Genomic DNA, 144,179 nt, shown 5'->3' with positions numbered 1-144,179 from the left:
TACCCCACCCCGTACTTCAAGAACCTCAGAGATGTTTACTGGCAGCAGTACTAGTCCTACATTACTTTACCACTGAGATACATAATAGCACACCGTGCATTCAGTTTGGTTTAAGACCTTACTACTGGACTGGTATTGCTGGATGCACCTCTCTTCAATTAGGGGATCCCAGTCTTTACCCCTCAAAAGAATAATGAAATAATAACTGATTGTGTATTTCTCCTCCATCTCCACATCAGTATCACTACCCAAACCCATCTCTCAATCATCTGATCACAGTTATAAAAATAGAATGTCCTGGAAAAAATAAAGATAAGAAAAACACTGGAAAAGGAAGAATAGAAAAACTGCTACTCAATGATGGGATAATAGTCTTTGCAAAGTCCTTGACTCAGATGTTATTAACTGCGATCTTAGGTCTCCCGGTGTTAGGAACCCCTCCAGCCGGCACAACACAACCCGGAGTCTACTCTGCCAGTCAGGTGTTCACTGGAGCCCCTGATGGTGGGGACAGACTGGGCTGCAGACTGGCGGAGGGTCGTGAAGTGTGTACCGGCTGGGGAGAACCCAGGCAAGCGGAGTAAAAGTCCAAGCAGAGGTCAAGGGCCGGCAGCAGGTAGAAATTCCAATAAACAAGCCGAGGTCAAGGGTCACGAGCAGACAGGGAGGTCGGTAAACAAGCCAGAGGTCAGGGTCACGAGAAACACAGGCAGGGTCCAAATCCAGGCAAGGGGTCATACACAGGGAAGCAGTCCAACAGGTTTTCACCAATACAAGGCAGGAGCAGGAGCAGATTAAGCTCACAGGTAACTGGACGCTATAACCGGCAGGGAGGCTAATATACAGACTTTGGCCAATCAGGGCTTAGCCCTGAAATGCATCCCAGGTGTGCTACCAATAATGATTAGCCCGCAGACTATCCTAGCGCATGCGCCCGGCTGCCTCACTTGCCGGAGCGCACCGCTTGCTACACTCGGCGTCCAGCCGTTGCCTTGGCAACGGTCGGGCCCGAGAACCCGGAAGTGATGCCCCGGTCGTCATGGAGAAGGCCGGGACGTTCACTGGCACAGGAAGTGAGTCGCGGCGGTGCCCGAGGCCGTCGCGGCTCCTGACACCCGGAAAAGATTCATGAGTGACAGGGTTGTAGTGTCGGTCTCGGCTATATCTTGAACCTTCTCCCGATTGTAGACTTTTCTGCAGTGGGTGGAATGGATCCAAGAGTCTCTTTCTGCTACTTTCAGATATATGGTGCTGGTCATCAACACTTGGTACGGGCCTTCCCACCTGTCTGTTAAACAACCTGAGTGTAAGAAATTGCGGATCATGACATATTTCCCAGGTTCAACTTTATGACAGTGTCTGGCATATCAGGAACAGTATTTTGAGAATCTTTTGCTGCTGTCTCAGCTGCTTGCTCATCTTTATAAGGTCTTTAACAGTCATTTTGTTGTTGCATTTTAAATCATTTTGTGGATCTATCATCAAATGAGGTTGTTGGCCAAAAAGGTGACAGATTAAGAGGTGGTCTAGGAGGGTTTCTGATGTTATGGAAGACTAGTGGAAAAAGCTTCCAGCCACGCCAATCCAGTTTCAGTCATCACCTTACTCAATTTGTCCTTAGTAATACCATTTACCCTTTCTACTTTCCCACTGGCTTGTGGGGGCTATGGAGTATGAAGTTTGCTATCAATTCCAATAATTTTACACATAAGCTGAAAAGCATTCCCAGTAAAATGTGTACCCCAATCACTTTCGATGATTTTGGGTATCCCAAACCTGCAAAAAACTCCTGCACGATTTTATTAGCAGTAAACACAGCAGTATTAGTAGCAGCTGGATAAGCCTCTACCCAATTATAGAAAACATTGATACATACTAATACATACTTGAGATTCTTTCAGGATGGTAATTGAATGAAGTCGATTTGTATGACCTGGAGAGGTCCATCTGTAGGAGGAATGTGGGGTGGCTCTGGGGGTATCGCTTGTCCCATATACTTTCTCAGACAAGAGACATTGCCTTCTTACTAGCCTGTAAAGAAAAACCTGGTGCACACTAGTATGCTGTTACCAATTTGCACATACCTTGCTTACCCAGATGAGTCAAACCATGGACTGCCTCTGCTAAGCTAGAAAGATATGCCCTGGGTGCCACTGGCCTACCTTGTCCATCTTGCCCACATCCCTTCAACTTCCAGACAGCCTTCTCCTGTAGGGGACACAAATCTTGCATCTCTATCAATTTATGTACACTTTGAGTTAATGACTTTTGAAGCTCTGTCACATTTGTTTTTACGAGTGAGCCTGCTGCACTCTTAGCAGCCTTATCCGCTCTTCCATTACCAAGCGATATGAGGTCCCTGTCATATGTGTGTGCATTACACTTGATGACGGCTACTTCCTCAGATAATTGTATCACTGTCAGAAGTCCTTTTGTGTGGTGTGAGTTCGCTACTGGTGTGCCTGCCACTGTCATAAAGTTTCTAGGTCGCCAGAGGGCCCCAAAGTCATGTAGTACCCCGAAAGCATACCTAAAATCAGTGTATATCCCCGGCCTTCCATAGACCTGCGAGACCACCGCGGGTATTCGGTTTGTTGGAGATCTAGTATAGATAAAGGTACCTTTATCTCTTGGGATGACCTGCGCTCTAAGTATCCAAACCTCCATCGTAAATTTTATGAGTATTTTCAGTTACGTCACTTTGTGGGCTCTCTCCTCTGGGGAGCTCCTTCCCCCACTCCTGTTTCCCCATTTGAAACCCTATGTCTTTCTTTGCCTTCGCGCAGAGCTACGATTCCCTATATTTACACCCTAATTCTCTATGTACTTTTCCCTCCCGGCAGTAGGAATGAGTGGGAGTGGGAGATGGATCTGGGCCCCCCCGGAGGAGGATTATTGGGAGATCATAAGGGATCAGGTTGCCACAAGCTCTATTTCCACCTTGGTTAAGGGGAACGCATATAAAATACTCTACCGGTGGTATTACACCCCCGACAAAATTACTAAAATGTTTCCCTCTAGTTCTCCACTATGTTAGCGGGGTTGTGGCCAGATGGGATCTTTTTTACATATTTGGTGGACCTGTCCTAAAATATCCTCCTTTTGGGACCGTGTTAGGGCCCTCCTCTCCTCCCTCTTTCCGTGTCCCATCCGGAAAGGTCCTTTCTTCTTTGCTATCCTTTGATTGATAATGATAGGCAGTCCTCGAAATTAGCTTCCCATATCCTTGCTGCAGTGCGATGTCTAGTAGCTAAATCATGGAAGCAAGCTGAACCCCCTACTATGGTGGATTTACGCTTCTACATTTGGTCTATTGTCCAGATGGAACAGATTACATATCATTTACATGACAAGGATGATAAATTCCACCAGATTTGGGCCCCCTGGCTCTACTTGAAATCCTTTTACTCCTATACTAGCTCCTTTCTACTAAGTGAACCTTCTGGGGTCCTTAATGTTGCAGGATTCATAGGTGAGTTGATGTTGGATGTTGTTCCTTCTTCCTGAGTCTTTGGGTAGTTTTTAATTCTGTATTTTAATTTTGAGGACCAATGTTCCCCCCCCTCTTTCTCCACCCCATATTCTTAGAAAATGTTGCAGTAACCTGAACAATTGGTACAACCAATGTTTGCTTACTTGTTTGTTCTGTGACAATATGCTGTTATTCTTTGGCAATGTACTAATTGCTGATTCTTGTTTGTTTGTTAATGCTTTTTTCTAAAATAAATAGTTTAAAAAAAATCAGTGTATATATTAACTGTATTACCATCTGCCAACTCACATGCCCTTCTTAATGTCACGAGTTAGGCTACACATTCTGAGTGAGGTGGACCAAGAGGTTCAGCTTCTATAGCTGAACTAAGCTCGTCTACAACAGCATAACTAGTACATAATCTCCTGTGTCCATCTGTCTATGGCAACTCTCATCTGTTGAAAACATAAAATCTACATTTTCTAAGGTGTTGTCTCGTATGTCAGGTCTTGCAGTAAAAGTCTCATTCAAATATTCCATACAATCATGCGTATCTGTGTACCTGCCAAATTCACCCTCGGTTACAGTCTCCTTTCCTTCTGCCCTTTGTGCACCTCTTAATTGTGATATTTGTAGGTGCCATTAGTGCTAATTCCCATTTTGTGAATCTTGCTGAGGAGACATGCCTACTTTGAGCAGAATTTAGTAGGGTAGATAGCGCATGAAATGTATAGACAGCTGAATCATGTCCTAGTACTGCGTCCTCACTCTTACCAGAAGAGCACCTGTGATGGACTTGTCTCAATGACCGAGGAGTTCAACATTAGTGGGGTGTCCATCATATTCTGCACTTCCTGTGCGTGCTTTCCTGGAATATCTAAAAACACACCATCAGGAGTACAGTATATTACACATCCCATTTTAAACAATAAATTTTGTCCACGTTAGTAGGAGCCGCTGCAGCTAGAAGAAAAGAATGTTTAGTATGCAGAAGGTCAATATTAACCTCTGCCTGTGCAATCAAAGGATAATAATGCACATATCCCGTCACTCCCACAGCTGAAACAGTTTCCTTAGTGATAGTTAAATTTAGAGGAGAAGTTAATACCTATCTGGCCGCCACTGTGTCTACGAGAAATGTTTGATTAGTACCGGATATTTTTTTTATATTTACCTTTGGTTCTCTGTTCTGATTATTGGTTAATTTAACTGTCTGTATATTACAGATGTGGCCCATATTTCAGAGATTGGCATATGTACTCCTGACAAATGCTGTCCTTGGGTGGATACGCCATTGACGCTGGCTCCACTCTATCCTATTGTCCGTCCATTCTCTGTCAATTACTCTGTCTCCTACCATCTGTATGGGGAAAGAAATGTTTCCTATTCTGACTGCATCTTCTAGCAACATGTCGTTCTCTCCCACAATTGTAACATTTTATTGCGTTCATCTGTTTTAGCTGTGATGATCACTGCTCTTGCTGAGCTAATATACTTACCGCCATTAATTTATAATTCAGCATCTCTTTGTTCCTGGCAATATTTTTTATAATGACTAACTAACTTTCCAATTTGGATGGGCTTTCTGTTCTCTAATTCTTAAACTATTTTTAAGCCCATCCATTAAAACTGATACCACTACTATGGTGAACATTATGTTTGATGTCCTGAATTCTGGTATATATACTCATATCTGACATTGCCCTCGCAAAGTAATCTGCAGCACTCTCACTATCCTTCTGTTTGATGGTAAATATTTTCTGCCAATAATTACAACAAGGAAATATGCACTTTATTTGGCATTAATATTTTTTATATTGGCTTGGTTATCGTTATCCGTTAAAGTTCTATGTTCCTTAAGTTGACTATCAAAACTTTGGATATCTGTATTTGGAGGGAGACAAGCCCTCAGCACTACTAGGCAATCATTGTTGGTTGGTTCATGCGCATTCCTCAGATCCCTAATAAATGTTAGTCATTATATTTTGTTAACTGTTTCCTAGGATCAGGGAAGTCAGTGATAATAGAGTGCAGTTCAGACCTACTCCAGGGACAATGCATAGCTAAACCTGGCTGGAATTACTCTATCCTTATCTGCTTTACCATTAGGTACTACTATTGTTCTTACTGGATTTAGTTATACAATTTCACTACACCCTGGGTCAATAGCTGGAACTATTATTTCTACCCAATGGATATTTCTGTTCTTGCTGGTATGTGGAAGAGTTTTATGGGTGTCTGCAGCTGTGACTGATGGTGGGACAGTATCCCTCCTGCCTTTTCTCTGTGTACTTTCCTGTAGCTGTAATGTATGAGCCATGGCAGAAATTAATGTAGGCTCATCATCTCCTTCACAATATTTAACACATTTATCTGTCTCTAAAACAGGGTGTAATCTACAGGGTTTACTGTTCTCTCTGGCTGCACCTTTGTCACCATCCACATAAGGTGTGGGTGACGCTGTTGCACCATCAAAGTTAGAACAATTTTCTTAATAATTTTTCGCCTGCGCTAATTTTTGTCACCAAATGGTGCCTTTACACTGCCACAAATTTGAACATATTATATGTTTAAGCCAAATGATATCAGGTGCTTTAATATGTGAAAAAAATTATATATATGAGTAGTTTAGAAATAATATCTGGAGAAAAATGTAGCTGGAAATGGGCAGGGTCAAGCCCACAATAAATATGTATATAGAAAAACAAGGACAACCAGCGCAGATAATCACCAGAAAATAAATAGTCAGACACAATCAATATAAATATAATAAATGTGCTGATAGCATAGAGTAAAGTGTCTATAGAGGTATTTAAGAATCCCAGCGGGCTTAAGTGTACAAATAGATTTATTTAAAAACCACAATCAATGTAAAAAGCTTATTATGAGCACAAAAATGTGAATAGTCACAACTGTAAAAGACTTAGATGCTGAGAACATATAGTGATCCCATATTGACATAAATGGGACAATTAGGTATAAACCAATACCAACAACAAGTAGATATAAATGGTGAAAAAGATCCAGACTTCGATATAAAGTATATAAAGTACTTAGGGAGATGATTCCCAACAATGGTATGTCCAGACACTGAGAGCCAGGCACGAAAAATAATAATAAGGGAGCAATAAAGGGCAATGTTGGAGTGTATACAACTCACGATTTCTCTGTGGCCGTGCTCAACCAGCGGTGTTCCGCGTAGATGGCAGACAAACTTTCAATTGGTTGCGCACCCTAAGGTTTCCGTTCAGAAACAAAGTAGCGTGTAGAAAAGTTCCTGTTAAGGCCTGATGCCTGATTAGAACTGCACCTGTCCCACAGCTTGAAATACCTGCCTCATGCTGTGCTCTGTGCAGTTCATCTTTAGTCCCTGGCTGCTGCTGGTTCCTCCCTGTTCCAGTGTTTCTGTTTGTGCTTCTGCTGTTGATCTCCCGTTGTCACCCTCTGCCTGATTCCTGGACCCTGCTTGCTTGCCTGTTGCTACGACCACGGCTTGATTACTGGACTATGCTATTTCGCTTGTGACCCCGATCTCTGCCTGGCTATTGGATTCTGCTTTACCTGATCTCTGCTTGATCACTGGATTCAGTTTGTCTGCTTCCCTGGACAGCCTCATGCCTCCTGGACTGGGGTAACTCATAATACTTGTCCCTGCTATTTATCTGTATCAGTCATTATCTGGAACCTGTTGCTCTGTGGACTTTTTCTGCCATTGATCTCGCCTGTTCATATCTGTGGATTTGAGTTATACCTGTTTATGCCACAACCTGTAAATCTGCATATCCCACATACTGAATCCTTGTTTTTGTATTTTGCCTGAATAAAGACATTTGCTTTATTATACTTCTGTTGCTGCTTCCTGAATGCACTAGGAATCCTAACAGGATGGCACTATGTGGAAAAATTGGACCATGTCTTATAGGACTGTTCATTACACTTTATTTGCTGGAGAAAGCCCCATCTATATTGCGGAGAAACGCGTTGGTTTAATGAAGTAGGTCACTAACGATTGGAAGCAGGGTATGAACCTGAGCATTGTAGATAAAAATCCAGGAGCTTTACTGCAAGCAATTCTATTTTTTGACCATGCCCTCGTCCAGATAAAAACACATGATGGAATTTCCCGCCAAGTAACTCACAATTACGGGTCAAATTGTTATTCTAACACCAGTCTTATCAATAACTTAATCACAATATGTTATAAGTGTAGACAAACTATTCAATTATTTTTTCTCTCAGTTATCATGATATAACTTTGAGATCATATATATATACGGTACAAATCCTTACATACAACCAATAATACACTTGATTGAACAGGCAAGATTATATCACCCCCCAAAAAATTCAGATATTAAACATCAATTTGCCTCACAATTATAAGTATAAATATTCATAAATTAAAAATTAATAAATCCATTTTTTAATGAGGATCATAATTAAAGCACACTGTGTACGGGCACAATGTAAAAGAGTATCTATTTCGACCCTAAAGCAGGTGCTATTTCCCTTGAGAGGGTAGGTTCCCAGTTCTTAGAATTAACTGTCTATTTCAATGTCTGATCTATTTACTCCAATTACCACAGTATAATACAGAGAATAATGCATATCATATCAAGAAATGATTTCCACAATCTCATTTAAGATAAAAATATATTTTCAGTAACAGTCTTTACACATATAGTAACAGTGTAGAAATCATTATATATATTTTACATCAAATACAATGCACTGCCTGCTTGATCTGTTTTATCTATGTGTAAATAAATGTGCCTTTCTTATCTATGTTACTAAGTGGTACTATATGTGTATATGTATGTATATCAGATTTCAGTATGTGTGTTTGTATATTATATATGTTAATTGCAAGACAGTGTGTGCACAAAAGAAGAGCATGCACGAGAGAGCACACGAGAGAAGAGTGTGTATGATGGTGTATAGATCACATGAATGACAGACAAAGAAATTACAAAATGGAGACCAGGCCACTTGGCTCTTATTCTGTTGGCCATCTCAGTATAACTAGCGCATTACCAAATACAATCCGTACTAAACTCTACAACCAGCATTTAGCCATATTAATACTAACCTCCACCATAACAACGCAATCTTTGTAAATATCACCTTGCTACCATATTAACTAACAAATCTGAACTTATGCCATGTAAAAATGTAATCCTCAGCCATATTCTAACATCTGCCACTGACTACTATGTACAAACCACATGCTATTTCACTTTCCACATTGAGTCTATAAACTCTATTCTCAGTTCAATAGAAGTAGATTTCTTTACATCAACAGATCTGCAGGATGCTTAGCTGCTCATCCCAATTGCTAGGAGCAAACGCAGGATTTGAGGAGGGGGGTTTCAATGTCATGCCACCAGTGGGCGTGACCAGCATGCGTGGGGGCATGGCTATAATTTTACACAATTCTAGGCTGCTATCCAACTCTTCCAATCCCTTTCAAATACACAGGCAATGCTGCGTGCATTACTGCATGCAGCTCCACCTTCTTGAGCAGAGCAGTGTGAAGCGGTGCATACACAGTGGCACTTCACAAATCAACAACAGCAATAATAAGAAAAATCACAGATATATATTTTTTTTATGTTTCTATATATGTACATAAAATATAATATTGCAATGTGGGATAATGAGGATGAAGGATAATGGGGGATCATGGGAGATGGGTGATGATGGGTAATGATGGATGATGATAGATCATGGGTGATGATGACTAACACGAAATTATGGGGGATGGTGGGTCATGGGTTAATATGGATAATTTGGGATCATGAGTGATGGGTGATGATGGAATAGGGGGGGATGATGATGATTATGATAAAACTGAGAGCCCAAACTGTGCTTCACTGAGTATGTACCAGCCCATACACATACTCAGAAGAAAAGACCGAGGTCCCCCAGAGCGTATATTCATGTATTGCCATATCCAAATTTTGCTATGGGTTTTGCTGATGGCCTTTTGCATCCCTGGACAATAGAACCTCAGTAATTGCAAGAGCAGTAAAGTGTTATTTATGAACTTAAATAAAATGTTTAGTCCCACCCATTAAAACAATCTGTCATATTCGGGGCATTCTCATTGGTGGCACCTGTCCCAGCTACAATATAAATACGTGATAAGTTTTTTATATTGTAAATAATATAAAGTGATAAGTGATCCTTATAATTTCAATAATTATAATAAGTGATCATTATAAGAGATCAATAAGTGATAATTATAATTTCATGCTTTTGCATTGTAAAATACTGTGGGTTACATTCAGTGTCTAGTTAATCAGTTGGTATACTCCAGTATGAACTAATCCATTCAGATAATTGTCACGGCATCCATTAACATAAACGTCAGTAAGGCACAACATTCCATTGGTCCATAAAAATGCGTATGTATTGCTATGTCTAGGGTGCAGCTAAATACATGACACTAAGAACTGAATAAAAAAACAGTTATAATTACAATAAACGATAAGCAAAGTGACACTATGCAGTCATAGTGAATGAGGCCAAACATCATACGTGATGCTTTGTCCTGACAGATTATTGTAGATTATACTGGTTATACATACAACTAAATGCTTCTATGCTTAACAGCCTAGATGCAGTATGCACAGAATCATTCTTGAAACTCAACACATCCTAGCTTGCTCCTGTATGCTTTACAACATTGCTCTTTAACATAAATGTCATGTGCTGTATCTGTTCCCATAGTAACAAACCCCGTACTGAGTATTCTGAAGTAACATCCTATATAAAATGCTTGTCTGTTTATTATTGCTTTATCACACAAGCTGCATTCTTCAGACATGGTTAAATGTTCTACTGTACAGACATTAAAATCACTGTATTGCTACCTAGCTGGTAATTATCTAACTATAATAGTCAGACTATATCACAAGCGCATATCTCCTATTTGTCCCAAATTAGACATGATAGGGTCACACTCGCACACACACAGGGTCACACACACAGACACACACACACACACACTGTGACAGACCCGGGCCTTATATTGGAAATATCGTGCCAACCCGGTCTGTCCTCAATGGGCCAATTGAACAACCGTGCCCCACTCTGTTATTAAATGCCGCCCGGTGGCCAGATTTGTTATTGCTGTGGTGTCCAGAGAGAGAGGGGGGAGGCAGCTAACAGGAAGTGTGAATCAGCTGGGAACCCTGTGACATCAAAAAGAAGTGTAAGGGGTTAAAATGAGGAGGGTCAGGACTTTATCTAAAATCAGGAGGGGGTCTCTCCCTGTTTGCTAACTATTGTTCTAGCAACTCTGCAACACAGTCCGAATGGCACCATCACTGCAGGTGGGAGACCACTGATGTCATGTTCTATTTCCACCCCTGTTACCACCCAAACTGTTCACACCACCAATCACAAGAGGACAATGAGCGGGGGGGGGGGGGGTTGACCCAGGGAGGTGGCCAGGATCAGATGTCTTATGAGAAGGGACAAAAAAGAGCTGTCTGGGGGAGGGAGTTGTTGTGGGAGAATCTTGAGACAGCGAAGACTTAGACTGTTTGAGAGTAACCGTATTTTTGCAGGGCCTTAAAGGAATGCTTGAAGCAGGAGCTTCTTGACAGAGATCGGACAGTGTACCTCTAGGACTGATTCTGTTACCACTCCATCGGGAGACACTCGCAGATTCTGGGGAATTGGTGAGCCTACATCGGTAGGGAGACTAATACCCTGGGTCCCACCAAGCTGGTGGAGAGTTGGCCGAGTGGCTGGGATCAGCAAGATACACAGACCCACCTTGAGGATCAGAAACCCTGGCCCGCTTGGATTGTCAACTGTGGATTTTATTACCAGGAGTTTGGGCCTGCTAGGACTCTGTGCTTAGAGGTAACCTGCTGGGGAACTTTGTTGGGGAGTTTTTACTTGCACTGGTGCTTTTTTGACACTTGATATATTTGGTAGGGGAACAAGTTTCTCCTTGGGGAGCACTATTGTATTTTACTAAGTGTGTGTTACGAGCCGCGGCGGTGCCCAGCCGCCGCGACTCACTCACCTGCGTCCCGGCCGTCGCTATGGCGACCGGGACATCACTTCCTCTCATGTCCCGGCTGTTGCCGGGGCAACGACTAGACGCTCCAGCGCTGCGTCCCGGCATTGAGAAGCCGGGCGCATGCGCTCTACAGAATTACTAGCCTGCGGGTTAATGAAGTTAGGGGGCTGGTTTCTATCTGAGCCAGGCCCTGATTGGCTGTCTCAAGTATTAAAGGCAATGAGGTCTGCCACCTCATTGCCGGTTATAGCTTCTGTGTTCCAGTCTGCTGACCTGCTAGTTCCTGTCCTGTATCCTGATATCTCTATTTGACTCCCCGTGTATGACCCTTGGCTTTGATTTGGACCTTGCTCGTGTTTCCTGTGACCCTGATCTTTGGCCTGTTTACCCGTTCTGATATTTGCCTGTGACCCCTGACCTCAGCTTGTTCATCGATACCGTTGTCTGCTGCCGGCCCTTGACCTCTGCGTGGACCTGACTCCTCTGGCTTGGGTTCTCCCCAGCTGGTACGCACTTCACGACCCTCTGTCAGTCTGCGGCCCAGTCTGTCCCCACCATCAGGGGCTCCAGTGAACACCTGACTGGCGGAGTAGATTCCGGGTTGTGTTGTGCCGGCTGGAGGGGATCCTAACAAGTACTTAAACCTCTCTTCTGTCTAGCACTTCCAAGCCTCCTTATGCCCACAGAAATCTTAACTCTTTTAATTTTCAAAAGTTTTCGACCTTTCCACTACCTTCTCTCCCCAATTTCTACATTCTCCTCCCCTGATATGGCAAAACTTCATTTTCGCCAAACCCTAGGAACAGCCCTTGATCAAGTGGCTCCAGCTACTCTTCATACTCTGTGTTGACTTCGGTGTCAGCCGTGGCACACTAAAGCATCACAAAATCTTCAAAAACAGTCTTGGAAAGCAAAAGGTGTAAATCTCGTACCTCTAAAGCTTTCCTCACATATACTGATTTCTACCATATCTATCAATTCGAAATGCTCTGGACAATACAAAACAATCATAGTTCCAATCTCTCATTTCTGCTCAGGCTTCTAACCCCAAACAGATTTTTAACACATTTAAATCTCAAAATCTTGAATTTTCAATCCTCCCACCTATAACCTTCTGACTATTATCATTGTCCAGGATCTGGCTTCCTACTGCAAAGAGGAAAAGGAGTTGTTATCGCATAAGGAATAGAACTAACCTCATTAAAAAATATGTCAAGATATTGGTTCGACTGTATCATTGAGGTGGTGCTCTTCCAATATAAATTTTACAATATGGACAAAAGACCAAAGTAGAGTTTAAGTATATAAAAAGAAGGCACTCCAGTCCACTAACTAGTAATATTCAAATAAAATCTCTTATAGATAATCAACATTTATAATCTCATTACATTGGAAATACGTCTTTATTCCAGCTGTAATGCTCTCACAATATTGGTGGAGTTATCAGAAATTACATATCCTGAGGAGAGTCCATGCAGGATAAGCCATGTTGCAATGACATCCCTTAGTTTTTGTAACAGATTGTCAGCTATATGCCTCTTAGTGAAGCCAATGATACAGAGTAGCCTGTCTCTGAAAAATGTGACGTACTTCAGTACATGCTGCTGCTGGTAAAGACGAATCACCAGCCCAGTGGGCTGTAACAGTCATATAATCTTTAGTTTGCCCAGTTCCGCTTGTCCACATATATACATATTTTATTGACCTTTTGGTAGAGGTGAGGAGTAGCTTTTTTAGTAAAATGGTGTCGTGATGGAATTTGATAATGGGAACACAAGACCTCAATTAACTGTCTAAAACCAGCTGCATTAATAGTGGATATTAAACGCAGATCTAATACTAGCATGTTAGGCTTCTTACCCGCTGAAGCTCCGGATGCGCCGCACTTCCGGGTTGTCCCGGCGGTGGTCACATGATCCAGGGGCGGGGAATTCAAATTTCTATTTCAGCCTGCTCTGACACACTATCTGTGTCAGAGCAACGTGTTCTCAGCATCTGGCTTCCTCTCCTTGTGCTTTCTTCCCCTGTGTTCTCCTTTGTGCTTTGCCTGCTTGATTCCTGTGTACCGACCCGGCTATTGTTCCCTGGCTATTCTCAAGTCTCATCCCTGGCACTGCTGACCAGATTGATTCCTGTGTAGCGACCCGGCTATTGTTGCCTGGCTATTCTCAAGTCTCATCCCTGGCACTGCTGACCGGATTAATTCCTGTGTACCGACCTGGCTATTGTTCCCTGACTATTCTCAAGTCTCATCCCTGGCACTGCTGACCAAATTGTTTCCTGTGTACCGACCCGGCTATATACTCCAGGATATCACGGTTAGTGAGTTTCTTGCTGCTAGCACCTTGTTGCGCTATTTTACCTTGCCTGTCCATCTCATAGAGCTCTATCCTTACGTCAGTAGGCTAACCTGGGGCCGCGACCTGCGGTTCTACGGCAGCTAAAATCATCCTGCCTTACGGCGGTTCTTGGAGAAGACCGAGAGGGCCGTTAGACTCCGCGCCGTTAGACTGACTAAGGTAACTCCTGGAATTGTAACATAGCATAGTCGCCATGGCGTCTGTGATCCGCTTTTCCACTGGGTGACAGCTTTCATACTTGCTTCCTCTTGCAAAGTCAATTGTTGTAAACTACTAGTAGTCTTCTTCTTGGTCTGCTTCTGGGATGAAGATCCACCCCCAGCAGCAGCAGCAGCAGTAGCAGTGACTAACGCTCAAGAATTCTTCTGAGGAATCCAGGATAGTGGAGGAGTCATCTAGCCTTAGCAACTTGAATGCAGGACCAACTCTGATTGCTACTGAGGATATTGATGAGGAAGGTGTTGTGGGTGTAGATTGCAGGTGCCGGGATCTAGCTGAGGGAAGGGACCTAGCTGATGCCGGACTACTTGTTGTTACTTTTTTAGCATAAGTTTCAGATTTTCCCAACAGCTTGCATTGAACTCACTTCAAATGGTGTAACCTCTACTGACTGTGACTTTACAAATGCTAGAAATGGCTAGACAACGGTTATCAGGATTTGGGTAAAAATAATTCCACACATAAGAGGTGGATTTGTTGATCTAATGCCCAGGCATGACATTGGCCTTCTTCTTATCACATGGAAGCACTGCTTCCATTAGCGCCGTTGTCAGCTACACAAATATCCCCCTCATCCTTTTGCAATTCCAAAGTGGCATCCTCAATTTGTGTATCACTGGCTACACTTGGGCTGCCCATTCACACAGCTGCAGAAATGCAGATAGCAGGCTTCTTTATGGGTACAGTATCAGAAAGGTCAGGCTTACACATAGTACTCGTGGATTTGTGTCTTTTCTGGATCTGAACATACAATTTTCTTCTAATGCCTTACTGTTTTCTTCCAGCTCGGCTTTTACACGTAAAAGTTTTTGCACACCACTTTTGGAGTCCGAATGACAAGGTCTCGCTTGGTCATGACTGACCTTACAAGAAGATACCTCAGTGACAGTTGCAGAACTAGCACTCATAGAGAATGGCGAAGACCTGATTCTTTCCTTGCCACTGCGTGTGTAGAATGGCCTGTTGGCAATTTAATTTTTTTCTGCAGTTAACTTTGCCTGGATTACAGGTCTTTTTTTCTTTACCAAGGCAAAAGGTGTTGTTTTACATTTTTGTTTCCCTGACTTAAAAACACTATGCACTTTAGCAGATAACGTAGAGGGATTACTATCATCATGACTGGTGCCAGCAGCTGCTCCTGGTCTTCTGTGTTCTGCTGTGAATCCATTTTAATAACACAGTACAATGTGAACGCAGATTTTGAAGAACACTGCCAGCCCTATTATTTCTATTTCAGCAATGACAATTAGCAATGGAGCAATGAACCTCATCTGTTTCTGTGTGAGCTATAACTCAGTAGAATGTCACTGGAGACTTTTAAGGAAACTGCCACCAACTCCTCTTTCTGTTTTAGATCTGACCCTGCCCAACTGCACTAGAGATACTGCTTCTGTGTCTCTCTGTGAAATGGCGCCGGATCGCCGTGTAGGGTGGTACTTGTAGAATCCAAAACTAGCAAGATCCGCCGACGCAACTATGATGTTTTGCCCTGTTTTCACTTCTGAGGGTGCGCGAAAGTACTGAGCTGACTTGGCTCGGTTTTCGGATCACCGAAGTTTGGGTGGGCTCGGTTCTTGGAGAACCGAGACCGAGCATCTCTACCCAAATTGAGTTGAATCTGCAACATATCTACAAATTTTAAATCTATAATGAAAATAGGGTTGCTCTTATGTTGGCTTATATAGAGAGATCACTCTCTATATAAAACAACTTGATACCTCCGTTTTGCACAAGATCTGCCACTCTGATCTACACCCATTATCTGCTCCCATTCCTAGTTACAGGACTTTTTTTTTTTTTTTCTTAAATTCTTTATTTGAAGAGGAAACAACAGGAACAGTACATACAACATTTTTGACAAGAAAAATCTTAATAATCAAGGTGTTTCCTCTGAGTTTTATACTTTTATATCGGTGGGGAGGGTGAGAAGGGAAGGGAAGGGGGGAGGGGGGTAGAAAGGCACAAATATTGTCAACAAAATAGCTAATAAATAGATAGGCACGCAAACTTGGAACATTGCTAAGAAAAGCTGGGACACACAGTTACAATGGCTACCCGACAGAGAAGTAGCATATAGACATTACTCACCAACCGCGCACCATATCCAGCCTGGGGGGGTCCAGAGGCGGCCCAAAAGCTATGTTCCAACTGCCGGGGGAGGAGCCGTATTGGATAGGCAGCTACGGTTTTCTAGTAAGTACCACGGGGCCCACACCTTATCAAAGTTATATGATTTATCATGAAGGTAGCACGTTATACTCTCCATGCTTGCGACATGACCTATGTACGACCGTAACTCCTGCATAGAGGGAGCCCTCGGGTCTTTCCAGTGTTTCGCTATTAGGGATTTAGTGGCTGCCAGAATATGGGAGATAAGCTTGTTAGAAGGCGCACTCTCATCAGGTATAGGGCGAGAGAGAAGGAATGACCAGGGGTCCTTACTTATCTGTTGTTCTGACACAGAGTTTATGAGTGTAAGAACCATGTTCCAGAAAGGAACTATACGAGGGCAGGTCCACCATATGTGTAACATCGTACCTCTCTGGCCACATTCCCGCCAGCAGCTCGGAGTGGCCGTAGGAAACATTCGAGACAGCTTATTGGGAGTATAGTACCACCTATAGTACACTTTGTAGGCAGTTTCCTTAATCAAAGTAGAGATCAAGCTCTTGGCAATCCCCTCCCTGACCTCCTCCCAGCATAAGTCGTCTGTGGGAGGACCCAAGTCATTTTCCCATTCCCGCTCATGTCGGCCTGGAGTATCGAAAGTATAATCTATGAGCCAATTATAGATCTGGGAGATCATCCCTTTGGTGAGAGGTGAATGTAAACACATGTACTCAAAGGAGGTCGGGGCCCGGAGAGCCTCCTGGGGGGGCAAAGACATGGCGAAGTGTCGAACCTGGAAGTACTCAAAAAAGAGCGGACGAAACTGTTCAAAATTATGATGAAGTTCTGACATTGCATATAACTTAATGTCAACATTGAGAAGGGAGATGGGATGGTAGCTTGTACAGTCGCTATGGTCTTTTCCCTCCTTATGTATAACTACAATTCGCGCCTCTAGCATTGATTTCGGGAAGGGTTCACCATGTAAGACAGCATTGAACAGGGAGCGGAGGTGAGGAACCAAGGTCTGGGAAAATCTTTTATAGTAGGCTGCGGAGAAGCCATCAGGCCCTGGGGCCTTGGAGGTCTTTTGAGCTTTGATAACTGCCAGTATTTCCTCCGAAGTAATCTCCTCATTTAGTTGTTGGATTAGGCTGCTGGAAAGGGTAGGGAGGTTCGCTTGCCTCAAGAAAGCTGCTATTAAGTCCGCAGGGGGAGCACTCCCGGGATTCAGAGCATCCAAGTTATACAGTGAAAAATAAAATTTCTGAAACTCTCACCCTATCTGATCGGGACGGTAAATAGGTAGGCCGGAAGGAGACTTCAGGGCCATGACGTTGTTTTGAGATCTCTGGGCCCTTAGGCGGGAAGCTAGTATTCTGTCAGCTTTATCTCCCTTTTCGTAGAATGTCTGCTTCAGCCGTTTCAAGGCCGAGGCAGTGGATTCGGAGAGAAGGAGGTTCAAATCAGATCTCACCTTTAGAAGTTTGGTCAGTACCTCGTCATTTGGGGAGAGTTTATGCTGTCTCTCCAAACTCTGGAGTTGAATAGTTAGTGACGCACGTTTAGAGGTGGCCAGCTTCTTACGGCGCGAGGCCATGCTGAAAAGATGGCCTCGCACCACTGCCTTATGGGCTTCCCAGAGGGTCATGGGGGAAGTATCAGGGAGATCATTTAAGAGAAAATACTCGTCAAGAAGGGTCCGGAGCTCTAAGATAAGTGACTGATCATGGATAATGGAGTCATTAATACGCCACGAGGAGGAGCGAGGACGGGGTACGATACCTGATAGGTCAGCTGATATAGGAGAGTGGTCAGACCAAACCATCGGGTGTATGTGAGCCACCCTGAGTCTTAAAGACAAATCGTGGCTGAGGAAGACCATGTCTATTCGTGAGTAGGTACCATGAACCGGGGAGTAGAATGTGTAATCTCGGGATGAGGGTTCCCTGAGCCTCCAGGATTTAAAGAGAAGATGATGGGAAAGAAGGGAAACCAAGGCCTTAGATTTACGGGACTCCGAGCCACTAACGGGGGGGGGGGCAAAGTGGACGATCTGTCTATGGTATCATCTACTACAACATTAAAGTCCCCTGCCATAATCACTTCTCCCTGGCGTACCTGAGAGAGCAAAGAATCTAGGGTAGCCAGGAATGAACGCTGGTTTTGGTTTGGGCCATATACATTAACTAGGGTGCATATAGTATTATTAAGTTTGCCCACCAGGATTAGAAATCGACCTTCAGGGTCAGAGTGAGATGTCAAGAGCTCAAATGTTATGTGAGATGCAAAAAGTGTAGCTACTCCTCGCTTTTTCTGTCTGGGGTCACAAGCATGGAAAGCAGAAGGGTATCGTTTAGATTTCAGTTCTGCGTGTGAATGGCGGGTAAAATGTGTTTCCTGAAGAAAAACTATATCTGCTCTATGTTGTTTAAGTGTGAGATAAAGTGTTGTACGCTTTTGTGGGCTGTTCAAACCTTTGACGTTCAATGAGAAGATCCTAAGAGCCATCTGAAGGTGAAGACAGGGCCGCCTCAGGTCCCCCAGCGAGGACCGGTCGCACTACAAAAAAAATATAAGAACAGTCCCAAGTTAACACAAATGTAATAAGGACAAAAAAGATAAAAAAGTGCCTGAGGTAAACAAGGAGAGGAAGGAAAGGAAAAGGAAAAGAGGGGAGTAGGGTAGTGGACAGGGCCAGCGTGTGAAGGCACACCTGGTCCATGGAGCCGGCCAGGGAAGGTACTGGGCAGTGCCAGTGGCAAGGGAGGGCCGGGCAAGGGCAATATGCCCATCATGGGAACGTGGCCAGGAAATCGGACACCAAGAAGGTCTGGGAGAACCAACTGAAAAATGTGGACAACCACACTACCTCCCCGCCAGGGTCAGAGAAGCAATAAAACAAGCTAGATGGGAAAGGACTGTCGTGGGGGAAGAAGAGCAAACCACTACCCAAAGTCAATAAAATAGCCACACGTATAGAAAATGAACTAAGGGCAGTAGATGAGTAGCATAATGAAACAATTAGAAAATAATACAGTATAGTAATTACACAGAAAGTTAACAAACAGATTAACCCAATAACTGGGGCCAATGGCCCCTGCTACCTCCCAATCTACATGAGGAAGACCGAAAACCAGCGATCAGTCATGTAGAGAGGAGGAACGAGAAACCGTGTGGTTTCAGAAATAAAAAGAAAACAAGGAAACACTGAGAACATATATCAAGGCAGTGGAACAGTAACAGATGGTTTAACGGCTCTTGTCACAGTTTACCACTCTTTAGTTGGAAGCTTCCGAGCGGCAGGGGCGGATCCCGTAGAGCCGGACTGCGATCCTGATGCCTCCGGGGGAGAATGAGAAGACGGGGCCGGGAGACCCAGAGTCCCAAGGAGCTGGACTGCTTCCATCATAGAACGAGCAGAATGAAGCTTGTTATTATGCCAGACCAAAAGGCGGAACGGAAAGCCCCATCGATAGCGAATGATATTGTCCCTGAGAATAGATGTCGCCGGTTTCAATTCACGCCTCTTGAGAAGCGTAAGTGGAGGTTACAGGACTTTTTTGAGCTGCAACCACTTTTGGAATTCTCGCCCTCGTACAATAAGAGGAAAAGCCAATTGCCGACAATGTGGCTGCGCACATTGCCAACAATTATGGTAGGAATCCATAGAGGTGAGCAGAAAAATTAGCAGAAATTCCTGCCATAATCTTGGTGCGTGGTGCATCTGTGGATGTTCTACAGACACTGCATGTTGAATTAAATCTCCTGCAAGACTTTCCTTTAGTCTTCAAAGCTTCAAACTTTCTTTGATAACCCATCTCTTCAGTCAAGCTTATAATATACAGTTCACAGAAGACAACAAGCCTTTGACCAACATTGCTGTGTGACTGGATCATATAGCCCACTAAGCACGTTTTACCTTAGCAATCTGGCTGGACCTATATGAAATATGTAGTACTTTACCTCATGTATCAAACTTCCATTATCCCATAGATTGTATACTTGCGGAGACCTTTCTGTCTGTCTGTATTAGCCATTATTGTTTTATTACTGCGTTTGTTTCCAATTCTAAAGCACTACAGAATTTGCTGGTGCTATATAACTAAATGATGATGATGATGATGTGCAGGCACTGAAGTGTATCAGGTTGCCTGGTTTAGAGCCTTGGAAAACTGAGAACTGCAATTTTCCCAGACATAGCAATGTTATTCAAATATCAGTTGCATTAAAAACAACAGGACAACTCTTATTGAGAATTTTTTTCCTACAGATAAAATAGCAAGTGGGAACTTGTTGAATGCTATAGAGATATCCATGGGTGACTCCTGGTAGCACCCTTGGTATTAATACCAAGTTCTTACTGAGATGACATGAATATGGACAATTGTTTCTAATAGGTGTGATATTTGAATAAATTCATTTTAGTTACATTTGAATGTATTTTATTAAATTGTTTTTTGACATCTAAAAGTCAAATTTGTTCTTTGTGTTATCTTGCTTACCCATATTGCCAAGTTTTGCAATGCAATCCAAACCAATCCAATCCATGATAATCAATTAAATTTAAGTTGTGAGAATAAACTACTTGGTGCAGCCCATTGTAAGTTACACTGAGGTTTTATGTGTTTATATACCTTTTGTTGGTGGTGAAATGGGGATATATTGATTCTTATTAAACCACTACAAAAGGATGTGTTCTTAAAGCGTTAAAGTTGTTTTACGTACTAGCAACTAACATTCTAATGTTCTATTCATTGTGACAAGAACTGTATAAATAGAAAATAATCTTATAGGCAATTATCTCCAGGGTTGCCAAATGTTACTAACTTTACCGAAAGTAAAACAAGTCAAATTTACATTCTAAGAGAAAAATAGAAAAATTAAATTCTGACCCCACTTGTCATTGCAGTAACACAAAAAGAGATGAGAAAATTATGATTTTTGAGATTCTGTATGATTGAAAGCCCTATGTGTAAAATCCTTAAGGCCCCAATTTGTTGTATATGCTGCTTATACTTTCAGATCGGGACATGTTTTTAAAAAGCATGTTAATTTGTCCGTAAAAATAGAAAGTACATGTTTGGGAAATTGTCAGTAAAAAATATTTTCAAGGGTTGCCAAACTTGATTATCACCATTTCTCACTACCATTCTTTATTTATGTATATTTATATATTATTAAAACACTGAAATCAGATTATTGTTATAATATTCTAATGCCATGCTATCACTTATGAAACTGTCAGTATCCATAAGCTAAATAGCCATTTACATATTCCAATAAAACTGTATCATGCAATCCCAAAGTATCAAAGGACACAATGTACAGTTGGAGCCCATTACGAATATTCATGTTAAATTCTGCTAACCTTTCAAATGCATATTGTCACAAAAGCACTACAGCGCCCATGACTTCGATGTTACTGCAAAGGGTTAAACAGGATTTCAGCACTCAATCTTACCCTCAAAGATCTAGGCGAATCACACCTCAAAGCAGTTCTCTCTCATCCAGCAATATACTGACAGAAGAGTCACACTATTGGCAGGAGGCATTCACTGGTAATGCAGAAGGATCTTTGACACAGATTCACAATAGTAAACAGTCTATGAATGATGTTCATTTGAGGCATGTATGCAGACAGTCCAAAAAGCACAACTGTTAAGGACTCAGAAAGAACAGCAGCACTACTGAGACAATTCCGGAGCCCCTCCATATGGATGGAAGAAATGCTAAACTAAGAGTAAGTACTCTAGTATGTAACTTTAGTAGGGCTACAATACAGAAATAGAAGTAGCTCATTCAATTTATAGGTTCACAGCAGGTGCTTGAAAGATTGGGGTTATCCAGAAAGGAACAAATAAAGAGAAAAATTCCCTATCACACTGCTGTGAACCAGTAAAAGAGCTGCTATTCCACTCGTGCATAAAATGCAGAATTGGCAGTTACACACTTTTGCAGATATATGCAAAGCCACCCACCCTGTCATGGTAGTAGAGCTGCCTGTTAGTAGTGTGCTACAGATTGAGGAGGAGTTCGTAACCAGGTCAAGTAGTCTGTGCCAAAAATCACTGTAATTCACCTGCAATATGAAGCTACACAGGTGAGGACCTACCTCAAAGAGACCCGAGTAAGATTAGGGAGAGGACACACATTCAACTGATTCGCTGATCACACCCAGACGTAAAGAAAGTGACCAAGATAGACCAGAACACTGTGGCAACATATATATGAACGTAGCAAGCTGGGAAAGGAACAAAAGTGATCACATGCAAATCCCAACATATGAACAAATTAATCGTTGCCACCACCCACTGTATAAGGGCAATAGGACCCTATAACTTTGTTACAAAAATTTACATGCTGGCACATATTATGCTCCTTATTAGAAAAAAAGTGTTAACACATCACACCCTACCATTCAAAGGCAGTGATTCAGTTCAGTGATGTGTGATCACCTTCAGCGATGTGTGGCTGCATTTATTGTCGGGTACACAAAACATCACTGTTTTTTAACAAGTTTCCCCCTAAGACTTAACACAGGCTACCCTAGCATTCAAAGGGTTAAGACATGATCCCTGATAACGTCCTGAACAATAGAGGATCAGGGCCGGTGCTAGGGTCTTTGGCGCCCTAGGCACATTTTCAAAATCGGCGCTCCCCGCCCCATTTTTAGAATCGGCGCCCCCCCTTCTTTTCTTACCTTAACTTGCCTCCTCTCTGCTCCGTCTGCTCCCCTCCACTCACTGACACTGTCGGGCCGTGATGATGATGTCACGGGGAGGAGAAGGAGCAGAGAGGCGGCGGTGGTGATGATCAATAGTCCCTCCCCCCCCTCCCTGTGGATGTATCTGAAGCTGTGTGGCGGCCGTGAAAGGTATGGTCAGCGGTCGCCACACAGTTTTAAAGAAATTTTTAATCTGTGGCGCCCTCCAGAGCCCGGCGCCCTAGGCAAGTGCCTAACCTTGCCTAATTGGAGCGCCAGGCCTGTAGAGGATAAAACACATTGGATTTAGACCCCTAGACAACAAGAACAAAGCAGCACTCTACAACCCCAGACTACTTCAAAGACCAGCACCCAGCCTTCGTATCAACTGCATTCCACTAGCATAACAATGATTCTTGGTCTACTCTCTCAGCTGCACAACTCGAATTTCACAGAAACATGAAAGAACAGGTGCTTGCCACTTTCTGATAACCATAGTACCAGCTTTCATTAAGACAAAAAGGCTCTTACAAGAGTTAGCTGACCTAAACATTGACCTCTACTGAGTTCTCCACAGCTTTGTACCGTACCTACTCACTGCCTCCTTCTGGGCAGACAGACAGCACTTTCCCTGTGGTGCTGTAAGTAAGAGCTATTTTACACTACACTTAATGGGTTAAAATAAAATAACATATCCTAGCATTCAAAGAGTTAACATGGCCAAATAATGCTAATTGTCTTAAAGATTTATGGATTTGTGAGAGTAATTTATAAAATTTTAAATCTAATATAAAAAGGTACACGGCTTTGGATATAATATAAAATTTATAATTAATGACTTAAAAAATAACTGCAAAAACAGAAAATAAAAGGGTTAAAAATTACAGAATATAGAACACTTGGGTAGTACAATCTCTATTAAGGGGAATGGCATAAAGAGGTGAACGACTCTAAAGTAGATTAATTCCCCAAAAACTGAAATTTTTCAATACCACATAGTGGGTTTTTAAGTTCCCACTCTTCCCCCTTCTGTGAAGTCACTGATTTATCACACCACCATGCTATTTGACAAGACTAATGCCTTTAAGTACCAGTATACAATGGCTTCCAATAAGCCTCAATGTATATAGTTATGACAAGATGGAAAATTCAGTTAGTTTTAGGTGTGAAAAATAATACAAACATAAAAAGATGAAAAAAAGATTCAAACAGTGTGTAAAACGCGTTTCGCCACCACCTGGTGGAATCCTCAGTGGGTTCTCTGCAAGAGTAAAATGTTTGTTTGATTTTAGAAGTGGCTCTAGATTCCAAATATGAAGGTAATTACACATGCACACACATTAAAACAAGATATGCAAAAATGCCCTAGTGTTCATAAAGGAGCACACATTGCAAGAGCTGGAATCTGCAGATTCAATGGGGCAGATTAAATTCAGCTACGTTAGTCTAGGATTAAAGCGGCGTTAGTGCTATTACCTTTAATACAGTAATTTTAACCTGGATTTTTACTCGCGGCCCCTAGAGGTGCGAGCGAAAATCAAAGTTAAAATTACCATACTAACGATAATACTGCGCACTTTTACTGTACTAACAGTAATACTGTGTACTTTTATCATACTAACGGTAATAGTGCGCAGGCCGTGTTATTCCTAGAATAATTGAATTGGCCCCCATAACTTTTAGCCTGTTATATCTATATTAATATACTTTTTGTGGTACACAATGTATGATTACTAGATATGGACATGTTAATGTAGGAGTTAGCTTAGGTCTATAATATTTTACTAAGTGAGATGCTCTTTTTTAATTGGTACTTTTTCCTTTTTTCCTACCAACCTTTAATTTAAGATAATTGTGGGATGCATTGTGTTTTACATGACTTCATTTGATTTATATGCCTTCACTGTTTATTACATGATGAAAATGGCAATAAAAAATATTAAATTGCTTACTGGTATCAAAAGCTGGAATATTTCAAAATACTTTATGTGAGATATAAAAAATATTCCTGCATACTATAAAAATACTTCTTTGTACAACCATTTCAAACTTTATTTACAACTTTGAGACAAAAGAAAAATTAAAGTAGGAAACTGCAGTAAAAAAACAAATCACACAAAAGAAGAAATATAGGCTAAAACATAATAGTTGGGTCTGTGCAGTAAACAGATTGTAAACAGAATTGATTGTTTGTATTATTTTCGGCAATTCAAAACCGTGTTTCAAAACTTAAATTAATTGTCTTTGTGTGGATGTGCTAAGATACACAAAGATTTACAAAAATAAAAAATACCCACTCATCTGAGAGAAAAAGAGACACACATTAAGCATATGTGTTCACGTGCTATAAGCAAAATTAAATACAGCATGGGTTTGGTTTTCAGTTACTTCTGTTCCAGTACTCTTACAACTTTTTAAACAAATACATACGTGGGTTGTGTAGCAATGAACATTCCTTACTCTAGGAGTGACCAGCCTCAAGCTGATGTGAAAATGTCAAGTACAGAAAGGTATATCCAAGTGAAACACTACTAAAATGTGTCAAGAGATATAAAGAAGTAGAAAGATGAGGTGATTGTCATTCATTAAAACATAATGAGGAGATAAAGTGATAATTGGAGAAATATTTTATGAGGAACAAAACAGGAGATATAGATTTAGGAACAGAAGGTACATTGGATTTTTTTTTTAAGGTCGTCATCATCACCATTTATATAGCGCCACAGCGCTGTATAGAGAACTCACTCACATCAGTCCCTGCCCCATTGGGGCTTACAGTCTAAGTTCCCTAACACACACACACACACACACACACACACACACACACACACACACACACAGACACAGACTAGGGTCAATTTGTTAGCAGCCAATTAACCTACCAGTATGTTTTTGGAGTGTGGAAGGAAACCGGCACCCGGAGGAAACCTACGTAAGCACACAAACTCCTTACAAAAGGCCATGAAAACTCCTTACAAAAGGCCATGAAAGGAATCCATTCCTCCGATCCCGTGTCGCTGCTCCCTTCTTGGCCGGGGCAGTGAGCCAACCAGGATTCATCTACCGGCCGTTTAAACATTTGGCGCTACAGTTAGCCAATCAGGGCTCATCACGTTGACGCCACATGACGTTGGCGCGCCGTCGGCTATTTAAGCCGGAGTGTGCGCCTCCATTTGCAGTTTGACGGTGGAGAGAGACAGAAGAAGAGGTTGGCGCAACGAACAGAAGAGGAAGACGCCGGACAGAAGAGGACGCCCATGCCTGCACTCCTCACATCAAAGGGCACAAGGCCCTGCTGCAATTCAGCCAGTAGGCCCATGGGCCAGATAGGGGGGCCCCGGCGCAGTTAGGACATCTGGGCATTGGGGCTTAGGTAGTTAGGGGCATCCGGCCCCTTGTAGATAGATACAGAGAAGGGTACAAGGCCCTTTAGTTAGGAAGTTGAGGTACAAGGTCTCAGGTAGTGAGCGGGATATAAAACCCCAGATAGGTGTGCACATGGCCCATGGTGTAGAGAGGTGCTAGGCACACTTCAGAGTTTAGGGGGCATTACGCCTCAGTTGTTTAGGATGGGTATTAGGTTCTGTTGGTTAATAGTGCAGTAGGCCCATATAGCAGGGCGCTAGGCTTTGAATAGAATAGCAGGGCGTTAGGTCCTGTGTAGTAAAGGATTAAGAAAGGAATAGTGGCATATAAAGCCTCTCATTTTTCCGGAAGGGCAACTAAAGTCCTGAGCCCCAAGACAAGGTGGGCTTAATAGCTGAGAGCCGCCGGCGGAGGTCTGCGGATCGGCTGAGTTCCAGGGAACCGGGTGACCTAGGACGTGTAAGCAGTCGTGAGGGGTGGTTCCTGTTCGTGGAATAGAAGGGACAGTGTGTCGCATTGTGGTCCATCGGATTCGGGTGAGTACCTGGGGTGTTGGGAAGGAGATTGCAGTTTGTGTGACTTTGTCTCCCTTAGCACCCATTTCACTTACATCACATGGTTACGTAAACCATTTTAGATACTTCTTGGAAGAAACAGACATTTTTAATTTGTCACAACTTGACTTTTTTAATAACGTGACTTTGAACTTATGCCCATTTTTGCTAACATTTTTATGTACAAATGGGAGAAAGACACAGTTTGGTGAAATAATCCCTTGAAGGGAGACCTTGTGAATTGGTACAGGTATATTGACAATATTTTAATTAAATGGTGAGCAGTGAGAGGGCTCTTGAATAGATGGGATATATCTCAACTCAAACTTATTAAATTTGGAGTTTACAGCCAAATAAATAATGAAAAGATGATTTTTCAGACCTTGAGATTGTTATTATATAGTAAGAGGCAGATTGAGGCCGTGGTGATCCTCAGAATATCGCGGCTGCAGTTTATTACCGTTACTATAGTAAAAGTAACACAGAATTTTGCTCGCACCTTTATGCAGTGCATTCAGAAATCAGCATTACTTCTGTGAGAAAATATCCGTGCGAGAGGTCTCACGACCATTCCGGAGGTCCTTTGTGCGGATATTTTCTGAATTGAATCTGCCCCTTTATGAATACAGACCAGTTGGTCACAATAATTATATTCCGGCTACAAGCAATCACTATAAGATATAGCTAAGAAACCTCCCAGGGGGAACAATTTAAGAGAGTAAGAAGAAACTATTTATGCCTACAAAGAGCAAGGAAAAGCCCAAATGAATAAATTCAAGAGGCGGTAGGAAATGCAGGTTGTAGAATAGTCCTTTGAAGACATTAGGGAATAGGATGGGAAAGTCCTCTTTATTTATAAAGTATGAGGATGAATGAAATAGTGAGCTTTATCACACAATATAGTAGTTCAGATATCAATTACTACAGCGCTCTAATGCCAAAGTATGACATAAACACACATCACAATTAAAATGACTATCTGTATAGAAAAAAGGACCAGCGGTTTGTTGTTATATTATGTCAGCTTGTTAAATAACATGGCCACAAACTACTTATTATCCACAGCTGAAACCCACATATACCACACATCACAATGGGATGACTATCTGCATAGAAATTGTGAATCTAGCGGTATAATATTAACTATGTCAGCGTTGTAAATAATGAACATGGCCACAGATAGTTTGTTTCAAACTTCTCACCGCCACTGGTGATTTCAATAAATTGATTGACTTTGCAATGTTACATGGATAACAGTACCATTATCAGTTCAGCCTTGTGGTTGACGCTGTTGTCATGGTCAATGTATTCCTCCGGTGATTGCAGGTATAATGCCAAATGATCAGACCTTCCCTCCCGGGATTCAGATGTAACACCCGATATGACGTCGATGCATAACCTCCAGCGGGGCTTAAGACCAACACGGTATAGTATTCCGGTGCTTGTATACTATGTCTCCCACGAAGTTGTGTCTGTCCAATTCTCAGCTTGATGTTAATAGCTCCCCCCACCGGCGGTGCGCTCCAGCCCACGTGTCCACACCAAAACAAGACCAGAGTAATGGATAAATATCAACAACTTTATTGTACCTTACAAATTGTACATCAGTACTACTTACACTTCAGTTCATAAAAAGATGTTCCCAATTGCCTCCTCAACGCGTTTCGTTCCTCTATGGAACTTTATCAAGAGTGAAGAAGTTAAGAAATGTAAAAATGTTTTTAATAGACATTGGCATATCATATTAAGGGATGAAAACAGTACTGATGTTTTTCACACACATCCTCTGGTTATTTACAGAAAAACCCAAATTTAAAGCAAAACTGTATGTCAAATTATGTTCCATATAGATGGAACAGAGACTTGGCTACATAACAAACAGGTTTTTAGAACTGTTGTAACTTTTAGACTTAAAATTTACAACCACCAAGGTCATGTACAATCTAACATAATAAAGGTGTTTTAATCATCTAAAAGATTTTTAATTAAGTAGCTATAAAACAGATTTAAGATTAGCTAATATTTAAATACATATCTCCTCACTTCATTCGTTTACGATTTACAATCTATATACTCATTTTGTTATGAATGGGCATCCCCACGTCTTCCTGTTTCTCTTCACCACCTCTCTCTACACCCTTCCTCATCACTCCCCCACAACCCCTTCTCTCAACCCCATGAAATGAACTATGATTAGCTTAAATTTACAAAAAATGTCCACTCATCATTAGCACTGTTTAGGCATTAAAGGATTAAAAGATTTGGGGATTAAAAGATTTGGTTACCTTGATTACAACATAATGTCCAGTCACTGACTAATTTTTGGGATACATTTTGGGATACATTTGTTCTTTAACAGAGTGGATTTGCATTTAGCACCCTTATGTGATTATGCAGTGTTATACTATATTAATCAGTATTTGTGATCAGATTAGCTACTCTTGGTTCATTTTGATCATTTGAATGCTATTCATTTATCCAGCATGTGGAAAGTTTCTCTTTCACAAAATCATGCAGAATGATTTTGCTTTTAGAAAGATATTATTGATACTGTTATCAATTTTACTATGTATGGTTATAATAAATATTTATTATATTAAAAAGAGTTTATTAATTTATACCATCAGAATCAGCAAACATTAATGTCCAATCCATTGGTTTGGTTTTTGCAGATAATATTTAATATTATTGTAATTTGTAGTATACATATTAAATATTTATTATCTCAGAGGTTCCACCAGTACCCTTCATTTTCCTTCATAGATGTTATTTGCATTTATTTTGTGACAAGGAACTGTATTAACCATAAACACTGCATATCAGTCTGTTTTGTGCTTATCAGAATTGAAGATATTTAATCCAAATGAAGAACACTAAGGTGGGGTACACACTACTGGGTTTTCAAGTGATTATCAGGCCAATCACCCAATGAACGACTGTACAGCCCAATATTGCATTAGTATGTACACTGCAACAATGATCAATCATCGTTCCAAAGCACATATTGTTTCATTTGCTTTTTAAAACCGAACTAAAAATTGCATTCAACGATGGAACAATGTCATTCCAATTCTGCAGTGTGTATGCACTCACGACCAGGATCTCCATAGAGTCAAACATCTGAAGTTGGTTGCCAAGATATGCAAATTTATACATATAAAGCAATATGTATTTTAGGTTTAGTGGTCTAATTGCCAATTAAATACAACTGTGTAGAGTTAAAGCTCCACCACCACCTTGTCACGAGCCGCGGCGGTTTTCACAGCCGCCGCGGCTCGCATCCTGTCGGTCCCAGCGTCCCGGCCGTCGCTATGACGACCGGGACGTCAATTCCTTCCAGCTCCCGATCGTTGCCAAGGCAACGGCCGGGCAGCGTCGCTGCAGCCAGGCGCGCCTGCGCATTCGGGGCTAATAGTTAGATTCAGCCTATGGCTGAATTAGCAGTCTTTAGCCTGCAGGTGTGAGATTCAGGGCTAAGCCCTGATTGGCCTTTTAGTGTCTGGCAATTAGTCTGCAACTGTGGCTCTGTTTGTGATTGGCTCTGGGCTGCATTTAAGGCAATGAGGGCTGATGCCTCATTGCCGGTTATAGCGTTCTGTCCTCAGTCCTGCTGCCTGCTTGTACTATCCGTTTAGGTTCCTGCTACCTTAGATTTGACCACCCGTGTTTGACCCCTGCTTGTTATTGGACCTGTGACCCTTCTCTTCTGACCTTGACCTTTTGCCTGGAATTCGGATTTTGCTTCTTTGCCTGTGAGTTTGACCCTTGGATATTGCCCTTTGATATTGTATCTGTGCCTGTGACCTTTGGACCTTGGATTTCTCTTATATACAGTCCACCAATCACTCCTGGGAAACTCCTTTAAGTCAGTATACACTACTCGACCCTCGGTCGGCCCGCAGCCCAGTCTGTCCCCACCACTAGGGGCTCCAGCGAACACCTGGCCTTCTGAGTAGTTCCCGAGTTTCACTGTACTGACTTGGGAGTTCCTAACACACCTGAAACATTAACCAGGACCCAGCGGTTAGTCTCAGAGCCCCGGCTGAAAACCTGAGCTGTGTGAAGCTTTGGAAGTGGGTGTGAGTGGTGGGAGAAACAATAAAGAAAAGTGCACCACTTTAGGTTTTGGTGCATATATATATATATTGTGGCAAGAGCCCGCTACTGCTGAAGCACACGCGTACAACTTCTTCCTTTTTATGCAGTTTTATTGTCAGGATGGTGAATGACACCATAAGAATTTCACACGGATTCTGGAGACCTTAAATGCTAGCTAGACAAAGACCATCTCTCTAAAGACCAGCCAGCTTGCCCAGCATTGGTCTTCCTGGCCAATGAAACAAGCAAGGTTTTATACATGACACTCCTCCCACAGCCCTAGCTTGATGACACACCCACCTTCCCTTTAAGAGGAAATTCCCATCAATGGTTCTGTTTGCACTAATATAGACACACCCTGTCTGTTTGCTGTGAGGAGGAACATTTCAAACCATGTAAGTTAACCAAACTTGAAACTATTGTTTGTCACACATAAGTCTTTACCTGATTTATCATCACTTTAGGTGCATTACTGCACAAATGTTTTACTCTGCTTGCATGCTTTCTCTGCACATTGTCAGCTAAATGTCTCCCTTTGTTAATATAAATATATATATATATATATATATATATATATATATATATATATATATATACACATATAGTGTGTCACTATGTCCAAAACACAAACTTTTATATTTATATTTTTATATTACCTACCCTTTTGATTGTTTGTTAGATACACACCCTAGTAGAGTGCACCTAACAGTATCTGAAGAGTGACAATTATTTCTTTTCAAGGGGTAGGCATGTATGTGGTCTGAATAGATGCTCACTACCTTCACAACAGCAGCCCAGCAACTGTGGGTTGAATCTCACAGCATATAAAGCTTTTACTCTTGAAGATTACATGGTTTATGGTAACAGGTATGCATTTAGAGCCCATATGTGCTCACCCCCACAAAGCGACTTTTTGGACAGTCTAGCTGGATAGAAAAGGAGCACACAGTGCCCATACAAACATCATTACACCCTTGACAGTCTAACACTGCCTCAATTTAACCCTAGGTAGTATTTCTTAGTGTTTTTTTTATTTGAGCTTGACCGACACTTCCAGCACAGCATAGCCTACTAATAGTGATGGAAGTCCCACAAAGTCTTCTGTTATTGATTGGCGCAACTCCTTGGGTGCCTCCAGTTGGCTGAGTGCTCTGATAACCACAAAGCACAGTAGCTCCTTTAGAGGACATGTTAACATGCATAGAGAACTCACCTGGCAACATTTAAGAAGTGTGCAAAGATTATATATAGAAGTACCTGACATACCATATACAATAAAAATAATGTAACAGTATAGGAAATAGGGGATGCCAAGCAGGCTTAAACGGATGAATATTTACCGGATAATAGGGTTTCCTTGACTCCTCCATGGCAACACATAATAATGGGTTATCCCTCCTTCTCTAGAAATACACACCTGGTAAGTATTTAAAGGCCTTTCTCTCTAGTTCCAGTGTTTTCTTGCTTTCTCCAAGCTGAAAAGATCTCTCAACAGAAAGGTTAATAAAAACAATTTGGTTGGGCAAGTGTCTTGCCATGGAATAGTTAAGGAAACCCTATTATCAGATAAATAATCCTCAGTTTCCTCTTCCCCCTCCTCAATGGCAGCACACACCAGTGGACAGTTACCTCACTTAGGGTAGCCCATAGCATATTAACTAAAATGAAGCAGTCTGCTTTTTTGCTTAGTTTTTTAAAATCTTTTGTAAAGTAACTCAGTCCAGTTTGCTGTCTTCTCACTCTTTGCATCTCTTGTTTTCTCTTCTTTTTCTCACTGCATTGAGGATTTTCTTTCTTCAAACTTTGTACCCTTTGAAACCTCAATGTTAATTCTGTAATGTATGATAAAGGTATGAGTTGATGACCATTCTGATGCCTTGCAAAACTGACACAGATTTTCTCTGTCCCACACCATTGTGCCATTGCTCTTGTAGAATATGCTTTTTTTTTGCCCTGTGGCCCTCAGTTCCTTTAATATTATATGCCTCCTGTATGCAGGATCTTATCCACCTTGCAGCTTGCCCCTTCTCCCCCTCTTTTGTTTACCAGAATAAACAATTGTTTTGTTTTTCTCATTTCCTTAGTTCTATCCAAGTAGATATTTTATATGGTTATAAAGGCTGGGTACACACTATAGGGAAAATCTAACAATACGATAGTTTTAGCATTTTTACCAACGACAAGGAAAAAACTATTCAACAAATATGACAGTGATTAAATTTGCATGACAGCCTACGTTCTGATTACATCCTACATGCACGATCCTCTCACTGTGTTTGTTTGAAAAGGGTGAATTATCACTTTGTACATAATAGGAAGAATGGCAATAATGCAAATATATTTATGATTAAGGCTACATTGGTAATATAGCCAACATATAGAAGTGAATTGATGAATCGAGGGATTAAGCGGAAAAAACTTTCAACTGAGGCATCGGATGTATAAGCAACACAATACACACACAGGTGAATTAATACTGATCCAATACAATCTCTAAAGGTGAATAAATCTTAATGACTACCAGAGAAACACGTGAATAGTGGCACACATAACAACATCATAATTCTTATTGGGGACATGAACCCAAGGTTTGCTATTGCTACTTCCTTAGGATGTTCTGATAATAAATTTATATAAATTATCCTATATAATAAGTCTCATTATGTTAATTTGCACTAGATATTGCTTTTTAAGTGGATTTATACTATACAGTCATGGCCAAAAGTTTTGAGAATAATACAAATATTGGTTTTCACAAAGTCTGCTGCCTCAGTTTTTATGATGGCAATTTGCATATACCACAAAATGTCATGAAGAATGATCAGATGAATTGCAATTAATTTCAAAGTCCCTCTTTGCCATGACAATGAACTTTATCCCAAAAGCAACATTTCCACTGCATTTCAGCCCTGACACAAAAGGACCAGCTGACATCAGGTCAGTGATTCTCTCGTTAACACAGGTGAGAGTGATGACGAGGACAAAGCTGGAGGTCACTCTGTCATGCTGATTGAGTTAGAATAACAGACTGGAAGCTTTAAAAAGAGGGTGGTGTTTGAAATCATTGTTCTTCCTCTGTTAACCATGGTTATCTGCAAGGAAACACATGCATTCATCATTGCTTTGATGAGATCAGGCAGCACCTGTGCAGAGCTTGCTCAGGAATGGCAGCAGACAGGTGTGAGTGCATCTGCACGCACAGTGAGGCGAAGACTTTTGAAGAATGGCCTGGTGTCAAGAAGACCAGCAAAGAAGCCACTTCTCTCCAGGAAAAACATCAGGGACAGACTGATATTCTGCAAAAGGTACAGGGATTGGACTGCTGAGGACTGAGGTAAAGTCATTTTATCTGATGAATCCCCTTTCAGATTGTTTGGGGCATCTGGAAAAACGCTTGTCCAGAGAAGGAAAGGTGAGTGCTACCATCAGTCCTGTGTCCTGCCAACACTAAAGCATCCTGAGACCATTAATGTGTGGGGTTGCTTTTCAGCCAATGGAATGGGCTCACTCTTGTCACGATCTGCATCCTGCGACTCCTGTCTGCCAGGAACTATGTTGGACCATATATATATATATATATATATTGTGGCAAGAGCCCGCTACTGCTGAAGCACACGTGAACAACTTCTTCCTTTTTATGTAGTTTTATTGTCAGGATGGTAAATGTTTTGACACCGTACAGATTTCACAGCAATTCTTGGAGACCCTAAACGCTAGCTAGACATAGCTCAGCTCTCTCAAGACCAGCCATTTTCCCCAGCGTTGGTCTCAGTGCACAAATGACACAAACACGCTTTTATGCATAATACTCCTCCCCCAGCCCTAGCTTGATGGGCAGGTGACACACCCACCTTCTCTTTAAGAGAAAACGCCCATCACTGGCTCTGTTTGCACTAACAGACACACCCTGTCTGTTTGCTGAGAGGAAATCATGTAAGTTAACAAAACTTATAAACTACACATAAGTTTTTACCTGGTTTAATCTCAACCTAGGTGCATAACTGGGCCAATGTTTTATTCTGCTTGTATGTTTTCTCTGCATCTTGTCAGATAAATGCCTCCCTTTGTTACAATATATATATATATATATATATATATATATATATATATATATATATATATATAAAAAAAACAGGGATACTCTGCACTCTCCAAACACATAATTAATGCTGTACTAAATACTGTTCTATATTAGAAACAGGGAATGTTAGTTCCACATATTGCAATATATGTTAAGCTGACCAACTCACGCCAAAGTCTTCCCAATCTGGTCAGTCCTAACATGATCAAATGCTATGCTATTTATCTGGGCTTAAGGCTTACCTGCACACAGCTTTTAAAGGCAAGTCTTTCAAAAGCACTCGCAGCCATGGGAGACCTGGGACTCACCTGACACAAGGTGGAATTAATTAATGTAAAGAATGGGGTGCAAGAGTGATGGGACTTACATTGTATAAACAGAAACAGACATAGAACCTCTGCACTCAAGAGGGGGTTGCCACATTGGATAAAGGAAGAATGATAGTTGTCATGCAGACACTCTAAAACATCAAACCCCTCCAATGGTGATATGCGTACCAGATGAAAAGACTTTGTTGCTTATCTTATTCAAGTCAATGATAATGCCGTGGTCTCACAGTTGTTCTCAAATGTACAAAGAAAAAAAACATCATGGTATAGTACTATTTGATACATAGATTTATTGCACTCATAACTTGAGTATCTCACTCACATAGATTAAAAATATAGATAACTTATTTGGATACTTGTATTCTGTCCATAAATGGGTAGAGTTAAATCCGGATGGGATAGTCCAGTCAGCTCTTCAGCACAGAATATAATGAATCACAAGTCCTCAACGCGTTTTGCCTTGTTTATAAAGACTTCATCAGGAGGAAATTGAATATGCGACTACTCAGGTCACGATCTTAAATAGTGTGCGTGACGCCATATTGCGCCTGCGCACTACGATCGTCATTTCACGCTATGCGTGAATATGCTGTAGTATGTAAACAAAGCGGTCCCATGACCGCACTTACAATAAACTTTATTCCTGTGCATTGAACAAGGACAACTACGATAATATTGGAAAAAATCCTATAATCAAATTACTATAATCAATATTAAAATATGTGAATAAAGTTTAAAGCGGCAATGTCGGGACCACGCAGGCTAACTGCTTAAACAGTTAACCTGCCTGGTCCCGACATTGCTGCTTTAATTCATTCAGGTCGCACTGACTTCAGACAGTGCTGCCGGAGAGCTAGCGGGTCGGAAGGAGTTCCTGTCATCCTTCCGCCTTCATCGGATATCTGCAGAGTTGTTTTGAAGGTAAGTCTGCCAATATTCATGTAGTTTTTTCATTAAATCGTTGTTTTCTTGCAGGTCTTCTCGCTGTTGGATTTTTCACAGTCGCAGAAGCGATTACCACCGCAAAAACTGTGCCCATCGCAGTTCCGCATAGCTGAAGATAAAACTTATCAAGGAATTTAAAATAATTATGAGTTAAGATGAACTTAATCAAATTTCAAATAAAATCTTTATGTATATTTGACAGAGAATCATCCATATCAAGAAATTTTCTAACTGCCTCAATCCCTTTTTTATGTTCAATAGATGTATATAATGATTGAACGTCAATAATTACCCAAAGAAATTCATTACTCCATTTGAAATTCTCGAAAATCTGTAACACATTCATAGTATCCTTTACATATGACTCCAGATTGGTAACATATTTTCTTAGAAATACATCCACATATTTAGAAATATGTGAAGTCAATAAATCTATACCCGCTATAATAGGTCTCCCAGGCGGATTATCCAAACTCTTATGAATTTTGGGCATATGATAGAATATAGGTATTATTGGACTATTTACCATTAAGAACTGAAATTCATCTTTGACAATTATATCATCATAGAGTGCTCTGGTTAATATTTCTCTTAACACATTAACATAATCACTAGTTGGATCTCCCTTTAAAAGAGGTAAGATGTTGCATCACTCAGTAATCTATAATATATAATATATATATATATATATATATATACACACACACACACACACACACACATCATGCCTGTAGTACCACTGTTCCACTGTGGTACTCAGGCTGCTCTCTTACCTTCCAGAACTGCCTTGTTACTCCAGGATGATTAACACCTGCCTCTGGCCTACAAAAGCCTGCTTTTCCCAGCAGTCTTGGCCAGTTCATCTGTTGCCATTACCTGTGTTGCTGTTTCTGTGTTTTCTCCTTTTTGATCTCCTGGAAATGACCTCTGCTCATCCCTCCGTTTTTGCACCTCTGCTTGTGACTCTGTACCTGCTTTCAGCTTCCAGTGTTTCTGCATTATCCTGCTGCAGAGTATTACCAACAATACCTGCTTTCAGGTTTCCAGTGTTTCTGCATTATCCTGCTGCAGAGTATTATCAACAATACCTGCTTTCACCTCTCCTCTCCGGTGTTATAGAGGACTAACCTGTTGTAGAATGTTACCAGCAGTCTCCACTACCTTGTGGTAAAGTTTTGCAGAACATCGCATCCTGTGTCTGTTATCTTCAGTGCCTTGCTCCGCAGACCATCGCACCTTGTGTGTTATTTCCACTACTTCGTGGAAAAGTCCTGCAGACAATCACATACAGCATCTGTTGTTTACTGAGTTGCTCTTGCTATGTCTGCCATACCCTACTGTACTGCATCTTGAAACCTGTGTAACTGGTGTTTAATAAAAACCACTTAATTAACTACACTCTCTCTGTGGTTTCATGTTGGGAATCCTGAAAGTAGGATCTGGCCACAAAATTGAGCCTGACGCTGCATGCTTTCCACCCTTGTTTGAGGATTCCCAGGGTACTGTTTTTTTTAACTCAGTAATCAATGTCCTGAGACCATGTATACTTTTCCTTTCGAAATCTCCCTTTTCCAGATGCTCCAAGTAGACATTTTCCAACTTCGCTCTCAATTTAATCAAGTCTTTTCTTTGCTAATTAAGGTGCTTAAACAACTTCCAGTCTCCATTCCAAGTACTACTTGCTCAAATACTAGTTCTGGAGTAGCAAATTCTTTATCTGTGGAGAAAGTCATCGCTGTAGTACATCCTCCAGAGTCTATACCTAGTAATAAAGTGGAATCAAGATACTTTTGCCCAGAAATGGATCCACCCAAGGAACAACCAAATTTATCGGTGCAAGCAGCACCTCAAAAATGTCTCTACAAGATTGCCATCTACTAGGAACCGCGGTGTAGCAAACTCCAGGTTCTCAGGTGCTCCACGCCTCCACCTTGTCCAAAGAAGAGCGATGGCGCAGAAGGACCAATTAACTATGTCTTTACTGCGCCAGTGATGTACATTTTTTACAAGATTGTCCACTCTGCAGACGCAGCACCTCCCGTTGCCACATTACTGCCCGTTCTGCTCCCTGGGATGAGGCCTAGCCCGCAAATTCCAGCCGCCTATCCAGAGGCGCCAGTTCCAGCCGCCTGTCCAAAGGCGCCAGTTCCAGCCGGCCGGTCCTGAGTTCCAGTTTCAATTTTGAGTCAATGGTCAGGAAGACTGCATTTTCAGTTGGGGGCTGTAGGTGGGGTGGCTCCCCCCTCTGCAAATTGGGACATTAGGTCCCGCTGCCATTTTTCTGCTGGGGGGAGTAGCTGGGCCCCCCAGCACATACAGCAGGCTTGAGTATCCCCCCCTGTCGAGTTTCAGGACAGTGGTTCCGTGGTCACAGCTATTAGGGGAGGACCAGTTTACCCCCCCATAGGACTCAGTAGGAGGTGGGGGTAGCCCTCTGCCAGCAGTAGGCCCTCTAGCATGTCAGTCCCTGCAGGAGGATAGCAACATAAGGCCCCCATATGTGTGGAACACCCCAGCTTGGAGGCCCAACCCCTTATGGACAAGGAGGTTCCATTCCAGTCGCACGGGGCGGAGGCCCACGCCGATTAGCATAGGTCACAGACAGGCGCAGTCTTAGTATTAGGTTTCTATGATGGAATAACTTGTACTTACTGGCTGTGGGGCGTGATGCCACCCCATAGCATAGTCTACTTTCCACCAGCGGTTCTGTAGGTGGGAGGTGGAGTACTGACACTTTGACTAGATCCCGGTTCGAGAGCAGGTCTAGGTATAGTTGTGTTGAAGGGGACAGGCAATATGGTAACAGATCTTTCATGTCAGCACAGGATTCACGGATAGTGGACTGGAGGGGGCAGAGGTCTGCAGCTTGTGGCTCCCTGTCTAAGACTTTTGTCAGTAACATGTCTCTCCCAGCATATGCAGGAGCCACCGTGGGGGACCAGTTTGCCAGGTCCGTGAGCAGTGGAGGACATACCTCGGCACAATCGAGAGTGGAAGGTCAGTTTGGCGGCTCTGAGGGTGGTTCCATTCGGCAAGGTGAGAACAATATGTATGAATTACTTGGTGTACAGCCGCTGTTGTCTGATTGTTATAGCTTCAGTATTGCATCCTCTTGGTCCGGGGACCACCCCCAGAAACGGTTAAGAAAATGCGCAAGCACTGTGTTACGTGTACGCATGATTGGGCACTGGGGGCGATGGGCTGGCCGTTATGAAAGTTCCCGTCTACCCGGGGCTGCAATGGAGCACTGCGCTAGAGCAGCCATGTTTCAGGAGGTTAGAGTTCCTGTTCGGGACAGGATTGATAAAGGCAGGTGTTCGCCATGTCCAAGAAGACTGAGTAGGCAGTGTTGAGGCGCTTTAAGGAGGTGGCGGGGGTGAAATTAGCTATAAGCCCTATACAACTGGCTTACGGCCGGGTATTTATTTGGCGCCTGTTACTGGGAATCCCGTCCGTAGGAGGGAAGGGACACGTGGACATTCTTGCCATCCACCTGCTAGGTTAGCGTGACGGGGCAACATGGTTGAGGGTGTCCCGGTATAAAAGGGGTGTTGGTTCCCCAGCCACAATGTGACGCCGGCAGCCAGGAAGAGGTTGGGGTTGGTGCTCCTTTTCTCAGTGTGGACTGCGGTTATTACTGCATCAGACTCAGTTGCCACATGGAGTGGCGTGCAGGTTCTCCCACATTCGGCTCATATAGGTAGGGGGCTGCCCCTTAAGAGTTTTGTGTCAAGGCAGACAGTAGGAGAGGGACAGGTACTCGGCCCTCCTGTCCCTGCAGAGGGCAAGATCACCGATTAATGTGGCTAGCTGGAGCCAATGAATCGATTGCTGCCCACTCCAGTGGTAAGCAGAGGGGCCTGTCAGGACGGTCGCGATTGTGAACCTGAAATCTTCAAGTTTAGTTCCTGATGTTTTCGCTGAGAAAGTTTGCAGGGAGGTTGCGTTGGGGCGTATGTGCGCCCCTTTTCAAATCCCTCACCTACCGGGGCTTGGTGGTTTCCCCGTTAGGGCTGGTTCCTAAGCAGGCTGCGGGAAAGTTTGGGCTGGTACAGCACCCGTTATTCTCGCATGGGGCAGCAGTGAATGATGCTCTCCCTCAGATGCAATGGGTAGTAGGTGGACTAGTACTTACCTATGGGATACGCAGTCTCCTGCGTGTTTCTTGAGTGTGTCAGATCTTTCGTACAGCGGTTCGGCTGTGCGGGCACGGGCCATCATGGCATCACCCATTACTTGGAAGATTTTCTGATACAGGCCCGATATGCTAGGAAATTTTGTTTTAGGTAGGGTCTCGTTTCTCTTCATGGGTTGTCCGAGTCGCACGCAGATGGAAAGTTTCGACAATATGGCGGTTGCATTTTGGCATCGAGATAGACACGGTCTCGGGCCTTTTTAGGCTCCCCTTAGGGAGTTGAGGAAGCAGCACACTCTGATAGCTGTGGTGATTGAGTGCTAGTGAGTACTTTTGTAGCAGACCCAATCCATACTGGGGTTTTTCAAGTGTCAGAGGTTCGAGCAGGCGATGGCCAGGCACAATCTCCCTCATTGTAGTATTCATCTTTATACTGAGATCCGAGAGGATTTCTCAGTTTGGGATCTGTCCCTGCTAGAATTTGGTGTTGGAACTCTTTGCAAATGCAGCCGAGGCAGTTGGTTTGGTGACCTATGTTGTCGGGGACTGGTGCACTGCACCGGGGTCCGGCGAATGGGTTCAGTCCGGCTGGACTGATAGGTGGGTTCTCCTAGAGATCGTCCCAATAGTGGGAGCTGTGGAGCTTTGTGCTCACAATTTTGTTGGGATGCAAATAGTTTTCTAGTGTGATAATTTTAGAGTAGTGCAGGCCATTTATCGGCATCAGGATACTTTGTTGCGCAGGTGGATATTGTGCTGTTTGTCCTACGATATCTGCTTCTAGGCCTGGCACGTTCCCAGTGTTAAGAATGCTCTGGTGGATGTTTGTTAGAGGCCAAGGTGATAGGTTTAGAACTCTACCCCCAGGGCCTCCCTAATGGGTTCCCCTGGTCCCGTTTAGGTATGGCAGATGGTCAAGTCGACAGAGGGTCTAGCCAATTCATCCTGTGCTACCGCCACATGGAGGAAGTATCTTGTGGTTTGGTAGGAGTGGTGCGCTTTACAGAGCCACTGTCAAGACACTAATGAAGGTGGGCAAAAGCGCAGGCTAGCATTTGTTTTTGCCAGTAAGTTCTTAGCAACTCTGGCAGGGGCTCTGGTGGGAATATCGTTCTTCGCTAGTCTGCGCCGGGAGGACGACTATGCCAGAAGTTTTGTTATTTCCATGGTTTAGAAAGGTTGGGCGAGGGATCTCCCGGTACCCCTGGACAGACGAGTCCCATTAGTGATTTCTCTCTTGTAAAAATTAATGGAAGCGTTTTTCAAAAGGGTGCGGGACTGTCACGGGCACTAGGAGTCTTTGCCCAGGATATCACCAGATCATGTTCTTACCAGAGTAATATAGCTGGTACTATGGTCCTCTGGTAGCAGGGTGACAACGGAACAGGAGAATTGGTAGATGGTGAGAGAATGCTCAAGGAAAGTCTATGACTAGCCGCAGCTGGTAATGACTAGAGGTATGAACACGAGGAACCAGATGGACAAGTAAACGTGAGGAGAGTCAGTGGTCTGCGTACAGCAAGTTGTACCACTGCTATAGTGAGGAGGAATGTCCAGGAGTAGAGAGGAGGTAGTGAAAGTCAGTGGTCTGCGTATAGCAAGTTGTACCACTGTCTATAGTAAAGGAATGGATTCCAGGTGCAAGTAGGTAACGGGGAAGTCAGTGGTCTGCGTACAGCAAGTTGTACCACTGCTATATATATGTGAGGAGGGGCACGAGGAGATGAATGGAATGGAATGCAGAGGATACGCGGGCACACGGAACTTGATCCCACGATGATAACCACAATACAATAATAACTGACAAGCGCTGCTTGAAGTATACAAAGTCACTATAGAGATCCAGGTAATAGGAAACAAAGTCAATAGTAACAATAGCTTCAGTAGATGGAAGACTCCGGAGATGAACACAACACAGTCCAGACGGATATGCAATACAATAGCAAAGTCAATGGAAAGTATGCATACCGCGGTTCAGGAGAGCAGGCTGTCAAGGAGATGCGCAGGGATACCTGAACGGCTGAACGCCGGCAGGAGGAGAAACCACTGGATGATGGAAGCGGTAATCAGGTTGGTGCAGCGCACGGAAGGTAACCGGTAATCAACGGAGCAATACTCAGGAAGCAGTAGTAAGTAAAACTGGAAACATGATGAACACAGGAGAGTTGAGGCTGTCTGGTATCCGGCAGTAGTAGCGGAGGCAGCGGAGGGAAGGCACGCTGAACACAGGAGAGTAGAGGCGGTCTGGAATCCGGCAGTAGTAGCGAAGGCAGCGGAGGGGAGACACGCTGAACACAGGAGAGTAGAGACGATCTGGAATCCGGCAGCAGTAGCAGATAGGAATCAGTGGAGAGCTGAAACGATGAACACAGGAGAGTTGAGACGATCTGGAAACCGGCAGTAGTAACGGAGGCAGCGGAGAGCAGACACGCTGAACACAGGAGAGTTGAGGCGGACTGGAATCCGGCAGCTGTAGCAGATAGGAATCAGCTGAGTGCAGACACGATGAACACAGGAGAGTTGAAGTGATCTGGAAACCACAATCGTAGTAGACAGGAATCAGCTGGAGCTGAATACACGAGGAAACACAGGAACACCTTCAGAGGCTCATGGGGAATGAGACTCCAAGATCAGGCAACTAGGTAATGATCACAGGTGGTTTAAATAGGGAGGGTTGCCTGATCATCCAATCAATTAAAAGCAACAGGTACTGAAGGTTTCATAAGGGCTGCACATGCGCAGACCCTCAGGATGGCGGACGGCTACGGTTCCTGAACACAGGAGAAATGGCACTCACAGTCCGGTGAGTGACAGTACCCCCCCTTTTAAAGGTGGGCACAGAACATATGGAACCGGGTTTGTCCGGAAACTTGGAATAAAACTTCTTAAGAGCTGGAGCGTTAAGATCTTCTGCTTTAATCCATGTAAGCTCTTCAGGACCAAAGCCCTTCCAATGAACGAGGAAACAAAACACTCCTCGCAAAATTTTTGCATCCAATATGATGAGCTTGAACTGGCCGAGGTGCTGAAGGAGGGACCGAGAAACGGTTGATGATAAGAGGTTTGAGCAAAGACACATGGAAGGCATTGGAAATACGAAGGTTCTTAGGTAGTAGAAGTTTGAAACAAACTGGATTTATCACTTGAATGATCCTATATGGACCAATAAAACAAGGAGCGAACTTCATAGATGGGATCTTCAAACGAATATTTTTGGTTGATAACCATACACGATCTCCGATCTTAAGTGGTGGAATAGCCCGTCTCTTTTTATCTGCAAAAGACTTATATCTGGCAGATGTCTTCTTTAAACAGGTTCTGACCTGAGACCAAATATTTTTGAAGGTCTGACAAACAGTCTCTTCAGCAGGAACTTGGGTGGGAGGGCAGGAAATTCCGGAAAAGACGGATGGTGACCGTAAACCACAAAGAATAGAGTTTTAGGAGATAACACATGATACATGTTGTTATGAGCCAATTCAGCCCATGGAAGCAAATCTACCCAGTTGTCTTGGTTGGCTGAAGAGAACATCCTTATAAAAGTCTCAAGATCTTGATTGACCCTTTCGGTTTGTCCGTTTGATTGAGGATGGTAGGAGGATGAGAGTGATAATCGGATACCCAAGGTCTTACAGAGGGCCCGCCAGAATCTGGAAACGAATTGCACTCCTCTATCTGAAACAATCTCAGAAGGACATCCATGAATACGGAAGATTTCTTTGATGAAATAATCAGCCAGAGTAGATGAAGAAGGTAAACCGGTCAAAGGAACGAAATGTGCCATCTTCGAAAATCTATCCACCACTACCCAAATAGTATTGCACTTTTTACTAGGAGGAAGATCAGTAACAAAGTCCATACTAATATGGGTCCACGGCTTGGAAGGAATGGGTAGTGGTTGAAGCAAACCCGCTGGAGTTATGCGGGGAGTCTTAAACTGGGAACACAATTCACAAGCAGCCACAAAATCTTTGACATCTCTCCTCATAGAAGGCCACCAGTAACTTCGAGAAAGAATTTCAAAAGTCTTGCGTTCACCAGAATGTCCAGAAAAATGAGAAGAGTGAAACCACAAAAGGATTTTCTTCCTAAGAGCAGGAGGCACGAGGGTTCTCCCAAATGGTAGCACCTTAGTGGAAGAAGCAGCCAGAGAAACATATTTGGGGTCTAATATAGAGTGGTTAGGACCATCTTCAACGTCTGAGGACGTCACAAAAGCTCGAGATAGGGCGTCTGCTTTTTTATTTTTCGCAGCTGGTTTGAAGGTTATGATTAGTTCAAAATGAGAAAAGAAAAGAGACCATCTTGCTTGACGAGGATTCAAACATTGAGCAGACTGTAAATATGACAAATTTTTATGATCAGTAAAAATTGTCACAGGATGACGAGCTCCTTCCAACAAATATCTCCATTCCTCTAATGCTACTTTTATAGCCAGCAACTCCTTGTCCCCGATGGTATAATTCTTCTCCGCAGGCAGAAGTCCCGAGAGTAAAAGGCACAAGGATGGAATTTTTGTTGCTCCGATCTTTGGGAGAGAATGGCTCCTAAGCCAACATTAGAGGCATCTACCTCTAGGAAGAAGGGAAGCCTCACATCAGGCTGTCGAAGAACAGGAGCGGAGGAGAAGGGCTCTTTGAGAAACTGGAAGGCTTGAAGGGCCTCAGAGGACCATTGTTTAGTATTGGCCCCTTTACGAGTTAGGGCCACAATAGGAGATGCAATCGAGGAAAAATCTTGAATGAAGCGTCTATAGTAATTGGCAAAACCTAAAAAACGCTGAATTGCACGAAGAGTAGTTGGCTAAGGCCAATGTAATACAGCATTCACCTTTTCTGGATCCATCTGAAGACCAACTCCGGAGACAATATATCCCAGAAATGGAATCTGGGGCAACTCGAATGAACATTTTTCTAACTTGCAGAATAATGAATTTTCCCAGAGTCTGGAAAGGACCTCTGCCACATGTTGATGATGTGAAGGCAGGTCCTGAGAAAAGATTAATATGTCGTCCAGACACAAACATATAACAAGTCCCGGAAGATCTCATTAATGAAACCCTGGAAAACAGCGGGGGCGTTACATAACCCGAAGGGCATTACTAAATATTCATAATGCCTGTCTCTGGTGTTGAAAGCTGTCTTCCATTCGTCATCAGACCTGATTCGAATTAAATTATAGGCACCACGAAGATCCAACTTGGTAAAGATCCGGGCTCCCTTGATACGATCAAATAACTCAGTAATTAATGGAATGGGATACCGATTTTTGATAGTTATGGCGTTAAGTCCACGGAAATCTATGCAAGGACGTAATGACCCATCCTTCTTTTTTACGAAGAAAAACCCTGCTCCAGCGGGAGAGGTAGAAGGTCGAATAAATCCTCGCTGGAGATTCTCTTTGATGTACTCAGATGTGGCTTGAGTTTCAGGTAACAAAAGTGGATACACCCGACCCCTGGGAGGAGTCTTGCCAGGTTGAAGGTCAATCGGACAGTCCCACGAACGATGAGGAGGAAGACGTTCAGACTGAATTTTATCAAATACATTGACAAAAGAAGCATACTGAGGAGGAAGTCCCGGTGAACAAGGTGAAATAGAGGATTGCTGTATCTTGAGAGGAACGACTTGAGAGAGGCAACGATGATGACATTCAGGCCCCCAAAATGTACTTTTCAAAGTAATCACTGGTAGGGACCATTGATTCACGAGGGATTTAGAAATAAAGTTTCCTGCAGCTCCAGAGTCAATAAGTGCTTGGGACACGAAAGATTTGGTAGCAAAGAAAACCGTAACATCAAAAGCACAAACTTTTAATTTCGTAGAACATGGAGAGGACTCCAGGGACCCTAACTTCACCTCTCCAGAACTGGTTAGGGCCTGGCATTTCCCGATTTCTTAGGGCTTGAATTGAGCATATGAGTAGAATCAGCACAATAGATACAAAGTCTATTTTTTACTCTTCGGTCCCTCTCCTCTGAAGTTAATTTGGAGCGACCTATCTCCATAGGTATCACCGGAGATGAAACTTGGCGAACTTGAGGACTTGAGCGAAGAGGTGCTTTAAATGAAGTTGTTTTTTCAGACTCTCTTTCACGAAATCTCATGTCTACACGATGGCAAAGAGAAATCAAATCTTCTAGAGAAGTAGGTAATTCTTGAGTAGTCAGTGCATCTTTAATTTTATCAGAAAGCCCCTGCCAGAAGGCGGCAATTAAAGCTTCAGTGTTCCACTGAAGTTCAGAGACTAATATCCGAAATTGAATGACGTACTGGGCTACAGTACGAGAACCCTGACGTAGACGGAGGATGCTGGATGCAGCGGAAATAACACGACCAGGTTCATCAAATACACTTCGAAACGTGGAAATAAATTTGGCACTATCTTGTAATAATGGATCATTTCTTTCCCACAGAGGGGAAGCCCATGCGAGAGCTTGTCCTGGAAAACAAGGAAATGAGATAGGCCACTCTGGAACGATGCGTAGAGAAATTGTGAGGTTGAAGCTCAAAATGAACTGAGCATTGATTTAGAAAACCCCTGCATGTTTTGGGGTCTCCATCATATTTTGAAGGAGTAGGCAGGTGTAGCGTGGAAGCAGTAGACACCTGGGATGGCACTGGGAAAACGGAGGAAGGCACAGGAGCATCAACAGTAGCTGTGATATTTTGCGCAGACGTTCTTTGGGAGGCTAACGCCTGGCAACATTGCAGCAATTGTTGTTGGCGAACATCCTGTTGTTCAATACGGATAACCAGATACTGCAGCATCTCTTTAGCTGTAGGTTCCGCTCCTGGGTCTGTCATGGCCTGATCTTACTGTCACGGGCACTAGGAGTCTTTGCCCAGGATATCACCAGATCATGTTCTTACCAGAGTAATATAGCTGGTACTATTTTCCTCTGGTAGCAGGGTGACAACGGAACAGGAGAATCAGCAGATGGTGAGAGAATGCTCAAGGAAAGTCTATGACTAGCCGCAGCTGGTAATGACTAGAGGTATGAACACGAGGAACCAGATGGACAAGTAAACGTGAGGAGAGTCAGTGGTCTGCGTACAGCAAGTTGTACCACTGCTATAGTGAGGAGGAATGTCCAGGAGTAGAGAGGAGGTAGTGAAAGTCAGTGGTCTGCGTATAGCAAGTTGTACCACTGAGACTCCAAGATCAGGCAACTAGGTAATGATCACAGGTGGTTTAAATAGGGAGGGTTGCCTGATCATCCAATCAATTAAAAGCAACAGGTACTGAAGGTTTCATAAGGGCTGCACATGCGCAGACCCTCAGGATGGCGGACGGCCACGGTTCCTGAACACAGGAGAAATGGCACTCACAGTCCGGTGAGTGACAGGGACATGCATATGAGATTGCATTGTCATGGTTGGCTTACAGGAAATTGATCCCTAGGCTCTGCTAAACACGGCTAAGCCCACCCACGGGCGCGGTGTCTAACAGACAGGTGGTTTTCACCAGGAACCCACGCAAGGAGGTATGGTATTGGTTGCACCAAGTCTGCAGGTCACGGTCCCGTGAGTGAGTGCACAGCAGAACGATGTGTGGGAGCCAGGTGAAGTGGATGGAAATGATGAGTCCACAGATGAGTGGTATAAATACAGGCACAACAATAATATAGGCTGATGGCCAGCAGCCAATGAGTCACTAGGAGAATAGGTACTCTGTAGTACTGAAGCAGCAATAGTTCAACACAGCCAGAGGCTGAAGGCTGACTGGAGTGGTGGAGGTAACTTGTAGTAACAGCTGATGAGTCCCAGATGAAATAGCAGCTTTGAGCGGTAGCGATGAAAGAACTGAAGCTGTCACAATAGAGTACACTGGAGATGATAATAGAGGTACTGGAGCAGCGATAGTTCAACACGGCTAGAGACTGAGAGCAGGCTGGAGTAGCGGAGGTAACCAGTGGTAACAGCTGATGAGTCACAGATGTAGTAGCAGCTCTGAGTGGTAGCGATGAGAGAACCAGAGCTGTCACAATGAAGTACACTGGAGATGGTAAGTGAGGTACTGGAGCAGCGAAGGTTCAACACGGCCAGAGACTGAGAGTAGGCTGGAGTAGCAGAGGTAACTCGTGATAGCAGCTGAGGAGTCACAGGTGTGATAGCGGCTCTGAGTGGTAGCGATGAGAGAACTGGAGCAGTCACAATGAAGTACACTGGAGATGGTAAGAGAGGTACTGGAACAGCGATGGGTTAGCACAGACCACGGACTGAGAGCAGACTGGAGCACAGGCAAACCACAAGGAGAACAGGAACCAGAACCACAGGCTGCAGGAAGTGAGCTTGCAGAACAGGCATCAGACAGGTGAATCCAGGAGGTTTAAATAGTGCTCCAGAAGTGCTTAGCTAATGAAAAAGAGGGAGGAGGTCCTGAAGTGCAATAGGCTTGCACCTACACAGATCTGAATATAGCTGAATGAATGAACTGGAGAATGTCTGATGCTGGGACATGGCAGTTTCCAGATGAATGGACTGCAGGTAACGAGACAGGTACTATCTGTGGGAACGGAGCGTTACACGCATTATATTGCACTGCTTGTGTCATGTTATATTTGGTGCCTTCCGAGTGAGGAAACTAATTGCCTCTGCTAGGTCTTCTCCTTTGCTGGGTATGCTAGCACAGTATGGTGTGATATTCTGCTCTTCGGTATGCTGTCAAGTGAGACGATCCAAATCCGACCAGTTTGGTAGAGGGTGCTGGTTTACAATGTTTCCAAAGGATGGTTTCATTGTTTGCCTATGCAACAATGAAGGATTTTGTTTTCCTGCGGCTTGAATCCGCGGCCCCATGGCTGGGGCATGGGACAGTTAACTACTCACCAGATATCAGTTTTGGTGGTATGCAAGTATATTTTGGTTGTGCTAGGCTTTGGCAGTTTTCATTTCGGGACCCATTCCTTCCAAATCAGGGCTGCCACATCTGCAGAGGTTGGTGGTTCGGCTAAGCCTGCTATGTCAGGAGCTTGGAGGTGGAAATCTAATTTGTATAAGTGTTATGTACAGCCTTCTCTTCTTCCTTGTCTTTTCTCCCCGCTTACTCTCTCTGCTGTGGTGAAACAGGGTTTCGGCTCCTTGTTGCCTTTGTAGGCAGGGCGCAAAAGGATTTCTCCATTTAAAAGTGGGCCTGATTGGCACTTAGCACCACAAGGTTTTATGGTTTTACTTTCACTTGTGTTTCTGCTCCCCTTTTTGTTTCCCTCTTTAGCTTTTGTGAGCAAGTGCGCCTCTGGTAGGATGTGCTGCTGTGGGTGTGGAGTATGTGTGTTCTCAACAAGTCTCATTGCTTCCTTTCTTGCTATTTTTCCTTTTCATTTTCAGTTCCAATGCCTAGGAAAGTTGACTGGTGTTGCTTATGTATGCTAATGTTTTGTGCTTTCCTGCCTTTACAGACCACTGGACCCCTGTGGCGTATTCGGGTGCTAGGACACTGTTTATTGGGCTGTGTTGCATACGGCAGCAAGGGATACATCTTAATTTCTGGGGTCGGTAGTTTTTAACTGGATAGGAAAAAGGCAGGAATAAAGGTTATACTGTGGTAGCCTAGTTCATTCACTATCTAAGTGGGATGCGGATTGAGCACCCGCTCATTAGCTTTCGGAACCCCTTCTATAGGCAGGATGATGTTCATATGAGCATTGAGGGCATGGTTTTTGTTTATAGGGGATATTTACAGGCGTATAGCATTGGTAGGGTAGGTTGGTGGCGGGCCTCGGGTCCTAGGGATCCGGGCGTGGCCGGAAAACGCAGTGCAGTCAACAGCCAGCGGTTAGGGCGCACATTACAGTAATGGGCATCCTTAACCCGCCTCTCTTCAATGGAGTCTGCTATAGTCTCGGTCCAAGTTGTGCCCATGCGGGTCGGTTTGTGGTTGCATTCCGTTAGCCCAGAAGGGTTGCAGGTTCTGTAGTGCCCGGGGCGAATGACCCATATAAGGTGGATATGTGCGCCCAGGGTGTGTGGGCTGTCCCCCCATATGGGGGTGTCCCATGGTTAATGCTGGGGCATCCTGGTTTGCCTGGTGGATGTCGAACTGACTGCTCTTTTTCTCCACCACCACACCTTCAAAATAAACTCTGTTAATTTTGCCCACACTAAGGTGTTTTGTCATTTATTCAAGAATGGTTCAAATAAGGGTAAGAGGTTAAAGGAAGGAAAAATATCAGCCATTAAGCATTTTAAACCGTTTGTTCTGAGGTTATCTAAAGACATTCTTTGTTGCTTGAATATATCTTCTAATAATTTTATTTGCATCCAAACTTCTATTTAATAATAATGCTCCCAAAGCTGCAATTCATCATCATCATCATCATTTATTTATATAGCGCCAGCAAATTCGGTAGCGATTTACAATTGGGAACAAACATTAATAAGACAATACTGGGTAATACATACAGACAGAGAGGTAAGAGAACCCTGCTCGAAAGCTTACAATCTATAGGACAATGGGAGTTAGAAACACAAGGGCATGTGCTACATCATATTGCACAATGGACCAGCCAGACTGCAAAGGTAAAAGTACTGAGTGGGCTATGTGTGTTGCAATGTTGGTCAGAAGGTTGTTGTCTTGCGTTAGCAGTGTAGAGGATGGTAATAGGGTAATCTAGGGAAATTAAGATGATGGTTGAGGAATATCATAACCTTGTCTGAAGAGGTGGGTTTTCAGTAAACGCTTGAGGGTTTGAAGACTAGAGAAAAGTCTTACTGTGCGTGGGAGGGAATTCCACAAAGTGGGTGCAGCCCGAATAAAATCCTGTAACCGAGAATGGGAGGATGTGATGAGAGTGGAGGAGAGACGTAGATCTTGTTCAGAACGGAGGTGTCGAGTAGGGAGATATTTCGAGACAAGTGAGGAAATGTATGTCGGTGCAATTTTGTTGATGGCCTTGTATGTTAGTAGAAGAATTTTATATTGGATTCGTTGAAATACAGGCCACTCTGTCAGTCTCTACATTGGCTAATGTAGAGACTGACAGAGTGGCTCAGCAGAGGAATAACGGTTTGTAGGGAAAATCAATCTAGCTGCCGCGTGCAAAATAGATTGTAGGGGTTCAAGTCTGACTTTGGGAAGACCAGTAAGGAGGGAATTGCAAAAGTCGATGCGGGAGATGATGAGTGCATGAATTAATGTTTTTGCGGTGTCTTGTGTCAGATAAGTGCATATTCTGGAAATGTTCTTTAGGTGTATGTAACATGATTTAGATATAGAGTTGATGTGGGGAATAAACGACAGTTGTGAATCAAGGATTACACCTAGGCAACGAGCTTGCGGGGTGGGATTTATGGTCATGTTATCAACAGAAATAGAAATGTCAGGCAGGAAGCTTCTGTTTTTGGGTGGGAATATTATTAATTCAATTGAAAGATTGAGTTTGAGTTGGCGAGAAGACATCCAAGATGAAATGGCAGAAAGGCAGTCAGTAACGCGAGACAACACAGATGGCAAAAGATCAGGAGAGGATAGATAAATTTGTGTATCATCCGCATAGAGATGATACTGAAATCCAAAGGAGCTTATTATTTTTCCAAGAGAAGTGGTGTAGATAGAGAATAGCAGAGGACCTAGGACTGAGCCTTGTGGAACTCCAACTGATAAAGGAAGCAGAGCAGAGGTGGATCCACAGAAATTAACACTGAAAGAGCGATTAGATAGGTAGGATGAGAACCAGGATAGGACAGTGCCTTCAAGACCTAGGGATTGTAGCGTTTGTATGAGGAGAGAGTGGTCAACAGTGTCAAATGCAGCAGAGAGATCCAGGAGAATTAGAAGAGAGTATTGATTATTATTTTTTGCTGTGATCAAATCATTGACAACTTTGATCAGCGCAGTATCTGTGGAGTGTTGAGAGCAAAGCCTGACTGAAGAGGATCCAATAGGTTGTTTGCTGTAAGAAAGTGTGTGAGGCGGGTGTAGGCAATTCTCTCGAGAAGCTTGGAGGGGCATGGGAGCTGGGAGATGGGGCGGTAATTTATGAGAGAGTTAGGGTCAGAATGCTGTTTTTTAAAATGGGAGTAATCACTGCATGCTTGAATAGTGATGGAAAAATACCAGTAGAAAGAGATAGATTACAGATTTTAGTTAGAGGGGGAATGAGCACAGGAGACAGGGACATACCAATTTGTGAGGGAATGGGATCAAGAGGACAGGAGGTAGAGTAGGAAGATGAGAAGAGAGTAGAAACTTCCTCTTCATTTGTGGCATCAAATGAAGAGAGAGTGTCAGAGGGTGCTACAAAGGAATTGAGCAGATTGCTTGTCAAGGGAGATACCATTTCAAGCCTGATCTTATCAATTTTGTCTTTGAAATAGGAAGCAAGATCCTGTGTACTGATGTTAGTTGGAGGATTTGGGGCAGGAGGATTCAGAAGAGAGTTAAATGTGTTAAAGAGGCATTTGGGGTTAGAAGCCTGAGCATAGATGAGAGATTGGTAGTATGCTTGTTTAGCAGTGTCCAGAGCATTTCTGTAGGAGTGGTAGATATCAGTATATGTGATGAAATCATAAGAGGCACAAGATTTACGCCAGTGATGTTCTGCTTTACGAGAAAGTTTTTGTAGAGTTCGTGTTACTGTAGTGTGCCACGGTTGGCAACGAATTCTACGCGAAGTATGTAGTGTCGCTGGAGCCACTTGATCCAGGGCAGTTGCTAGGGTGTAATGAAAATGAGGTATTGCTCGATCAGGGGAGGAGAATGTAGAATTTGGGGAGAGAAGGTGTTGGAGAGAGGTGGAAAACTGTTGAAAATCAATAGCGTTGATATTCCTGCGGGTACGAGGAGGCTTGGAAGAGTTTGACACTAGGGAGGTTAAAGAACTGGGGATGAGCGAGTATCTAATAAGGTGATGATCCGAGAGGGGGAAAGGAGTGTTAAGGAAATCAGAAACTAAGCATAGTCTAGAGAAAACAACATCAAGACAGTGGCCATCCTGATGAGTAGCTGATTCAATCCACTGGGAGAGGTCAAGTGTGGAGGTTAGAGAGAGTAGTTTGAAAGCAGCATTGGAATGTGGATTAGAAATAGGGATGTTGAAATAACCCATGATGATGGTGGGGATATCAGTAGATAAGAAGTGAGGGAGCCACGCAGAGAAGTGTTCAAGAAATTGTTGGTGTGGACCAGAGGGGCGATAGATGACAGCAACACGCATATAGAATGGGTTAAAAATCCTATTAGCATGTACTTCAAAATATGTGAATGTGAGTGATGGGACACTTGGTAGAACTGTGAATGTGCACTGTGGGGAGAGACGTAGTCCAACTCCCCCTCCTTGTCTGCCTCCTGGTCTGGGGATGTGGGTGAAATGGAGACCACCATGTGAAAGGGCTGCAGGTGAGGCAGTGTCTGAATGCGTGATCCATGTTTCTGTTATTGCTAGAAGGTTGAGGTTGTTTGAGGAAGAGATCATGTACGGAGGTAAGTTTGTTACAAACAGAGCGTGCACTCCAAAGGGCACATTTAAAGGACTTTGGAAGAGAGGGGAGACAGGTTATGTGTTTTAGGTTTGCCAGAATTCTGTAGTGTTTAGATATATGTGTGTGGGAGAAGTGAGGGGGACCTGGATTAGGTGATATATCACCAGCTAATAGAAGCAGGGAGGAAGAAAGGTAGGAAAGATGATCGTAAGATGTGTGTCCTTTTAGTTTCTGACGGCAGTATGAGGCTGTTAAAGTTATTGAATTTAAATAGCAAAAGAGTTCATGAGTGTTCACTAGAGGTGAGTGAAGTAATGAAGGGGCAATGTGGACAGAGGTGTGTGTTGCAGGATGGATGAGGGATGATATAGTCCTAAAGATAATGCCATGAAAAGAGAGAAAGAAAAATATTTTGGCAAGCATTGGGACTATTAGTCAAATAGCAAAAAAGAGGAATTAAAGGAACTGCCTAATTGCAATGTCCAGCGTAATAAGATAAGTAGTGCAGAGCTAGGATGCAGCAAATGTAGTGTATTCCTGGATGTCTGGATAGTATAAAGTAATGATGTGGGGGAGTGGGTGGAAGTGTTGAATGGAGAGTAATAAAGAGCAGGTAATTGAATAGCTGAGATTTTGCAGAGTCATGAGAGAGGAGAGTGGTTGAAAGACAGTATAATTTCTTCCTACTTGTGATGGGAGACAAGGCTTAAATAGAATTGAAGTACAGTGGTGAGATAGGGGACTGAAATAACTGTAGCATGGGTAGGGAGTGGCTGAGCAAGTAGTACAGCAGGCTGATTAAACATAGTGGATTTTGCAATGTAAACAAACTAACAGATAAAACAAACTTTCATGAGATGAGAAGAAAATAAGATCAGAGTGCAAAACAGTCCTCATGCTGCATGGAGCTTGTAGCCAGGGTGAGTTGAAGACATCAGAGGTAGAATATGGAGTTTCAAGTGCGTACTGACTGTTGTCCTTGTGTAGCTGTGTTAATAAGCAGAATGTTCTTTTCTTGTTTCCTCCGGTATAACTCCGAATTATGCTGTTTAAATTTTTTGTTTCACACTTGTATCTATACACACTTAGAGCTATACACACTAACTAAGCAGCCATCACTGGCTTTGCAGCCATTCTACTATGAATATATCTGGTTAACAGACACATGTGATCAGAGTTCTTCAATCAAGGCCTCAATAAATCACCACCCCCCCCCCAACAAACCTTAGCAGTAAAAGGTTTAAACAAACAAATAGTGAAAGGACAACTTGCAATAAGGCTGTAGTAATTACCATTAGAAATAAAATTGCATTTTCTTAATTCAGATCAGACTGTTGCAATAAGGCAATAAGGCTTTGTACTTAATTTGTACTTTTAAGGTAGCAACCCTGTATCCAAGCCATAGCAGAGCTGATGAATAGGGTGGGTCTCAGGTCAGAACACATGAAAGGACATTTTCTGTTGTACAGAGTAGGATTGTGGCTCAGAGTTCTGAGCCTGGAGCAAATGGAAGATTAGAGGGAATGTTCCAGAGAGCAGGTTTGAAAAGTAAAAGCCGGACTCCGATGTGTGACATTTACTGTCCTCATCTTTCTGATATTGGATGACAAGGTGGCTATATATCGCCACCATTGGGCAAAAGGCATAAAACACTTCATCAATGTTTGCTGGCACTTGTTTGTTACAATCTGCCTCTGTCTGCAGTACATCATCTCCCCTGTGGATTCTGCTTTGCCTATGTCAGATACTGCCTGCAATGAGTTAAGCTCTCGTTAGTTCTGGATCCTGAGTCTCATTTGTAAAAGACTTCCTTTTACAATAGACTGGTGCCTGTTCAATTGTCTCTGCTGCTGGTCTCTCTGAGTAACTGCTGTGATCTGTTCCTGATTTTTCTCCTAGTATCTGACTCCTGTTTGTCTCATCGGAACACACTTTTTCTTGTGACCCTGACTTTGGCTTCGTTTGACTTCGCTCCTACTTATCCCCTAGTGTTTTGGATCTCGTTGCTTCGGACTCTGGCTTGCCTGACCTACCTCCAGTGTGATTCTTCCCTGGATCATCCAGTGACTCCTGCTACCACAGCTAAACATAGTTATTCCAGTATCATGTACCTGCAGCTATCCTTTTGTGCTTGGTATTCAGTGTCTCCTGCTTCCTCAGCTCAACCTGGTATCCTGTTCCTGCTGCTCCTATGGACTTGTGCTAGCTGATTTACCATTAACTGCATCTAGTTTACACCTGTGTGACTTGTGTTCAAAATAAAGACACCCTATTTCATTCACAACTACTTTATGCGGTATTCAAACTTGGAACCCTAACACTGTTGTGGTAAAAACCTTGACTAGTTACTGCAGAATACTAAATATTTTAATTTTAATGTTTTTAATGTAATGTACTGTTTTTGTTTAGTTTTTTTATAAGTTGAGCAACATATATGTTTTGAAATAAACCGCTTCAAAAGAATAATATAACAGCAGTATCTATTGTGCTACTCTCTTACTTATTATACAATATCAATTATCGAAGAATGTGGGGAACAATCTGAAATGTTTTTTAAAACATCTCAGAAGTACAAGAAAGTAGAAATATCTGGGAGAGAAGGAGGACGGAATTAAATACATGCTTGTGTTATAAGGAACTTTTGTACGTACATTTCCTAAGAGGGGATAGGAAAAGTCTTTGATGCACATGTGTGCTTTTCACAGCTAATACATTTCTTTCCTTGTTGGGTGTGTTTGTGTGATCTTTTTCTCTAAGGAAAACGTATACTTGTTTTAATTTTTATACACAAAGGTTTTTTTTTGACATTTGTAGGAACTTATACTCCTGACATCTATTATATCAACTCATTGCCCAAAAATATATTCTCCCTCAACGGAAAAGACACTAACTTGATTTTTTGATTGCGTATCTGCCATCCAATGCCACAACCACAATGCTCTTAAAACTGGTACTACAGTAGTCCTAATTCTGGCAAATATGGTTGACTCTGCCATTCAAAGATGCAAACATAAGGCTCTTATGACAGTTAAAACAGAAGCCATAATTCCGGCAGCAAATCTGAAGGCATCTACAGAGGCTTCACATATGAGTTTCCCAATTGTAAAGTGTTACAGAATCTGCTGGCGTTATATAAATAAATTTTGATGCATGTTGCCGTTTGCATGGCCTGAACGATCTTCAGCAAATGACTCCTTTTAACTCCATCCTAGATACACTTTCGTAGATTATTCCCCCAGACACTTAAAGCGCTGGATGTCACTGCAGTGGCTAACATTGCCTCAGACATAGTATGCAGTCTCCTTGCACTTACATTTTCTTTATTTATTCCATTCCATCCTTGAAAGAATTTGCACACTCCCTCCAAGGTTAGGGTGACTTTTTTTATGAGTTTGGGAACTGGTGTATCAACCGTAGAAGATTCATCGCCTACTTTAGTTTGCTCTGCTGTAAAAGAGAATGTATGACTCCGTTTATAGTGTTAAAAATGCACCTGTCTGGGTGTTTCCATTCCTCTGAAATAATCTATTTAGCTCTTCTGTTAAGGGAACACAATTTTTTTTCATGGATTCCTGAAAACAGCATATCTTGCACCGAATGTCTTTCTATATTATCCTATAAACAGATTTCAACAATTGAAGCACCATGTCAGCATTAACGTTACATTTTTCCTAAGCAATCCACATCAAAACCTTCTGACAAATCCGATTGAACAAACTGTAGTTATGATTTACACTTTGTGCTTTAAATTTTCCTCTTGCAATAATGTGACTTTCATTCACTTAGCACCTCTGAACAAGTTAAAACTTTCATGCCCCTATCTATGTCAACCGCATTTTATGCACGTTTATTTTCAATCCTCAGCGCAAAGATAAGAACTGAAATATCATGCATATTTATTAAAAATCTTCAGTCACGAAAAACTGCTGTTCCTGCGAAGTAGAAAACTTATCTTTTTTACTCCCTCTTTTCTTCCAATGACGAGTGCGATCCATCGCCTCCTTTAAACTCCATGGGCCTGATTCATTAAGGAAAGTAAAGCAAAAAAAATTATTAACTTTTCACTTGGGCAAAACCATGTTGTATTGGAGGGGGAGGTAAATTTAAAATGTGGGGACAAATTTATAGTTGGGGTAAGGCATGTCCTAAATCAACTTTAAATGTCAGTGTAAAAATAAAGTGCATTTATGTACTACTAAATAATAAACTAATTTGCACCCCTTGTATTGTAACATGGTTTTGTCCATGAGAAAACGTACTAAATTTTTCGCCTTACTTTCCTTAATGAATCAGGCCTCATGTGCGCACGACCGACCAGAAAACCTCTAGCAGGCCCACAAACATCCCTGGACAGTACTTACAGAAAGACAAGCATCATGTGACCGTGAGGGATCATATGTGCTGTAAAACTCTGGGGGTAAATGTATGAAAGGATCGGTTTCTGTAAGTCGCCTGAAATCAGCGACTTTGCAAGGGGCGATGGCTTCAAGCTGGCGTACATTAACATGAACAAGTTCCAAATTTGTTAAATTGCGGTATATAGCAGTCTCCATAGACATTTAGACATTTATGGAGACTGCTCTGGATTTCAAAGAAAAATGCAATGTTCTTGAAATCGGGATTGCGTGCTAGCATTTTGCCCCCTGATTTCATGCCCAATACCTTGTTGGGTCAGGCTAAATACTATTGCAGTTTGTATAAGGGACACTCTTTAGTGTTAATCTGATGTGAAATCGGTGATCCAACTTGATTTAATCCTTTAAAAATAAGCTTTTCTGAATCAGAAGCTGGAGCGTGAATAAGAAGTGAATAAGAAGCTAACTATAGCCTCGTCTAATCTGGTACATTTCTGTTTCAAAACTCTCTTACAAAAGGTTTTCAGGCCTGGGTTCTGGACTGCATATTGGTGGCAGCAAGTGCTTCACTTAGATGCAGGGTAAACATTTATTTGGGTTCTGTAACCAACTTCGAACTAAAGAAGCCCTGCTTCGGTTTAGATGCATTCCTATCAGCATTTGCCAAATGAGCTGCTGAATGCTGATGTTGCAGCATCTAAGAGCTTTTCTCTACAGGCACCTATGAAGGAACCAAAAAAAAATAAAAAATCACCACCAGAGAATATTATATTCTGAGGTTTGTCATTCAAGAGTCTAGAAAGCCTACTTTAAGTTATATGCTGATTGACATTTACAACAAGCAGAGCAAGGAAAAAATATGTAAAATGCTAGCATACATGCAACATGAACCTTACCTGTTTCTGACATGATTGACAATATATAACTTTTAAATCTGTTGAAAGTTTTTGTCAGTTCCAATCCACTATTGCAGTCAGTGCCGGATTAACCCGAGGTCTAACTGGGCTATAGCCTAGGGGCCTCGGGCATCCAGGGGGCCCTTCAAAGTCCTCAGCAGCATTATTGATCGGTCCGGGGGCGCCGCCAGCCCGATCAATGCTGCTGAGCACTGTCACTGTAGTCCTCCGTCCCCGGCGCTCAGTAATCTGCTTACTGAGGAGATCTCGCGAGTGAACTCTCGCGAGATCTCCTCAGTAAGGAGCTTACAGCGCGCCGGGGACGGAGGACTACAGTGACAGGTAAGCACTGGGGGGGGGGCCCTCACGGGATACGGGGGGGGGGGCGGCGGGTGGCTCACATTGGGGGCCTCACGGGGGAATGGAGGCGCCCTTAGCCCAGGGGCCTCCATTCCCTTAATCCGGCCCTGATTGCAGTAGAGCACTTTTTGAGGAATTACATTTAGGCATTAGCCCTTCTATACACAGCTACTGGAACATTCTTTAACACACAGAAAGTAAATAACAAGTACAGGCACAGTACAGTATGAGTCTGACCACACACATATGTGACAGGGCCACCTTGGTGGACAGTAGGTTCAATACACCAAAATTAGAAATCAAATCACACAAAGCAATGCTGGAACTGCCTGCCTTCTTTTTCCACAGTAAATTTATATAGTTTCAACTTAAGTAACAGAATTAGGTCTTTTTAGGTTCTAACAGTCAAAATAGGTCATTTTAGGTACGAACACCCAGATTAGGTAAATTTAGTTCCGTAGAAATTGAGTATGTTATTTCCTGGTACATAAAACATAAAAGAAAACTGCAATTTTTAGTGTAATGGGAAAAATTAGAATGGGTTAGAACCTAAGAATCCTGAGCTTAGTCATGTCTCTGAATGCCCTACCTTAAAGAAAACAGGGCTCCATTTATACAATGGTTACTGGAGAGTGCAGTCTAAAGCAAGGCATCTCTCCTGCAAGGAGGCCGGTCCAACCACCTCTCCAAGGCTCGTACTTGCAAAGGATAAGCCATCAGGAACTTCTGGCACAGATTAATTTTCCTCTTTCAAGCCCCAAACCAAAATCCCAACAGCCACTCTCAGCATGACTCTACATACAGACAGGAAAAGAAGACACACTAAGGAGAGAGAAGGGGCCTTATATACCTTCTAGGTGTGTCTACTTTTCCTGTCCTGAGAAGGAGGGATTAACCCATTGGTGCATGCTGCCCATACCTGCCTACTGACCCAGAATTCCCGGGAGGCTCCCGAATTGAATAGAGGGGATGGGGCTTAATCGTGTCATTAAGCTCCGCCCCCTCCATTCAATGCCGTGAATTTTGGCTTTTCAGGCCATGAAATGTCACCACGCCCTCCTCCTGCCCCATGTCCCATGACTTCTCCCCTGGATCTCCCGGGGCACAAATCTTAGCAGTAGGCATGTATGATGCTGCTATGGTGGAGGAATAAGAGGAGCCTCTGTTTGTTTCATGCCTGGCACCCTGCTCTCACCACACTACATATTTATCAAATTTGTAATTTCATGATCCAATCACAATGTTTCAATTTTATGGTAAACTATTCACTTTGAGGATAGAAATGAATGGCCATCAAGAGAGAGCAGGGGCCCGCCGGGCTGGTCCCTTAATGGGCTACCTTGGGCTGGGTTACTGGGCCACCTGCATTTGTTTTCCTTTAAAATGTTCCTAATAGGCTGCTGAGTGGAGTCTTGACCCCCGGCTAATATTTGACAGCCCTCCCCTGAGAGAGCGCAAAAAGGACATTATCTTTAAATTTATTAGGCTCTTCTGCAGCACATCTTACCTGACTGCTTGCCAGGGACTGTTATATTCAATGGAAGTAAGGGGAATGTGAAAGGTCAGACTAGTACTATTTTTTTTAAACCACCCCGATACAGACCGCCTGGGTTCTCCGGCACATAAATTATATCTTTTTATCCAACATAAAAATGCAAAAAATTATCAATAACACCTGGAAATTATCAAGATATGACCCTGATACAGAGTTTTCAAGTGTTTTACTGGCTGTCAAAACTCCATATTTGTGGTGTTCGTATGTAAACACAAAACAAGTTATACATTGCTAAATTAACTTTTGTGGCACCTAATATTAAGACCACAGGCTCAAGAAAATATAATAATTCCCTTGCTGACTCTGTATTAGGCAACATTTTCATGTACTCTTGTTTATAAAGTCAACAGATATAACATTATATATATATATATATATAGTAAATGTTACTTGTGTTTCAGTTAGAAACAGAGCAGGTTAGCTCTAGACTGCATGCAGCTTCACTGAATAGATGATCACGCTTTCTGTTATCTATTAGTCTTGCCTGACTTTCCCATGGTTACTGTGGGATCTCTCGCCAAGAGATTGGCTGTACGGTGCTGGAGGCGGTGGCAGTAACCGGGGACTGAGCTGTGTGCAATATGGATCGGCTGGCCCCTTATAGAGGTTAGTGTTAATTGGGGAACGGGATTGACAAACGTTTATCAGACAAGCAGCTCCGTGATCTGCACTCTGAGCGGAAGGGATGGAAAGTGGCTTGTGTTATAATTGGGACTGCAATATGAATTCAGTATTTCCCTGTTTCATTGTGTTGCACATGGTAGGATTGTTTTGTTTTTACATTAGCACACATGGTAAATATTGTGTAAATGCGAATAGTCGAAAAACACTTAAGGAAAGGCTATCTGAAGCCCCGATCACCAACATCGCCCTGTACTAATAGATGGTGTGAGCTGCCATTATGTGTGCCTATGATAAGTGCAACAGACATAGCACCACCTGCTGTGCAGCCCACCCTTGCCTTCCATAGTAAGCATTTGACGGTATGTGTACAATAGGAATGATAATTTTGTAGCATAGCTCACTGGTAACTGAAACAACATCATCCACCACTTACTTTGCTGACTTGGTTTAAGGCTTAAAATTTTAAAATTGCCTTTTAAACGTATTATTACACATACATTTAAACTTATTATTACACATACCTATCCCTGGAGACCTCTATAGTACCAGTGACTACTGGGAGTTATTCTTACCCATTAGGTGGACATGAGGACTAATGCTGCCATGACCTGGGCTGACTCTTTTTAACCTCAAAGCCCAAAGATATGCAGTTCTCAGTGCATTTCATCTCATGCGCTCAGTCCAGCCTACTAGGAGGGATCAGAAGATCCCTTTCAAGCGATGTTTTATCCTAATTATTAAATCTGCTGCGTATAGGCTTTTCTTAAATACCTAAATTGGTCTAAATGATATGGCAACAGCTGTCTTAGCCTTGTTTTAGGCTTGACAACTAGACCCCATTCCGTGTCCAAAATGAAGAACATTAAGGTGCCTTTTTAACAAGTTCCGTCATATTTTGGGGGACCATCGTTATTTTAAGTATCCTATCTATTGTTAAATATCTCTGATATCTACTGCGGTCCCACTGTTATTGTACACTATAGCAGGGGACTGCTATTTTTCGTGATTTAACAAGTCATGGAAATCAAAGATTTTGGAACTTGTGGGATCTTCGCATCCCTCACCACATATTGGGGCATATTTAACAATCACCATTATTTTGACACGGTCATTTTCATTTCTTATCGCAATGATAAGAAATGAAAGATCGTGACCATTTGTTATAAACGGCTGTCCCAGCGAACACCTATCTCTTCTATGGTCACCATCGCAAAGTGGCCACTTTTGCAATAGTCATTGAAGGGAGAGCAGGTAAGATGCAGTGAGTGATCCGAAATTCCCTCTACAGTACTGCTGTCCCCTCAGGCTTCAGTGGCTAACCCAGCGGTTCCCAAAGTGTGCGCCGCGACTCCCTGGGGTGCTGCGGCTCTGTCATAGGGGTGCCGCGATCGCCCTAGCAAGAAAAAGAAGAGAAAAAAACCAAACAACTTGCCAATCATCCAGCGCCGGATCCTCCTCCTCACTGACTGCCAGGCGTGACGTCATCACGTCCGTCAACCTCAGTGAGGAGCAGCAGCAGAGAGGACGTCAGGAAAGAAGGTAAGTAAAGGAGAGTGAAGGGGGACAGAGAGAGACACGCTGAAGGGGAGGGGGACAGAGAGAGACGTTGAAGGGGAGGGGGACAGAGAGAGACACGCTGAAGGGGAGGGGGACAGAGAGAGACACGCTGAAGGTGGGGGGGGACAGAGAGAGACACGCTGAAGGTGGGGGGGGGACAGAGAGAGACACGCTGAAGGTGGGGGGGGGACAGAGAGAGACACGCTGAAGGTGGGGGGGGGACAGAGAGAGACACGCTGAAGGAGGGGGGAGACACGCTGAAGGGGGGGGCAGAAAGAGACGCTGAAGGGGTGGACAGAGAGAGACGCTGAAGGAGGGGGACAGAGAGAGATGGCGAAGAAGGGGACAGAGAGAGACTGCGAAGAAGGGGACAGAGTAATATGGTGAAGGGGCGCAGTGATATAATGAAGGGACACGATGTGATGGTGAAGGGGCCTAAATACATTTTACGTCATTTTGACCCAACTACTTAAAAAACGGGACTACCCGGTAATTATTTTGGCTTAGGGGTGCCTTGGAATGATTATGGTGACCCTAAGGGTGCTTCGAACTGAGAAAGTTTGGGAACCACTGGGCTAACCCCATCTTCAGCTCCTCCCCCGCTTAATTGGCACTTTGTGGATCTAAAAGGGCCTTTTGCAGACTTGAGTGATGAATCACTCTGAAATGTTATCTCACAATTTGTTTTACAGAAATTATAAATGTAAGGACGACACTCCCACACACGTATATCTTGTCAATCTTTTTCTTATATAAATTAAATATATAAGGGAAATAAACTATAGGGCAATAAGAAAATTAATTACATGGGTCGAGGTAGGGTGGGAAATGAAAAATGAGATAAAGATTTTTTGAGTTAAGGACATTTGGAAGGTATGCTCCCAATTGTGCTGCTCTGCAATGCCCGTGGGAGAAAGGTGCAGGATGGAGGAGGACTAGTTCTTGTTATGTTCCGGCCATGTCCCTTGTACATTCAAACATTTGGAAATCCTCTCTAGACATTCTGCGTCTGCCTCTGGATGAAGTACACACTTAGATGGAGCGCCAATATAACATCAACACTATTTTATTAAACAATAAATTTACATAAACCACCACATTAAAATATTGGCAATACTGAACAAAATGACACACTTTTATAGGTTTATAAGTGTACATACAACAATAGCAGAGGTTTTCCTGGTGACTTAAGTATTAACAAAGTGCTTCTCACTGTAAGTATATATGTTCCACTGTTCTACTGCCGGTCAGGCAGCGATTTATCACAAATGTCACCCCACTTTCAGCGGATCACATAGCAGTGTAAACCCGTACACAAATAGCGACTGCACTTGCTTCGGACTCTGCATGGTCGTAGTTCTCTCACAGCAGTGCAGGCCAGCAGGAACTGTAATCACCAGCCAGTCCTATCTCCAAGAAGTCCCTCTTGTTCTCTGGTGTGGGCTCTTAAACATCTTTAGGTTTCAACGCTATGGCCCTGCTTGTGTGGGCCTGTGGAATCCCTGGATCTAGATAGTATTGATGTATTTTATCTGTTGGGCACTGTCCAGAGGAATTGGTCTGCCTGTCACTGTCTTTTTACCCCTCTGTGGCCAGCATCTTTGAGTCTAGTATCAGACTTTTAGACAATGGTGTGCCAACACTAGAAACAATAGGATGTACTTGTGGATAGGGAGTGGTAAGTTATTACAAAAACAGGTTTAACTGGAATTGTTATTAGTGCTTTAAACCACTGATAAGCACTAATAACCTGAACAGTCTCTCAGTGATTGGTCACAGGGCAACATATTTAGGGCATACTTGCCTGCTTTTTGGAGATACCAGAGGAGAGGTCCAAGTGTGGAGACATGGCCTTGATGATGAGATTCAATGTGAATAGCATCATCCTGGAAGGACTGTTCCTTCCATGATGGCCTACTCTGACGTTAAATCTAGGAGTCTCCTAGACATTTCGGGAGAGTCGGAAAGTGTAATTTAGGGACAACATGGAGTTATACATTATATCTTATATTGAGTGCATCTGTATACATGTTAAAACAACCACAGCCATAATTACCCACATGGGTATTAAGTACCCTGGCTCTTGTATCTCTGGAAAACAATGACAGAGGGTCCTGGCTAGCTTTACTTTATTTAAAGTGCTCAGTACCAGTCTTTGGCCACAAAACTTTTAACAGCTCCCATAAAAAAATAAAGCTTATCACGTAATTGATGTCAACGGTATGCAGTTCTTTATTCAAGCTCTATGAAGAATTAAAACGGCTGATCCCAGCCAGGTGTTGCAGAAAGTTTAATCCTGATGTACACTAATTGTTCCCACTTATCATTTTCAAAGATCTGAATGATTTTTTCCATTTTCTATTCCACTTTGCTAGTCTGTGATACAAACAAACACTAAAGATTTGCTATGATTTACAATATAGTTAGCTGAATAGCTACACACAATTAATGGTGTTTTGCTGCTACAATTTACTCTTATAAATACCATTCAACAATTTTATTTTTGTTTCGCTGTGCCCATTATATCTTCAGTAATGTTTATGCAAGCATTAGTTTTAATTTATGATTTCAATCTGATTTTGCTTTTTCTTTATTTTTTTAATTCTACACCAGGTGATGCCTTTGATAAACCTCCTTGCCGAGGCTGTTCTTCTTATCTTATGGAGCCATATATTAAATGTGCTGATTGTGGGCCTCCCGAATTTCTACTTTGCTTGCAGGTATATTCAATAATTAATACTGATAGAAAATATAAACCCGCTAACCTATTTTTTTTTTCCTTTAAATGCATTTTACAGTACGTATTTAGTTGTGTGTGATATCTCTAAACTCTTTGTTTATGTTTTTCTGTGCCAGTGTTTGATGCTCTGTACCACATGGTATAATTTTTAGTTCATAGAGTACCTTATTTTAATTGCTTTACTCTGTCTACAAATTAAATATATCATTGTTAAAATATAAGGAATCGTATTTGGATACTCATTACAAAATAATATTACAGCTGATAGTTTTTTGGGTTTTCTTTTTATTTTTTTAGTTTATAGTGCTTGGAGTTGTCACACTAAAATGTGTTTACTGTATACTGTAAAAAAGTTATTGAGTCAGTGCGATCAGCACCTTCATCTAGTAGCAATGATTTCACCAAAATATTGCTTCTTCAGCTTTTCGTCGACTATGCAACAAGCATACTTGTAAAACAACATATCCAGTGTCCCACTGCTCAATATTTGAAAATTAAATTGGAGTTTCTTGAGATCTCTAGTCATTTTGTGAAATGACAAATGTACTTCCTACATAAATAACAAAATAGGTTTGCACGGAAAGTATCATATGGGCCCATCCTAAATGATTTGGCATCCCAAGTTCCTGGTTGTGACCCATAGGTTATAAAGTTTTACTCTATACAATAATTATAATCATTATTAGTCTTTATTTATATGTCGATACAAAGTTTCCGCTGCGCCGTACATAATATAGAAATCCAGTGTTTATTTTATTGCAGCTACAGTTAAGATGCTTCCCAACTTAGTTCTTTATTATTCAAATGGATATATCTTATTGCAAATGAAGAATGGGTTTATCATACATCACTTCTGCTATTGGGTAGATACAAATAACCTGTAATAACTGAGGTTACATGCAGATTTAAGTGATGCCATGAGCCGGACCTGGCTATCAGCTGTAGTGCATGGTCAGTTTTCATGGAAATTAAATGAAATATCAAATCAGTTGAATCATACTTAAAGTATCTTGTTAGTGTAAGTAAATGCTTAATTATTAGGAGCACATCGAGCAGTTATTTTATTCCATTGTTATTAGATACAACAGTACTGCTGTGTAAGTAAGATTGTATCCAATGCACAGGCCTAATTTTATATACAAGGGGAGAACATTAATTTAATTTATCTAAAAATATATATTTGTCAGATGCACTTAAAATACCTTATTGTGTTATCTTGGCCAAGCTATCTTCAGGAATGATAGTTCTGTAATCCTGCCCTGGTTAATAAGATCTTGTTTTTATTATATTTATTTTATTAATAATCTTGTAAACAGTCTGTGTTTTCTTTTATTAGTGCTTCTCGAGAGGATTTGAGTATAAGAAACACCAGAGTGATCACAATTATGAGATCATGGTAATTACCTAATTAATTTTGGCACTTTTTAATAGGAAAATAATTTAATATTTAATATTTTTTTAAGACCTAGCACAGTTTATTCATTTATAAAAACCAAAGCCAAAGGAACATGCACACAAAAATTGCTTCCATTCAGGCCTTGGTTTGTACTTTAGCCAGCTTACTGCATTCAGTCTCATTTTTTAGCATGTTCATAACACTTTGTTACACAGCTCTCCTTGATCCATGTTTTAGCAAAATGTACCCCGGCAGCTGATAATGGGTTTGCAATGCAGCTTTTATAATGCTGTTAGTCTTCTGTGAACATTGGATATAGTCACCCGTGTGACGTGGAGGAGGTTGGTGATTTCAGCTGTTCTAGTTTTTAGTCACATCCCTGATAAATACGGCAGTGGTTTCTTTCTTTTGGAATTTGTTCCCAATTATTGGTATTTCAATGCCTGGTTTATTGCAGAGGTTCTGATTGACTTTATTTTTTTCTTTCACACTTTCCAGTCTACTAGAATGGCATGGTAATATAGTGAGGTATTTGTGAGCATAATTAGCTCTCTGAGATTTTATGTTATTATTTCTGAAATTTAGTGAGACATATTTTGCTGGATGCAGATAAAAGGGGAAGCAGGGCTACATATGTAATGAAACAATATATATCGTTGTGCTGTCCCTCATGTCCTATAGTATTTGTTTATCTTCTCTTTAAATTAACCCTTTCTCACTATTATACTGACCCCACTGCATTTCACTCTACCTCACTTCACCTTAACGACATGCTCATGTCTCTTATCTTCTCTCCTACCTTCCTTATCTGTACACCTGATCGCTTCATGTATGGCTGTCAATCAGGGATGTGCAAGATGACCGGTAATAAGGTCTGTGTGTTGGCCTGAGCAAGGATACTTCACTTCTCTCTTGTCTGCCTCACTCTTGCTGACCTCCTTTTTGCCTTGAACCTTGCCATTTAGGCAGATTACAAAATCTAATGAGAGCCAAACACTGCCATACCATTTTCTTACAAACATTACACCCACTCTGCATGTGAATAAATGCTTTTGTGATTGCTTTGTGTAAAGACTACAGGACCAGGAACCAGGGGGCTGATTCTTTCAGCTTATATGGGGGGGCGTAGGCTGGGGCCAGTGATGGCAGCATAAACTTTAGTTCGCAGTCACCATCTGCATGCCATGTTGTCACTATGATAGTTAATCCCTTGGATCTGTGCCGGTTGTTTGGCAATGGAGTTTGTGCAAAGTTGCCTGTGAAATGAAGGTGCCAATAAGGTCTGTGAAATGTGGTTGGCAATTACATGTAACATGTGAATGTACAAACTTGGACAGAGAAAGGGATAAACATTTTATTTTACTTACATACTTTATTACATACATAGAGATACACACAGTCTTGACACACCTTTATATGAAAAGAAACACACAAAAATATACACCTGCACCTTCAAACCATACAAACTTAAACTGACACACTTCTTCAAATTAGTTTTTCTTTTTAGTTTTAATACTGTAATGCATACTCTGAGATTGCAAATCTGGATCTGTGATATAGATGGGTGCTGACATGGAGTTTTTTGTGCTTTAATAGATGAACAGCATTTTCATTTATTATTTACTTTTTGACTTTTTTATGTCTAAGCATAGCCAACATCAACTTGTTAATACTTTTATTTGCATTTTTTTCAGACATCAGATTTTCCAGTTCTTGATTCCAGTTGGACAGCTCAGGAGGAAATGGCTCTTCTAGAGGCTGTAATGGATTGCGGATTTGGAAACTGGTAAATATTTTGAGCCTGATTAATTTTCAAGCGTAAGTCCTGTTGCATACCTTATCTTGTGTGAAATTGATCTGCACATGCTCAGAAACTTACTTCACGCCAGTGCATGCAATTCATCTGTGAGCACAAATGACACTGTCGACAGCCTACGGGGAGGCAGAGGCCGTATGCACGTAGGCAATGTACAGCAAGGCGTGCCGAGGTCAAATGCACGCGCATTTGTCCGATGCAAGCAATGGGTATCTGAGGTACATGTAACGCTTGCACCAGCTACATGGGAAGGTGCAAGTGCCAATTGATGGTGGTGATAGACGGGTATGCATGCCAGAACATGTGTTTGCAAGTAAGAGAAACTGTAAAAATGTAGTACAGTACATATTAAGAACGTCCTGATATTTGTATTTAATGGAAAATAAATAAATGTAAATGTATTTTTATTAATGATTATAGTATTAAGAGTTGTTAATGTATTTAATATTTATATTGCACATATGCATTGTATGTATCCAGCAGTGTGTTCTGTCTGTACTTCTACCCAGATTCAATGGAAATGCTTGTACGGGCCAGACGTGCGTGCACTTTCCATGCGATATTAAATAATGCAAATTGCATTCACTTTGTGTTCCAAGATGAATCAAGCCCTGTGTGTGTATATTTTGTGAGGCCAAATGTGAAACTGCCTAGAACTAGGCTGCTATAGCAAACCCCACCTCCCCCCTTTCCCTTCTAGCGGAAGGTGCTCATATGTAATTGGTTGCCCTAGACACCAGTCATGTTATACAGTGCAATACACTTGAAATACAAGTACTCAAACTGGTCTGAATCAATGTCTGAGCATTAGTCAGGCAGCAGCCTCTAAGGAGTAGTCAGTCAACCTAGTAATCCAAGCTGGCAGAGAGTAGTTGGAATCCAAAGGTTAGGGTAAGGATAGGCGGCAATCCAAAGGGTACTTAAGCTCCAATCAAAGGTAGGGGTAAACTGCAATCTGGAGAGTAGTCAGGTTAACAAGCAGTTCACCCACCAGCAAATCACAACATCTTATTGGAATAAATATATGTACAACATTTCTTTTGCATTTTCTAGGCAAGAAGTAGCTAATCAAATGCGCACAAAGACAAAAGACGATTGTGAAAACCACTACATGAAACATTTCATTAATAACCCACTCTTTGCAAGCACTTTACTCAATATGAAGCAGGCAGAAGAGGAGAAGAATGTGGACACAGCTGTTCCTTTTCAAGGTAGTAAATGACAAAATACTTACTTTTGCATAAGAAAGCAGGGTATAGCTACCAATGTTGAAATGTTGGGCTATTCTAAATCTGCTGGATGTGTCACCTCCATCCATACCAACCCAAGTTGCTAAAAACCTCCATTGCCTAAGTTGTAATTTTGATTGATTGTCCACAGTACACGACAATTTTTCAGAAAATGGTTGGTGTGCATGCCACAATGTTTGGTTTCAGTTGCATTTCACAGAGTTGGTGAATGCCTGGATATTTATGTACTTCAAGGTATTTATTATGGACTGTGTGGCACTTTATATGCACCAAGGGAATTGCAGCTAGTGGAATAACTAGCAGCATATAACCCGACTCTTTACAACACAACCTGTGTGTACGCAGTGTGCGGATATCCTTTCTGTTTATGCTAATTTTGGGAATAGTACAGACATTCTTCAATGCACCGTTTACTCCAAGGGTGATCTAATAAATAAAAATGACCTTTTCACTGCTTATATACATATTGTATATAAAATCCCGAAAAAAAATGCATCCTTATATTTGGTGCGTAGTGATGACATTACATATATATTATTTCTATTAGGAATGTTACTTCTGTAACATATAACTTCTATTTGTAGAGTTATTATGGGAGTGCCATTGATAGTAAAACACACCATACAATGACCTATCACATCATACAAGCAATTTGCTTTGTTTCAAATTAAAACTTGTGTTATTTGAATTATATACTCCCTACCATAAAATAATAAGGACATGTGAAGTCACCTCAACATCCTGTCACATTTATAACAGCAAGTTATAGTTATCTGTGATATCCTCATGTTTTGCAGTAGGAACACTTTTTATTTATATTTAATTTATATAAATATATTTATTTTAATTTTTATATTATACATATATAATTTTATATCGATATTATCTCGTGTGTGTGTGTGTATGTAGGTGTGTGTTTATGTATATATTTTCTATGCATTTCAAAATGAATGTAACTTGTATCTAATAAGCACAAAGGAGATTGTGTTTTTTTCTTATCGTTTTTTTTAATGAATGTAATAAAGGTCTTTACAGAATACTGAAATAATTCTTCTCTGTTCAGCTTTGAACTGAAAAGAAAACATTTAGGAGGGAATTTGAAAATAACGCGGCCTGCGCACTGTTACAGATATTGCGGTAATAGCGCGCGTAATTACCATTAATACGGTCATTTCAATGCCAGCTTTTTTGCTTTTGGCTCAGGGAGCAAGGTTAAAACTACTGTATTAACAGTAATATGTTTAGTGCAGCGTTACTCTGGGGGAATTGAATTACCCCTTTTAAAGTCCTTCTGTTACTCTGCGTGCCTTATTGAGCCACAGAATTAAGTGATTGTAAAGTTACAAAATTATTATTAAAAAAGCATCTGAAACAAAGTTGTTTTTGGCAGAATGCCCAAGCAATATTTAATTTCTTTTTATGAATATGTAATGTGAGTTTCTTTCTTTTAGCTGCTGAGGACCCACCAAGACCAACATTTGATTCTCTGCTTTCTAGAGACATGGCAGGATATATGCCAGCAAGGGCAGATTTCATAGAGGTAAAAGGTTTAACATTGTTGCTAATTGACATTAAAGTGTATTACTAAAAATATGCCCAGATAATGCCTATGTAGAGTTTTTCTCCCACAGAACTTAGTTTACAAGCAGTTACCTTAAGTACTACAATGCATTGACATTAATTTTCACCAAATGCCCAGGTGAACATTTCTAGAGAGGGTGTGTCTAGAATTGTTTTAGGGTGGAAAGTTTTGACTGTGTGCAGTGTGGCTCGTATTACATAGAACTTTAGATGAACTGAGTAGCTTTTCATTATACTGTGCAAGGTGACCGAAAGCAGCTTGTGGTCGTACGAAGTACCAGAAGTCCTTCCTCTGTAAGGTCAGAAAGTCTAATTTAAAATAAAACCATGATATTACAGGCAGGCAGTGTAGAAAGCAAAGTACTTGTAGCAATTTTGAAGTTGGATGTTAGCAACCTGGCTTCCCCATTCTGTAACATCTATGGTCATTGCATCTCTTCCTCTGGAAGTCAGTGGTAGTAATTTATTCACAAGGATTCAACGCTAGTTGTGGCATATCCGCTCTTTTTGTCATCTTAGCAACCTTGCTTATTTAAGCATACATTTTATATAGTTTGGAGCACCTGACTTAATGAAAATAACTAAGTGGTAGCTTTGGCCACGATGATGATTTTTTGCCTGAATATATACTGCAAATTTTGGTGGGATTAAAACAGTACTATGTGACATGCCACATTTGGGTAATGATCAAACAGTATAATTTCTTGATGAGACATTGTGGTATTCCTGTTAAGAAGTGCTGAACACTGCATCATCTGGCCCTATTGCATTTTCATGGTGCACTGTTTCAAACACAGAGAACCGTTAAATGAGAATTGGGATACAACAACCACCCTTATATGTAGCCTTCTGCACATATGGTTATCAGTCTTGTTTCACTACTCATTTTCCTGGCTGTAATGTAATATTGATGCTTGGCCTGAAATTCTGGCTTCTAATTAAGATAGCAAACTACTGAATTGCAGAAATAACATTTTAGACACTGCTAATAAATGTTTTGTATCCAATAGGAATTTGACAACTATGCAGAATGGGACTTAAGAGATATTGATTTTGTTGAAGATGATTCAGAAGTTTTACATGGTAGGCAAATATTTCTTGACATCAACAATTACAATCTATTTCTTCTACCCTCATTTTTTATGTAATGGTTTATACCTACTAGAGAAGATGTCCATCTTAATAAAATATTTTATATGTTAAGCCCACCCAACTAGTAGAAGAGCTATGATCTGATGTCTAGGACACCAGAAGTTAGAGAGTGATGTACCAAACATGAAACTAGTACTTTAATAGTGGTGTCACACTTGCACTTTTAAATCCACATGCAGAAGTAAAACAGAGAGAGTGTCCCACAAGTGTTTTAATTACTCAACTGTTCTTAAAAAATGCCAGCAGCATCATTTTGGACAGGTGGCCAAAGAGCTCAAGAAAAAACCTCTGCAGTTGATCTACATTATATTTGAGCAAATCCTGTCAGACAGAACATGTTATACGCTCATTATAAACTTTGAGATTTAAAAGCACAGTTCTTTTACAGCTGGCATTTAAGCGCTATAAATATTAGGCATAAAAACTTTTGAAGCAGTAAAAACGCTAGCTTGAAAAGTGCTTAATTAACTGCACCCCTGAACCTTGATACATTGTAACAATGCACACATTCATAGCCGCTGTAAATAAAGTCGCCAGTTGAGAATAGACATTTTAATGAATCATCAATGCTTAATTAAAATGATTAGGTTTTTTTTTCTTAATTGTCCTGTGCTAGTTGCATAATTTTATTTTTAACTATTTTCTCGTGAGAATGAAAAACTAAATGGGGGGAAAAAAGTTTCTTCACTCCTCCATGTCGGGTTTACTATAGGTTAGCTTCTGTTTTGTTTAGTTAGAGACAGGTCAAACAAAAATGTTCCCTCAGAGAGAGCATATAAGCCAACTCCTCCTCTTCCTTCATGTCTTTTTATGTCGCTAGACCAGATAGGTCAGCAAGGAGTTTATTTTCTTTGTGCTAGGGCTTACCTGGTTTCTCATTTCTGGTGATCTCCAATGATGGCCTAAGCTGAAGGCAGATTAGCGACCTGGGGACTGCCACACTGCTATCTATAGAGCAGAGTTGGGAATGCAGAATGAAAGAAAGCATATATATTTGAAAATCGCTGGAGTGGGTCTGAGGTTGGGAATGTCTAAATGGAGAGAGCTTTGTATCGTTGGAAATTAGCACTTTGGAATGCAATACTACATTTCCAGTATCAGTTATAGGGGAAACTCAGATAACAAAACTCTTGTGGCCTTCATAAATCGTCAGGGAGGAACCACAAACAAAGCATTGATGACAGACATAACAAGAACTATGCTGTGGGCAGAAAAGAATGCAAAAGCCCTATCCGCTTTATATGTAGCAGGCGAGCAGAACATACTTGCTGATTATCTTAGTCGCACACAAATCCATGCAGAGGAGTGGAATCTAAATAGGGAAGTATTCCAGATAATCAAGTTTGGGCTTCCACAAATATACATAATGGCAACAAACCACAATGCCAAAGTACCTATATTCCTGTCTGGGCACAGCGTTTCATGAACAGAAGGAGTAGATGCTCTAGTACTTCCATGGATGTTCCAACTGAGATAAATATTTTCACCATGTCCTCTCATTCCTCTTGTTTTGAGGAAAATCAAATACAAATTGAAAAAGCAGAAGTAATAGCTATTCTTTCATTTTGGCCAAGACGCCCTTGGTTTTCAATAGCATGGGAAATGCTCAGAGAAAGTTATGGCCACTATCTCTTCGGTGGATTTACTAAATCTTGGTTCAGTTCTGCATCTAGCTTTGATGGCTTTGTGATTGAGTGGAAAATGCCTAAAACTAAAGAGGTTTCAAACTCTGGGTTCAGTACTCTCCTGCAAGCTAGAAAAATAATTCTTCTGTTATCTAATTGAGAATATGGAAAATATTTGCATCTTGTTCTGAGTCTAAAGTTAATATAACTTCGGGGGCGTGGCCTGGATCAGCATGGTGTAGGACGATAGTTCCGCGAGCTCCCACATAATCCTTTATAGTACATCCTGCTTTATCCTCCACCCGATTATTGCCACATCTTAATTGCGCAGCCGATCAGTAAGTACCGCTGGCCGAACCGCAGTGTGAATTCGGGACCTCTCCGTGACTCCATTCAGAAGATGCAACGGGAAGCGATTGGGGCTGCTGTGCTGGATGCCGACCTGTCACCTCACTCAGGTACGCTGATTTATACCTGGTGAGCCACCGTACATCTTCCCCTGTGTGCCGCCTGAGTGTAGACTGGTAAAAGTCTGGCTGTTTGCGAGACCTCTGCGGAGGAAAGGAGACATACCTTTTTGGCGCGAAGGCGCTGCTGACAGGCTGAAGTGCAGCACAGACCTTGAATCAGCTTGCACGGGACAGCTCTGATACGGGACAGTGTTTTAAAGTCTGCTGTCGGGACCCTGTTGTTACTGTTGTGGAGTTGGTCGGCGGGCTGTGCCTCACTACTAGCCCTATTTGCTCCGCTGGTTGAAGGGAGAGGGCATTGGGATCAAGATCCGCCATTTTAGAAAAGCTCAGGCTGCAGACCAAAGGTGTCGTCCGCACTAAGTGGATTGATTGATTCCTGATACTCATTATTAACCTGCTGCATATACCAACATTCTATTGGATACCTCTTCTGTGCAGGAAAACCTCACTGAGGTGAAATATTTTGTAAGAGAGTTACTGTGGGATACTCTCTGTGGGTCAGTGACTTTTCTTCATTATTCTGTATTGCTGTCTCAGGCGAAGAGGGGTAATAGGGGATTGAAAAGCCTGGGCACTAACTGCTGTATATCCTGATATACTATACCTGCAGCGTTATGGGAAAACACTGCAACAGCCGCAGCGGCTAAGTTGGAGCGTTATGCCCGCCAATCTACTTCATCCGCTCCTAAAGATGCTGGGCAACCAGATACATCACCAGATAATCCACCTACTCTGAGTACGCAGCCTGCTGAGAATCCACCATCCCTACAGCAGATACTCCAAGCTATAAATACTAGTGAAAAGAAGGTCACAGATAGGATAGGTGAGGTGCAGGCAGACCTCTCCCTTATCCGACATGACCTTCAAAAAAGGCGGGAGCGTCTGGGAGATGCGGAGCATAGAATTTCGTCCTTGGAAGACGCTGCCGCTCCGGTACAAAGGCAGATAATGGAACTGACGACTCAGTATAGCCAATGTAAACAGAAATTCTCGGATATGGAATGGCGACTGAGGCGCAGTAACCTGAGATTTGTTGGTCTTCCGGAAAAATCCGAGGGTCATAACCCTGAAGCCTTCTTGGAGAATTGGTTGATCCAAGAATTTGGGAAAGAAGCCTTCTCTCCTCTTTTCTCAGTTGAAAGTGCGCATCGCCTCCCCACTCAGGCTCCGCCGCCAGGGGCTCCTCCTCGCACATTCATCGCAAAGATCCTACATTTCAAGGACAGGGATGCTGTTCTTCGTTTGGTGCGACAACAAGGTCATTTGAAGTATAACAACCATATTGTTTCAGTTTTCCCTGATTTCGCCATGGATGTACAAAAATCCAGATCCCAATTTGTTGCTGTTAAGAGAAGATTGAGGGATCTTCAACTGCCATACGTCTTGTTATACCCGATGAGGCTGCGTGTATCAGCTGATGGGAAGCAACACTTCTTCACGACACCCAAGTATGCTGTTGACTGGTTGGATCGTAGACTGCCGGCTGCGGACTTGGACACTTGAAAGCCTAAGTCCTAAGTTTTCATTTTCCCTCACTTTGTATTCAATTTAATAATTGATATTTCTAATAATGATTATACTTATTCATTACTCCTATTAAATGGTTCTGAGGTAGTAGGTTTATTTAGGCAGAATCGGTTGGAGGATTTAAAATACGGGAGATCTCCTGCTAGTTATAGCTACTCTCCCAATTCTTTGCGATTAGATAGTTAGTTAGGTTAATTGGGGTAATCTTTACTAGTTTAGGGATCCAAGTGTACTCCAGCTGTTAGCGTTATGCTGAGTATGCGGGGTGGGAAGGGATGGTTTGAACTGTGCATTTTGTTTTACACTTGTATTTTGTTTTCTTTAATTTGTCTTCATTATGTTCATTTAATGTCAGCTGTGGAAATTTATGTTATGCTTTGTCAACGAAGTGTTGTGAGATCGGTGCGGGTCAGGTTCAGATTGCACTTAAATGTACAATGCGAAAATGTATTTTTGCCATGTGAATGTTAAGCCTAAGCTATGCCGGGTTTGTGCTTATGTGGCCCTGATATCCTTAGATACTCGTCACTTAAATTGTCATGGTAGGGGTTAGTCAGATGGTGGGGCGGGCTCCGTCTGCTCACCTGGAATGTAAGAGGTTTGAATGAGCGGGTCAAGCGCAACTTGGTACTTTCCCAGCTTAAAAAATATACACCTGATGTTGTTTGTTTGGTGGAAGCGCATTTGTATGGTGGTAAAGTAATGGCTCTCAAAAAACCATGGGTTGGGTGGGCGTACCATTCTGTTCACTCGCCTAGTTCTAGGGGGGTTTCTCTATTAATAAAGAAAAAATAGCATTTTACTTTAGAATGTTCACAACTAGACCTTCATGGTAGATACGTTTTTATAAGCGCAATAATTGGCTTCTCTCCAATAATAATTGTAGCTATATATATTCCTCCTCCATATGGTACAGAGGTATTTGGAAAGGCGGCATCCTTTATATCCCAATCGCCTGATACTCCCGTCATCTGTATGGGGGACTTTAATAATGTTCCTGATCCTTTGCTCGACAGATGAAGAGAGACTCCTGGAATGAGACCATTGGGTTCCTCCTGTCCATCTGCATTTTCTAAACTTCTTCAGGAAATGGGGCTCGTGGATGTATGGCGAGTTCGTAATCCAGATGCGCAACAATTCTCTTGTCATTCAACCACATATAATACACTTTCCCGGATAGGCTTTATTCTTCCGTCCCCAATTTTGTCACCCCTAGTCTCCAAGATTGAATACCTGCCAAGAGGTATATCAGATCACTCTCCTGTTTTAGTACAGGTAAATACCCATAGTAGACAGGGGAAATCATTTCTGGAAGTTGCACCCAGCCTGGTTACAGCCAATGACGGGCGGTGCTGACCTCATAGTATTATGGGAGGGTTATTTTGGTGATAATTCCTATACTAGTCCTGCCTTGTTATGGGATTCAGTTAAGGCCTTTCTGAGTTGAACACTTATAAAGAAGGTGGTAGATACTAAAAAATTCAATCGCTCTAGAGAGGTGGAAGTGGAAGAATCTTGTAGAAATTTAGAGGCCACATATTTGTCGTCACGGTCAGTGGAGGATAGAGTCCAGTAGCTGGTTGCACAGCAAAAATGGTCAGACTTTTTAATGGACAAATCAAAAAGGAGGTTGCTGTTTGCTAGACACGCACATTACTCAACAGCGGACATGGGTGGCAGTTATCTGGCCTGTTTATCTCGGGAGGAAAGGGATAGTAGAGTAATTGCAGCCATTCATGATCAAAATGGAGTGAAACAATACGCAGGGGTGGATATTGCCAACTCCTTTTTGCATTACTACAAAGAACTGTATGCTTCTAAAGTGACCTTTAGGAAGTCGGAGCTTGATTCATATTTAGACCCTATTAAACTCCCTAGTTTAACTAGTGATTCTGTTGCCTTCTTGAAAGCCCCTCTCACACTTGAAGAAGTTGAAATGGCAATTAAATCATTCCCGAATGGGAAGTCCCCCGGGATCAGATGGTATTCCAGTGGAATTGTATAAAAAATTTGAAAAGTTTTTTGTCCCACAATTGCACGCTCACTATGCCAGAATACTTGAGTCCGACGTAATGCCTGCCTTAATGTCAGAGGCATTAATTGTTGTATTACCCAAACCGGGGAAAAATCCTTTATACACGGATTCATATCGTCCAATTTCTCTATTGGGTTCTGATGTTAAAATCCTTGCTAAAATTTTGGCCATAAGACTTAATTCGGTTATTACTGAAATTATTCATCCAGATCAGATGGGATTTATGCCAGGTAGATCGACTACGATTAATTTGAGGCGTTTGTTCACGCATCTGCAGGTGGCTCACGTTGCTGAGCCGGGGGTTTCGGTGGTATATCTGGATGCTGCCAAGGCCTTTGACTCGGTGGAGTGGATTTATCTGTGGGAGGTGCTGAAAAGGTTTTGCTTTGGACCGACATTCATCTGCTGGCTTCAACTGTTGTATAGTGCCCCTGTAGCACGGGTATGTGTGAATGGATATACATCAGCCCCGTTTGATTTGGGTAGAGGCACCCGTCAAGGGTGTCCTTTATCCCCGGCTCTATTCGCCATAGCCATTGAACCATTAGCATGTTTGATTCGCGCCCATCCGGATATACGGGGTCTCCCTGCTGGGGAGGCTACAGATATTATTGCTCTATACGCGGATGACATGCTGTTGTTTCTGTCTGAGGCGGATGGTTCCCTCAATAACTTATTGGAGACTGTTGCTAATTATGGCCATTACTCAGGTTTTAAAATTAACTGGGATAAATCTATCATTTTTCCAGTACATGGTATTCTCCCAGCCCAGTCTACACAGAGTTACCCTCTTAAATGAACTCTCTGTTTCAAATACCTCGGCATTTGGGTCTCCACCAAGCCAGTTGACTACGTTAAATTAAATGTTGATCCTATTACTGACTACTTTAAACTTAGGTCTCACACCTGGAAGCGCCTGCCATTGACGGTGACTGGAAGGATTAATCTCTTTAAAATGATAATGCAACCTAAATACCTTTACGTGTTGCAACATTCGCCCATATATATCCCTAACAAAAATTCTTTCTTCGTTTATCTGGGGTGACAGAAGGGCTAGAATAAAACTTAGCACTTTATGTAAATCCAAGTTTGATGGTGGCTTGGCGCTGCCTAACCTCAGATTATACTATATGGCAGCTCAGTTGTCACATCTGATTGTATGGATGAGTGGATGTAATGACGGCTCCTTGTTGGGCTTTATTGGTGAGCGGGCGGGGCCCCAGTTCACCCCTAGGCAGGGTCGGACTTGTAAGACAGACGCCCCTATCATTACACAAGCCATTAGGATCTGGAATATGGCACATAAAATTCTTGGAGGGAAAGGTGTGGATGCAGATACTCCGATCTGGTATAATGACGCTCTACCTGAATTACGAAAATTGAGTGGGGACTGTTTCTGGCGGCGTTTGGGGGTGTCTAGGTTGGGTCACCTTTACGATACAAATCTGTTCAAATCATTTGAACAATTTAAAAGAGATTTCCAGATCCCTCAGAGGGCTTTCTTTCGATATTTGCAAATCAGACATGCTACTCGGTCTCAGTTTGGGAACACACCTCCTATATTGGTTACTGCCCCTGCTAGATCTTTGCTTGAGGGTATGAAGGGTTGCAGAGTTATCTCTTCTGTTTATGCGGAGCTTAACCATCATCAGACATGTAATAGTTTATTACCTCTCAAGGTAAAATGGGAATCCAATATTGGTACAATTGATGAGGAGGAGTGGTATGAAATCCTAAAAAGCATCAAACTTGCCACATCTTCGGTGCGTTTTCTACAAATTGATTTTTATATTTTGCATAGGGTATATCACACGCCAATGTCTATGGCAACAATTGATGGGGCTAGGAACGCTGATTGTCCTAAATGTTCTCAACCAAGATGTGATTTCTGACATTTGCTTTGGGAATGTCAGGTAGTCCATGCCTTCTGGGAAAAAATATGGAAATGTATTGTTGGGGTGGTACCCGGTGTTCCTCCACTGGAACCTAAAGTATGTCTATTCGGGATATCACTAGAGGAAAAACTAACTGTGTCCCTTTATAAATTTGTCTTCATAGCACTTACATTGGCAAAAGTGGTCATAGCGCGTAATTGGCTTGCAAATGCAAAACCAGATTTCCATGGTTGGAGGGCTTTGGTAAATGAGACCATGGACCACGAGAGATAGACGTATACTTTGCGAAGGGCAGGACACAAATATCATGAAGTTTGGTCATCTTGGTACGAATCCAAGCATAGAAAAAGAAGGGTAGGCCAGAATGTTGGATAGTTAATGTGAGAGCCCTGATTGGTCTGGTCTAAATCTAAACTAATTAAATTGCTATATTTAGACGCTGATAAACTTTGCTACTTTATGCAATATTTCTGACAAGATTTTATGCAGGATATTTATACAATTTATACATTAAAATATGTTTGTAGGTATTTGTTCTGTTGAATCTGAACTTGCTTCATTTCCACTATATATATGTTGTTCTGTATTCTGTACGATGTATAGATTTTACATCTATGCCTTTACTCGCATTGATATCACCAGGGTAAACTTAGAGCATTGCTAAACGGCTGACATATGTTATGTAATGTTTGTTTTGTTGGTTTTTTGTTATGTACTAAAATTCAATAAAAAAGTACCTGATTTAAAAAAAAAAAAAAGTTAATATAACTTCAGTGACAATTCTGCACATCTTGCACTTCTTACAAGTTGAACTTGCTAAAGGTCTTGCCCTAGCCCAGGGGTCAGGGAATTTTTTTACCTTTTACTCCAAAATATATTTAGATACGCTGACGTTACCACCCTTGATTTGAAAGGAAGGAAATCATATATTATTAATTATTGAAATTCAACATTTTATTGAATCTATTCAAAATTTCTTTGAAAGCTTCAACTTCAAAACTTCAGGTTTTGGAGAAATTATGTTGTTTCATTTTTGATACGAGAGCATCAATATTAGGATATTTTGATGTCAGTTTGGATATAGTCTTCAATGTCCAATCGATTTCTCTGCTTTATTTTTATGTTCGTTAGAGTGGAAAATCCTTGTTCGCAAAGGTAGATTGTTGCAAAAGGCAGCAACGTTTTGACTGCCTCCTCATGTGCAATTTTGAATGCCTTTTCAGCTGTTGACATCCAAAAATATAACAGATCTGGTTTGTTTTCAAATGCAATACGTGCTTCATTATTGCATCGAAGCTCAAGAAGTGCCTCTGCCAACCCTTGAGGCTCTTCTGGTACAACAGCAATTTCACATTTAAAGGGGTCTTCAATCCAACTGACAGCATGTGAATCGGCAGCATTACCCCCAGGAATTTCATTTTTACCTCATTTGGGGTAATTTACCCCTGTTCCCTGACCACTGCCCTAGCCACACTGAAAAGTAAGTGTTGGCACTGTTGGATAGCGAATTAGCTTTGAAAGAACTAATTATACATTTTTCGTAAGCAGTAAAAATGATCAGACAGTTTGTGGCTCCATGAGACCTCAATTTAGTCCTCAAAATGTAATTGTTGAACCGTTTGAACTGCTACAGGAAATACTGGTGAAATGGATAACTTTATAAGTGTTATTTCTAGTGAAAGTGACTTCTGCTAGTAGAATTGAGAAGTTACACACAATATGGTGCAAGGAACCTTTCCTGAAAATGTATTCCGTTATAGTGGTGTTAAGAGCCAATCCTGCTTTTCTACCAAAGGTAATATCTACATTCCATATCAAGCAATAATTATTGCTGACAGCTTTTTTTCCACAACCTAAAGATGAGGAAGGAAAGATACTACATTCTCTATATCTGGTCAGAGCCATTTCTATATTGTCTAGAACACAGGAGTTCAGAAAAACAGAACTGTTTGTGATACTTGCTGGTTATCTGAAAGGATATGCTCCTTCTAAAGATGCTATATCCAGGTGGTTTAGAGATGCGATTCTACAGGCATACAAGCGACATGAGCAGCCAGTGCCTGAAGTAATTAAAGCACATTCAACACGAACGGTATTTACATCTTGGGCAATTGAAGGCTCAGGTTTCTGTGGCAGAGTTGTGAAAACATTTATCACCTTGATGTTTTACTATCGGGAGATTCTCAATTTGGCAGACGTCTTTCAGTCAGCCACTAAATATATTCTTTATGCAGCATATAGTGGCTAATTGGTTACCTCTTGCCCCCTCCCCAGAGCCAGATTTAGACCTCATGGGGCCCTAGGCAAGATACTGGTTTGGGGCCCCCTCCCTGAAAAAATCCATAGCACTATAGTTTTTAGCATAACATATACCCCTATTCAGGGGCTGGCTGGCAGACTTTAGCCCAGGGGGGCAAGCACATAGCACTGTCCCATAAGTAGCGGCCCATTTTTAAAGGTTGGTCTCACCGCCGGCCCTGGGAGGGCCCTCTAGGGACCGCTGGGCCCTAGGCAATTGCCTAGGTTGCCTAGTGGTAAATCCGGCCCTGCCCCTCCCTCCTCTGTGTATTGCTTGGGTATATCACATAGCAAAGGCTGCCATGGAGAAGTGAAGAAGAAAAATGCAAATTATCTTACTGTTAATTCCTGTTCCTCAACGTATTACATGTCAGCCTAGAATATTCACACCCAGGTTGTATGATGTATTTTTTTATATGTTCAGAAGACAGCTTGGGAAGTACTCAAAAGACATGGTGGAAGAGGTGGAGCTGGCTTATATACTCTCTGAGGGGTGTTTTTGTTTGTCCTGGCGCTAGCTAAACAAAAAGGAAGGTTACCCATAGTAAAGGCTGCCGTGGAGTTCTTTGAAGAAAAGAAAATAACCATAAGATAATTCACATTTTTTAACATTTGTGCAAATAGTTTTGTTTTTCACATATTTTCTTGACTTTTTCTACTTAATTTTTTTTTTTACTTAATTATATTTTTTAGCTTTGAAAATTGCAGTTGTGGACATTTATCATTCCCGATTGAAAGAGAGACAGCGGAGGAAAAGGTGATGTTATACTGCTTTTATTGTCCGTTAAATTTTCTTTTTGATCAAACATTCACTGACCATGTTTCACTAGTGGTCAGTATGCATAGGGGAAGTTTCACTTTGCCATGGCAGAGCACTATGTCGTCTCCTACTCCCCGATCCTCATTAATATCTGATAGAACCTGGTCAAATATTCAGGACATCGAGCATGTTTCTCCGGTACACACTATGATTTGCGTCTGCATAATTCTAAAATGATCGAATTGGTTGGCAGATTGGCATCTTTAGAGCATCGGTGATTCTAGTCAAAACCTTCTTTCAGCCCTACTTACAATGTTCTATTCAGTATTATTCACATCTATTGAATGTAAATTGTAAACCATATGCTTGTAACAATTTGTTCTATATACATAATTGTGCTGGTGATTGTTATCAATAAATGTATTTATATGTTTTATCATAGAATCCTTCGAGAACATGGCCTTATAAATCTGAGGAAATTTCAACGTAAGTAGATTTTTATGACTGTTTTTGTTACTATCTATTTTTGTGGGCGAACTCATTTTAATAACTAGTAAATCTGCAAAAAAGTCAGACTAGAATTATCTGTCTAGAAATCGTGACTTATTTTAAAGTACTGTATATTTTTAACATTATATTTTCTAACATCCTATGGGGGACACTGGAGTACATTGGGGAATAAATGTGGGTGAGAGGAGGTCTGGCACTATAAATAATTCTTCAGTGAACAAGCTTCTCCCCCTCTATATACCTCTACTGACCGCAATATTCTCAGTTTAGACTGCAAGAGCTGTCAGGTTTTTTTTCAATTATATTATTCTATTTTCCTTAATGGTACTGACTGTGGGAACGCTAAGGGTTGCGGCAGCTTAAGTAAAGCGGGCAACCCTCCAGCGGCAGCAGCTTCCCACAGTACATAGCCACTACCATTACAATCAATGAACGAGGATCCCTTTTACACCTCCAATACGAGCAGGAAAGTGGGATTAGGCAGCCAGACCACATCCGAAGGTATCGTCATTTAGGTAGGACTCAAGGGTTTAATTCTTATGTGCTGGGGGGGAAGTGTGATTTGCGTGAGCCACTATTATGGCAACCCCACATGACGTTTGGGGTGGCTCAGGAGGGTTGTCCGATGGATGAAGGCTTACATTGCAGTGTATCACTGGGAAGTTCTTCCCTATAAATACTTCCTCCCTAGCAAGCCAGCTAAGTATACAGCAGACACTCTTTGGTGATAGTAGCGGGTATGCTATCAGATTGGCTCTTCTCCCTCTTATCTTGTATTCGTTTTAGGGGATTGGGGTTGGATTGCCTTGAGCAATCTCTTAGTCCGTTACATTTTCTTCTGTAACATGGGTTATTTTCATTCTCCTTGGGGACAGTAGCAGGTGAGAAGTTTGACTGGGGTGGTACCCTGTTAAACTGTAATGCAGATGTCCTAAGGCAAGCTCAGGAAGGACAGAACCTCCCGTGGAGCAGAAGTAAAAGCTTAATATTGTGTTGTCTGTCTGCACGATTATCACATCTGAAGGCAGTATCTCCTACCTATACTACCTAATTACAATCTTGTTTCAGGTATAGTTCACTATTATTATTACATCCTTTCTGGGAGTGTGTAAATATATATGAATTACCTAATTTACCAGTGTTTCATACCCTTTCTGTAAGTGTGTGATGTGATAACTGTTTTCTGTCTACTTATTATACACTTCTATCCCAGGGCCTGTTCCTGCATCAAGATTTAATACAGCTAGCTTTAATGGGATTGCTATTGAAGCCGCTATCCTAAAAGTTTATGGCCTCTCCGTTTGATACAGACCATGTTGAGGCCAAAAAAGCAGTCTCTGTCAGGAGCTACTATAGGGTCTGGAAAGCATACATTTCCTAGTGCGAACTACATGCTTCCTGACATCCGCTTTTAATCTCTCCTGTCTTCTCTCCTTTTTACAAGGAGACTTGGATCAGGGCCTCCGGCTCAGTTCTTTGGAGGTCCAGGTATAGTTTTTTTCAGAGAAAGCTGGCTTCACTGCTGGAGGTTCAGACATTTCTGTTTATTAAAATATTCGTTCTGGAAGACTGCATTCCTTCTGACAATTTCTACAGCTCGCAGGGTCTCGAAATAGGGGGGGCCTTGTCTTGCAAATCCCTTTCCTGGTGTTTCACAAGGATAAGGAGGTTCTCTGGATGAAACCTTCGTTCCAGCCGAAAATAGTTTCTAGCTTTCACCTGAACCAGGAAATACTGGTTGTAGATTTTCGTCAGGCTGACTCATTAAATAGACCCGGTACGAGCCTTGCAGGCTTATATTGAAAGGACGAAGGAGGTGCGCTGTCGGATGACCTCCTGGTTCTGTATGGTGCACAGAAAAGAGGATGGACTGCCTCTAAACAGTCCATTGACAGATGGATCAAGTTGGTTATCCGTTAGGCTTACCTCAGTGTTGGTCAACCTGTCCCGGGATACCTGATCACTCCTACCCACTCTGTGGGTGCCTCCTCAGAGATCCCATGGATGGAAAGATAGAGAGTTGTTTTAAGAAACTTCATATTACATCTGAAACTACTTTGAAATCTGGGGTAGCTATGGCTACAGTGTCAAGAGCACTTATTATGATTATGACACTTTATACTGAGATACACTTTATATAGATATCCAATAGACAGCTAGCAGACTATATGTTGAAAAACAATGAAAATATGTAAAAGGGAATAGAATTTTTGTGTCAAACATCTTTGCAAACCATTTCAACAATTACCATGACATCAGCAGCGAGGCTAGGAGAGCCCTCTAGTTGCACCCCTCGGTGGCAGATGCTTACTCAACATATAGTATAGCAGTGGTTCCCAAACTTTTTCAGTTCGCAGCATCCTTAATAATTTTTTCAAGGCGCCCCTCCAAAATAATTATAGAGCAGTCCTGTTTTATAAGTAGTTGGGCCAAAATAACGTAATAAGTATTTAGGTCAGGACAGAAATACTTAATAAGTTGTTTGCAAAAATAATACATTTAAATCCAAGTGAAAATATATATATATATTTTTTATTTATTTTTTTTACAACTATATTTCTGTCAAAGAACAATTTACAGCTAATAAGAGGAATAAGATCAAACAAAATAAAACAACATGTAAAAAAATCATCACACTGTGCCCCTTCATCCACACACTCTGTGCCCTCCTTTATCCACACACTTTGTGCCCTCCTTCATTCTATTCCCACTCCATTGCTGTTTCCTAACACTATTACCCCTCCATTTCTTTACTTGCCATACTTGGCCTTCTTTCTTCTATTTCTTCTGTCTTTTCTTCTGTCTTCTTTCTAAACCGGCGGTGCCTGGGACCCAGCATCCTCCTCTCTCCTGCAGCGTCTCACTGAATATGTCGGGCGTGACGACATTCAGTGAAAAGCGAGGAGGATGCTGGGTCCCGGGCGCCGCGTGGATTGGTAAGTTGTTTTGTTATTTTTCCTGGCCACGGCACCAATTTGACAGCGCCGCGGCGCACACTTTGGGATTCGCTGTAGTATAGCCAATCATCCATTTGAAGGCACCCTGTTTTTTTGTATACAGATTGGACACTGTTTTACTGGAGTACCCCGAGGGTAATCCTAACTGCCTGCCAGAAGTATTGTTTCTTTGCTCATCAGCGCTTTGGAGAGGGTGAAAAGATATAAGCCAATACAGCCACATGTCATTTCAGGCTTTTAGGCCCAAAGGAGGAAGGTCAAATCAAAAGACTCCACAATTACCATTAATGTGATCAACCAGCATTACAATCAGTAGGTGGCAGAATCACACAGTATATAGAAATATGAGTCTACGCTATAATAGATCAGTGCCCAATGGTCATTGTAAGAAATAGGTACAAGATAGTTTCATCAGTATCACAAAGGGAACTTCATTATTCAGTCAAGGGCTCAAGCAATTTCTTACCGGACTCTTCCTTGTTAGATAGGCATCAGGGGATTTTCACACAGATCTAGATTTGAAGAGGCTCAACAAGCTTGTTCGTACCAGACATTTCCACATTGAATCTGCAAATTCTATCCTCACGGCCATCATAATTGGAGCTTTACTCGCATCCATAGACCTTCAGGGTGCCTATTTTCATATCTCTGTCGCAGTTCATCACAGGAAGTTCCTCAGTTTCTGAGTCCTGGGCCACAAAAGTGCTAATCCCTCTGATTGCGGACCTGAGGGAGCAAGGAGTCAAGATAGTATCTGAACGACGTTTTTGTGGTGGGGTTTTAGAACACAGTGTCAATATAGCAAGAGGATTAGTTGATACTTCTCTTGCAGCAACATGGCTGGATTGTGAACAAGAAAAAAAAGCAATCTCATCCCATCACAAAATAAAGTTCTGGAGGTCCAGTAAGACACCACACTGAGCAAAGTTGCTCTGTCACAAAAGAGACGTGTCAAGATCTAGTCCCTGGCACATAAGCTACAGATTCATTGTCTGTAAGAAAGGTGCTTCAATTGTTGAGGGTGTTGTTCTCCATCAGAGGCATCATCCTATGCGCAAGATGGCATATGCAAGAACTTCTAAGAATTGGGATCACAGAAAAATTTCTCTTACTCATGCCATCTCCCTGTCAAAAGACACCAGGTAATCTCAGAGGTGCTGGCAAAGCCAAAAGTTAAGGAAAAAAGGAGAGGCCCAAGGAACTTGGCCCCACAACAAGAAGTCTTTACGTGAATGTCTTGGAAATGAGAGCAGTGTGGAAGACAATTGCACAATTTCATCTTCATGTAAAATGGAAGTATCTCAGAATATTCTCAGGCAGCAGGTCAATGGTAGCCTTCATAAATCGTCAGGAAGGTATCAGAAGCCAAACCTTGATGGTAGAAATAGCAAAGATCATGTTCTGCACAGCAAAGAAACCTAAAGTCACTCTCAGCATTATATGTAGCAGGAAAATGGAATATGTTAGTAGATTACCTCAGTCGAGAACAGATTCACCCACAAAAATGGTCTCTTCATGAGGAGGTGTTCCAGCTGTTGATAAATAGCTTCCTCAAGTTGACATCATGGCAACAAGCAGAAATGAAAAATATCCAAGGTTCTTCTCTCGGCACAGGACTGCAGAGTTAGAGGGAATGAATGCTCTGACAGTTCCATGCACATTTCACCTGTGGTATGTCTTCCTCCCTGTTTTCACTCATCACTTGCATGCTAAACAAAATCTGAAAAGAAAGGGCAGATGTGATAACAATTCTTTCATTTTGGCCTTCACTGTCCATGGTTTCCTGTAGCCTGGGGGATGCTCAAGAAATAGCCTTGGCCTCTGCCACTTAGATCAGATCAACTGCACCAATGCATAGTTCTTCATAGATGAAGTGTATGCTGCTCAGGAAACGGATTCTAAGAGTAAGTAATAGACACACGGTTGAGGAAGAAGAATTCTTCGGATATCTTTTACAAGATTTGGAAGAAATGTATTGAATGGTGTAACTCCATTGAATCCATCAGCAGCGACCATTCTTTTTTGATTGTTTTAGCGAATGTCTTGCTTTTTCTACACTCAATGTACAAGTGTCAGAACAAATGAAACACACTAGTTCAACTCACAGAAATGTATTTTATTTGATTACATTCTGTTTTGGATTTTGGTTAATTTGTTTGCTAATTTGTTTGGTGTGTATTATGTGTGATCTTTTTATTTTTTTAAACCTTAATATTTTTTTGCAGTTAAGCTCTGAATATAAACCGCAGATGGTAAGATATCCTCATTGTGAATTCTGACACAATTAATGGCTACATAAGGAATAATTTTAAGGTGAAATACCAGATTTGGACAGACCACTGTGTGGCGCATTATTTCAATATTGTGTCACTTCTTTGTCCTAATGTTCTTTGAGCAAAATGTTTGTTTTTTCATTGTCAAATATCCTTTAATAACAAGCCTTTGTAATTTTATTTAGTTTTGGAGAGAAGATACTCCAAAGATGTTCAAGAGCTGTATGAAACAATGAGGCGATTCGGCAGGATTTTAGGGGCAATGAAACATGATCGGTTTATTGAAAGTCATGCATGTAAGCAGCGTTAATCTTAAAATATATTGTAATATCAAAGCCTTTCTGTTTTTTTTTTTTTTTTACATGTGGACGTGCTAATGTTCCATAAAGACAGCCACATTGCCTACTCAGCAGTGTGGTGATATCTCTAGCCCGGTGGTAGTCATGTTATCAATGATCTAAATTCTGACACACTACATTCCTACAAAATAATTCCAATTTCAATAATGGCATAATAAGCAAATGCAGACTTAACATAAAAAAGACTCCGTACATCGCCGACACTCGTACAATGTATTGGGATTGAAGTAAAGGGCGGCACTTGCATTTGACGTCAGTCATCATGGGGACAGTGATATTTCTGAATTTAAAGTGACAATGCAACCAGTCGCCGCATTTACAATCTAATTTAAGGGTTAGGGATAAGGTTAGAATTACAATAAAGGCTTTTACATTTTACACGCGGCAACTGGTGTCATTGCCGCTTTAAAGTCAGAAATATCACTGTCCCCATGATGGCTGATGTCAAATGCAAGTGCTGGATTTTACTTCAATCGGAAAATATTACACAGGTGTCAGTGATGTACTGAGTCTTTTTTATGTTAAGTCTGCATTTGCTTATTAATCACCATTATTGAAATTGGAATTATTTTTTAGGTATGTACGGTGTCGGAATTTTCAGCATCGGTAACACGTACCGCACCCCTCCAGCAACAACATGTGAAATAATTGGAGATACAAACAAAAAAAACGCTTCTTAGTAGGTTGGCAAAAGCTGTAATGTAAAGTCCCAAATTCCATGTCAGTTCAACCAGGGGTGTCCATCACCCGTCTTAGATTTGTTAGAATTTTTTTTTAGTTAAGAAAGGATGTCAAAACAACTATTTCTGCGAAATATCTCGACTGTCTGACAATAAGTTGATTAAATATTGATTTTTCAATGTATTAAATAATTTACTAATTGCAGCTTCTTTATCCAGTTTATTTGAAGTATCACGGGTGTTTATTAAGGAATCTCCACAAAATTTGGACCCCTAAGGCAACTCTTCCTCCCGAATCCAAACCAAATTACTTTATCTGCCTCATGTTTTGCGTTACGGCAAAAACGCACATTTTTCGAATAAACTCAACAATCTCATTATTTTTCCCTTGTTTGGAACGTGTTGTAACAGTCTGTAATTTTCCTTAGTGTCAGCAGAAAGTGTATACTGCCTTCCAGTACTTCCTTGGATAGTAGGCACTTCTGTTACACAGATGATGTGAATAAAAGGAACAAAACACTTATCATCTCTTGAAGGCCAGGACAGCACATTTGTTGATTGGTTTTGTTTCATTAAGTGTATCAGCACAATATGTTCCTCCTCATTACATTGAATGATATACCCAATGTACCAGATGTTATCATACACTGCCGCTATGTATGTTCCAGGTTGCAGATCACTTTTGTCTACATTTTTTGTGACTCTGGTCATAGTGACACTAACTCTGGTTCCTCCTGTCTTCATGTCGTTTGATAACAATCGATATATGTGTAGCTCATCATTACTAGGCCGAAATCTGTGATGAGAACGTGTTCCTGCCACAGTCTTTGCTGTTTCTAGACGGCTATGACATTAAATTCTTCTGCAGTCTGCTTAATTGTCCAGCTGTTTGGTGCCAGAGATAATATTTTTACTACTTCTTCTGGTGGCGCCTCTTCACACTTTTGCTTTAATTCATATATCACACTCTGTAAATCATCACAACCTGAACAATTTGCTTACTTTCTGGAGTGATTCTAGTGATGTTCAAGGAAGAGACAACATTTCAGTAATCTTCTCTTGAATGGCTGTACTTACCTGCTCTTCTTTTCTTTTAGCCTATGTGCCCCGGTGTCTTCTCTTTACCCCATGCAATTTCACTGGTGAACAACCAAGCTTTGTAATGCTTTCATTCAGCTCATCTGTTTCTGCTGGTTCAGATACACCCTCCAACTTCTTCTGTTGACATATCTATGTCTGTTCTCTACAGTGTAACAGTTGAATTCTGCATTTTGGGCAACGTTTCTGTCCTGGCTTAATAACCGCATGAAGCTGACAGTCACCATGGTCTTTGGCCCACTTTAGTGACATAACTTTTAAGCTTTTTCTAGCTCCTTTTTTTTTTTAAAATCCAGTATTTTTATTTTTTTGAGAGACAAGAAAGGATTACAGCATGTTTTCTGAAATTCTTCATATCTTAGCAGTAGAAGCTTTTCATGACGATAGCACACTGAGGTTCCAGGATCATTGGTTACTGAATTTGAAACTTCAGTTCTCAGAATCAAAAGTTCTTTTTCTTCATCTGTAAAGTGGTCCCAGCTATGTAATCTAATGATTTTTGAGTAGACAGTAATATCGCAGTCCGTATTTAAAAGACTGCCAAATGTGCACTTTTCCTGAGCAACTGCCATGATTGACCATCTTTCTGTGTCTCCCTCTCTCTTTCTCTGGAAAGTTTCAGTTTTGGATTCTGTAAAGGGAATCCCCTTCCCATCAGTTTCTGTTTGTTTCATTTCCTGTATGGGAGTTTTATCCAATTGCCTCAATTTAGTTAACTTTTTTGGTATGGTTTTTAACAATCTGTAAATTATTTATGCTGTACACCAGTAATCGAGCATCAATTTCTCCACTATGAAACAGAGTACACTGCTGATTTTTTGTGGTAGTAATGTATACCTTTTTTAAAATCCCTAATGTTGATTGAACTTAGCGTTTTTAATTCTATTCGAAAAACGTGCGTTTTTGCCGTAACGCAAAACATTAGGCAGATAAAGTAATTTGGTTTGGATTTTTGGCTTAATAAACACCCGTGATACTTCAAATAAACTGGATAAAGAAGCCGCGATTAGTAAATTATTTAATAAATTGAAAAATCAATATTTAATCAACTAATTGTCAGACAGTCGAGATATTTGGCAGAAATAGTTGTTTTGACATCCTCTCAACTAAAAAAAATTCAAACACATCTGAGATGGGTGGTGGACATTTCATTTTTTGGGGGGTGATCTGATGTGGAATGACCCAAGGAGGAATACAGTATTTTAATATAGTACTTGTGGGACAAAAAGTTTCAGGCTGCAGTTTAAGTTTAAATAGCTTCATGTTTCACATTTTATCTAATTTTATTATATTCTGTCTTAGATATCTCTTGACGCTTCTGTTTTTATGATTGGTTATGGTTGATCTGTTTGTTATAATGCATATTATCACAACTGCAATAATAGTACATTTTTAGGGCAAGATTTCTGTAGACAAAGTGTCCTAATGCTTTACTCTGGATATCATAAATTCACTCATATATAACACTGGACTATGTAGTTTGCTGCAAACTAGAGGCAAATAAAGTTTCATAAAGAAACCAACAAAACTATTTTATGTGCTGCCATATCTATAGATAATAAATATATATTTATTTTTGAATTGTTGACATTTTTTGTTTCTGGCAGTGGAATTTGAACTACGCAGGGAAATCAAACGGTTACAAGACTACAGAAATGCAGGAATCAAGTCATTTTACAGTAAGAAAAGCCTCCATTAGTTGTTTTGTCAAACATTTGTTTCCCCAAAATGTTTTATATAACTGTAGTTTCTTTGTCATACACCCACAAGAAGAAGCAGCTATGTCGATTGTATAGGTCTTAATTGGAGCAGCTTTAAAATATTTTGATGGGAGAAAAAAAATATGATTGATGAGAACACAGAGTTAAAAGAGGAGGAGAGGGATGTTACTAACAAGTACAAATGTGCAGTAACCCTTCGCAACGTGAGCAACAAAAGTAAATGTCTGGTTGTTGTACAGATTACTGTTAATAAATAATCCCCAATGCCATCAAGACAAGAAATATCTAATTTATTACAAAAGGGTAGGTGTAGTGCCAGCATGAATGAAAAAGTGTGATAAATACACAACATGCAAAACATTATTTGCACTGTTCAAGCTTGTGTTTAAACCACATGGTATACAGTTCTATTTACTTCACTGTAAAATTGATGTATTGGAATTCAAGAGGATGGAATAATGGGATTAGAATGGGTAAATTATTTATATAGAAGAGGTTAGAAAAAAAATGAAAAAGGCACGCAAAAGGTGACTTAATTAACATTTCTGAATTTAATCAAAATCAATACAAACATTTGTCTAATGAGCGTTTTGTGCCAAGGACCATACAAAAGATAAGGAGTCATCCGTTGCAGATGAAAGAAAGATGGTTGCGCCACCTGTATTGGAAGTGGTTCTTAACTGTAAGGGTGGTTAAGCTGTGGAATTATTTACAACACGAGAAGGAGATGATATATTCACAAACAGAGTTTGAAAATAGTTTGCATGCACTTTCTTATTAGAAATGGTCTATGTAGCTTTAATTAGTGAATTACATTATTGGGTAATTGATCCAAGGAATTATCAGATTGCCGTGCTCGGGTTTTGCTTTGCGTTTCTTTGGTTCAACACAATTAGAATTTATGAGAGATTGAACCTGATGGGCTTTTTTGTCTCATTTACTTTTCAAGTAGGATAACTCTGTAGGTCCTGGTGCAATACACTAGCCGCCAGAAATCTGTCTGGTCCTTATCCGAGCAGTCAATCTTTATCAAAAGGTGACCGTGAGGAGAAAATAGGTCTGCGTTACCTTTTTACTGTGCAGTGAGCTTTGTTTCTTATGCATAAAAAAAATAAAATAAAAAAATATATATATATGTTTGGTTGTATGTGTGTGTGTATGTATGTGCATATATATGTGTGTGTGTGTGTATGTGCATATATGTGTATGTGCGCATATGTGTGTGTTTGTATGTGCATATGTGTGTGCGTATGTGTATACATGTGTATGTGTGTGCATATATGCGTGTGTGTGCATATATATATATATGTGTGTGTGTGTGTGTGCGCATATGTGTGTGTGTGCGCATATGTGTGTGTGTGTGTGTGTGTGTGTGTGTGCATATATGTGTGTGTGTGCATATATGTATGTGTATGTATGTACATATATGTGTGTGTGTGTGTATGTATGTATGTATACATGTGTGTGTGAAAACTGGTTGCATGCAAATAGAAGTTGCGGTGAGTCATTTTCTTATACACTGTAGTAGTCAGACGTCCATCTTGTTTCGTGATCACCAGGTCCAAGAAATGGTTACTATTTAAGTAAAAAAGTAAATTTGATTGGTGAATCTGCTGCATTAATAGATTCAATCATTTCAATTAGATGGACCTCAGTGCCCATCCAGATAAGAAAAAGGTCGTCAATGAAACGTCTAAAGAATGCAATCTGCTGTCCGAACCTAATCACGATGTGTTCCTGCTCAAAATGGTGCATAAATATATTTGCATAGCTGAAGGCCATATTTGACCCCATCGCAGTCCCTGCCACCTGTAGATAGTACTGCCTTTCAAATTTAAAGTCATTTCTTTCCAATGTAAGATGTAATCAATTATAAATTCTTTGTACACTTATATTCCACAAAGGAGTTGCGGACTGCATCAATCCTCGCTTTATGAGGAATAGCGCTATATAGGCTCTTTATATCCATTGTGACCAATAAACAGTCAGTAAGATTGATTTCAAGGTTAGAAAGTTCAGTAAGTAATGAAAAATAATCTTGGATAAAGCTTGGCATGGACTTAACCAATGGCTGGAGATAAAAGCCAATAAACTGTGATCATGGCTGTAACAACGAATTTCTGGCAGAGATGATTGGTCTGCCAGGAGGTGATTCAAGGCTCTTGTGGATTTTTGGTAATGTTATAAATTACAGGACAGACAGGAAAATCTGTTTTCAGGAATCTGGAAGTAGGTTCCGAAATCCAACCACATGTAACTGCAAAGTCAATGGTTTTTCCAACAATACATTTATATGTATTTGTAGGATCACCTGCAAGCAGGGTATAGGTGGTTGTGTCGGAAAGTTGGTAGAGAATCTTTCTTGTAATCATCATAGTCCTGTACCACAATAGCGCCACCTATATCTGCTGGTCGAATGCAGATTGAGCTATTCTTGGATAATTCCATTAGTGCTTTCCATTCAAGAAGATTAATATTGAATTGTATCCGGCGTTTATTACTTATATCTGCCTGTATTGAACTATCAACCATTCTGATAAAGGATTTGATAGAAGGGTAATTAGAAGGAGGGTCAAAGGTGCTCTTAGGTCTACATGGAGTTGATGATATCTTTTGATAAGCAAAGAATTCTTTCAATTTAATATGTCTGTGTACTTTAAATACATCTATCTCTCATTGGAACTGGTTATGGAAAGTAGTTGGCACAAATGTAAGTCCTTTGGATAATAGACTAACTTCTGTGTCTGTTAGAGGACAAGAAAATATATTGTATATTAAATTCTCATCTGCCTTGGGGGGCGGTGGTTTAGGCCACCTCTTCCCACCCCTCCTGGAGTTGAGCCTTTGACGTTTTTTGACTGTTTGAGCTGCTGATTTATTGAAAAAGTTTTTTCCTCCTTGGTCTGCTTTGCACCTTGTTTAGCCAATTTGCACAGCTGGTGATTGTCTGATTGGTTCACTTCCACTGTATTTTGAATTTTATACACCAGATTTGTGCATGGCTATTATTTTTTGGAATTAGTGATGTATATTGGTTTGCTATAACAGACAGCATCAAACCTTTTATATAGATAGTTTACGCTAATTACTCAAATGTTTTGTATTATCCTTCCTTTGATTATAGCATGAGCAACTTTTTCTGTAATAGTGAGTGACTGATTTTTACAGATAGTAGGTTGTATTCTCCCTGGTATATAGTACTCTGCAGATTTATTAGGAATAACCTTTTTTGATTAGTGCTGTTTGAGCTGTTGATTTATTTTAAAAAAAAATGTCCTTTTTGTTTAGCCAATTTGCACAGCTGGTGATTGTCTGATTGGTTCACTCCCACTGTATAGGGTATATAAGGGTGTTTGGTTCACTGTGGTGGAAGTCTTGATAAAGGGCTGTGTGGAGCCAGAATCCTTGACTTATTTTCTAATGGAATAAATACTTTAACAATCTGGAAAATTCCTGTGAGTGCCTCCTAATTATATATATATATATATATATATATATATATATATATATATATATATATATATATATATATATATATATATACACATATACATATATATATTATACACAATTTTTTTTCTTTTTCTAAAGGTTCAAAGATATACGATCGTTTAAAGAAGTCTCGGGAAGAAGAGCGATTGAAACGAACCATGCTTTCTGAGGTCCTTCAGTATATTCAAGATGGTAATGCCTGCCAGCAGTGGCTCAAGCGACAAGCAGCCATGTAAGTTTACTACGCATTAGTGATATATAATTTAAAGCAGATACTCCATATTGGGTTTTTGTTTTTTTTTTTTGCTGGTATGCTTATGGAAGATGGCATTTTAAAACATGAAGCTGAAAATTGTGGAATAATATAGCACTATCATGCACACATTATTTACAGCAGTTTAAGGCAGCGTACATGTATATGTGAGCCAAAGTAAAGTGGTATACAAGGTTAAAAGTGAAAAGAATAGTAGTAGACGCCTGTATTCTAGAATTTTTGAGTTATAGTACCATAAGAAGAACATTTGTTTCTTACAGCTACTAAATGGGTTATGGTGGACAATTATATAGTGATTTAGGACTGTTATGTTTGATAGTCGCGTCTGGTTGGGTGCAGTGCTTTGCACCATCTGATAGGAGGATGGGGTGTTCCTTGCACCAGTATGCGAAAACAATATTTATTTTTGCAGGATGACATTATTTAAAAGACATTGGGGGGTATTCAATTGTTGCTTTTAACGAGCTAAAACAAAAAAAACCGAGCGCTCTAAAAATATTACAGTTTATACGGTAATATGCGCGTAAATACCGTTAATACGGTAGTTTACTCGCTGAATTTCATCTCGCAGCTCAGGGAGCTGCGAGATGAAATTTAGCGAGTAATCACCGTATTAACGCTAATATTTTTAGAGCGCTCGTTTTTTTTTTGTTTTAGCGCGTTAAAAGCAACAATTGAATACCCCCCCTTAAGCTCTACTTTTCAGAAGGGGGAACCCCTTGTATTTGTTTTACTTATTGCAATTCTGTTGAACTGCTTAGGTGCGATTCCCATAAAGAACTTCTCACACACACACACACATCCCTGCCCACCTCACAGCTAGTACACATATCATCTTGCTGTGCAGCATGCTTGCCTTCCCCTCCAATAATGACATCACAACAACCTACTTCTCTTATCATGCTGGCTATGAATAAGTAGCTTTTGAGATTTTGCCATCAAATCATACAGAGCAATTGAAAAACCAGTTTGTAGCTTGCTTATGCTCAGCCTTTAGACTCATTGATTCCTATTTAGGGAAGATATCTCTTCTCTACATGTTTCTTAATAGATTTACATCATTGTCACCTTTCCCTAATTATACCGAATGTTTCTTAAGCCTGAGCGTATGAAAACGGCAAACTGATCCCTTAGGGTCTGATTTGATACACCTTCAGAGCAACAGCGAAACCAGCATAAGAACAACTGGGAGACAATTGTTTGGAACACAGGGACAGCTAATAATTATAGATATTTTTACTATTTTGTACTTATTCCTAATCCATACATAATAAATTTATTATCATGCTACGGGAAAGAAGCTATTATTAATGTACCATTTTTACAAATTAAAGTACCTGAAACTGCTAATGAGACATTTAGATAGATGTTAGTGTGCTGGACTACTGACGATGCATAACAACAAGAATTACATATGAGGCCCTTTTTCTCATACTCTCCAGTATGGATATTTTTTACCACTACATTAATAGCGCACTTTCACTTACACCATCTGGTTGCCTCATCTCTTTTTATCCTTTTAAGCAATTTGTGATCCAAGAAGTACGTGTGTTAGAGGAAGGACGACCGAAAATTAAAGCAGGACTCTAAAATCTTGTTCTTCTTTTTTTAATACTTCTCTTTGCAACGCTAGGGCCTGGACTTTTTCTGTATATTGATGTTTTATAAAGCTAGATGATAGGTGTTGTGGGACAACATGCTGGTAATGTTTATTTCCACATGGGAATTGCTATGTGTTTCTGAAATAAAACAAGAAATTAGACCTCTCTTTGATCATCACAGATCATCTTGCTATCAATAGATGCCATTTCCGAATATATTAAATACTGTAATTTTGGGAAAGTTGCATTTGTATTAACTTGGGTGCATATTTTTTAACAAAAATATATTGAAGATTTTGTGTATAACATGAATATAGCTGCACATTTTTGTATTGCTTTATTTAATTTAAATTATTTATCTTTTGAATGTGTACTGATGATGGTCTTAGGTTTGCCTGTGCTTATGAAAATAACTTTTTGTATCCTATTTTAGTGATGCTGGCTTACATCAGGTTGTGCCTGTTGTTTCAAGTTCAGGTATTTTTTTCTTTTTCATATAATTTTTTTTTTTTCTTTTTTAAGTCTACATCATGGGACCGTATCTTGAGAATATTCAGTGTGTGGTGTCATAAATGTGTGTCTGATCACAGCTTACCATTCAGCTTAGAGCCAACACATAGTGTGAGTGTGTGTAACAATCTGCAGTCATCTGAGATCCAACATAGAGGCAGCCCTGCTCAGATCTTGTACTTGTAGGCCTGGAGACCTGCATTGTAAAGGGAAACTTCCCTTTACAATGCAGTGCCGCTTTAAATTTAATCGCCAAAGACGCTGAACTCGCGGGTGTTGAAGAACCCGCATGTTAATACATTTACCCCCAGATCTGCATGCCAGTTCTGCAGAGCATTTCATAACACACAAAAATACCAAACAAGAAAAAAGGTCTGCATGTGATATCCATGAAAATAAAAGCAAATATTTTATTGTAGGAGTTGTATACATACAGCCAACCAACTATTTCAAGGCACCACTTTTAGTCATAACTTTGATAGTGGCATTAGCCACAGTAGTCAATGATTTTTTTTAAAAATGTGTCTTTTTGATCTCCTTTTACACTTTAAATGCTTGGGCTTACTTCAAACTAGTACCAATGGACAATAGCGGTATAGCAAATGTGGTGTGGTCAGTGAAATATTTTATAAACATCTTATGATGCCTCTGATATATCTCAATGTTAGGTAAAATACCTGGCAGAGATGTAACTGGTGCTAACTTGTAATTTGCGGGGTATTTTTAAAAATAATTCAGTATATTTTAAACTGTTTAAAAAAGCCAGGTCTTGCTAGCTGTTGAAAACATTGCGGTACACAATTCCCTGTCAGAGGAGAACATTTTCCGAACTGTGCTGCATTGCAAAACGCCATAGGGCCTGATTCATATTTGGATGCAAGTCCATATGCGTGCCCCTTCTTCTGTGAAATAGCTCTGCACATGCTCCAAAATGGACCTTACGCCAATGAACGCAGTTGCATGCAACTCATTTCTGAACACAAATCACAGTTACGACTGTCTACGTCTTGAAAGGTATAAGGGAAGGGGCAGATGAAGGTAGGTCATTTTCAGTAAGTGCTTTGTTTAAACACTGTCATTTTCACTAGCTTCAAGGCAGGTGGTAAGTGCCAACTAGTGATGACACGACATCGTCTGTATTAAAAACACATATGCGTGCCAAGAGCTAGCACAGAACAACTGTTTCCAAGTAAGATAGACCATAAAAATACATTGTATATACAGTACTCATTAAGAACATCTTGATTCATGTATTCAATGTAAAAAAAATAAAAATATTTTTTGGATAATCCATATTTTAACAATGATTATACTGTTTAGAGTTGCTAATTTAATCATTCTAATGTGAGCTTATATTACACATATGCTTGTACGTAATGTTTAAACAGACCATACTTACAATTCAAATGGAAACATGTTTTTAATACCGTCGGAAACTACGCTCAAGTTCTGTGCTCTTTTTTTAAACAAAAGTTGCGTGCAGGTTGCGTCCGAACATGAAGCCAGGTTCCTTTCAAATAGTAATTCAAACCTTTTTTCTTTTTAGATATCGTTAACATACAAACAATTCAACCTATAATAACTATAAATTATATAACTAAATTTCTTCTGAATGTATTTATGTGAACATAATAAATCCTAAATCTGTTATTGCCTGTTTTGTAGCTAGATTAAAAGTTTAAGTACACATTTGTGAAATTCCCCAATGAAGCCAGAGTGAAAGAGTACATATGCAAAGAACAGAAAATACAATTTAACTCCATTGTGTCCTAACAGATCAGGTTTAGTTTGTGGAGTATTTTCATGTTTTACCATTGATTACAGTAGGTACAATAGTATGATGATTATTAATCTAAGTCTTCAAAGAACCCCTATTTATTTGCATAAGCACAATAACTATATAGCACCCCATTTTCCCCATGTTGTTCTGTCACACTGTTAGTATTGATATGGGTGTGCATTACAGCTGCCTTAATATTGTGTTTTTTGTGTGTGACAGGTAGACGAAGCGCTCCTCCTTTAGACTTAACGGGACTTCCTGGTACAGAAAAGCTGAATGATAAGGAGAAAGAGGTACAGTATGATATTAGAAATTATATACAATGGATGTATTACAAGGACCGATGTGGACTAACATAATTCCAGATCTTGTAATATGTGTTCAGTAGAACATTGTTTCTGCAAGAGAAAAAGCCTTAATTTTATTATATCGTACAGGGTGGCTCTTGAGTGTAGTTGATCACCTGGTGCAGGATTGTCAATCTCCAGAGTGATGGCCAGGAACCGTTATTAATGTTTCTTGGCTGCACTGTGTTTAATAGGATGCTGTTAGCTCTAGAACAGACAAGCAAGTGGTATGAAAATGAAAAATCTGTTTCCATAAAATTATATAAAAACTACACACATTATTTTATTTAGGAATGTAGGAAAACATTTTAGGATATTTTTCTTAGGGTACACTAATGGCTTGAAAATGTGTACGAGTATAATTAGGAAACAATATACTCTTTTATTGTTTCCGTCTAGTTTAGTCAATATAAACCTAAAGCGAAAAAGGTTTATTATTTAAAATCACTGCCAAGAAATCCCTGTTTTACAAAAAATTAGATTCACTTGAATACCTTTATCAAATAAATGTTATTTGCATTTAACCAGCACATAGCAAAAATTCTAAAATCCATCTGGTCATACAGCTAAAATGAAGGTAAAATATATTCTTCTGCATTCAGCTGCTATTCCACTGCAGCTGAGGGAAGCCCTTCTTGCTTCTTTAAGACAGTTGCTCTGACATCCAGAGATGCTGACAGGGAGTGTACAAAGTAACATGACCTTTCCTTGGAGCCTCAGTGGTGACAAAGTATGATGGTGGCAGATGATGCCTGCCTTTTGCTACAGCTATGTGTGCAGCCTGGGGGTGGCAGACAGTCACACACACCAAGGCTGTGCACACAGCCTCGGAGAGGCCCCGAGCAGCAGCTGTGACAGGGACCAAGATTACTCTTGTCGTTCCTGGTGACATCACAGGTCTGCCCCTTTGCATGACTCAACCAGTTTCCACAGTGCATTTCGTCAAAGGAAGTCTCACTGGCAGATAAGCACCCCCTAACATGGCATCCTGCTGCATAGTGGTGAAGGAGAACCTGGTATACATATTAAAAGAAGTATAAACCCTTCAGTTATTTCATGAATATTACTCGGCTCAATAAAACACATACTTTGATTTGTTTTAATATCAAATAAGCAGCTTTATGTACTCTGTAAGGAAACGTGAAATATTTTTTAAAAGTTATTTTAGAGATTTGTTCTTATTTGAATATATTTTCAAAATTGCCCATGGACATATTCTTCCCAATACACGGCTTACTGGAGTCAGGAAACTCTTGTTAATTTTTTGTTGACCATTTATATAAAGAATGATGTAGAATATGGGCACTGGTTAAATTAATGTAGGAGCCAGCTTGACTTTTCAAATAGGCAGATAAATGGTGTGCAGCGCTGTTGCTTCTTTTATTAAAAAATATACTATATAGACAAAAGTATTCGGAAGCTTGACCGTTACACAAACATAGACTGTAATGACATTGTATTCAAATACATATACTTTAATATGGAGATGGTCCCCTTTTGCAGTGATAACAGCTTCCACTCTTCTTGGAAGGCTTTCCACAAGATGCTGGAGTGTTTCTGTGGGAATTTGTGCCCATCATTCTGTAGAGCATTTATGAGAGCAGGCACCGATGTTGGACCCGAAGGCCTGGCTTGCAATCTCTGTTCCAGTTCATCCCAAAGGAGTTCGATGGGGTTGAGGTCAGGGCTCTGTGCGGGCCAGTCAACTCCTTCCACGCTAAACTCCTCAAACCATGTCTTTGTAGTCCTTGCTTTGTGCACTGGGACACAATCATGTTGGAATAGAAAAGAGCCTTTCCCAAACTGTTGCCACATAGTTTGAAACATAGCATTGTCCAAAATGACTTGGTATGCCAAAGCATTAAGATTGCTCTTCACTGGAGATAAAGGGCCTAGCCCAGTGGTTCCCAAAATGTTGCAGTTCGCGGCACCCTTAGAGTCTCCAAATTTTTTCAAGGCACCCCTCCAAAATAATTACTGAGCAGTCCTGTTTTAGAAGTAGTTGGGTCAAAAAATTGTAATAAGTATTTAGGTCACGACAGAAATACTTATTTAGTTGTATGCAAAAATGCCCCTCTGCAACCAGGCACACTGCCCCCTCTGCAACCAGGCACACTGCCCCCTCTGCAACCAGGCACACTGCCCCCTCTGCATCCAGGCACACTGCCCCCTCTGCATCCAGGCACACTGCCCCCTCTGCATCCAGGCACACTGCCCCCTCTGCATCCAGGCACACTGCCCCCTCTGCATCCAGGCACACTGCCCCCTCTGCATCCAGGCACACTGCCCCCTCTGCATCCAGGCACACTGCCCCCTCTGCATCCAGGCACACTGCCCCCTCTGCATCCAGGCACACTGCCCCCTCTGCATCCAGGCACACTGCCCCCTCTCACACCTCTCACGCTGCCCCCTCTGCCCTCTCTCACGCTGCCCCCTCTGCCCTCTCTCACGCTGCCCTCTCTCACGCTGCCCTCTCTCACGCTGCCCTCTCTCACGCTGCCCTCTCTCACGCTGCCCCCTCTGCCCTCTCTCACGCTGCGTCCCCCTCCTCTGCCCCTCGCACGCTGCGTCCCCCTCCTCTGCCCCTCGCACGCTGCGTCCCCCTCCTCTGCCCCTCGCACGCTGCGTCCCCCTCCTCTGCCCCTCGCACGCTGCGCCCCCCTCCTCTGCCCCTCGCACGCTGCGCCCCCCTCCTCTGCCCCTCGCACGCTGCTCCCCCCTCCTCTGCCCCTCGCACGCTGCGCCCCCTCCTCTGCCCCTCGCATGCTGCGTCACGACAGAAATACTTATTTAGTTGTATGCAAAAATGCCCCTCTGTATCCAGGCACACTGCCCCCTCTGCAACCAGGCACACTGCCCCCTCTGCAACCAGGCACACTGCCCCCTCTGCAACCAGGCACACTGCCCCCTCTGCAACCAGGCACACTGCCCCCTCTTCAACCAGGCACACTGCCCCCTCTGCAACCAGGCACACTGCCCCCTCTGCATCCAGGCACACTGCCCCCTCTGCATCCAGGCACACTGCCCCCTCTGCATCCAGGCACACTGCCCCCTCTGCATCCAGGCACACTGCCCCCTCTGCCCTCTCTCACGCTGCCCCCTCTGCCCTCTCTCACGCTGCCCCCTCTGCCCTCTCTCACGCTGCCCCCTCTGCCCTCTCTCACGCTGCCCCCTCTGCCCTCTCTCACGCTGCCCCCTCTGCCCTCTCTCACGCTGCCCCCTCTGCCCTCTCTCACGCTGCCCCCTCTCACGCTGCGTCCCCCTCCTCTGCCCCTCGCACGCTGCGTCCCCCTCCTCTGCCCCTCGCACGCTGCGTCCCCCTCCTCTGCCCCTCGCACGCTGCGTCCCCCTCCTCTGCCCCTCGCACGCTGCGTCCCCCTCCTCTGCCCCTCGCACGCTGCGTCCCCCTCCTCTGCCCCTCGCACGCTGCGTCCCCCTCCTCTGCCCCTCGCACGCTGCGTCCCCCTCCTCTGCCCCTCGCACGCTGCGTCCCCCTCCTCTGCCCCTCGCACGCTGCGTCCCCCTCCTCTGCCCCTCGCACGCTGCGTCCCCCTCCTCTGCCCCTCGCACGCTGCGTCCCCCTCCTCTGCCCCTCGCACGCTGCGTCCCCCTCCTCTGCCCCTCGCACGCTGCGTCCCCCTCCTCTGCCCCTCGCACGCTGCGCCCCCCTCCTCTGCCCCTCGCACGCTGCGTCCCCCTCCTCTGCCCCGCTGCGTCCCCCTCCTCTGCCCCACTGCGTCCCCCTCCTCTGCCCCGCTGCCCCCCTCCTCTGCCCCGCTGCCCCCTCCTCTGCCCCGCTGCCCCCCTCCTCTGCCCCCCTCCTCTGCCCCGCTGTCACTCTCCTCTGCCCCGCTGTCACTCTCCTCTGCCCCGCTGCCCCCCTCCTCTGCCCCGCTGTGAACCTCCTCTGCCCCGCTGTCACTCTCCTCTGCCCCGATGTGAACCTCTTCTGCCCCGCTGTCACTCTCCTCTGCCCCGATGTGAACCCACACTCCTCTGCCCCGCTGTGAACCTCTTCTGACCCGCTGTCACTCTCCTCTGCCCCGATGTGAACCTCTTCTGCCCAGCTGTCACTCTCCTCTGCCCTGCTGTCACTCTCCTCTGCCCTGCTGTCACTGTCCTCTGCCCCGCTGTGAACCTCTTCTTCCCCGCTGTGAACCTCTTCTTCCCCGCTGTAACTCTCCTCTGCCCCGATGTGAACCTCTTCTGCCCCGCTGTCACTCTCCGCTGCCCCGATGTGAACCTCTTCTGCCCCGCTGTCACTCTCCTCTGCCCCGCTGTCACGATCCCTCTCACTGGGGTGCCGTAAGCCAGCCATAGAAAAAAACAAAGAACACAAACTTACCAATCCGCCGGGCGCCGGGACCCAGCAGCCTCCTCTTTCCCGCAGCTGTCACTGACGTCAATATTCAGTGACAGCTGCGGGAGAGAGGAGGCTGCTGGGTCCCGGCGCCCGGCGGATTGGTAAGTTTGTGTTCTTTGTTTTTCTCTATGGCTGGCTCGCGGCACCCCAGTGACAGCACCGCGGCACCCCTGGGAGCACACTTTGGGAACCGCCGGCCTAGCCCAAACCCTGAAAAACAGTCCCATACCATTATCCCTCCTCCACCAAACTTCACAGTTGGCATAATGCAGTCAGGCATGTAGCATTATCCTGGCATCCACCAAACCCAGACACGCCCATCCGACTTGGTGATGTGATGCTTGCATGCAGCTGCTTAGCCATGGAAACCCATTCCATTAAGCTCCCGTCGCACACTTATTGTGCTTACATTAATGCCAGTGGAGGTTCGGAACTGTTCAGCTTTTCAGCAGAGAGTTGTCGACTTTTACACACCATGCACCTTAGCAGTCATTGACCCTTCTCTATGATTTTACGTGGTCTTCCACTTCGTGGCTGAGTTGCTATTGTTCCTAAACGCTTCCACTTTCTAATAATAGCACTTACAGTTAACCATGGAATATCCAGCAGGGATGAAATTTCACAAACCGTCTTATTGCAAAGGTGGCATCCTATCACAGTACCACGCTTGAAGTCACTGAGCTCTTCAGAACTACCCATTTTATATCACAAATATTTGCAAATGGAAATTGCATTACTAGGTGCTTGATTTTATACACCTCTGGAAACGGGTCTGATTGAAACACCTCAATTCAATAATTAACAGGTGTGGCCAAATACTTTTGTCCATATAGTATATAATATGTATTTGGGCAATATGTTAAATCATACATGAATGTAAATAAATACGTTAATTTTGTTTTCATTTTAGATTTTGTAATAATACATACTGAATACAAAAAAAAAATCTTTGAAGCGAATGAGATAATTGTGTAACTGCTTCTGATAGTTTAGTGCACAAGTATCCTTAGATTATTTTTTTTTTAAATCTTTATAGTTAAATCTTTCCATAAACTAGCAGCCTTCCCAGCACTGCACTCTTTTCCATCAAAGCTTTTTGACATTTGTATCCCGTAGAATATGGAAGATTAAAATATGTTTGTTATTTTATTTATTTCAATTATTAATGCTTTTAGAACTTTGATGCATAAGAAAGTAAAAAAAAAAAAATTTTGTTTTACAGCTCTGTCAGGTGGTGAGATTGGTTCCAGGAGCTTATTTGGAGTATAAAGCAGCACTAATGACTGAGTGCAACAAACAAGGAAGCTTACGACTGGCACAAGCTCGAGCACTTATAAAGATTGATGTTAACAAGACACGTAAAATTTATGATTTCCTACTCCAAGAAGGATTTATCACAAAACCTCAGCCATAGATAAGAGTTTGGTCATATCGTTGAAACAATACAATTTCATCATTGACAATTTTCAAATACCATGGATGTCTTTTGTCGGTCAAGAAATTATTCCTAAACCAGTTTGGTTGCAATGTGATCTCTTGTAGGTGATTAATTGTTTTAGTGCATTGACAGTTTTCCTATTTAGTAAATCTTGTCTACTGCTCTATATTGAAGTCTTTACACTCCGAGACAGTCTTAGAATGATGTATTGTAAATCTCAACCTGTGCAGCCCCTGATACCAGCTTTGTTGGGAGTTCCTACAGCAGTAGGTCTCAATAGGCTTGGATATTCTCTCACCAAATCTGCATTGTGAGAACGGTATCCTGACTTGCCAATCTTGTCTAATCTTTGAGGAACAAAGTACCTGAAGTTAATGATTCACATATACTTTTTGTCAACAATGACAATTCATGTACCAACAAGTTGGAGGGATAAACCTCCATTCATATAGCACCCCAATGTGCAGATGCAGTTAAAAAAAAAAATGGGGTTATCGCAGACATCCTATAGCTGAAGATAGAATGCACTCACCACTGTTAAACGCGCCCAAGAGTGAAGAAGCAGAGGAGGCGGCATTAATTGAAGGTAAAAATAGAAAAAACAGCACTATCCAAGATTTAGAAAGTAGTTAAGTATTTTGTATGTAAAGAACAGTTAGATTATATATATATATATATATGACACCCTGCCCCAATGATTAAACATGTCTGCTATCATTTCCTGTTATAACTATATGAAGAAATGTATAACTATACCTCATCGACACCTCTCAATAAATAAGTAGTTCTGAAATGGAGTTAAATATCCCATATTTCCTTGTTCTAAGGGAAGTCTACGCGGATCTGTTTTGTAAGGATTCACAATGAATGTAAATGAAGATATCAGTCACACTATGAAGTTGAAAAGAGCACCAATAGTGATTGTCAAGGAAACAGCATTTACATCACTTGCTAGCAACAGGAGACCATTACTATAAAGCAATAATAAAGAACAACATTATTTCTGGGGAACCGGAACACATCATGATGAACATTTCCATAATAATATCCTAGATACTTTATTAAAACCAGAATAAAAAATATATCACTGATAATTATAAAAGAGATAGACAAGTGCTCAAAAAGTAACAAAAGCATATTATTCATATTACTGGAAAATCATTATCATTGCTATTAGGACCAGTAAAATAATCAGACAAAAATAGAGACAAATATAATGCAAACCCTTTTTTAATTAAATATTGTCTAAAAAAAAAAAAAAAACATCTCGAGTGGGACGAGCAGCCATGCTTCAGGAAATTGGATTGACATCCATGAACAGATGAAGTCCATATATAGACATAATGGACAACTAGTTAAAATAAAAATGGCACATGAGACAAATTAAGTGTAGCCTCAATCGTATATAAAAACCAATGTTGATGGGATAAACAATGGGAGGCAACCATGACAGCTGGTAATGATCAAGCTCCTAATCATACTTCGAAAAATTTTCATATCATATTCCAGATTCAAAACCTTTGGAAACAAACTCATTTACAAAGCGCAACCACAAAGCAAATAGGTTTTACCTCATTGTAGATAAATTGTTCATCCAGCACACTCCTATGTGCACCTAGGTTTAATGTGAGATGGAAATATCTCAAGAGGCGCACTGTACAAAGTCCAACCTTCTGCCACCCTTTCATTAAATTAAACTTTTCAGATGTGTTTCATTAAAAGTATAGGACAAGGAGGTGTGGCAATTGCAGATCTCCTGCTGCCTGGATTACACTCAGATTATAATAACATGGTTACTGCTGACAGAAAGGCCATTGCATTCATGCACTGGGGCAGAAAAAGAAGTTTCACAGGAGGTCTATTTTCAGAACACCAACATTTTGAGCCCTGCTCAAGGAGCCATCTTGCATTTCAGCCGAGATACAATTCAGCATGGCTTCCGATGAGGAGGTGGCTTCAGACACAAAAAAGATTCACACCTTGAAAGTATACTCACTGATATAAAGACCACTTTTACTAAGCAAATATAGCAGACAGCCACATAATCTAAAAGTGAAATAGCTTAATTCAAGGCCCGAATAGACACGTTGGAGGCTCATACTAATAAACGTGCAGAGTTTCAGGGTGAAGCAGAACAATAACTTGACAAACAGTTGAGAAATTTCTGTTGATCATTAATGTTTTTCCCCCAAACAAGGCCCCTGGCCCAGATGGCACTAACGCTATTTACTATAAAAAGTTTGCTTCTCTTTTGGCCCATTATATGACATCTTTTTAATGATTTCATGGCTTGGAAGCCATGTCCCATTCTGTATTACAAGTGATTCTAGCTAATCTTGATATAAAGCAGTGACCACTATTTTGAATACTCCAATCCCACGATCTCTGTCAAATTGGGCTCTTACAATTCCTCCTTTTTTTCTTTGTTCAATAGGAAAGATAGGCTGCCTCATTTATGCAAAATATTTACACAAACCTGTACTAAATCTTAACTTCTACTGGGAGTGAAAAGTCAATTAAATATTTAGGCATTCCAATTAATTACAAATACCTATGAGTGATTATGTAGAGCTAATTATTCTTCCATTATCAATAATATGAGGGAATTAGAAATTTTTTGATTTGGGCATTCAAGATGAATACGCTGCTAAAGCTTATGTATTTTCTTCATAACTTACCAATTAAGATTCCCAAGTCTGTACTTTAATGAATTCAAAATTATAACTTAATTTTAGGGGTAAATAACTCAAGAATCATTGCCAAGATTCTAAGAAAGTATAAACTTGGACCCTAATTTGCTTAAATATTATATTATACAGAATATAATATTAAATATCATAGACATTTTCAATTTGTCAGAAACTCTTTGGGGTACCCAGTTTTTTCTGCTTTATGGTATCGCAAAGGGTTTGACCCTCCTTAAAAATAAATTCTGTCATTTCTCATTCCTTTAATATTTAGGATCAATTCAATCTTATTAGTTATCCTCTTTTTGGCCTCTTGTGTATCTGATTAATTAATTAAAACGTTCCTCCCAGCTTTCCCCCTTGATTTTTTTTAATGGTAGAAATAAAAAGGTCACCCCTCTGTTAGATTTTGTAGATTGATTTTCCACAAACTGGGCTTTTCATTTTATCAGATTTACCAGTGTATACAAATCTAAATGGAGAACAGTGACTTTAAGCAATTATTCACTTCAGACCCCCCCAAAATACTGCATCATAAATTTTCCAACTTCTACTCACTCTATATACACACATTGGTCACTTTAGGTCAGGGTTTCCCAAACCCAGGCCTCAGAGCTCCCTAACAGTGCAGGTTTTCCATATCTCCTTGCTGGAGCACAGGTGTATTCATTACTGACTGACACATTGTAACAGAATCACAGGTGGTCCCAATTGTGTCACATGTGATCCAGAAAACCTGCACTGTTAGGGAGCCCTGAGGACTGGGTTTGGGAAACCCTGCTTTAGGTATATCTGCTTGTCTCAGCCAATCATCTGACAGCAGCTTAATGCATAAAAGCATACATACATGGTCAGTTGTTGTTTAAACCAAACCCCAGAATGGGGAAGAAATGTGATCTGAATGACTTTAGCCATGGAATGATTGTAGATGTCAGACAAGTTGGTTTGAGTATCTCAGAAACTGCTGCTGATGTGGGGTTTTCACGCAGAACATTTTCTAGAGTTTACAGAGAATGGTGGACAAAATAAAACATATTCCATGAGCAGCATTTCTCTTGGCGACAATGCCTTGTTAATGAAAGAGGTCAGAGAAGAATACTGGTATGCAGAAAAGCAGCTCTGAAAACACAGCATGTAGAAGGTCACAAGTAAGGACTTGGTGAATATGGCGTGTTGTCTAACTTTAAAATCAACATGGACAAATCTGAAATCCTTCCCCTTAATTTAACATCCCACCTTTTGGACTCTTTGAAACAGCAATCAAATTTTAAGTTGCAACTAGACAAACTCAAATATTTAGGAATCTACTTGACAAGGCAATACAGTCAACTATATGCGGCTAATTTCCCTCGGCTCTTAAATGCTCTTAAACAAGACCTTGAGAAATGGGATAAGCTATATATTTCCTGGTTGGGTCGTATGACAGCAGTAAAAATTAATCTAGTCCCACGAATCCTGTATCTCTTTCAGACACTTCCTCTCGGGGTCCCCTCATTGGCACTTAAAACCCTCCAGAAAGAAATTGTGCGTTTTATCTAGCAAACGACCATGGGTCCAAGTCCGCACGCTCCATCGTCTAAACTCGGAGGGAGGACTAGGTCTTTCAAACATCTCTAAGTATTACATTGCTACACATTTGACTCAGCTAGTTTTGTTCCATTCTTCACCTGGCACTAGATTATGGGTCAACATAGAGGCAAATCGTATACAGTTGCTTTCACCTTACACCCTTCTTTGGATCTCAATTAAACATCGTCCACCACTTCTTTCGCTTCCATCTGACACTCATTTTTCACTCCAGATTTGGGACTATAGTACTCGCGCTTTTCACTTGTTAGCTAATTCTGAAATTATGTTCCCATTGTGGAACAGCCCGGCCTTCCCTCCTGGACAGCAACAGTCCTTTTCACAACATTGGTTTAATCGCGGGCTCTGGTTCCTGACAGATATAGCTCCTATGCAAATTTTTCCAGAATTTGCAGATCTGCAGCGGATTCATAGCGTTCCTCATAAATGCTTTTATCAATATCTTCAATTAAGGCGCCTATTTCAGTCTGTTTCTTCTACCAACTAACACCTTTGGAAACTTTTTGTCAAAATAGATCTCCACCGACCGGCTTAATCTCGACATTCTATAGACTGCTGATGGCATTTCGTCAGCCTATCAAAGATCGTTATGAGCTAAAGTGGGAAGAGGACTTAGGGATTGAGCTGTAAACTGATGACTGGGCTGAAATCGGGACCAGAGTCGCTAAGAGCGCTATTTGTGTAAGGACTAAAGAGAATGCGTATAAGCTACTTTATAGATGGTACCTGGTCCCCACTCGTCTCAAAGCTATATTCTCTGATGCCTCCAGTTCCTGTTGGAGATCCTGTGAGCAAGAGGGTTCCTTACTACACATCTGGTGGTCTTGTCCTAAGATGGTCAAATTCTGGCAAAAGGTACATAATCGAATCTTTAGAGTTACCTCAATACAGATTCCCCGATGTCCTACCTATTCGCTCCTGCACAGGCCAATACCTAAAACTGACAAACATGAAACAGCACTAGTGAGCCATATCCTTAATGCTGCCAAGTGCGCAATAGTGGCATGTTGGAAGCACCTAGAACCCCCAGCGATGCCTGAAATAATTAATAGAATTTAGCAGACTTATCGCTGTGAACATTTCTCTCACATCCCTTGGGGGACACCGGGACCTTGGGGTATAGAGTAGGGCAGGCGAATGCTGGCACTTTAACTTTTAGTTAACTAAAGCTCTGGCTCCACCCTCTCTATACCCCACCTCCTGCTAGTAGAGGCCAGTCTAGTTCAAGTGCCCATCGAAGCGAGCTGTGCATGGGCTGCCTAGCAGCCATTTTTACTTTTTTTTATGATTTTATTTCTTTTATGTGTAGCGGAGACTGCGGTCTCTGAGGTCTGACAGCCGGCGGCTCATTCAGCAGCGTAGTCGGCTGTCAGTGAAGACTCCCCGCTGCAGGTCATTCATTCATTTCTACTCTCCCGCAGCTGCGGCCGGAGAGGAGAGTGTGTGGCAGTGATGGGGAATGTCTGTGAAGCGCACAGCGCGGATGGCTGTGCGCTGTCAGCAGGGGGGAGCGGAGGTGCCGTGTAGGTCTTCCTTGTCTGCCTGCTCCCTCTGCCGTATATTTGACCCTCCATGGAGCCAGACACAGTCGGTGGTGGCTGGGGTCTGTCCTCCTTGTACAGAGAGCATGCTGTCTGCACACACTGCGTCTGGAGGGTTGGCAGCAGGTAAGTGAAACTCTCTCAGCATAGAGAGAGACATTAGAAATCACAGTGTGTTCCCTGAGCTGGCTGTTTTTTTTCCTAAAAGCAGTTTGTTTAATTGGGTAAAGATAAGGTTCTATTTTTAGCTCAGGGAACAGGGTCAGGCAAGGGTCACTGTCTCAGTGAGCCCTGCTAGGCTGTGGATTGGTGGAGTTGTTTGTCTGTCTTAAATGTTAGCCAGTCCAGAGCTGGGCCCTGAGGGGGGGGGGTGTTTTACACCTCGGCACTTCCCCCGTGGCAGTCTTTCACTCCTCGTGTGTAGACACCTGAATAGGCAGCCATTTCAAAAGCTCCTGCTTCTCCCCTTTTCTATCCTGTATACTGTAAGGTAAAGGGTTGGGGGTGGTGTGTCTAGCCTTTGTATTTTTTACACACTAAAGAGCTTTTTGGCTGTATTGCAGGCTCACTTTCTCTTGTAGTTTGTGTGCTGCTTGTTATTCGTATTGTGTGTATTTCACTGTACTGTTTTGTCCCATCTTTGAACATGTCTGAGAGGGAAAAATCTACACGTGGCAGGGCTGGTGCTACTATGTTAAGTTTCACCTGTGCTGTATGTCATGTTAAGTTACCGTCTGGGCATTCAGGAACACAGGCTCTGTGTGTGTCCTGTCAGCCCACGGAGACTACTACTGGTGAAACAGTTGCTGTCTGTTCAAACACGGAGGAGCCTGCTTGGGCTCGGTCTCTATTTAATACAGTGGAACTGCTTGCTCAGAAAGTACAGTCTCAGGCTGCTCAATCTTCTGATTCTGCTTACCTAGTGCTCTACCTGTTGTTGCTCCAGTGCAGTCTGTATAACCAGCCTGGGTGCAGGGTCTTGCATCCTCTGTACAGGGTCTGGTAGCGGTCTCTTCCTCCTTGGAGAGGATGATGAAGTCGGTCACTCCGCCCTCCTCAAGTAAACAGGCAGGTGGCCGCCTCTTTTCTGGGACATGGATCTGATTCTGATTGTGGTTCCCAGGAAGAGGGTGAGTTACCTCTGGGTTCTGACATAGATGCTGCTTCTCTGGTGGAGGTTCCAGCAGATCGTCAGAGTGTGGAAAAGTTAATTCAGGCGAGTGCGTCAGGTACTTGATATTTCTGAGGACCAAGTGCCTGAGGCTTCTGCATCCTCTCTTTTTGAAAGACGCAAAAAGAGGGAGGTGGTTTTTCCGGCCTCTCCCCACTTGGAGGAGTTGCTGTTGAAATCTTGGACTTCCCCAGACAGGAAGTTTCAGGTGACTAAGCGACTGCAGTCGTGTTATCCATTTCCCTCTGAGGTTCTCGCTAAATTGGAGACGCTTCCTCAGGTGGATGCAGCTGTGGCGAGGTTGGCAAAGGTAACTACTATCCCTCTGCCTAACCAGGCCACTCTTAAGGATGGTGCAGACGGGAAGGTTGAAACTGTTCTTAAGTCCATTTTTGTGGCAGCGTGTGATTCTTTGAGGCCTGCTTTAGCATCAGCTTGGGTTAACAAAGCTGTTGATCGCTGGTCGGAACAATTGTCTGAGGGTTTGTTGGCTGGCGGGCCATCCTCTGAATTGATTCCTTTAGTGGAACAGATTCAGAGGGCAACAGATTATTTAGGTGAAGCTGCTATGGAAGCAGGGACGATGGGAGCGCGCATTTCTGCCTTGGCAGTGGCAGCGCGTCGGACTCTCTGGTTAAAGTCCTGGGAGGCTGACGTAGAGTCCAAAAAGGCTCTGGAGTCCATTCCCTTTTAAGGAGGTGTTCTGTTTGGTCCTCAGCTGGATTCCTTTATTAGTCAGGCATCAGGAGGTAAGAGCACTTTCCTCCCGGTCAGTGTTCCCAAGCAGAGGATGTCTAGATTTCGGGCCTTTCGTTCCGCAGGTAGTTCTAGAGGACAGTATTCCTCAGGACAATCCTCCAAAGGTCAGACATCCACCCCTAGAGGGGACGTCAGGCCTGGTCTGCGCGTCGTCCAGCTGCTAGGCCAGCAGACAAACAGTCTTCATGACAGGGATTTTGCTCCTCCACTGTCGTCAGTGGTGGGAGCCCGTCTTCTGCTGTTCAGGGATCGGTGGTGTCATTCCACTACTGATGTCTGGATTCGGGGAGTGGTGAGCCAGGGTTACAAGATCGATCTGCTCGGTCTCCCTCCCAGACGGTTTTTCACCACGGGGCTTCCGTCATGTCCAAGGAAACGGTTGGCTTTAACAGAGGCGATTCAATCCCTTCTGTCTGCCGGAGTGATTATTCCGGTTCCTCATTCTCAAAGAGGTTTGGGGTTTTATTCCAATCTTTTTCTTGTGACAAAACCCGACGGCTCTTTCAGACCGATTCTCAATCTAAAGGCTTTGAACACTCGGATAAGAGTGTCCAGCTTCAAGATGGAATCTTTACGCTCGGTAATTCTCGGCATGGAACAGGGAGAATTTATGGTGGCTCTAGACATCAAGGATGCATATCCCCATGTGCCCATTTGGAGGGGTCATCAGTCCCTGCTGAGGTTTGCGGTTCAGTCAGAGCACTTCCAGTTTCAGGCTCTTCCGTTCGGTCTCGCCACAGCTCCACAAATCTTTACCAAGATCATGGCGGTGATGGCTGCTTTGCTAAGGGCCAAGGGGATTACAATCATCCCCTACCTGGACGATCTGCTTCTAAAGGCAGATTCTTCGCAGAAGCTTCTGTTACACATTCAGGTAGCAATCTAAACCCTGGAGTCGCACGGTTGGATTATCAACTTCAAGGAATCCAAGTTGATCCCATCACAGCGGATGGTGTTTCTGGGTCTTCTATTCGATACCCGTCTGAGACGGGTATTTTTTTCTCAGGACAAGATTTTAGCCTTACAGGGGATGGTGAAATCCCTGTTAATGGCAAGAAGACCCTCCATTCATTTTGCGATGAGGCTTCTGGGCAAGATGGTATCGTCATTCGAAGCGATCCAGTTTGCTCAGTTTCATGCACGGCAGTTTCAGTTGGAACTTCTGTGGCAATGGAACAAATCTCATCGAAGTCTGGCGAGTCAGGTTTTTCGCCTGTCTCCGCAGACGCGCCAGTCGCTGATCTGGTGGCTACACAGGCAGAATCTCTCCAGGGGCTGCTTGTTCTCCATTTGGAATTGGATTCTAATTACAACAGACGCCAGCCTTCAGGGTTGGGGGGCTGTATGTCTTCAGGCTCAGTTTCAGGGGCTTTGGACTCAAAAGGAGTCCAAGCTTCCAATAAATGTCTTGGAACTGCGCACAGTGTTTCACGCTCTAAAAAGTGCGCAACATTTGCTGCAGGGAAAGCCAGTAAAGATCCAATCGGACAATGTCACAACAGTGGCATATCTCAATCATCAGGGTGGCACCAGGAGTCCTCTGGCCATGAGGGAGACTCACAGGATATTTCTGTGGGCAGAAGCTCACGTTTCAGCAATCGTGGCCGTTTTCATTCCCGGAATAGACAATTGGGAAGCAGACTTCCTAAGTCGGTAGACTCTACATCCAGGGGAATGGTCTCTCCATCCGGAGGTGTTTCAACAGTTGGTGATGAAATGGGGTCAACCGGATGTCGACATAAAGGCATCTCGGTTGAATCACAAGGTTCCCCGCTACTGTTCCCGTGCAAGAGATCCCGGGGCAGTCACGGTAGACGCTATGTCCGTCCCTTGGAAGTACCGCTTAGTGTACCTTTTTGCTCCGATAGCCATGCTTCCTCGAGTACTGAACAAGGTGAAGAGAGAGGGTGTTCCAGTGCTTCTAGTAGCGCCGCATTGGCCACGCAGAGCTTGGTACACAGACGTGCTCTTCATGGCAGGAGGTCGGTCGTGGCGGCTGCTGATTCGCCCAGATCTTCTAACCCAGGGTCCCTTTTGTCATCAGGGTTTGCATTGTCTGGCTTTAACGGCGTGGCTGTTGAAGCCAGGATCTTAAGAGCTAAGGGGTTTTCGAGGCGGGTGGTTCAGACCATGCTTCGTGCTCGAAAGCCAGCTTCAGTCAAAATATATCATCGAGTTTGGAGGACATATATTGGTTGGTGCGAAAAGGAGTATCCTACATCTTCTTTTCGTCTGGCCAGGTTACTGAGGTTCTTGCAGGACGGCTTGGATCAGGTTTGCGTCTTAGTTCTCTTAAGGGTCAGGTGTCAGCTCTTTCAATTTTCTTTCAGAGAAAACTTGCTGTTATACCTGATGTGCAGGTATTCCTCCGGTTCCACCATGGAATTTGAATTTGGTGTTGAGGGCTTTACAGCATCCTCCATTTGAGCCTTTGAATTCAGTATATTTCAAATTTCTTACTTTAAAAACGGTTTTTCTTTTAGCCATTTCAACGGCACGCAGAGTTTCAGAGCTTGCGGCTTTGTCTTGTAAGCCTCCTCTGCTAGTTTTTCATGAGGATAGGGCAGTTCTTCGAACTAAGCCATCCTTCCTTCCAAAGGTTGTCTCTAAGTTTCATCTGAATCAGGATATTGTCATTCCGGCTCTAACGGATTCCTCGTCTTCTGACAACGATGACTCTATTCATTACCTTGATGTGGTTCGTGCCTTGAGAATTTATGTTAAAAGACCGCAGAAGTTTTGTAAAACTGAGGATCTTTTTATTCTTTACAATGCTCCCAAAAGAGGCTGGCCAGCTTCTAAGGTGACCATTGCTAGGTGGATTACGGCTGTTATCCGCCAGGCTTACAACGGGGCTTGGGAGCCTGTCCCTGATAATCTACGGGCGCATTCTACAAGATCTGTAAGTGCTTCCTGGGCGGCCCGCCATGGTGCCTCCAGTGAACAATTGTGTAAAGCCGCCACGTGGTCTTCTGTACACACTTTCACAAAGTTTTACAGATTTAATGTGTTTGCCTCTAGGGATGCAAGTTTTGGGAGAAAGGTGCTTAGGGCCGTTTCTTCTGAGCGTTCCCTCCCGTGAGACAGCTTTGGGATGTCCCCAAGGTCCCGGTGTCCCCCAAGGGATATGAGAGAAAATGGGATTTTTATACTTACGTAAAATCCGTTTCTCTTAATCCGTTGGGGGACACCGGGCGCCCACCCTTAACGCTCTGGTTTTTCCTTCTGTTTGACATGTTGTTTGATTGTTAAGAGAATGTTGTGTGTTAAGTTTATTCTCTTTTCTTTGGTTCTCTCTATCTCCCTTTCTGCGGGCTTGGTTAAACATAGACTGGCCTCTAGCAGGAGGTGGGGTATAGAGGGGGTGGAGGCAGAGCTTTAGTTAACTAAAAGTTAGTGCCAGCATTCGCCTGCACTACTCTATACCTCAAGGTCCCGGTGTCCCCAAACGGATTAAGAGAAACGGATTTTACGTAAGTATAAAAATCCCATTATTACATTTATACTTAATGACCAACCTAACAAATTTCCGGAACACCTGGCAACCTTGGCTTACTTCTTGCGGAGTAGAGCAATCAAACACACCTTGAGGTAGATACTGATACCATAAACTTAGCATCGAATCTCATATTAAATATCTGACAGTCATTAAGACACCGGGTTGAGCTCCCCTCTCACTTTCTTTTCCCTTCCTTCCCTTCCCCTCTACTCCTCTTCCCTTTTTCCTCTTTCGTTGCCTGCTTCTTCCTTTCCCAATCTATTTTTCCTCCTCCTCCTTTGCCCTTGGGCTCCTCTCCCCCCCCCCCCCCTTCCCTTCCATTTCTAATTTTCAGGTCATATTTTGTTATAACAAAGTTCTTAATAACTTTATATACCAACTGAGCGATCTATGTCCTAATCTATATGCTGTTAAAACTTAAAAAACCTTTCAATAAAGTATGTTTTAAAAAAAAATAAAAAAAATTCAGAGAGATTATGTAAATAAAACCCTGATGCCGCCAAAGGGGCATGTCTAGCTCCACCCAAGGCTTATCTAGTACCATCTAGGTCGGTGTTTCCCAATTGTAAAGCGCTACGAAATCTGCTGGCGCTATATAATGATGATGATATCGCCTTGCTTTAGCACAGGTGTATTCATTACTGACTGACACATTTTGAAAGATCCACAGGTGGTATAATTATTTGGTGACTTGGAAAACCTGTACTGTTAGGGGTCCCTGAGGACTGGGTTTGGGAAACACTGATCTAGGTAGATGCCCAGCACCATTTGGTGGAACCTATAGTACTGTGTGCAGCATGCTACCAAAGGGGTTTTGTATATGGGTGGCATGCTCCCAGAGACTTTATGGTGTAGTAGGGATGAATGGAAGATTATTTTTCTTTTGCTGTAAAATCTATGACAATGCCATAATAACCAAGCAGCACAGCAGTGAAATTACTGATGCCTTGCTAGATAAATTATTAAGGTCTGCAATGCAGAAGCATGGGGGCCCAATCGCTTGTGATAACAGGGTGCATAAATAAAACAAAGCAAAAAAAAAAAAGCCCTATCACTGCAATAAATGTTTCATCATGTTGCTAGGGCTTGATAAATAGTCCCTAAATTCTTTTACTATCAAAAATCTCTCTATGTGCTTGTGCATAATCCTCTTCTTGCTGTTCCCTGATATATGCACATACTGCCTAGTGTGCTTGTGGTAGCCTGGACTCTGCGTGACATTGTGACATCACCTGTGCGCACGAGCAAACCGACATCTCAGAAGTCACTGCGGGTATCTGGGAACTCTGCCTTCCCTAGAGGTCTACATGTACATGTAGCACTATGTAAAGTCTTTTATGAAAACAACTATTATTACATTCTTGTATCCTTTTGTATTGCTTTTTAACAATAAGTTCCATAATAAGTCTTGTAATTGATACAGTGTTCTGTGAGTCCCATATATCAGCACCACATAGAAGCAACATCAGTAATGGTATATCCATAGTCACACTAGTAAGAGTAATACATTATTTAAATAACTGGATACATTTACACTTCGGTGGGCACACTTTCTAGGGTTGTACTGCTATGTTTTAATGCATGGACAGAGAGCCATTGATCCGTTCAGTAACTCTTTATATAATAACTTCTAAAATATGATGCATTTTGTCTGGTTATCTGAACTTTTTCAAAGCTGAAATATTACTGAAGACACAGGAATAAATAGTCTCTAAAGGGAATTATCCCTCCCCCTCATGATCTCTAATTGACACACCTCTGTGTGCCTACGGTTACATATTAAGTTGCAAAACTAACTTAAAATATATATAAATATATATATGCAGGGACATAATTCAATCCATATATCCATAGCTACAATATATAAATTCAGTATGTATGTGTTTATAACATCAAAGAGTTTCAAGGACTCTCTTATTCAATTATTGAATAAGGGCATCCTGGGCTATATGCAATTTAACAGAACCTCATTCATATGAACACCATCAATTTCAATAAGTAGAAGATTCTAAATAATATGGCAATGTAATATTTATATAAAAGCACAAATCAATTATATGAATTGATTGAATATAGCAATATGTGTAATATAAATAAATATATTTCTAAATATAGTACCATGGTAATAATTATTTAGTACATATACCAAATAATTATAAATCTATGTATAAAAACTGGGACTTAAAATTGAATTAATAAGGAAAATGTGCAAGTAGGGGAAAACATTGAGTATAAATTAGGTCATCGCTTAAAATTAATATACCAGTGGATGCAAAATATAGTCACCATAAGGGTTTTTAACAATAAATCTGCCTAGAGATTGGTGTTGACTTTGTAGCCAAAGTATTAACATTTGTAATTCACACTGAGAATGTACCATCGTAAATTGACCTCGGCCTGGAATATTAAAAGGGCTTATAATGTCCAGATGTGAAAAATGTAATCTATATATCTCTATCAATGTATAACATACAGAAATATCTTCTTAAATTGTGCCATGTAGAGATTGGCATAATTTGTTGCCACATTTGAGCCCATTAAAATCTTAACTGAGCTTCTTTCAAAGATAAATCACTAACTCCTTTTAGGCCAACACTTCCTGTTCAAGAGAAGTATAAAAAATGAATAATGTCAAAAGACTAAAAAAACAATTACTGGGCACTTGTTAGATATCTGACTCCTAAAATCATATGTATTAAGCAAAAAAAAAAACTTTTTTTCAACAATTGGCAAAATAGCTCTATTAAAAAGTATGGTAATAGCAGCAGCAGCTTTTTATATAGCACCACTAATTTTGCCACTTGTGAAAGATATTTAGAAAGATTTCAGTGTAAATTCTTGCTGTTAGCAGTCCTAACAAGAATTTGAGAGTGTACATAATAAAATGGTGGTTGAAAGTGAATGGAAATAAAATAATCACAGAGTCGAGCCTTATTGAACCCTAAAGTAGTCAATCATTTCACTCAGTAGGTTATAATGGATATTAATGGCCTTATTTTTGGAGGGAAGAAGTAGGAGAGTTTGCCTCTCCTACTTCTGCAGGCTGCAGTAGGAGAGCTCTCCTACTCCTGCAGGCTGAATATGCAGGCTTTTGCCTGCTGATTCAGAGAATGTCTTAATGACTCCACTTATATATTGTTGTGCTTGTAGAAATTCAAGTGGATATGCTTTTATCATTTAAAATGTTTCCATTGCATCTATAAAAGGTTATTGACCTGCTTAATGATATATTTATTGAGTAGTTAATTGTGGATATACCACCCACTCTCCAGATTGTGAACGTTCGGTTACTATGACATCTTGAAATTCAGGATTGTATAATAGGGGTAGGTGGATGTATTTGAGGGCATTCAGACCACGTTTGTGCCTGAGCATATGCCAGAGTTTGCGTATATTTCATAGCAAGGGTTTATTTCTTACTTCCTGTGAATTTTCCAGGCCATATTGGTGTAAGAAAGATTTAAGATCAATAATTGTCTAGAAGTTCTTCTCAGTGAATGTATTTGCGTAAATATCCTGGTGGTGATGGACAATTTTGGAAGACTAAACTGGAGACGTGACGAGGGACACCCTTGCCACGTGCCACTCCCCATTTCTACCTTGTTCCTCTTTATTCCGTTAAGTAAAAGGGATGATGTTGGGTTAGTATAGAAATATCTACAGAATCGTTGATAATGATATTCCATTTTCTGACATTTTGGCTGCAGTACACAAAGTAGTAAAATCAGTTTTAGGCTGAAAAGGACAATCTGCATTTACATTTAAATGAGAAATGAGAATGAGAAACCAGAATGGGCGGGATGATCGCAGCGTTCAGGCTCGTATAGACGGAGATCCACAGTGGAACGCAGAGGTCTCCACTTCCTGTGTACGGATGCCGGACTGGATCAGAAAGGTGTCCAAAAGCGTTTTATCTCAAATGAGCAGCCGGGACGCCGGGTCCTCGTGAGGGGCCTCCCGGTAAGCTCCGCCCACTGGTAAAAGGGGGTGTGGCCGTACAGTAGTCGGGCCTACCGGTGGTTTCACCGGTGTGTGTACTACATGGCAACAGAGGATTAAAGTTTCTGTCTGTGCATATTATGGATTTAATAGAAACGTTTCATATGGAAGACTATATGTAATATATCTGAGAACAGTAGAAAACAAGATGGTGGATGCCATGTTGGAATCTGAACTTGTAATGCTATTGTGAGACATCTTTCCCTACACACATGCAAATGAAGTGTGATCTAAATGGTTTCTATGTGAGATAGCTAAAGTTTGTTTGAGATATCTGAAATGAAATAATGTGAGAATATATGGTTTATATCTGGATATATGTAGTATATATTAGCAAACTGGATAGAGTGGAATGGCTGCTGCAATGTATGATGAAGATATTACTGTGCACATTATGGCAAGTTTGTGTGAGATAGCTGGAATGATGTATGATGGATGTGCGTGGTATGGGATATAAATGGTGTTTCAGTTTTATATTGTTGTATGTGGTATATATGCAAGTTTGTTATGTTTAAGATGGAGGACAACCTAAGTTTGCCGCCCCACACACACATACTGCACAAATCCACACGATACAAGTTTTTGCACACACGCCTTAAACATGTGTAATGTGACAGATAGGGTTAAATTCTTACAGAGTGATACTCGTAGGTTGAACATACACTGGTGGAAGACTAAGGAAGGGGGGGTGGTTGATTGAAATGTGGGTGTCCAGAATACCAGATAGCAGGAGGTTGCAATAGTCAAGACAGGAGAAGATGAGAGAATGGATGAGAGTGAATTCTGTGAGGGATTTTGTATGTACGGGAGAAAATACCGGAAGATGTATGAATATAATACAAAGAGAGGTTGTCCGATTGGAATACACTGAGGTGTTTGACACTGTAGGCAAAATGTTGAGGGTACAACTGAGTACACGAAGTGTGGGGTTTTGGTAACGTGCAACGGAGTACACAGTGTTATGCCCAGGGGAGTCCCTCAGTCTGTATTGGCACCAGCTCAGTAGGGCGCGGAGTCTAACAGCCTCTCAGGTCTTCACCAAGAACTGCCGCAAGTCAGGATGGGCTTGGCTGCTGAGAAACTGCGGGTCATGGCCCCTATTGAGCTTACAGATGTGAGGAATGGATAAACAAACAGCAGGATAATATAAAAACGGTACCTGGGGCAGTGTCCGGTGTACATAGAGGATCCTTGCAGAGGTTGGTGTGGCACTGCCGGGTCTGGTTCACGATATCAGATGACCGTCACACCAAAGGGAGAATTCAAACGAGTAGTGAGATCAAGCCGGGTCTGGTACACGTTATCAGATGTTTGTCACGCCAGAGGGACAGTCCAAAGGAGTAGTGAGATCAAGCCTGGTCTGGTACACTGGAAGACTGAGATATAGCAGCAGGACCAAGGGGGACACAGGGAGCAAGGAGCAGGAGTCAGGAATACAACCTGTTGCGGTATATGAGCAGACAGGCAGAGTTTTGAATTCCCCGCCAGGGATCACATGATCGGCGGCTGGCAGCGCATGGATCAGGGAGAGGTGAGTATTACAGTACCCCACTCTCTAGGGGTGGACTCTGGGCACCCTAAACGGCTTGTTGGGAAATTTTTTGTGGAACCGTTTTAGAAGGAGGGGTGCATGAATATCCCAGGCCGAGATCCAGGAGCAGTCTTCCGGGCCGTAGCCACTCCAATCAATTGGGAATTGCAGTATCCCCTTGGAAATGCGAGAATCAGTAATGTCTTTGACCTCAAATTCCTGCTATTGTACTGAGGTGGGAGCAGGTTTTTTCTTGAAAAAGGTAAATTTATTGATGAGCACCAGCTTGAGTAAGGAGATGTGGAATACATTCGGAATTTTTAAGGTAGGTGGAAGTCTAAATGCAACAGGGTTGATAATCTCAGAAATCTTGAAGGGTCCGATGAATCTAGGAGAGAACTTCCTAGAAGGTGTCCGTAGGCGCAGATTTCGTGTGGACAACCATACCCTATCTCCTGTCTTAAGAAGAGGGGCAGGGCGTCTCCTCCTGTCAAAATATTTTTTACTGGAAAGAGAAGCTTTAGACAGATTTTGTTTAACTCGTGCCCAGCGAGAGGAGCAGTCTTGAAGTAGAGAATCAGCTGTAGGGACTCCAGAAGGTAGGAGATTAGCGAATGGAGGAAGATGTGGATGAAAGCCCTGGAGAGCGAAAAAGGGTGACACCGATGAGAATTAGTAAGAAAGATTGTTATGGGCGAATTCGGCCCAAGTGTCACGGGCACTAGGAGTCTTTGCCCAGGATATCACCAGATGTAGTCTTACCAGAGAAGTGTATGCACACAGTGGTCTTCTGGTAGCAGGGTGACTAGCGGAACAGGAGAATCAGCAGATGGTGAGATGATGCTAGAGGAAAGTCTATGACTAGCAGCAACAGGTTATGGGTTAAACAATATGAACACGAGGATCTTGATGGACGTGAGGAAAGTCAGTGGTCTGCGTACAGCAAGTTGTACCACTGCTATAGTGAGAGGAATGTCCAGGGATAGATAGGAGGTAGTGAAGTCAGTGGTCTGCGTACAGCAGGTTGTACCACTGCTTGTAGTGAGAGGAGTGTCCAGGGATAGATAGGAGGTAGTGAAGTCAGTGGTCTGCGTACAGCAAGTTGTACCACTGCTTGTAGTGATGAGACTGGTTCCAGGTGCAAGTAGGGAACGGGGAATTCAGTGGTCTGCGTATAGCAAGTTGTACCACTGCTTATAGTGAGGAAACTTGTAACTGGTGCCAATAGGAAACAGGGAGTCAGTGGTCTGCGTTCAGCAAGTTGTACCACTGCATATAAAGGTGAGGATAGGCACTAGGGTAGATGAGTGGAGCATCAAAGATAACACGGAGAGCACAAGGAACTTGATTCCAATGGTATATATAATACAATAGCAAATGACTAGCGCTGCTTGAAGATACAAAGTCACTACTGAGATCCAGGACATATGAGACAAAGTCAATAGCATCTATAACTTCGTGAGATAGAGGACTCCGTAGATGAGCAGAACACAGTCCAAGCGGATATGCAATAAACTGGTAAAGTAAATAAAAGATAAGCATACCGCGATTCAGTTGAGCAGACTGTCACGAGAGAAACACAGGGATAGCTGAGCGGCTGAACGCCGACACGAGTAGAGGCCACAGGAGAGTGGTAGCGGTAATCCGTGTCTGTGAAGCACACAGACAGAGAACATAACACGAGTGGAGCAATGATGATTCTTGCGGAGGTCAGCAGGAATAGTAGACACGATGAAACACAGGAGAGTTGAAGCGGTCTGGCAACCGGCAATGCAGTAGTCAGGAATCAGCTAGGACTGAAGACACGATGAACACGGGAGAGTTGAAGCGGTCTGGAAACCGGCAGTGCAGTAGCGAGGAATCAGCTGGGACTGAATACACGATGAAACACAGGAGAGTTGATGCGGTCTGGAAACCGGCAATGCAGTAGCGAGGAATCAGCTGGAACTGAAGACACGATGAAACACAGGAGAGTTGAAGCGGTCTGGAAACCGGCAATGCAGTAGCGAGGAATCAGCTGGAACTGAAGACATGATGAAACACAGGAACACCTTCAGAGAATCACAGGGAATGAGACTCCAAGATCAGGCAACGAGGTAATGACCACAGGTGCTTTAAATAGGGAGTGTTGCCTGATCAGCCAATTAACTAAAAGCAACAGGACTGAAGGGTTCATAGAGGCTGCACATGCGGCCACGGTTCCTAACAACGGGAGAAGAGGCACTCACAGTCCGGTGAGTGACAGTACCCCCCCTTTTAAAGGTGGGCACAGAACACATGGAACCGGGTTTGCCCGGAAATTTGGAATAGAACTTTTTTAGAAGAGCTGGGGCGTTGAGATCCTCAGCCCTAATCCATGAACGCTCTTCAGGGCCAAAGCCTTTCCAATGAACGAGGAAACGAAGAACACCTCGCGAAATTTTTGCATCCAATATATGTGTGATTTCAAAGTCCTCCTCTTGAAGAGCTTGAACTGGCCGAGGTGCTGAAGGAGGAGCAGAGAAACGGTTGATGATGAGAGGTTTGAGCAATGACACATGGAAGGCATTGGAAATACGAAGGTTCTTAGGAAGTAGAAGTTTGAAATAAACTGGGTTTATCACTTGAATGACCCTATATGGACCAATAAAACGAGGAGCGAACTTCGAAGATGGGACCTTCAAACGAATATTTTTGGTTGATAACCATACACGATCTCCAATATTAAGTGGTGGAATAGCCCGTCTCTTTTTATCTGCAAAGGACTTATATCTGGCAGATGTCTTCTTTAAACAGGTTTTGACCTGAGACCAAATATTTTTGAAGGTCTGACAAACAGTCTCTACAGCAGGAACTTGGGAGGGCAGGAAATTCCGGAAAAGACGGATGGTGACCGTAAACCACAAAAAACGGAGTTTTAGAAGATGACTCATAATACATGTTGTTATGGGCGAATTCAGCCCATGGAAGCAAATCGACCCAGTTATCTTGGTTGGCTGAAGAGAACATCCTTATGAAAGTCTCAAGATATTGATTGACCCTCTCGGTCTGTCCGTTTGATTGAGGATGGTAGGAGGATGAGAGTGATAATCGAATACCCAAGGTCTTACAAAGGGCTCGCCAGAATCTGGAAACGAACTGCACCCCTCTATCTGAAACGATCTCTGAAGGACATTCATGAATACGGAAAATCTCTTTAATGAAATGATCAGCCAGGGTAGATGAAGAAGGTAAACCGGTCAAAGGAACAAAATGTGCCATCTTCGAAAATCTATCTACCACTACCCAAATTGTATTACACTTTTTACTAGGAGGAAGATCAGTAACAAAGTCCATACTAATATGGGTCCAAGGCTTGGAAGGAATGGGTAGTGGTTGAAGTAGACCCGCCGGTGTTCTGCGGGAGGTCTTGAACTGGGAACACAATTCACATGCAGCCACAAAATCTTTGACATCTTTCCTCATGGAAGGCCACCAGTAACTACGAGAAAGAATTTCGAAAGTCTTACGTTCACCAGCATGTCCAGAAAAACGTGAAGAATGAAACCACGACAGGATTTTCTTCCTAAGGGATGGAGGCACGAGAGTTCTCCCAAACGGTAGCACCTTAGTGGATGAAGCGGCCAGAGAAACACATTTGGGATCTAATATTGAGTGGTTAGGACCATCTTCAACGTCTGAGGACGTCACGAATGCCCGAGATAGGGCGTCTGCTTTTTTATTTTTAGCAGCTGGTTTGAAGGTTATAATAAGTTCAAAACGAGAAAAGAAAAGAGACCATCTTGCTTGACGAGGATTCAAACATTGAGCAGGCTGTAAATATGACAAATTTTTATGATCTGTAAAAATTGTCACAGGATGGCGAGCCCCCTTCAGCAAATATCTCCACTCCTCTAATGCTGCTTTTATAGCCAGCAACTCCTTGTCCCCAATGGTATAATTTTTCTCTGCAGGTAGAAGACCCCGAGAATAAAAGGCACAAGGATGGAATTTTTGTTGCTCCGATCTTTGGGATAGAATGGCTCCTAAGCCAACATTAGAGGCGTCTACCTCTAGGAAGAAGGGAAGCGTCACATCAGGCTGTCGAAGAACAGGAGCGGAGGAGAAGAACTCTTTGAGAAACTGGAAAGCTTGAAGAGCCTCGGAGGACCATTGTTTCGTATTAGCCCCTTTACGGGTTAGGGCCACAATAGGAGATGCAATCGAGGAAAAATCTTGGATGAAGCGTCTGTAATAATTAGCAAAACCTAAAAAACGCTGAATTGCACGAAGAGTAGTTGGCTGGGGCCAATGTAATACAGCATTCACCTTGTCTGGATCCATCTGAAGGCCGACTCCGGAGACAATATATCCCAGAAATGGAATCTGGGACAACTCAAATGAACATTTTTCTAACTTGCAGAATAACGAATTTTTTCGGAGTCTGGAAAGGACTTCTGCCACGTGTTGATGATGAGAAGGCAGGTCCTGGGAAAAGATTAATATGTCATCCAGATAGACGACGACACAAACATATAACAAGTCCCGGAAGATCTCATTAACGAAACCCTGGAAAACAGCGGGGGCGTTACACAACCCGAAGGGCATAACTAAATACTCATAGTGCCCATCTCTGGTGTTGAAAGCTGTCTTCCATTCATCACCGGACCTGATTCGAATTAAATTATAAGCACCACGGAGATCCAACTTGGTAAAGATCCGGGCTCCCTTGATGCGATCAAAAAGCTCAGTAATTAATGGAATGGGATACCGATTTTTGATGGTAATGGCGTTGAGTCCACGATAATCTATACTAGGACGTAATGACCCATCCTTCTTTTTCACGAAGAAGAATCCTGCTCCAGCGGGAGAGGAAGAAGGTCGAATAAATCCTTGCTGGGGATTCTCTTTGATATACTCAGATGTAGCTTGAGTCTCCGGTAAAGAAAGTGGATACACATGACCCCTAGGAGGAGTCTTGCCAGGTTGAAGATCAATCGGACAGTCCCAAGACTAGTGAGGAGGAAGACGTTCAGACTGAAGCTTATCAAATACATCGGCAAAGGAAGTATACTGAGGAGGAAGACCCGGTGGACACGGTGAAATGGAGGATTGCTGCATCTTGAGTGGAACAACTTGAGTAAGGCAACGATGATGACATTCAGGCCCCCAAGACGTAACTTGAGGAGTGTTCCAGTCAATCTGAGGAGAATGCAGTTGAAGCCATGGAAGGCCTAGAACAATAGGACTGGTAGTAACAGGAAGAATTAGAAATGAAATTTTTTCCTGGTGTAAGGCTCCAATTTGAAGAGTTACTGGAGACGTACTCTGAGTAATGAGACCATTAATAATACGGGATCCATCGATTGCAGTAACGGTAATAGGTACCTTTAAAGAAACCACTGGTAGGGACCATTGATTCACGAGGGATTTAGAAATAAAGTTTCCTGTAGCTCCAGAATCAATAAGTGCTTGGGACACAAAGGATTTGGTAGCAAAGGAAATGGTAACATCAAAAGCACAAACTTTTAATTTCGTGGAACTTGGAGAGGACTCCAGAGACCCTAACTTCACCTCTCCAGAACTGGTTAGGGTCTGGCATTTCCCGACATTTTAGGACATGAGTTGAGCATGTGAGTAGAATCAGCACAATAGATACAGAGTCTATTTTTTACTCTTCGGTCTCTTTCCTCTGAAGTTAATTTGGAGCGACCTATCTCCATAGGTATTACTGGAGATGGAGCTTGACGAACTTGAGGTCCTGAGCGAAGAGGTGCTTTATGGGAAGTTGTTTTTTCTGAAACTCTCACGAAATCTCATGTCCACACGATGGCAAAGAGAAATCAAATCCTCCAAGGAAGAGGGTAATTCTTGTGAGGTCAGTGCATCTTTAATTTTATCAGAAAACCCCTGCCAGAAGGCGGCAATCAAAGCTTCAGTGTTCCACTGAAGTTCAGAGGCTAGTATCCGAAATTGGATGACGTACTGAGCTACAGTGCGAGATCCTTGGCGTAGATGGAGGATGCTGGATGCAGCAGAGATAACACGACCAGGTTCATCAAATACACTTCAAAATGTGGAAATAAATTTGGCACTATCTTGTAGCAATGGATCATTTCTTTCCCATAGAGGGGAAGCCCATGCAAGAGCCTGTCCGGAAAACAAGGAGATGAGATAGGCCACTCTGGAACGATGAGTAGGGAAATTGTGGGGTTGAAGCTCAAAATGGACAGAGCATTGATTCAAAAAACCCCTACATGTTTTGGGGTCTCCATCATATTTTGAAGGAGTAGGCAGGTGTATCGTGGAAGCAGTAGACACCTGGGATGGCACTGGGGAAACAGGTGATGACACAGGAGTATCAACAGTGGCTGCGGTATTTTGCACAGAAGTTCCTTGGGAGGCTAAAGTCTGATAACATTGCAGCAACTGTTGTTGGCGAACATCCTGTTGTTCAATATGGGTAACCAGATACTGCAGCATCTCTTTAGCTGAGGGTTCCGATCCTGGGTCTGTCATGGCCTGATCTTACTGTCACGGGCACTAGGAGTCTTTGCCCAGGATATCACCAGATGTAGTCTTACCAGAGAAGTGTATGCACACAGTGGTCTTCTGGTAGCAGGGTGACTAGCGGAACAGGAGAATCAGCAGATGGTGAGAGGATGCTAGAGGAAAGTCTATGACTAGCAGCAACAGGTTATGGGTTAAACAATATGAATACGAGGATCTTGATGGACGTGAAGACGTGAGGAAAGTCAGTGGTCTGCGTACAGTAAGTTGTACCACTGCTATAGTGAGAGGAATGTCCAGGGATAGATAGGAGGTAGTGAAGTCAGTGGTCTGCGTACAGCAAGTTGTACCACTGCTTGTAGTGATGAGACTGGTTCCAGGTGCAAGTAGGGAACGGGGAATTCAGTGGTCTGCGTATAGCAAGTTGTACCACTGCTTATAGTGAGGAAACTTGTAACTGGTGCCAATAGGAAACAGGGAGTCAGTGGTCTGCGTTCAGCAAGTTGTACCACTGCATATAAAGGTGAGGATAGGCACTAGGGTAGATGAGTGGAGCATCAAAGATAACACGGAGAGCACAAGGAACTTGATTCCAATGGTATATATAATACAATAGCAAATGACTAGCGCTGCTTGAAGATACAAAGTCACTACTGAGATCCAGGACATATGAGACAAAGTCAATAGCATCTATAACTTCGTGAGATAGAGGACTCCGTAGATGAGCAGAACACAGTCCAAGCGGATATGCAATAAACTGGTAAAGTAAATAAAAGATAAGCATACCGCGATTCAGTTGAGCAGACTGTCACGAGAGAAACACAGGGATAGCTGAGCGGCTGAACGCCGACACGAGTAGAGGCCACAGGAGAGTGGTAGCGGTAATCCGTGTCTGTGAAGCACACAGACAGAGAACATAACACGAGTGGAGCAATGATGATTCTTGCGGAGGTCAGCAGGAATAGTAGACACGATGAAACACAGGAGAGTTGAAGCGGTCTGGCAACCGGCAATGCAGTAGTCAGGAATCAGCTATGACTGAAGACACGATGAACACAGTAGAGTTGAAGCGGTCTGGAAACCGGCAGTGCAGTAGCGAGGAATCAGCTGGGACTGAAGACACGATGAAACACAGGAGAGTTGAAGCGGTCTGGAAACCGGCAATGCAGTAGCGAGGAATCAGCTGGGACTGAAGACACAATGAAACACAGGAGAGTTGAAGCGGTCTGGAAACCGGCAATGCAGTAGCGAGGAATCAGCTGGAGCTGAAGACACGATGAAACACAGGAACACCTTCAGAGACTCACAGGGAATGACCACAGGTGCTTTAAATAGGGAGTGTTGCCTGATCAGCCAATTAACTAAAAGCAACAGGACTGAAGGGTTCATAGAGGCTGCGCATGCGCAGACCATCAGGATGGTGGGCGGCCACGGTTCCTAACAACGGGAGAAGAGGCACTCACAGTCCGGTGAGTGACACCAAGGTGGTAAATCGACCCAGTCATCGTGAGCTGTAGATACAGAACATCTTAGGAATTTCTCCAATTATTGATTTGTTCTCTCCGTTAGCCCATTCGTCTGAGGGTGGTAAGCGGAGAAGTTAAGCTTAATTCCACAAAGGTGACAGAAGGCCCTCCAGAATTTGGCCACGAATTGGGTACCACGGTCTGAAACAATCTCATCAGGACATCCATGCAATCGAAAGATCTCTCTAATGAAGAGCTGAGCTAGGGAAGATGCAGATGCAAGAGCCTTCAGCGGTACAAAGTGGGCCGCCCAGGAGAAACGGTCAATGACTACCCAAACCACTGAATATCCTTTTAGATAATGGACGGTCAGTAATGAAATCCATGGATATATGGCTCCAAGGACGGTCCGCCACTGGGAGGGGGTGAAGAAACCCATACGGACTTTGTCTAGGAGTTTTATTCTGTACACAGACGATGCAGGAGGAGACAAATAGTTGAACATCCGAGAGTAGTGTTTGCCACCAATAATTGCGGCGGATGAGTTTTTGAGTCTTCTTGATGCCAGCGTAGCCAGCAAAGCATGAGTCATGCGTCCATTTAAGAAGATTGTTCCAAAGATGAAGGGGCACATAGGTCTTCCCCCTAGGAATAGCTTGACTGGTGGGTGTAGTTACCAGAATACATTTAGGATCAATAATGTGTTTGGACTTGTCCAGGTCCTCCTGATTCACGGCATCAAAGGAATGCGAGAGTGCATCTGCCTTGATGTTCTTAACTCCAGGTCTAAACGTGATCTGCATATTAAAGCGAGAGAAAAAGAGAGACTATCTAGCTTGTCTTGGGTTTAAACAAATAGCGGATTGGAGGTATAACAAATTTTTGTGGTCGGTAAAAATAGTTATGGAAAGGATGCTCCTTAGAGTAGATGTCTCCACTCCTCTAAGGCCAGTTTCATGGCAAGCAATTCACGGTCACCTATTCCGTAATACCTTTCCGCAGCGGATAGTCTCTGAAAGGAGAATCCAGAGGGGAAGAGTTTCCCAGAAGAAGATTTTTGGGACAGGACTGCCCCGACACCAATAGAAGAGGCATCTGCCTCCAGAATGAAGGGCCGGGTACTATCCGGTTGTTGTAGAATGGGACAGAGGTGAAGGCTTTTTGAGCTGAAGGAAGGCTTCCACTGCTTTGCTAGGCCAAATTTTGGAATTAGCAGACTGTTTGGTCAAGGCTGTGATAGGAGCCAGTAGAGAAGAGAATCCTTGAATGAACTGTCTATAATAATTCGTAAAACCCAAGAACCTTTTAGTAGCTTTGAGACCATGAGACTGGGGAAGTCTAGTGTAGCCTTGAGTTTCTCAGGATCCATTTGAACGCCCGAGCCGGAATCGATATAGCCCAGGAAAGGAAGTTGACTGGATTCAAAAATAAATTTTTCGAATTTGCAGAATAATTGATTCTGTTGGTCGTCTCAAGACAGTGGAAACATGTTCACGGTGCGTTTTAAGATCAGCAGAAAAGATAAGGATGTCATCCAAATAAATTACTACGGAATGATATAGCAGGTCCCGGAAAATCTTGTTCATGAAGTGTTGAAATTCTGCAGGGGCATTATATAGCCCTAAGGGCATAACATTATATTCAAAATGACCGTTGTGCGTATTGAAAGCTGTCTTCCATTCATCCCCTTTGTTAATTTGAATTAAATTATAAGCACCTCAAAGGTCTAATTTCGTAAACACAGAAGCTCCTTTTATTCTATCGAAGAGTTCAGAAATGAGAGGCAAGGGGTACCTGTTTTTTTATAGTGATAGCATTCAAGCCCCGATAATCGATGCAGGGGGCGCAGACCCCCATCTTTCTTTTTAACAAAAAAGAACCCGGCACCATCAGGGCAGGTAGATTTTCGAATGAAACCTCTCTTCAGGTTGTCTTCTATATAGTTCGACATAGCCTGTGATTCAGGCAAAGAAAGGGGATATATTTGACCCTGTGGGAGACATTTCTCAGGTATTCTATAGCACAATCCCATGGACGGTGAGTGGGTAGCTTGGAAGCTTCTTGTTCACAAAACATATCTGCAAAGATAGCATATTGAGGCGGAATATCTGGAATGGGAATACTAAGACGAGGAGTGACTAAGCGGGAGGATGCTTTGAAGACATGTGGAGCGACAGGTGGTGCCCCTAGAATAGCAGTTGGGCAGATTTCCAATCCAGGACAGGAGAATGGGCCTTGAGCCAGGGGAGACCTAACACCAGAGGATTGACGGCCATAGGAATTACCAGGAAGGAGATGGATTCAATATGGAGAGCCCCAACTTGCAGTATCAGGGGTGCGGTGCGCTTCTTAATAAAACCCCCAATAATCTTGCTTTCATCGATTGCGGTGATAGCGATGGGTTGGAGAAGGGGGACAATGGGCACGGAGAGCTTACTGGCAGTGTCGGCAGACATGAAATTCCCCGCGGCTCCAGAATCAATAAGTGCCAGGAGGGGAACCTGGCGAACAGGAAGACACAGGGTAACTCCAATGGAGAAATTAGAATCGTGTGGAGAAATTTTAGATCTACCTAACCTAGCTTCTCCAGAACCGGTTAGGCTTTCTCGTTTCCCGGGCGCTTATGACAAAGATTGAGGACATGTCCAGGTTCGCCACAAAAGAGGCATATGTTATTTTTAAAACATCTCTCCTGCTCTTCTGGGGTAAGCCGAGTACAGCCCAGCAGCACGGGTTCCTCAACGGGTGTAATGGGATCCTAGAACTGTGTGCCAAGCGAGAAATGGAACGTCGGGAGGTCTCCCTCTCAAGGTTTATCTCTCTGGAGCGGATGTCGATTTAATTACAGAGGGAGATGAGTGCATCCAAGGTTGTAAGGAGCTCCCTCCAAGCTAGTTCATCCTTTATTCGTTCGGTTAATCCCTGCCAGAAGGTAGCGGCTAACGCTTCCTCATTCCACCGGAGTTCTGAAGCTAGGGTGCGGAATTGGATAGCGTATTGGCCCAGGGTTAACGATCCTTGGCGCAGACGAAGAAGTCCAGAGGCTGTGCTAGAGAATCTACCAGGCTTTTTTTAAGGTGTCCAGAAACAAAATATAGTTCAGGAGGAGGGGGTCATTACGCTCCCATGATGGGGAGGCCCACGCCAGGGCTTGCCCCGACAAAAAGGAGATAATAAAGGCAACCTTATTCTTCTCGGTAGGGAAATTAGCAGGTTGTAATTCGAATTGAATGGTACACTGGTTTAAGAAGCCCCTGCAAGATTTATGGTCACCATCAAATTTAGGGGGATTGGGTATGCGTAACTGCGTGGAAGTAGAGGGAGTGACAGCAGCACTGGCCGCCGAAGGGGCGGAAGGTGGAGGATTAAGCTGAGCAGACAGGGTGTTCTGCAGGGTATCCATACGGGTGGAAAGGCCTCTAAGAAATTATAAGAGCTGGGTCTGGTTTTTCTCTTGTTCATCTAATTGACCTACTATCTGTCCCAGGAGGTCCCGTGGAGGAGGATTGCCTGCTTCGTCCATCTTAAGGGTCAGAGCAAACTGTTATGCCCAGGGGAGTTCCTCAGTCTGTATTGGCACCAGTTCAGTAGGTCGCGGCATCTAACAGCCTCTCAGGTCTTCACCAAGAACTGCCGGAAGGCAGGACAGGCTCGGCTGCTGAGAAACTGCAAGTCGCGGCCCCTATTGAGCTTACAGACGTGAGGAATGGATAGACAAACAGCAGGGTAATATAAAAACGGTACCTGGGGCAGGGTCCGTTGTACAGTGAGGATCCTTGCAGAGGTTGGTGTGGCACTGCCGGGTCTGGTTCACGAAATCAGATGACCATCACGCCAAAGAAGAATCCAAGCAGGGAAGTGAGGTCTAGCCAGGTCTGGTACACGATATCAGATGTCCGACACGCCAAAGGGAGAGTCCAAAGGAGTGGTGAGATCAAGCCGGGTCTGAGATATAGCAGCAGAACCAAGGGAGACACAGGGAGCAAGGAGCAGGAGTCAGGAATACAACTTGTTGTTCTGACACAGGCTTGTGTCAGAGCGCGGTATTAATGCAGACAGGTGGAGTTTTGAATTCCCGCCGGGGATCACATGATCGGCGCGTGCCGCGACCCGGGAGTGTCCGGCGGCCGGCAGCGCATGAATTGGGGAAAGGTATTGCACACAGAGGGCCTGAGTCACTAAGGAGAGCAAAGCATAAACAAGGAGTAACATTGCACCTGGTGAAAACCATGTTGCATTGGAGGGGGAGGTAAATTTAAAATGTGGGGACAAAATTATAGTTGGGGTAGGACAAGTCCTAGATCAACTTTACATTTCAGTGTAAAAATAAAGCTATCAAGTATGTGTGCGTTAGATGAAAAAACAGCCAGTATTTAACTTATGTGCAAAATAATAATCTAATTTGCACCCCTTGCATGGTTTGTCCCGAAGAACATTTACTCCTTTTTTTTGCCTTACTTTCCTTAATGACTCAGGCCCAGAGTCTGTAGGAACTGCTTGGGCAGCGAGTAGCATGTACTAAGTTACATAAAGGTGTTTGCACTGATTGGACTGTGCATAGCGTGCAATAAGCTACTCAGTGAGCAGCAGGTAGTGTGTAATGGGCTTACATGGATGTGCTGGCACTGGTTGAACAACATGTAGTTTGCAATGCGGTACACAGACGTGTTGGCACTGTTTAAACAGTGCGTAGCGTGCAATAAGGTACATGGAGGTGTTTGCACTGTTAAAGCAGTAATCAAATGGATACCATGGAGTTCTAACCCTGTAGAACAGAGTTAGACAGCATGTATAGCAGAGTACACACGCACAGATGTCAATAACTAGCAGGCAGGACTGGCACAACCAAACACACGTGTACAGAGTTTAAGACCCCCACAAACTTCACCAGGGATCCCCGCAAGAGTATATGGGCTTCACTCCGTGAGGACCCAGGTCGCAGAGAAATGTAGTTGGTTCCGTTGGTGAAAGCAGAGTACTTAGCTGGTATAAGGTCTCTCCCAAAACACAGCAGTTGGAAATTAGGGTATTGGTCTGCTGCTGTCAGGCAGACTGGACACAAGAGTTGAAAAAACACGAATTGCTGCTATACTTTCTAGTATAGTCCTGGAGCAGGAGTATTGATGTTAGACACACTGAGGAGTGTACTGAGCAGGTTCTTAAAGTGACTGGTTGATTAGTGATTCCCTGCATGTGTCATTAGTACTGGAGTTTAGTGGTAACACCTGAGAGAGGTGTTATGTCATTTCTAGCCTGAGGCTGAGCCCAGCTATGTTCTGTTAAAAATTCTTATTGAGTAGGTCTGAAATCAGTGAACTGACGAGTGTTGGAGGCAGGCCAGTGATGTCTAAGACTGCTGGTACTGATAGGGACACATGGAAGACATTGGGGATGCGTATAGAGGAGGGTAACCTCAGCTTGAAGGGCACTGAGTTGATCAGTTGTAGAATCTCAAATGGACTGATTTTATCTTTTCATGATTGGTACTCATAGTTGTAGGTTTCGAGTTGACAGGCAGACTCTATCCCCTACATTTAGAGCCAACACTGTATGTCCTTTCTTATCCGCAAAAACATTGTAGCTGGCTTAAGACTTTTTCAGGTTTTCTTTAACTATAGCCCAAATGTTGGTAGAGAGACCACCACTTGAACGTCAGAATAGGGCAGAAATGAGAATTTAGTTAAGAGAGGATGAACGCCGTAGACAATGAAGGGTGCAGAAGAAGAGGTGTCATGAAATGTATTATTGTTGTGAATTCCACCCAAGTTTGGAGATCCACCTACTTGTCTAGGTTAATGGATGTGTAAATTCTGAGGAAAGTCTCCAGATCCTGATTAATCCATTCAGTTTGTCTATTGGACTGAGGCTGGTAAAACATGTAAAAATTAAGATTGACCTTCAAGAAGTTTACATAAAGATCTCCAAAACTTAGAAACAAATTGAGCTCTGAGACAATTTCCTGTAGACATCCATTAATCAGAATACTTATTTAATAAAAGGGGTGGCCCACGTAGGGGCTGAGGGAAGACTGACAAGCTGAATAAAGTGGACCATTTTAGAGAAGCGATACTCCACTACACAGACAGTGTTGTCTTTCTTACTAGGCAAAAGATCAGTGATGAAGTCCAGTCTCTCAGGTATGGGTAATTTTTGTGATAGACTGCAAAGGCAAACCCAGGAGGGGGTTACATAGTGCCTGGAACCACCCTTCCCCCCCAGCATGGGGCACTGTATGCTTGAGGTGTCTGGACCCTGTCCCTGGGACCAGTCACTGCAGTTTGTGTGCAGATCATTTCTGTCTGCACTGTTCACAGCCATCTCTCCTCTGCTGTGTGTCCCTGCCCCTCTCTCCCCAGCTGTGTCCACACCCCTCTCTCTCATGCTGTGTGTTCTGCCCCTTTCTCTACCTCTGATGTGTGTACCTGCCCTTTCTCCCCTGCTGTGTCCCCACTCCTTTCTCTTCCACTGTCTGCATGTCTCGTGTGTGCAGCAGGAGGACACAAGACACAGCACTAGATGAAGAGGGTGAGTGTGTGTGTGTGGGGGGGGGGAGGGGTGTCTCATGCTTTTAATGTAAGTGGGGGGATTTAATGTATAAGTAAAATGGTTCATTCCTAAACTCTAAACATAGGCTTGGAGGATATTTTAATATAAGTGAACATCGCCGATCCGAGCTCAGTCGGCTCGCTAGTTTTGCATGCCCTCGGAACTGAAAACGAGACAAAACGCTATAGTCACATTGTCGAATCTCGCGAGTTTTGGATTCATAAGTACCCTCCTCCATGGAGATCCGGTGCCATTTCACAGAGAGACATAGAAGGGGTAGCAAAGTTCTTGGCAGTCTCCAGTGCAGGAGAGGTGGCAGTGTTCAGTGCTGAAACAGAAATTCAAATAATAGGCTGGCAGTGTTCTTAAAAGTCTCCAGTCACAGTGTACTGTGTCATTAAAATGGATTCACATCAGTCCACAGAAGACCAGGAAGCATCAAGCAGCTGCTGGCACCAGTCATGATGATAGTAATCCCTCTACGTCATCTGCTAAAGTCTACGTTAAAGTGCATAGTGGTTTTAAGTCAGGGAAATGTAAAAAAACAAAGCTAAAAAACAGCTTTTACCTTCTTCAATAAAAAAAACCTGTAATCAAAGCAAAGTTAATTGCAGAAAAATCAAAGAATCAAGCCTTTGCCTTTGTCTATCAGTTCTGCAACTGTCAGCGAGGTATCTTCTTGTAAAGTCAATCATGCCGATGCAAGACCTTATCATTCAGACTCAAAAAGTGGTGCCCAAATACTTTTAAATGTAATAGCCGAGCTGGAAGAAAACAGTAAGGCATTAGAAGAAACTGTATGTTTTGATTCAGAAATTACACAAATCCCTGAGGAGAGTCTATCCACGAGTGCTATGTGTAAGCCTGACATTTCTGATACTGTACTCATAAAGAATCCTTCTTTCAGCATTTCTGTAGATGTGTGAATGAGCAGACCAAGTGTAGGCGGTGATACACAAATTGAGGATGCCACTTTGGAATTGCAACAGGATGAGGGGGATATTTGTGTAGCTGACGACTGCGCTAATGAGGATGGTAATGAGGATGATGTTGTTTATGTAAGTCCTGCACCAGTGGAAGCAGTTCTTGCACGTGATAAGAAGAAGCCCATTGTTATGCCTGGGCATAAGACCGAAAAATCCACCTCTAATGTGTGGAATAATTTTTACCCAAATCCTGACAACAGTTGTCTAGCCATTTACAGCGTTTGTAAAGCCACACTCAGTAGAGGTAGGGACCTTAACCATCTAGGAACCTCATCCATGTTCCGCCATTTGAAGCGAGTTCATGGCAAGCTGTTGGGAATATCTTAAACTTAGGCTAAAAAATAAAAACAAACAGTCCAGCATCAGCTAGGTCCCTTCTCTCAACTAGTTCCAGGCACCTGTAATCTACACCCACAACACCTTCCTCGTCAATATCCTCAGTAATGATCTGAGTTAGTCCTGCATTCAAGTTGCTAAGGCTAGGTAACTCCTCCACTACCCAAAATTCCTCCGAAGAGTTCTTGAGTGTTAGTCCTGCTGCTGAGTGTGGATCTTCATCCCAGAAGTAGACCAAGAAGAACACTACTATTAGTTTACAACAATTTACCAGCGCTTGCTGTATTTAAGGGGGTGGTCAATGCATATGCCAATGATGTAATAAATTTGTTAATAAAACTAAAATTTATTACAAAATCAGGCAAATGATAGGTACAAATCATGAAAAAGTATCAATCAGTCCATAATAAAATTCTGTATAATGTCAGATTCCAAATGGTACTACAATGTCCACTGGAAAAAGAATTGGTATTCAGTTACAGATCAGTCAATTGCCATTTCTTTCTAATGTCCAGAACTTTATACTTCCAAGTGGTTGTAAAGTAATTTGTATTAAGAGCAAAGGCTTGTGCCAAAAATTAGTATACTTGCAGTTTGACACATCCCGATGTTTCCAAAATTGACTCTGTTTGCGTCTCCTTATAATGAGCGGTGCAGTGCTGTTTGATAAGTTCCTGGAGTCAGTGTGCGTTCCATGTTGCGTTCCAACATGGAACGCACCTGACTACTTCCAGTTTTGACGTAGAGGTGTTTCTGACGCGTTTTGTCACATGACAGTGACTTCCTCAGGGCTGTATGTACATCATTGGCATATGCATTGACCACCCCCTTTGTCGTGAACATAGAGAACTTACAGTTATTTATAAGGGATAAATCATAACTGCAGTGTAATGTAAATATGTTATATCAAATTAATCCACTGATAAGTTTAGCTAAAGTGTAAAATGTGAAGACAGAAAGTCTGTTAAATGTGTGTATTTGATGGCTCTGCACATCCCAGTTTGTGAAGATAACCATGTTATCATGTTAAGCATGTTAGCAGCTTCAAAAGGCTCTTGTTGTGAGATATATCCTGACACAAGTTAGTTTTTGGACTCCTGAATAGACTTTGTGGGGCCAGTTACAGCTGGACATCCTTGCAGCCCAAGACAGCATTTTGAAGGCCTATACAGGTATATAGAAATATGAGCTTCCAAGGAAGGTCTTCATAGTTCATATTTTGGGAAATCCGGGTGGCACTCCATACTGAGGAGCAGAAATCACACCAGGGTTGTGAATAACAGGTACGGGTGATATCCTGGAACAGTTAAAATCACATATCTTTGGAAAAGGTATGTCACAATTTCATCATGTTTGGTATCAAAAGATGGACAAAGTTATAATGGATTTATTAATAATAAAATTGTGTCTGTGTGACGCTCCACAGAAAAGTTAGATCACATGGTCGAATTGGGTAGTAAATCAGGCAACATTCAAATGGTGATTGAAAAAAGTCTCACAGACACAACCCCTGGGGGTGGGGACAGGTGTTGAAGTGTCTTTAAAAAACTGAGACCAGTTACAACAAATTGTCAGACTTTTGGAAAAATCAATCCTTGTTGATAAGCTGTCCATCTTCTTTGCCAATTTCCCATTGTACAGAGTATGCCTTTCATGTAAGTTACACTCTGAATGTAACCCCTTTTATTTAAACTGTTTTGCTTGTTATGTCAGTCTATTAATCATTTATTTATTTATTTATTTATTTATTTTTATATCTGTATGCCCTGTACTTTTGTATATTAAATCTATAATTTAATATGTTGCGTCCTTGATACTCTAACGAATCCATTAGCTTGGTAAGAATATAGCTCGGTCAAGTTAACCCTTTGAATGCCAGTGTGTGATTTGTTGATACATTTGATTAACAAGCTGTGTGTGCTTGCATGTACATTTGTGTAACAGTCTGGAGGTGTGAAGAGTTAACCCATTGCTTGCTGGTGTGGGTCTTGCTAGTCTGTGGATAGCTAGAAGCCTTGTGGGACAGTATATTGGGGTCCTATTGCCCGTATTCAATAGGTGGTGGCAAACCTAAAGTGTGTGGGGGTATGAGCGCTGTTTGGGGCGATTCAGTAGGTCTATAACCTGTGTGATTTGAATCATGCTGGAATCGTGTGACCTCATATAGCAAACACCCCCAAAGTCACGGCAGCTGGGAGTGTGTTCGTGACACTCTTAAATATAGCAAGCGCTGGTAATCTCTCTGTAATCTCTATGTGGAAGACTGTGGACTCTTCATGTTTACCTAGCTGCTGCAGATACATATAGATTGATCATCACCAGGCCAGCTGTGTGCAAATTATTCTTCTACAGTTTAAAACAATTGACTGGTAAACAATTCTTTGCAAAAGGAAGCAAGTATGAAAGCTGTCACCCAGCCGTAAAGCGGATCACAGACGCCATGATATCTATGATAGCATTAGATCTGCATCCAATATGCACTATTAATGCAGCTAGTTTTAGACAGTTAATTGAGGTCTTGTGTCCCCGTTACCAAATTCCATCATTAAACCATTTTATCAGAAAAGCTATTCCTCACCTGTACAAGAAGGTTCGTAAAAATGTAATTATTGGGCTACAAAATGCCATTCTACCCACTATACACTTAACCACAGATATGTGGACAAGCGGAACTGGACAAACTAAAGATTATATGACTGTGACATCCCACTGGGTTGGTGATTCGCCTTCACCAGCAGAAACAGCAGCAGCATGTACCCAACTATGTCACATTCTTCAGAGACAGGCTACTCTGTGTATCACCGGCTTCACTAAGAGGCATACAGATGACAATCTGTTGCAATGACATCCCTTAGTTTTTGTATTTCTGATAACGCCACCAATATTGTGAGAGCATTACAGCTGGGTGAATTCAATTACATTCCCTGTTTTGCTCACACAATAAACTTGGCGGTGCAGAGCTTTTTGAAAAATGACAGGGACGTGCAGGAGATGCTGTCTGTGGCCCAGTAAAATATCTGGACATTTCCGACATTCGACAACAGCATGTAGGAGTTTGCAGCAGCTACAAGAACAATTTAGTTTGTCCTGCCACCCACTGAAGCAAGAGGTGGTAACAAGGTGGAATTCCACCCTGTATATGCTTTTGAGGATGGAAGAACAGCGAAAAGCCATCCATGCTTACTCCACAAGCCATGACATTGGAAAAGTAGGGGGAATGTATTTTACTTAAGCGCAGTGGAAAATACTTTCCGTGTTGTGCAAGGTGCTGAAACTATTCAAAGTAGTCACCTGTGAAGTGAGTTCAGACACTGCTAGCTTGAGCCAAGTGATTCCCTTAATAAGACTTTTGGAAAAGCAGCTTGAGAAACTGAAGTAGGAGTTGAAACAAAGCAATTACGCTAAGTATGTCGGACTTGTAGATCAAGTAGTTTATTCGCTTTGCAAGGATCCAAGAGTTATCAAAATCTTGAAATCGGATCACTACATTTTGCCGACTGTGCTTGATCCTAGGTTTAAGAGCTATGTCTTTTCTTTGTTTCCAACTGACCCAGATCGCGTCTCCTCCTTCAGTTTCTCACCCAACTGCTGCTAGGAAAAAACTTAGCTTTCCCAAGAGATCCAGGGATGATGCAAATGACTCCGCACAACATTTTGACGTCTGGTCTAAAAGAATTGACCAAAAACTGTGACACCTCTGCCGTTACTCCACCTGATCCTACTATCAACATCCAAAGGACGGCGGACGATTATTTTAATGACAGCATAGAAATAGACACGTCAGACAGTCCCTTTATATACTGGGAGGATAAAAAGGGAATTTAGAGACCCATGTACCAACTCGCTTTGCCCACCCACCAGTGTGTACTCAGTGTGTACTCGGAAAGATTACACACTAGAACGGCGTAGAAGGCTACTTCCTCATAATGCGAAAAAGATTATGTTCATAAAAATGAACTACAATTTCCTTGAGGAAGGGCTTTACCGCCAATTACATCAAAGTATAGATACTTCTGTAATGGTGGATTCCAGCGGGGATAAATTAATAATGTGTGAGGATGATGTACACACTAATGAGGGTGAGGATGAGGCTGAGGATGATGATAACATCTTACACAGTAGAGTTAATTAACAGCACTGTTAGCTTAGGTGCCTTAAGCCCATTGTTAGCATGTTTTGTGTGGGCCCAAACAAACCAAGCACTTCAGCCACAAAAGTGGCACTCCTTATCGCTGAAGTGCTTGGTTGGTTAAAGTGTGCATGTCCTTTTTAAGACCCAATATAAGGGTGGGTTGGAGGGCCCAAGGACAATTCCATCTTACACCACTTTTCCTTTCAGCTACCGCTGTGTGCCAAAATTACCTACATATTGTCACAGTTTCAGATGTTAGAATAGACCTCGAACCCTTCTCTGGTTATGTCTAACCTCTAAGAGGTGCGGAGTCAAAAGGGAAGAGAGGTATTCACCAGGG

The 144,179-nt window shown here is 42.2% G+C and overlaps 1 protein-coding gene across 1 annotated transcript; it reads left to right on the top strand.

The window, feature by feature from the left end:
• The first annotated feature begins 61,503 nt into the window (after positions 1-61,503).
• On the top strand, positions 61,504-107,924 carry TADA2A (transcriptional adaptor 2A). The gene is made up of 15 exons (XM_075195720.1): positions 61,504-61,605; positions 65,794-65,900; positions 67,257-67,316; positions 69,011-69,102; positions 70,186-70,343; positions 71,834-71,922; positions 72,974-73,046; positions 83,662-83,725; positions 84,171-84,214; positions 89,654-89,764; positions 93,213-93,284; positions 96,918-97,050; positions 99,127-99,170; positions 101,203-101,276; positions 106,916-107,924. Exons 1-15 carry the CDS (start codon positions 61,581-61,583, stop codon positions 107,105-107,107), a joined length of 1,338 nt encoding a protein of 445 aa, XP_075051821.1. The 5' UTR covers positions 61,504-61,580; the 3' UTR covers positions 107,108-107,924.
• The last annotated feature ends 36,255 nt before the right edge of the window (positions 107,925-144,179 follow it).

Source organism: Mixophyes fleayi, chromosome 2, assembly GCF_038048845.1.
Source record: "Mixophyes fleayi isolate aMixFle1 chromosome 2, aMixFle1.hap1, whole genome shotgun sequence".
NCBI classification, from domain to species: Eukaryota; Metazoa; Chordata; class Amphibia; order Anura; family Limnodynastidae; genus Mixophyes; species Mixophyes fleayi.
This window is presented reverse-complemented; position numbering and strand designations above follow the sequence as displayed.

Excerpts from the sequence above, each read along its gene's own strand:
- TADA2A (XM_075195720.1), top strand. The coding sequence starts at position 61,581 with ATGGATCGGCTGGCCCCTTATAGAG. Across the intron at positions 65,901-67,256 it reads AATTTCTACTTTGCTTGCAG|TGCTTCTCGAGAGGATTTGA; the intron begins GTATATTCAATA and ends TTCTTTTATTAG. Across the intron at positions 97,051-99,126 it reads CTCAAGCGACAAGCAGCCAT|TGATGCTGGCTTACATCAGG; the intron begins GTAAGTTTACTA and ends ATCCTATTTTAG.